The following is a 140,920-nucleotide window of genomic DNA, read 5'->3' on the forward strand; positions in this document are numbered from 1 at the left end:
TCCCCTTCATCTTCGGCAACGACTCCCGCGAGCCGGCGCTCAGGCCGCCCTACGGCGAGACCTTCTTCCGCCGCGCCACCGGGCGATTCTCCGATGGCCGCCTCGTCGTCGACTTCATCGGTATTCATTCCCGCGGCAAAATTCAGTCCCCCCGCCCACCCCTCTGCGTCGATTGATCGACCGATCGAACGACCGGACTAATCTGAGATTTTGAAATCCGCCGCGTCGACGCAGCTGATGCGCTGGGGCTGCCGTTCGTGCGGCCGTACTGGAGCGGGCGGACCGCGGGGGACTTCGCCCGCGGGGCCAACTTCGCGGTGGGCGGTGCCACGGCGCTCAGACCGGACTTCTTCCGAGCGAGAGGGGTGCCCATGGCCGACATCGTGCACCTCGACATGGAGATGAAGTGGTTCCGCGATCTGCTTGGCCTGCTCTGTCCCGGCGACCTGTCCGGTATGCTGATATAACCCTTCTTCCTTTCCACCAACCTTTGACGTTGTCATCAATTCAACTAGGGAGATGACATCTGAAATCGTGGAAGTAGACTGGTACTTGGTGGGGGTTAATGCCTATGCGTGTCTCGATAGGTTAATGTCTAGAAGTTGCGTGTCTGGATATAAATGGAGGATGGTCTGAAATTCTGAATGTGAAGCATAGAGAAGCAAACGCCAAAAAGGTTAACAAACTGCTCTGAATATAAGCGGGCAGACTGACAGCTACTGAGGCACTCTTTGTCTCAACCTTTTTGTAGCTTTCAGAGGACATGTAAGGTGGAAGTTGACTAGAATCTTGACCAGAAAAGAAAGAAGGTCTGATACAGCATTTTCATTATGGTGTGGAAACCATCCTAGTATTTATGCCATTTCAGAAGTGATTTCAGTATGGTCACAAATGAATATACTGGTAGGGACGACAAGTAGTAAACGAGCTGTGACCCTTAAAATGTTTAACTAGCATATAAAGCAGCAATTTCCTTTGAGATATGTAAAGCAGAAGTTGTGATACTTAACAACACCATTTTCAGCTATAATATTATTTTCATACTGATTCTAAACACTAGTTATTGCACAGGTTGCACGGGCATGATCAATCAATCTCTTTTCTTGGTTGGAGAAATTGGGGGCAATGATTACAACCTACCTCTTCTCAGAGGTGTTTCCATTACAAAGATTCGCAGCTTCACTCCGAGCGTCATTGCCAAAATTTCTTCCACAATCACCGTGAGTTTTATGCCTATGCTACATTTATGTACCTCGAGCTCCTGTATCAATTGGAAGCAGTAGAAAGTTATATGGCTTGTAATGCAACAGAGTTGAGTTTGCAGGAATTGATTGGGCTTGGAGCCAAGACGCTGCTTGTTCCTGGTAACCTCCCAATTGGATGTGTTCCAAACTATCTCATGATATTCAAGAGTGATAAGAAGGAAGATTATGAGCCAGAAACAGGTTGCCTCAGGTGGATGAATGAGTTCTCACAGTACCACAACAAACTTCTTACAGATGAGTTGGAAAAGTTACGCAAGCTTCATCCTGATGTAGCCATCATCTATGCTGATTACTATGGAGCTGCTATGGAAATTTACCTTTCCCCTGAACAATTTGGTGAGTTCAGTTAATTCATTACCGTTTCCACTATGATTTCTTTTGTAAGCTTGACACTGTAAATTTTAGTTTTCAGGTTACAAGAAAAATACTTTATGTGTCATCTTAAATTCTATTTCCTCGGGGCTTCTCAAACAAAGCAACATTATTATTATCTTGCATCATACATAGGATATCTCTTCCATATATTTGTCATGTCGACTAAGTTATTTTCATCATGTCATGCTTGCAGTCGTATGTCGTTTTCTGATAATGAATCGTTTGATTATAATTTTCTTTCGAATGCTCTTTATTTTTCCGTGCCTCAATTGTTTCTAGTATACATTCAGTGCCTAGAGGAGGGGAACTGAAAAGCAATAGCTCCTGACAATACATAAACATTAGACTAATTATGCAATTATTATCGTGTGATATCAGAGCTCTAAAAACACCACAGCTTAACATCAAATAAACAATTTCGTCTAGTAACACCATTTTAGCCTCCCCCCTAATGCCTCTGTCAGATATCTCCATTGCTACCATGGTATGGATACATCATGTGTAGCACAAAATAACATAACACCACTTGTACTGAGTTTAAGATTGAACAAACTATTTGATTTGGCTAGAAAAAGTTGTCTAGAAGGCTTAATGAAGTAAAACACATATTATAGGAAAAGAACATTGTCTCTGATTGTAGCTTCTTTAACATTTCCTAACTGCAGGAATTGAGGATCCTTTGGCAGCTTGCTGTGGTGGAGGAGGACAGTATGGTGTATCTGGAACTGCAAGATGTGGATACGGTGAATACAAGGTATGCGATGACCCACAAAAGTATGGGTCATGGGATGGTTTCCATCCATCAGAAGCTGCGTACAAGGCCATTGCAATTGGCCTTCTACGGGGTTCATACACACAACCTTCAATTGCTACCACCACCAATTCGTGCCCGCAAATTACTGAGCTCAGTTCTTCTGTTGAATACAAGGTCCTCTATGATTTGTAATTCTGTAACTGTATTTTTTTTGTTATTATATAGGCAATACGTGTGATTAAAAGGTGTAACGGTTGTGGTGTTTTTTGCCTCATTACAGAACTGCAGAACTGTTCTACACATGACGGCTGTTTCCCAAGTGATTGGTTGGCTCTTGTTTTTCCTTCTCTCTTTTTAGTCACAACTCATGAGGTCTTATTCGTTGTTGTTGTGTCTCTTCCTAATTTTTAAAATTTCTTATGTGTAGTATTGCTATAATTTAGTTTTCATTGTTCTGTTCTGTGTATAGTGAAAGGATTAGGGTTAAAAAAGGAGATAATCAGATAACTACATTCTTTGGTCACCGTGGCTGCACGGCTGATGCGTGATGTCGATTCTTCCTTTCGTTTTTCTCGTAGATGACATTTATTAGTAACGACATTGTATAAAAACCATGCAATTTCGAGTCAGCTTTATTCATCACTCTTATTTGTGTCCACTCTCCTCACAAGTGCCATATTCCATAAGGACCATAAGTAAGAACCTCTCAAACATGCATGAGATATCCGGGGCATCTTTTTGCTTATGGTTATACTTGTAGCAACAATTTAAATTTTAAAACTTAAATTTGGAGTGAGCTTTGATGTTTTTTCATTATAGTTTATTTTTTAGCCTTTGCTTTTCGTCGCTAAGAAAAAGTATATAAAAATTTTACCTATAAATTATCCTTTAATAGCTAATAAGCCGCTTTGCTTATTTTTCCTATAAGCCAAAAGATAACCAACATATTAATATTAATAAAGTACTCCTTCAATTTCAAAATATAGAATGTATTTTGGTTCGTTACAACAAGAGTTTGATTGAAGAAATACTTTAGTAGGATATAATTTTTATGGCACTATTCTTATTTAAAAATATTTTCTTATGATTATACTTTTGTGTCATAAAAACTATATCTTAATGGAGTAATATTTAGTTAAATTCTTGTCCTAACGAAACAAAACACACCACATTTTGAAATGGAGGGAGTAATCAAAAAGAAGACCTGCATTCATCTCATGGCCTAAAAATCCCCAAATATTAAAAAAACTAAGAATACAATCCAAATATAAATACAAATTTAGAATAAAAATAGATAAAAAGTAAAAAAAACGAGTCACCACGTTCATTCTCATGGCCTAAAAAGACCCACATTAATTTAAAAAAATAAAAAAATAGATCCAACTAGAAATACAAATTCAAAATAAAAATAAGAAAATCATTAAAGCCTATTTAGAAATATGATTTAGAGAAATATAAATTCAGATAAAAATTAAAAATGTTGAGAGAAACGTCCTTTGGAAGGCCTAGTGTGTTATGAAAGTCAAGGCTTTTGCATGGCTTTTATTTTGTGACATGCTGAACACACGATATATGTTTGATAGAAGACATTGTGCAAAGGAGGATGAGGATCTCTCCTGCCCCTTATGTCCTGGAGGACAGAGGGAAACTTGACTTCATCTCTTTTTTACGTGCCCTTTTAGTATAATATGTTGGAAATCTTTGGAAATTGTTTGAATCATAATTTGGGGAGTTCTTTCACAGGGTAACTATTGCAAGATGGAGGTTCAGTAGAAAGGAGAAAGGGCTTCTTTGAAATTTTCTTTTTAGGGCACGCATAGTGCTCGCCACGTAGGAGTTGGTCTACCAGGTCAGCATGGACCATGCCCCAACCAGGGTGTGCGTCCCTTGCCCAGGGCACGGTAGCTCTATGAGAGAGAGGAGAGAGATGACCGAGAAAGGAGGAGAGAGAGGAAGCCGACCGAGAAAGACGGAGGAGCTCAGCGGCGACCGCCACTCCGCCAGGTCGGGCACGCCGAGGGCGGCCACCGCTGCTGACGCCGCTGCGAATAGGGATGGCAATTCGGGTACTGGTACCGAGTACCCGTCAGGTACTCGACGGGTACGGGTACGGGTACGATTTTTTACCATCGGGTAGTACCCGTACCCGATCTGAATCGACGCGGGTACAAGTACGGGTATTTTTCTCCACTCGCACATAACCCGTTGGGTACCCGAACGTAGCCCACATATTAAATTTTGTCTAAAAACTTATTATGTTATTCATGTAATATTTGTGATGTACTTCATTTTAGCTAAAAACTTTGATATGACCTATGTCTTAAACTTTTGACGTGTGATGAAATATTGAATGGTTAAATTAGAATATCAGATAATGTGCTATGTGTTGTTATTATTGTTATGATTAGTTTGTTGTATTTGTTGGAATATTTTATAATGAGCAATATGTTGTATTTGTTGACCTTTTCATGTGTGATGCAATATTGTATTATAAGCAGTATATTTAGTTTGTTCTATATGTTGAAATAGTTATTTTAGTGTGCTTTTGACATGTAAAATGGTAGACCCAATGGGTACCCGATACCCGCTTGGTACCCAACGAGTATGGGTACAGGTATCAGATTTACCCGCGGGCACGGATACGGGTAGAGAATTCTAGCCACAACCTTGAAGTTGGCGGGCGGGTAATTGCTCTGCTCGCATCAAACCCGACAAGTTGCCATCCCTAGCTACGAAGCACGTCGCTGTCGATGCCCTTGATGCGCCACTACGGGATGTCGAGGCCGAGGCCGGCCAGCACCCTCGATGTGTTGCTGGCCCCAGATCCGCGCGCGGACGCGGGCGCGGCCGAGCTTCTCCGTCTCCGACGCGCTGCCGTACCTAAGATCTGCCGACGACCGCCGCTGGGAAGCTCCGCCGCCGCCGAGATCTACCGCCCGCCTGACGCGCCATCGCTCCCTAGATCCGTCGCGTCAACGCAGGGACGTGGCTGCCGCCGGGTTCCGCTGCCCGCCCGCGGCGCCGCCGAGCTCCTCCATTGGCCACCATCGCCAGGAGGGAGTGAAGGGAGGGAGAGAGCCGGGAGAGGTTGAGAGAGGGGTAAGAAAAAAAAATAAAAAGTAAAATGTGAGACCCACTCAAAACTCTATACATTGTTATAGGGTGTGTAGCTTTATCTTATATAACACTATTTTTTTTAAGGAAGTAGTTTTTATAGTGCATGTCCTTAGCATCACGATCACGTAGTTTGGTGCGAAACGGAGACGCACGAGCTTGCTGAACAGTTCTTTTATAGCTGGCCTCGATCCGCCGCATTTATAGCAAGGAAATCCACTTTAGGCAAGTGGACCAGTCGAACGGTATAGCAAGACCCTTTTTTTGAAAACATATAGCAAGACTTTCTGCCATTTTAGGCCAACGAGAAAAAGAAAACCACAGCGCACACCGATCCCACTATCCCATATTCCCAGTGGCGCAGCGCCTTCGGTCCGCCCGCACAGCAGGAGGAATGGCTTCCTCCGCTTCCGGAAGAGGAGGACTCCTCTCGCCGCCGGCGGTGTCGAAGGTAGTGCTGGCGGCGGTGGCGCTTCTGCTGTCGGCGGCGCCACAGACGCTGGCGGCGCCGTGCTACCCGCGCTTGTTCAGCTTTGGGGATTCGCTAGCGGACACGGGCAACGTCGCTTTCCTCTCCGCCAACGACCCCGGCAAGTCCTCGCTGTGGCCACCCTACGGCGAGACCTTCTTCCACCGCGCCACCGGACGATGCTCCAACGGCCGCCTCGTCATCGACTTCATCGGTACGTACGTACGCTTCTCGCGACCGTCCAGCCTCTCTCTTCTGGATCTATCGATGGCTCGCTCGCTCGATCGACCGTATTGATCTCTGAGATGCGGAATTCGCGTATTGGTGGGTACGCCGCAGCTGAAGCGCTGGGGCTGCCGTCCGTGCGGCCGTACTGGAGCGGGCAGTCCGTGGAGGACTTCGCCTACGGGGCCAACTTCGCGGTGGGCGGCGCCACGGCGCTCGGCCCGGACTTCTTCCGGGCAAGAGGGATGCCTCTTCGCAACGGTACTGTGCACCTCGACATGGAGATGAAGTGGTTCCGCGATCTGCTCGATCTGCTATGCCCCGGCGACCTCGCCGGTATGTTGGATCAATACTCACGGTCATCCTTTTCATTCCTGTTTAAGTTTTTAAATTAAAATTTAAATTTAACATTAAATTTTACAGTTGTTTTTAAAATTTATTATCGTACCTTATTTTCTTTTTCAGCCTGTACTCTCATCATTCATAGTAAAAACTAAAAATATAGTATGCAGGGAAAATTTTCTCAAGCAAATACTTTATCTCAATATCAAAAAAATAGAGAATTATTCATATTAGAAATGAGTTTCAATCTTTGCTCCGTATCTCAACATCCGATTTCAAAAGGAGAGAGCAATAAATAACAATACGAAAAAAAGTAGAAGTAAAATATTAATAAAATGTATCTCAACGTCCGATTTCAAAAGAAAAGAGCAATAAATAACAATACGAATAAAAGTGGAAGTAAAATATTAATAAAATATATATGAAGATGTAATATAAATGCTCCGTAGGAATGATAACTGATATAAAGAGATCATCTATTTTAGATTGTCATCTAAGGCCCCGTTTAGTTCACAAAAACTTTTCATAAAAACATCACATCGAATCTTTGGACATCTAAATGAAGCATTAAATATATATGAACATTAAAACTAACTACACAGTTATGCGGGAAATCGTAAGACGAATCTTTTAAACCTAATTAGAACATGATTAGCCATAAGTGCTACAGTAACCAACATGTACTAATGACGAATTAATTAGACTTAAAAGATTCGTCTCGCGGTTTCCAGGCGGAATCTGAAATTTGTTTTGTAATTAGAGTGCGTTTAATATTTCGAATAGGTGTCAAAAACTTGATTTGATGTTTTTTGCAAAATCTTTTTAAAACTAAACGGGGCTAAATGATAATATAGATTTCTAAATTTAGATGAACAGAAACTTGTATATAAAAAGTTATTTATAAATTATTTGTATTATACTATCTTTCACCAACCTTTGACAACGACGCTCTCAGCTGGGACAAGTAATGAGCATATTTTTTAAATCGCGCGTGGGAGCAGTTTCTATTAGGTGGTGGGGTGTATTGCCTGGAAGGTTCGTGTCGGATACTCGGATACACCACAATCTCATTTTTATATATGATAATGCGCACCATGCCACTGCTAGTATTATTTGGTTAACATATGATACGTTTTCCATTTGATAAAGTGTTTTATCCGTTCAATTAATTGCTTACAACAAAATAAATAAATAAATAAATAAATCAGGTCAAAGATTGTGCTGCTACAAATCTGGTTTATAGTAGGATAAAAAAATCTGGTAATGGTAGTGATGATAGTTTACCTACCATATAAAGCTACAATTTTGATAGTTAAAGGACCATTTCAGCTATTATTATCCATACATAGTGATCCTAAATGCTGTTTATTAAGTAGGTTGCAAGGGCATGATGAATGAATCTCTCTTCTTGGTCGGAGAATTCGGGGGCAATGATTACAACTATCCTCTTCTCAACGGTGTGTCCATTAACAAGATTCGCAGCTTCACTCCCCACATCATTGCCAAAATTTCTTCCACCATCACTGTGAGTAATATACCTACGTTGTTCGTCTTTGGATACCTTGAGCTCCTGTATCATGATGAAGTACAAGATTGTAATGCAACAGAGTTTTGTTTGCAGGAATTGATTGGGCTTGGAGCCAAGACGATGGTTGTTCCTGGTAACCTCCCAATCGGATGCATTCCAAATTACCTCGTGAAATTTGAGAGTGATGAGAAGGAAGATTATGAGCTAGAGACAGGTTGCCTCAGGTGGTTGAATGAGTTTTCACAATACCATAACAAACATCTTACAGATGAGTTGGAGAAGTTGCGCAAACTTCATCCCGATGTGGCCATCATCTATGCCGATTACTATGGAGCTTCTATGGAAATTTTCCTTTCCCCTGAACAATTTGGTGAGTTAGTTCATCACCTTTTGTATGATCTCTTTTTTAAGCTTTATGCTATCGATTCTAGATTGTAGGTTACAAGAAAAAAAATACTTTTATCAGTCTTTAAAATTAGATTGCCATAGCATTTCTCAAATAAAGGGGATACCTTTCTCTATATGTGCTTGTATCACAGTCACAACGTCTAAATAGGATTTCTCTTGCTCCATATATTTGCCATGTTGGCTAGTTCGTTTTCATGTTGTCATGGAATGCACTCCCACACTAGTTTCTGCATTTGTAAAGAACATACTTTTTTTTCTTGTTGGTAGCTTGTTTAACACTTCCAAACTGTGGTTCAGGAATTGAGGACCCATTGGTCGCTTGCTGTGGTGGAGGAGGACCTTACGGTGTATCTGCATCTGTACGTTGTGGACATGGTGAATACAAAGTGTGTGACGGCCCAGAAAAGTATGCATCGTGGGATGGCTTCCATCCATCAGAAGCTGCCTACAAGGCCATTACAATCGGCCTGCTACGGGGTTCATACACACAACCTTCATTTGCTACCATCACCAACTCATGCCCACAAATCATTGATATTAGTTCTTTTGTTGAGTACAAGGACATCTATGACTTGTAATTCTAGAAACATATTTTGTTATTACTAGCTAAATACCTATACTTTGCCATGGTAAAAAAATACTATAATATTTCAAAAATAAATAAAATAAAAGTGGGTTGATATATAATTAAAAAAAATATCAGTGCGTTACAACAGAAAATTTGTCCAGTGGCATACCATCTATTGCGCATATGTTTTCCCTCGCTTCTAATTTTAGCACCTTAGTTCAATTCAGCATGACCTCATCGTATCAAATATGATTAAGGCCCCATTCGGCAGTTAGTTTGTTAACCGAAGCAGAAAACATACTAACAAATTAAAATTAGTATATGACTAATTAATTATTAACTATAAAAAACTTGAAAAATATATTAATATGAATTTTTAAAGCAACTTTTATATATAACTTATTTTATAAAAAAATATACAGTTTATAACTTTTATAAAAGATATACAGTTTAGAAATTTGGAATGCGTGTGGACTGAAAAAAAAAGGGAATTTGAGTTAGACTACCGAACGCGGCCGAAGAAAAGAATGGGCTAGGATGTGTAAGGAGAGAGAAGAAGGTCATCTGCCAACAAAGCGAGGTAGGGCAAGTGGCAATCCAAAGAGAGTGACCTCATCTTTTTGATTATGCTTATAAGCTAAAATTTAAATTTTTAAAATTAAATTATAGTCGATTTTGAATTTTTCACCGAAGTTTATTTTACAGCATTGACTTTTAGATCGATAAGAATATGTATATAAATTTTTTATTCATAAATTAGTTTTTATTTGTAAATATAGCGTTTGATTTTTTTCATGAAATATCTAAACAATCATCCTATGAGAAAGGAGGAGAGAACTGTGATGGGAGATGGAGTGATATGGGAAAAGGTACTGTTAGGGATGGATAGAATGAGTAGATCAGCAAGGAGGCATTGGTAGGGTCTTGGGTGTTAGGGTAACTTTAATTATAAAAAGGTATCCAAAGAAGAGAGAAATATATGATACATATGCTATACATTGAAGTATTTGGGGTAGGGTAGATTTTCTAAGCACCCGTGACTTATTTAGACAACTGGTGCTTATATTAAAAATTATTTTAGCTAAATATTTAATGTTATAGGGTGAGAAAAGGAAAGAAGGATGACATCTTTTTATAAGTCATCTATAAACATATTTTAAGAAGATTAGAGAGGAGTGAGCTACAAATTTATAGCCAGCTACAGCACAGGCTACAAGAAGCGGTGTGGGTATGATACATGGGACCATATATTAATGCTTTGTAGGTAACTATTGTATAAATTAGCTATTAGATTGACTATAGATGAATTGGAGCTAGTAGCTGGCTATACTATTGAACTTGCTCTTAGTCTAAGCTATATAAGTATAAACATTAGAGCACACTTGACCAATTATGACATGTCATTGCTTATAACTTCCTAAGAAAATAAACACTAAAGATATCCTTAGGTGACATTACCATGTATTTTTTATTACATTTTAGAAACATTAAACTTACATTAAAATTGTGAATTACGTGACTTAGTTTAGCCTAGGAGTTAGATCATGAGAATAGATTCTTGCACAAAATGCTCGAAGTTAACATTAACGTTAAATCAACTTAAGGCAAATGATGCATTTTACAGTCAGGGAATCACCCTATTGAACAAATTCATATTCTCGAAGTAATATTACGGTCACTGATATGTGGATACATGGTACTTATAAGTTATTGACCATAATATCACTAACATTATGGCAGAGGATTCGTACAGAACGTATGCTTCCGAAACTAATGTTCTAAATCAACCAGATCTCAAGCATCGTATGTCGTCTCTTCTCCGCTTGCGCTGACAGGATACAGAAAACATAAGATAAGCTAGTGTCATACACGGTATTAGGCTGCCAATCACTAAAGAGGAAACGCAAAACAGAATCTAATCTTTACATTCCCGTTGTTCTTCTAGGCTGCTCCACCTTACCTCTAGGAAGGTAAGAGCTATCAATCAATATGTACCATTACATTATTAAATTATTTTATTTATTTTCACTTTCTAACAAAAAAAACAAATGGGTGATTGTTTGGTTTTTTATAAAAAAGCCAAACGACATATTTGTATACGAAAAATATTTTATAAATAAAACCTTTATAACATATTCTTAGCGATAAAAAAGGCAATCCTAGGAAATAAACTTTGGTGAAAAAGCCCCCAAAATTAGCTCCAAATTTAAAGTTAAAAATTTAGTTTTTAGCCTATAAACATAAACGGAAGCGAAAAGACGGGGCTGAAAGTAAGGGAAAGAGCAGTAAAGACCATAATTACTCTTTATAAATTCCAATCACACATGCATGGTAGGTGCAACTGAATTGTACTTCACAAATTACGAAATAATATAAAATTATAGATTTTATATGTGAGAAATAAAATTCAAATATTTTCAAATTTCAAAATTTGAATTAACCATAAGAACTTAAGTGATACGCTACGAACAATGATACTATATATTAATACATGAACTGTATGGATTGGAAAACAACTTTTAAAATTCTCATTCAAGATTTTGATGCATTTGATTGTGAAGATTTAACATTGTCATTTTTTTTTGTAGTAATCCTATTTGTAAAAAACAAGCAACTTATTCATAAATTATATATAATTCAAATGTTTTAATTAAACCTTTTATAAACCAATCGTTTTACAGGTTATAATTTGGATACTAAAATTTAGTTCAATGTATAACATGATTTTTATTATATCATGTTATGAATATTTAATATAAAATTAGGAAATATTGGTGTATTCCATATTAGACTCCAATAATTACGTTTAATAGAATTTAAAAAACAAGAAATGATGTCTTACCGCATATAAGATAAGAGAAACACTAGCAATTGGATCAAAAGACAATGGATGGTTCATAATAACTTGGGGTACCATAAAGAAAATTCAAACTAAATATGACAAAGTTCTAGCATAAGCTCCAACTCATTTAATCATCCCCCGGCTAACAAATTGAAAGTTCTGATCAGAGAACCGCACAACGCTTCACTTGCATCAACAGAAACTGATCCATAATCAGAAACAGGTAATTAACCAGCCAAGGCGCAATCTTGCAGCAGGCATTCTTCAGAGAAATGCCAAATCAAGAAGCAGAGTAACGCAATAGATGAAGGGATGCAAGATCTCAGAGACATGGAACATCAGCAGGTCCAGGGGAGAAGCTCCGGTCTGCCGTTGGCTATCCAGGAAGAGGGCAAACCCTCTAGGCCCCGTTCGGATCGTACCATTTTTGAAGGAAAATGTGGATGTTTCAGTTCCTGCAGGAAAAATGACTGTAGCAGCGTTTGGTTCGTAAGCCAGAGCAAGAAGAAACAGAGGAAAAGTTATCGTTTCCTATGATTCGAGGGCAAAACGGGGAAATTAACATCCAGAGAAACCCCAGCTTTTCTTTTCCTGCGCAAGCAATCGACACCGTCGTCACTTGCTGCTACCGTCCCGGCGCCGACGGAGCTCGCGTGGCTGCCGACGAGATCTCGCTGCTGGAGCTCCTGCCAGCCATATGGACAAGCATTATGAGTGGTTTTAATTATTTATCACTATTCTATGTCTATAACACGTGGGTTAATTGTCACTTATAAGAGTAACAAATAGTTTATTTTTTCTCCATTTCTCTTGTCAAGCTCTCTTTCGTGCAGACAAACATCAGGTTTATGAGGTTTATGAGAGATATGAGGGAGTTGGTATGCGAGAGATGGAGCAGGAGATAGTAAGAGAGAAGCCGGTGAAAGAATGAGGATCTGTGTATGTGCCAACTTTTTTTCTAGACGGATCTCTTCTTAGAGGATGAAAATAAAGATAGTTTTGAACATAGACCTATTAAGGCTTCACCAGTAAAAAATGATTTTTTTAAGACAGTGCTAAATCTACGGAACCTAACATTATTTTTATAGGTGGAATATTTTTAGAGTAAAACCTAAAAGATAAAACTAGGGTGTGGGGAAAATCGTAATTATAGAACGGTCTCCATCGTGGCCGCATGTTCCCTTCCCAAATCCTGCGCAGATCGAACACGGCACTCTCTCCTACCACCTGAAAGTGAAAACTCACATTATTGCGCGAAACGTGGAATCAACGACTCAACGTCTACCCTAATAGAAAAAGACATGCTGGTTAAAAAAATTACTAATCATATCTATCCACATTCCTAGCCTATTCTAATTGTATGGTTCAGTACATTTCAATAGACACATACATTGCTCTCTAGATAAATAACAATCACACCCGGCATATATTATCAATCAGGTCAATTCATCGCAAATTCACAACCTATACTTTTCTTGCACCTGACAAAACCGTTACGTTTTAAAGAACTTTGTATCTCATGTGGTTTTTCTCACCTAACTAAGATCGACTCTAATATTAAAATTTAAAACTCATTTTTTCTTAGCGGTTTATAATTAAGTTAAAAATGACGCGGTTCATGTTTGTTCGACAATTAATTTGTTTGATCGGGACAAAAACAGGAAAGACGAGCAAAACGTATTTTCACTTATGTGTGGTTAAGTTTACCGAAATGCCTCACCATTTGGAATATGTATTCTCGTTTGTCCCGGTCTTTACCCACTCAAGTAGAGGGCCGAACAGTATAGAAGTCAAAACTTCTATACTAATCTTATTATAGAATGATCAAATATGTGTATGAAAAATATAAATATTGAATTCCACGTGCATTTCAAAGTTCAAAGTTCAAAGTGTACACGTCTCTCTAAACCTCTCAGCGGATACTAAAGATTGGTGGACCATCTATTGCTTTGAATTCAGTGATCTAATCTTATTATACTACATCGATAATATAAATATTGTAGCTTTAAAATTAAAACCAAAATATTTAACATTATGATAAGTTTACATATATAATGTTAAAATAGATAAATTGATAAATATGTATTACCAAAGTTTTAAATAAAATATTTAATATAAAAATGAGTAATTTTACGGTACTTGAGTAGATACCGAGAGGTATAAAATTTTAGTGTAAAATTTGGTATCTGCTAGTACCTAACGTATCAAGAGGTACCAAAATTTATATAGAAAAAAGTGTTATCTTCTGATGCTTCTTAAGAACCGTAAAATTGCTTAAAAAAATACATAACTAGATTTAATATTCCTACCCAAGTACCAAAATTGACCACATACTGCTCCATCCTAAAATAAGTGATATAGAGCATTTGTGTCATAGTTTAAATTTGAGAGTATTTATTTTGGGACCAAACGTAATATTAACTGCATGCTGGATAGAGCGCAGCTGTAAACATCTCACAACAACCGCAAGGCCCACTGAACTAGTGACTCCTTATGACTTTTTGTCACTCCTGAGCGTTCCTTCAACAACCACTTGTTTCACTCACCCATGACATTAGTGACAACGCACGCTTATAAGACCCACGCAAGTCCGATCCAACGGCAACGCGAGACAAGAATGGCCTCCGCCACCATCTGGAGACGAGGACTCCGCCTGCTGCCGCTGGCGCTGGCGCTAGCGCTGCTGCTGCCTGCGGCACAGGGATCAGCAGCGCCGTGCTACCCGCGCGTGTTCAGTTTTGGGGACTCGCTAGCCGACACGGGCAACATCGCTTTCCTCTACGGCAACGACACCCGCCGGCCCTCCCTCTGGCCGCCCTACGGCGAGACCTTCTTCCACCGCGCCACCGGCCGATGCTCCAACGGCCGCCTCATCGTCGACTTCATCGGTACGTACGCTTCTCGCGACCGTCTAGCCTCTCTCTTCTGGATCTATCGATCGACCGTACTGATCTCTGAGATGCGGAATTCGCGTGTTGGTGGGCACGCCGCAGCTGAAGCGCTGGGGCTGCCGTTCGTGCGGCCGTACTGGAGCGGGCAGACTGCGGAGGACTTCGCCCACGGGGCCAATTTCGCGGTGGGCGGCGCCACCGCGCTCGGCCCGGACTTCTTCCGGGCAAGAGGGATGCCTGTTCGCAACGGTACCGTGCACCTCGACATGGAGATGAAGTGGTTCCGCGATCTTCTCCACCTGCTTTGCCCAGCGGGTCTTGCCGGTATGTCGCTAGCTAGAGCTTTTACGGTGTGGAAGGTGCCCGATCAAGGTACCTCTCCGACTATTAAACATCTATCGTTGATTAGTTCAAAGATAAATTAGGGATAGAAATATGACTATATGAGAGCCTCATTTTTTTTTTCGTTTTTATTTTTCTTATGCTTACGATTTATAAGAGAAAACCTCTACTTTGAATCTTAAAGTTAACGCTAATTTTAGGTTTTTATTATTATAGTTTATTTTTTGATCTTTATGCCGAACGATCATCCCTATAACAATAGGCAATTTAGCAATTGTTCTCAGACATAACAACTTCATGATTATTTGTCCTTAGCTCCTACTCCCTCCCTCCGTTTCATAATAAATGTATTTTTACGTTATTTATATTTAACGTTTGATCATTCATCATATTTAAATTATTTTTTATTATTATTAGATGATAAAACATGAATAATATTTTATCTGTGACTATTTTTTAATTTTTTATAATTTTCTAGATAAGACAAACAGTCAAATGTTAGACAAAAAAATCCATAAAAGCAGTTGTATTGGGATGGAGATAGTGACTCAAAACTATTTCTTCTCCCTCAACATTCATGACTGTCCTAGGCATAGCGAGCAATTGTTTTCGGTCATAAAAACTTTATAATTATTTGTTCTTAGCTCCTAACTCTGATATCTATTTCTTCTCCCTTGCATTCACGACTTTGGTAGGCATTTACATACCAATTGTTATCTCCATTCCAAAATATAAGCATTTCTATTATTTAAAATTTATATCATAATATAAGTATTTCCGTATTAATTTCTACGATTCCAATGACTCAAAAATCCATAGAAGCAGTTGTATTGAGATGGAGATAGTGACTCAAACCTATTTCTTCTCCGTCAACATTCATGACTGTCCTAGGCATAGCGAGCAATTGTTTTCAGTCATAAAAACTTCATAATTATTTGTTCTTAGCTCCTAACTCCGTAATCTATTTCTTCTCCCTTGCATTCACGACTTTGGTAGGCATTGCTGCTCTCTATACATACATACCAATTGTTGTCTCCATTCCAAAATATAAGCATTTCTATTATTTAAATTTTATATCATAATATAAGCATTTCCGTATTAATTTCTACGATTCCAATGATTCAAAAATCCATAAAAGCAGTTGTATTGGGATGGAGATAGTGACTCAAACCTATTTCTTCTCCCTCAACATTCATGAGCATAGCGAGCAATTGTTTTCAGTCATAAAAACTTCATAATTATTTGTTCTTAGCTCCTAACTCCGAAATCTATTTCTTCTCCCTTGCATTCACGACTTTGGTAGGCATTGCTGCTCTCTATACATACATACCAATTGTTGTCTACATTCCAAAATATAAGCATTTCTATTATTTAAATTTTATATCATAATATAAGCATTTTTGTATTAATTTCTATGATTCCAATGATTCAAAAATCCCTAAAAGCAGTTGTATTGGGATGGAGATAGTGACTCAAACCTATTTCTTCTCCCTCAACATTCATAACTGTCCTAGGCATAGCGAGCAATTGTTTTCGGTCATAAAAACTTCATAATTATTTGTTCTTAGCTCCTAACTCTGAAATCTATTTCTTCTCCCTTGCATTAACGACTTTGGTAGGCATTGCTGCTCTCTATACATACATACCAATTGTTGTCTCCATTTCAAAATATAAGCATTTCTATTATTTAAATTATATCATAATATAAGCATTTTTTATTAATTTCTACGATTCCAATGATTCCAGAGCCAATCAAATACTTAGAAAAAAAATCTAATTAACAAAATTCAAAATTTGATCACCAAAGTGACTAAGGATGTGTTTGGTTTGAGAACTAGATAGGGTGGGTTAGAGTCAACCCAGGACCGTGTGATGAGTTGGTTTTATTTTTTTATTTGGATGAATGAATAAGTTGAGCAATGTTTTTTTGGACGAGGAGGATAGAGTGATCATGTGACATGTTTGTACGAAGGAATGGAGTTAGAATCAATTGATGTGGTTATCTTCTCCATATTATGTTAGTGAGGCACCTTCACAATGATAATTTCCAATAATACAATAAGTTTGGTTTATAGTTAAAAAATAAATCATCATAATTGAATTAATATTAATACAAATAATATTTAAATTGCTCGTGCCATTTTAAATAATAATAGACAACTAATAATTGGAATTGTGTATGCCATTTTACCATAAATTAGATCAGTACAAATAATTGAGTGACATCAAACGTACATAAAGATCACATAATTTAAAGTTCCAAATAATAAATAAATTGCTTGTGTCTTTTTAAATAATATCATGCAAATAAATGGAATTGTGTACGTCATTTCACCGAAAATTAAATCAATACAAATAATCGTACGATGCAAGTGCATTGTGGACGAGGTGGGACGAAACCATCCGATTCTTTTTGCCAAATCGTCTCATCCTGGATCTGAGAGAATATTCTTTACCTGGATCCATCACATCCCATCTCATTTATAAACCAAACGCTCACGGAACATGATGACTCTGACCCAACCCACTAAAACCTTGCAACCAAATAAGAGAAAATATTTTAACATCCCTTAGTTTATACTTAAAAAAACGTAGAAATGATTATATTCTGGAATATATATAGTAATTCTTATCTCCCGTTTCTGCTATTGCTAGGTGTGTTTATCCATTATGCTGCTGCAGTATATACAGATTTGCTATTAGTTTGGAATGAGAACTTTCATCACACAGTTGAATATCCATTTCTTTCTTACGTGTCACCTATTTTTTTTTTAAAAAAAAATCAACAAGATTGACTAATACAAGATGTATCGCTTCACAATCCCAAACATGCAAGATCAAAGAGTTCTACAAGTTTATACCAAATTTAATTGTGGATGTACGTATAATAGTTTTAGTTTTTTTCTTTTTTGCAAATTATAGAAATTTAATTTGAACTTGCATGTTTACGTAGTGCTACTACCTCTGTCTCGTAATAATTTTATGTTTCGATTTCTGTGTCCAAAGTTTGACTATTCGTGTTATTTAAAAATTTTTACAAAATCTTAAAAAAATTAGTCACGCATAAAGTACTATCCATGTGTTATCATCTAGTAACCATAAACATATTAATCGCAAAAAAATTTAAATAAGATGAAGAGTCAAAATATTATATCTAAAAACTGAAAAATAAACTTATTTCGGAACGGAGGTAGTATTTCTTGTATTCTATCTTGTTATTTTTTAAAATTCTGTATGACTATCTAGATAACATGCCAGAAAAGAAGGAATGCAAATCCATCTCCAGTAGTTTGAAACATATCTCTTCTTCCCTTAATGGTTGTTCTCTAATAATCCGTATTTGCACAAAAGGAAGAAGTAATCACATTTTAATTCATACCATCATTATCATCGGCAAATCAGAAATGAATATATTTTTAGTGATGAATATTTTACCATATAAAATAAGGAAATTTGCACTGAAAGGCCCTTTTTCAATTATATTAGTATATTTACATACCGATTCTAAACATTATTTATTGCACAGGTTGCAAGGACATGATGAATCAATCTCTTTTCTTGGTTGGAGAAATTGGGGGCAATGATTACAACCATCCTCTTCTCAACGGGGTATCCATTACAAAGATTCGTAGCTTCCCTCCGAGTGTCATTGCCAAAATTTCTTCAATAATCACCGTGAGTAATATGCCTATATATGTTATATATACCATGAACTCCAAGATCACAAAGTGGAACAAAAGCGTACAGATAGTAAAGCAACCGAGTGGAGTTTGCAGTGGCGAAGGCAAGGAGGTGCCCCTAATATACCCACGACCTAATTTAATAATATAAATAAGATATTCTATCTTCTTTCTAAGCAATCATATATAAAATTATAAACCAAATATTTAAATTTGTTTATCTATCACGTATTTGTTAATTGGAAAATTTTACAATCCTTGAGGAGGTACCAATTTTACGTAGAAAATAGTGGTACCTCATGGTACCTCCTTAAAGATGGGAAAATGCTCTTGTTAATTTGATTATTTAAATAAACTCTGACAAAATAGTAGCAAACCACCAGTTAAAAGGTGACTACAGTTTTACATAATTAATTATAGTTTAGACCACATTGTAATAAATTAAGACTTTCAAGTTTAAACAGTAATTGCATAACTTGTAAGGCCATCGTTACATGCTAGTTTTAGAAACATTACAATAACAAATTAATACACTAATTTCATAATCACTGCAATATCAAGTTCACATATTGCAAGAATAATTTTAATTAAATAATTTATTCATATTATCTTATATTTACATAAAATTTAAACTCTATAAAGCTCAATCAACAAATATCATATATGCAATTTCGTATGGTTAGTTGGATATTGCTCTACGGTTGCATAGAGTAGGGCTTGAGTTCAATTCCTGCCCATCGCCATTTTATTATTTTTCATTGTTTTTAACTTCATTGGATTTTCAATTTAGTGTCTTCTTTTGTTCCTTTTAACTCCACTGGAACATATTTTAATTGTACTGTAACTCCATTGAATTGCTAATTAAATGGCATAGTAGATGTTACACAGCTCCATTAGATCTTCAAATTATATGATATATTATTTAACCCCATTGGATCATATTTTAAGTTTCTTTTAACTTGATTGAATTGTTAATTTACTGACACGTTAGATGTTACACTACTCTATTAGATCCTCAAGTTTATGATATATTAGATGTCATATTTCTTTTTATAAAACAACTATTTAGACTGGAAGACTCTCTCCATTGGATCTTCAATATTTAAATTAGATGTCGCTCGCTTCGTTGGATCTTTAATTTAATTTAATGATATATTACATATCACTTGTAACAATTTTAAAAAATAGCCCTGGTAAATTGTAAATCTGTTGTTATCTGTACTGTCATATCACATAACAAATATGGTACCTCTAATCTTAATTAAAATCCTGGCCTCACTCGTATGAGTTTATAGGAATTGATTGGGCTCGGAGCCAAGACGCTGGTTGTTCCCGGTAACCTCCCAATTGGGTGCATTCCAAATTACCTCAGGATATTCATGAGTGATAAGCAAGAAGATTATGAGCCACAGACAGGTTGCCTTAGGTGGATGAATGAGTTCTCACAATACCATAACAAACTTCTTTTGGATGAATTAGAAAAGTTGCGCAAACTTCATCCTAACGTGACCATCATCTATGCTGATTACTACGGAGCTGCTATGGAAATTTTCCTTTCCCCTGAACATTTCGGTGAGTTCAGTTTCTTCATTATTATTTATATTGCCTTCTTTTCTAATCAATATCATTAATTTAGAGTAAATTAATTTCATAAAACTATATGTATGTCTCCTTCTATCGTAAAATTTTTGGTTTAATGATTTATCTCACATAACTATATACAGATTTAGCATACCAATTATTACAAAACTGTATGTTCAGCCTTACCAATTATATCGACCATTACCTAACATGCGAGACGCACCTGCAATCTCGAGAACCCATCGATTGTTTTCTACCACATTTGAACCTACAGTCTCAAGATACTTGATTATAGGAGCATCGAAACGCAGAAGGCCACTACTTAATTACTGATCATCATCACCTATTAACGATAGGGTTGACTCTGGTGTATTTTATTGGTAGTAAAATGTAATCCATAACGTTGTTGATCTATTTTTATCGGACGGCTATAATTAAATTATATTATCAACAATATTATGTGTAGTAGAAATTTGAAGGGGTAATATCGTTCTTTTTATTGTGATATTTATTGCCAAAAAAATTACAAAATACTACTGACCGATTAATTAACAAAATACCAAAATATTCTTTTAAATCAATGGATAAGATTAGTTCCACCGGTAGTATAATACTATCAGTAAAATGCACGTACCAAAGAGGGACCATTAACTACGCATCTTGAAGGTTCATTCTGAGAGTGCAGGTGGATCCTTTGTGTCAGGTTAGGGTGAATACTAAATGGGATAATAGGAATACTGAATCTATAGTTTTGTTAAACAAGTTCTTAAATCTATAGTTTTGCGTTACAATAGGATGAGCAAAATACTTCTTTTTTTTTTTGCGAAATTTACTCTTACCTTTAGTTTCTACTTTGCAGGGAAAATGATTTTTGTATTGCCTCTTAAAATTTGATTTCGTTAGTATATCTCAAACCAATGCAAATATTCCTCTATGTGTGTATCTTAGTCATATCCCCCGCCTCCAAAAACAATTGCCAAGATGGCTAGTTTTATTTTCATCAAACCATGGCATGGACTCTCATGCTACATTTTGCATCATCGATAAAGTTATTTTTTTTCTCACTGATAGCCTGTGTAACACTTCCCTGATTGCGTTTCAGGAATTGAAGATCCTTTGGTCGCTTGCTGTGGTGGAGAAGGGCCCTACGGTGTGTCTGCAGATGCAAGATGTGGAACTGGTGAATACAAGGTGTGCGATGACCCAGAAAAATATGCATCATGGGATGGACACCATCCGACGGAAGCTGCGTACAAGGCTATGGCAGTTGGCCTAGTACGAGGTTCACACACACAGCCTCCAATTGCTGCCATCACCAATTCATGCCTGCAACCAGCTGCGCACGCATCCTCTGTTCAATACAAGGCCCTATATGATTTGTAGTTGTGTGAGTATTTTCCTTATTTTTACAAGATATACGTGTATATAAAGGGCTTTTTTATTATTTTTGAAAAGTATCTCAAGGTACCAAGAATTTTACTACCTCAAGATATAATATACTTCAAGGTAACATACATTTTACACTATAAAGTGTGGTATCTTGAGATACTTTTTAAGAATGATAAAAAAGCTCGTATATAAAAGATAGATGTGGATTAATCCTCCAGCTGGTGCTATGTCAAACTTAGGGGTTGGATCCTGTAATAAATTAATTTACCACCTCCCACCTCCCACCTCCATAGACTGCACATCATTGGTTTTCCCTAGAGTAAATTTTACTTTAAACCATTTTAGTTATCAAGTATCACTATGGATCTATCATTCACTTTGAACTATCTGGGGTGGTCATTTGGCTTTTTTCAGAAAAGTTCAAATAACATATTTGCAAACAAAAAATGATTTAGGAATAAAAACTTTTATATGCATGTTTTTAACGATCTAAAAACCAAGATTAAAAAATAAACTATTCTCTTTTTTCCATATTATAAGACTTTCTGGTCTTATCTAGATTTATTTATGTGCTAATGAATCTAGACATATATACAAAATATATACATTAATACATCAATAAATCTAGACAAACCCAGTAAATCTCATAATGTGAAACATAGAAAGTATGATAAAAACCCTAAAATTAAATTCAAATTTGAGGTTGAAAATTTAAATTTTGGCTTATAAGCATAAACGGAAACTTTTACCAATTTCTTTCACTTTAGACTACCATGCCACCGTGGGATATACTAGCCATGTTCTCCAAGAACATATTTCCTCTAACATAAAGATAGATGGATATGGTCACTGACATATTAGCACTACCGTTTATAGGTCCATATGTCTTTTCATTAGAGGATCTCATTCCCGTTCTCCAACCCCGGCATATAGTCATAGCTGCTGCTGTCTCACTCTAACAAAGTTCTGTTTGTTGCTTGCATCGGTGATGAACTGGTGGCTGCCTGGCTGGAGACCAACTTACAAATTGCTTTCTTCATGTGCGTAACTAGCTAGAGCCTAGAGGCCTCGAGGGCTCGAGGCATTCGCCCGCTGCTCGCAGCTCGCTGGTCGGCCACGGTGGCAATGGTTTCAATGAGGCTGGACAAGTGGTCACATCAGTCGCCGGAGCAGTGTTCCCCTGTCGTAATTAAGCAGCAGCAAAAACACGGTGAGGTAGCTAGCCCATGCAAAGCTTAATTACTTTGTTGGTCACAGTTGTTTGTTGATTTCACTGAGACCGTGAATAGAAAGAGAACAAGTGATTATTTAGCTGATCCTTCTTGTTCAATCTGTTGATTGATGCAATAATTGCGTTACTTTCTCTGCTCAGGCAGCGAGAGCCGTGACAGCCACATCGGAGACGAAGAAGATGACAACAAGAAGGGGTCCAATGTGAATCAAAATGGTAAATATATATATATATATATATATATATATATATTACATGTGTTTCACACATAAGATATTTGATACTATGCTAATTAATCAAGATAACATTAAAATATATTCACTAATACATAGATAAATCTATGTAAAACTAAAACATCTTATAATATAGAATGGTCGTGTAAAATAGAATTGGTTTTGGTAGAAGGGGTCCCACATGGCACTATGGTAATAAAGAGAGTCCCAAAGTGAAGTTTACGTTTTCCCTAATTCTCTTCATGAACTGTGTTTTGTTTAGTTAATATTCTTCCATCTTGTCTTTAGTTCTCGGTCTTAGTTTGGAACTATTGACTCACATTTATATGTTAGTAGTATATCTCTACTGCTTAAAACTATGAAATATTTTTGTCTTCGACGGTCACTCATCCACTGTTTATACATTGTCACAAAGTACAGATCGATCTACAATGGAGCGACGAGTCCAATTTTTGTGGACAGATCACGTCCCGGCCCCGTGCAGTTTATATCAATCCAACCCTCCCTTGCTCCCAGCCCATCATGTGTTGTGTCATCCATTAGTTAAATTAAGCCTTTTTATCATCATTAAAAAGTATCTTGATGTACCGAAAAATTTTAATGCTACCTCAAGGTTCAAAATTGTTACGCTAGAAAATATGATACTTTGATGTGCTTTTTAAGGATAGTAAAAAAAGCTCTTAAATTAATATTCCTCACCTTTGTGCCAAATTTTTTGCCCGTAGATTGGTTCAATCCCATGTGGCTTCATCTCTTTCTCCTAGAGTGCGTGATCGATAGTTGACCCACTCCGATCGCCCCCAAGTGTGATAGATGACAACGGATTGGATAGGAACATCGAGCCACCAGAAAGAACACTTCAGTTCATCATCAAGAAAAATGTTTACATGTCATTTCGCATGGGCCTGTGAGGGCATCAAGCTTTGGCATGGTAGGCCGAGAGTGGATTTGGGATGAGCATGCGATGGGATCGATGGGCACGCGCCATGGTGATGCGAGCTAGCGAGTGCAACATCATTTCCCTCTAGATTTGTTGATGTTATGCCTATATATTCCGATTTATGTTTCTTTTTTCCACGCATGGAATTTCCCTGGCAAGAGATTAGCATCCTAGCAAGTCCTCCTCCTCATCAGTTCATCTCTAATGCTCTTGTTCCTACTTGCTTGAGAAGGGAATGTTCCTGTTTGTTGGTTGTTCATGTGCTAATCACATATATACAGTGCATTGTGAGTTGGGAAGAACCTGAGAACAACTTCGGATGAGCTTCTCTCTTGCATGGTTAAGCAAAGCCATCAGGAACAAGTTAAGGAAAAGTTAATTGGTATGCTTGGAGATTAGTGCTATTGCCACAAGGTGTGGTCATGGGAATGTAATTGCAAGATCATTGTGTTGCCTAATTGATGGATGATTTGAGATTTCTTTGGGCGAGTGCACTCACGTGAGGCAGTTTCCTCAATCAAAGCAAGCGTGGTGAAAATATCCCCCAAAATACTACAAAAGCGTATGATGTTTATATTTCAGTAAATATTGCAAAACTACATATATTTTTAGACCAAATTACCATAAAACTACACATTTAGCATCAAAATTATCTCAAAACTATAGCTTTAAGATGAGGTATCATGAACTACATACAAACTTAATAACAAAATCATCATAAAACTACAAGATTACAACACATTTATTCACAAAAATTCAAATTTAGTAAACAAAATGTGGTAGGGGCTTAAACTATAATATATGTAATAACTTAAATATTAAAACTATAGTTTAGTTATACTGGTCTTAAGTCTGTAGGCTTAAGATAAATATTATACTAAATATGTAGTTTTATGATACAACTCCTTAAACCTTTAGTTTTCCGATGGTTTGATCGAACCAGATGAAGTTTTGTGAAATTTACTCTTTGAATGGAATAGTTTGAACAATATGAATGTGCGGCTGTTGCAACGCATATATCATATATGCAAGTTCAGCTATCATACATTATATGTAAGGACAAAATAACACAAGTATCTCATTGCAACGCATAGACATCTTGCTAGTCTATAAATATAAAAAGGGGAAGGTTCATACTTTACCTGGTGCACCCGATAAAACGTATGCACTACTATAGAACCTAGCAAATTTGACGGGTCATCTGGAACCTAACAGCCCGTCACACCCACACTCTGTGACGGGCTAAAATAAGGCCTGTTGTAGATGACTCTATTCGGTTTGGCCCGTCACCGATGACATATCATCTGTGTCGGGCCAACATTTACGTCCGGTACGACTTATCCGTAAAGGGCCAAAATCAGTACCCGTCACCGATGAAACTCATCCATGAAGTACCAAAATAAAGGTCCGTCACATATGAGTCATCCGTGACGGGCCATAATTATGATCCGTCGAAGATGAAATGAGTCATCCGTGAAGGGCCAAAATTAATGCCCGTCACGAATGAGTTATCTGTGACGGACCATAACTATGGCTCATCAAAGATGTGTCATGAAAGACTTTCAGCTTTAGGGTTTGCTTAATCTCAAACCGGTTTCTACTTTAAATAAAAGTTATAGATTTTGATGAGTTTTGCAACTTTGATGTTGATGATTTTTCAGTTGAAATCATTTAGTATTTGAAAATGTTGTCTGCAGGTTGCCATAATTTGAAATTCAAATTCAAATTATTGAAACAGAGTCATATACCAAAATGACCAAAACAAAAGTTATAGATATTGATGATTTATACAATTTTATTGTGGATGACTTTTTCAGTTGAAATTGTTTAGTATTTGAAAATATTGGTTAAAGTTGTCAGAATTTAAAATTCAAATTTTATATAGGTCAATTAAACTTAGATTGAGACATAACCAAAATAAAACTGGTAGATCTCAATAAGCTATACAAAATAAAACTGGTGGACCTCAATAAGCTATACAACTTTATTTTTGACAACTTTTTCATATGAATTGATTTAGTATAATTATTATGGTTTACTTCACAGTGGTATAATAAAATAAAAAGAAAAAAGATTAAACTATGAAACAAGGTCTATTACGGGCCAGCTCTTTTGCTCCTCCCTCACCGAGAAGTTCATTTTGCCTCCCTCCTTTCAATTAATTTCAAAATATTAAATCTTCGAATCAAATTTTATCATACTAAATAAACTTATTGAAAAAGTTCTCAAAAACAAATTTGTATAACTTATTGAGATGTACCCTTTTTTTGTTTTGGTTATTTCTTCATCTGAGTTTGATTCAACTATATAAAATTTGAATTTCAAATTATGACAACTTCAAATAACATTTTCAAATACTAAATAATTTTAACTAAAAAATCATCAACAACAAAGTTGTATAAATCATCACTATCTACAACTTTTGTTTTGGTTATTTTGCCAAATGACTTTGTTTCAATAATTTGAATTTGAATTTCAAATCATGACAACTTCAAACAATATTTTAAAATACTAAATGATTTCAATTGAAAAGGTCATCAACAACAAAGTTGTATAAATCATCCATATCTATAACTTTTATTTTGGTCATTTCTTCATTCGACAAAGTAATAGTTACATTATTCAGAAAATTGCATATCTCTTATAGTTTATAAACTTTTTATAATCCTTGAAAAGGTACCGTAAAATTTAATACCTCCTAATATCTAAGGTATCAAGAAATACCAAATTTTACACTAAAATTGTGGTACCTACTCTATAAAAATACTCTAAAATGAAGAACAAGGCACATTTTTTTTTCAATTCAAAGAGCACAAATATGATCTTGTGGACAATATAATGCAGCAAGAAAAGAAAAGGAAAACAATCTTCTCATCAACACCTGTGAATATTGGCCCATTATGATTGTATGGAAATAAATTGAATCAATTTAAAACGTTCCTCATTTAACGTAATCTGCTAGTGCTACTCCTATCTTTGGAAGCGGTGAAATGTGAAATACAGCCGTTACCAATTAGCAGGAGATTTGGTACCATAATCGACTTCCGACGCCAGCTGACCGATCTTGCAAGCATTGATGCATTTTGATACGCGTTCGATCACACGGAGGTACATATAAAGGGGGGTCTGCAGATGCAAGCAATGCAAAGCTATCCCAACAAAGTAGGCCTCTCTCCAGCAATCTCTCTTGTACACATTCATGGCGATCGAGAGCTTGATCAGGTGGCGCCATGGCCGCCGTGCCGTTTCCCCGTCGGCGCCGTTCGCCCTCCTCTGCGCGGCTGTGCTGCTCAACGCTCACGTGGTGCTGTGCGGCTGCTACAAGCGCATCTTTAGCTTCGGTGACTCCATCATCGACACCGGCAACTTCGTGTACAGTACAGGCAGCAGCCCTTCCCCGTTCAAGGAGCTCCCCTTTGGCATGACCTACTTCAACCACCCCACCGGCCGGATCTGCGACGGCCGCGTCCTCGTCGACTTCTACGGTGAGTTGCCTGTGCATTGCACCCTATATACGTATGCGCACGTGCCATTTCTCGGTTTCTCATGTGATGATCTATGCATGTCTGAATATTGCTCGATCATGTGTGTGTGTGTGTGTGTGTGTGTTTCAGCGCAAGCGTTCAACCTGTCGCTGCTACCACCGAGCATGCCGGAGGAGGGATCGGGGCAGTTCCCGAACGGCGCCAACTTCGCCGTGCTGGCGTCGACGGCGCTGGGGCCGGACTACTTCAAGACCAAGTACAACTTCAGCGTGCCGGTGCCGTACTGCCTCGACAGCCAGCTCGCCTCGTTCAAGAAAATTCTCGACCGGATAGCTCCTGGAGTCGGTAAAAAAAACAAAATTCAAGCACACATCAAACGTTGTTTGATCGATTAACGTGCTTGCATGATCTGCGTACGTGTTCATGCATCCCGGGTATATATCTTGTCTCCTGTTTCAGATGCCACCAAGAGCCTGCTAGGCGAGTCGCTGATCGTGATGGGCGAGATCGGCGGCAACGACTACAACTTCTGGTTCTTCGCGCGCATGCCCCGCGACACGCCGAACCAGTACATCCCCGACGTCGTCGGCCACATCGGCGCCGCCGTGCAGGAGGTGATCAACCTCGGGGCGAAGACGGTGCTGATCCCGGGGAACTTCCCGTTCGGGTGCGCGCCGGCGTACCTGTCGGGCTTCAAGAGTGACAACCCCTCCGACTACGACGCCACCGGATGCCTCGCTTGGTTCAACGACTTCTCCAGGCAGCACAACCAGGCGCTGGTGCAGGAGGTCGGCCGGCTCAGGTCACAGAACCCCGGCGTGACGCTCATCTACGCCGACTACTACGGCGCCGCCATGCAGTACTTCCAGGACCCCAAGAACTACGGTGAGCAGAGCACAGATCATCCTACTGTCCTAATCTGAATGAGCTAGCGTTCATGGTCATGACTAGCTAGCTCCATGCATGCATTCATGGACGAGGCAGACACCATTGCTTTTGTTTGGCTGATGTTTCGATATGTTCTTGGTTTGGAAGGTATCCCTGATCCTCTACTGGCGTGCTGCGGCGGCGACGGCCCGTACCACACCGGCATGACGTGCAACAAGACGGCCAAACTCTGGGGATCCCCGGCGAACTTCGCCAACTGGGACGGCGTACACATGACGGAGAAGGCCTACAGCATCATCGCCAATGGGGTGTTGAGCAAGCGTTACATCAACGGCCCGTTGATCAACTCATGCTAGAGGATTTAGCTGAAATTTCGTGTTGCTTAATTCTGATACTGAGATTCTTGTGAAGTCCTACGCATATTTGTATCAACCGATGAACTGATAATGCAGATAGCAATAATCTGTTAAAGAACTCACGTATTCGTTCGTACGTCCGTATTTAATTTGCTGAATGATCTGTAACGCTTGGACCGATCGATCGATGCGATGGAGAGCGAGACCAATGAGTGGTGTAGCCTTGTAGGCAAGGCAATGGCTCAAAGGGCGTTTTTCTGATTGACCAGCCTATGATATACTCGAATACTTAATCGGAGAAATTTTATGGTCATTAAGAAAGCACCATTACATGCTAGCCTGAGGCCGCGTTTGCCTACATCCGTTAGTCCACACCAGTTAGTTAACTTATCTCTCTCGTTTTCTACGTATACGCTCTCCATGCTACTGAACAGTGTATTTTTACAGAAATTTTCTATAGAAAAGTTGTTTAAAAAATTATATTAATCTATTTTATATTTTTCAATAATTAATAATTAATTAATCATGTATTGATCTATTACCGAACGTTTATGAGGGTTTATAACTAGTTGAATTTCTCGTGCAATTGCATATATAGGAGTAATTAAAATAAAATTAGATTGTATATATTAGAAGAGACAATTAATTAGTTGAATTTCCCGTGCAATTGCATGGGGCAAATGAAATAGAATTATTGTATTTGCTATATAGCTTTATCTTTATTCCTAAGAGTAATTGTAATTCCTGTACATTTTCATTGCGGTGGAACTAGACGGTTATATTTCTCATTTGCCCAGTTATCGGAGTAATTTGTTGAGGAGTAAAGGGTACAATAAATTCAAAAGTCAACTACGAAAAATTTTCTTCTATTAGAACTCTCTTAAGGTTGATCATAGTTTTAAGAGCTATATATTAAATCCAATGGCACTTTTAAAAACTGTTTTCGTGTAAAATTACGTGGAAAATAATTGTTAACTGTAATTTGTTTTCGTATACCGAGTTCGACTAAGGCAGGACAGAGCAAACTCATTGGCCAATTATGCTCTAGATCTGGTTTTGGTGGTAACTTCCGTAATCCATTATGAGAAAATTATATTGAATCAACACTGATAGGATGCTGCATTACTGCTACAGCTACAATGCTGTGTCACTATAGATATACACCATATCTTTAGAATACATCCACACCGCGCGCATCATATCATCAAAATTTGACCAGAGGGAAGGAACCATCCAAAATACTTCAGCAAGCATTTAAATCTTGTTTGGATATGGATTAATGCATATGGTGTGATATGACCGATACCACATTGCTCTGGAGTTCTGGACCACTTCGCCATTTATAAAAAGGGGATTCAAACGAGCCATTTGAAATGCAGACCGACGATGCTTTGAACCCAACAACATTTTGTGCAGTCCCAGCAACTAGAAGCGGAGAGCAGCTAGCAGCAGCAGCAGCCGCCATTGCTTAGATATGGGAAGCTTCAGTGCACAGCACCATTTCATTTCCATGTACCTCGTCCTCCTCGTCTCCGCCGTCCTGCTGCTGAACGTGACCCTGGGGGAGTGTGGCTGCTACAAGCGAATCTTCAGCTTCGGTGACTCCATCATCGACAGCGGCAACTTCGTCCACATCGCCGGCGACCATCCGTGTCCGTACAAGGAGCCACCGTTCGGCATGACCTACTTCAAGCACCCCAGTGGCCGCATCTCTGATGGCCGTGTTGTTATTGATTTCTACGGTGAGTTCGTCGTATGCCGATCGATCGATCAACTCCTCTATGACTGCTCCAAAAAAATAAATCTCATATGCATGGTCAAATCGAATTTTCTTTCGTTTACGTACAGTAGTACCCTCTCTAATCATGAAAATATATCTTTTTGAACTTCTTTATTATCGAGTATGCTTGTATAGTTTTATAGATCCCAATAAAAAATCATTTTACGAAGAAAGAGAATTTAAAGCTTTGACTTTATGTTTAGTTGGGCTCACATAGTCATGTGTCAGTGAGCAGAGAGCAGTATTGCAAAGGATCTGGACTCGTACACTTAAGGCTATGAGTGAGCATTGAGATTTTAAAGAAATAAAAAAGAAAGAGTGATGTGACATAACTACACTTTTAGATAAAAACAAACAACTAAAAAGCTAAAAGAATCACCAAACAAGCCTAGGTATGCTAGGCGCCAAGCATAATGGAACAGGCTAGATCATTGGCAACTTATTATAAAAGTGTAACATAGTTACGTATAATACTCTACTGCTACTAGGATAACATTATGTTAATATTGGAGCTACCTAAAAAATATAAAGATAACTTGCATAAGGCTATATATTTATTATTATGAAATTTATTATTTCGATGATGTCAGATTAACCAAAGTAGTGCAACAGCACCAAATAAACCATTTTTTCTTGGGTCTAGGCACTCACTAAGCCAATTAACTTTCAACCCAAACACATCACCAAACAAAACAAGCAATTTGGCACTAAAAAAGTGTTACGTAATTTCTTGTGTTTTGCAAAAACAGCATTACTTGTCTCCAATCCGATTCCTTTTAGCAAGTTTATCTTTCATTAGAATTATTTTATACGAAGAAACCACATAAAAGCTTTGATCCTCAGTAGAACCTTTCTAACACACATAAGATTATCTTACGATAGCGGTTGGGCTTAGTACATGATCACCATTGTTTTACCCTCAATCTTTTCACTTTTTTATGCTTATAAGCCAAAAATTTAAAGTTGATTTTAAGATTTTTTTATCGTATTTTATTTTCAGTTTTTACCTCTAAATCCTAATAACATATATAAAAATATTATTAATAAATTATTTTTTATTTGTAAATATGATGTTTGACTTTTTCACCGAAAAAGAAGCCAAACGGTCACGCCTTTTTATGTTGCAGCGCAAGCGCTCCAGCTTCCGTTTATACCACCAAGCTTGCCGGAGAAGGACCTGGGGCAGTTCCCGCACGGCGCCAACTTCGCCGTGCTGGCCTCCACCGCGCTGCCGCCGGAGTACTTCAGGAGGTGGAACCTGACCGTGCCGATGCCCATCTCTCTCGCCACGCAGATGGAGTGGTTCAAACAAATGCTGCAGCGGATCGCTCCCGGTGACGGTAAAAGACCATACGTGCCTGCACGGCACGCTTTAACAGCCGATCAATTAATTGTCCGTTTCGAGTTTGCGAATGTAATTACCATCTTCCTTGACTTATGGCTGATTTTGATCTCTTTTTTTTTTCAGCTGCTACGAGAGCACTGCTAGGTGAATCTCTTATCTTGCTGGGTGAGATCGGTGGTAACGACTACAACTTTTGGTTCTTCGCTCGTAAACCTCGAGAGATAGCCTACCAGTTCATCCCCGATGTCGTCGCCAGAATAAGTTCCACTGTCCAGGTTGGCACAAAACATCATAGATATATCCTGATCAAAACCACGCATATTACATGTGACGTCGTATGAAATTAATTAATTAATATATTGCATCATATGTGCAATTGCATGAGCCCAGGAGCTAATCGGTCTGGGCGCCAAGACGATCATGATCCCGGGGAACTTCCCGACGGGGTGCGTGCCGGCGTACCTGAGCGGCTACCAGAGCAGCGACCCCGCGGATTACGACGAGCTCCGCTGCCTCCGGTGGTTCAACGCCTTCTCCGCCGCGCACAACGGGGCGCTCCGCGACGAGGTCAGCCGGCTCAGGGCGCAGCAGCACCCGGACGTCAAGCTCATCTACGCCGATTACTTCGGCGCCGCCCTGCAGTTCTTCCGTGACCCACGCAGATTCGGTATCGACGATCCTCTGCTCGCGTGCTGCGGCGGCCATGGCCCGTACCACACCGGCGCGACGTGCGGCAGGACGGCGACCGTCTGGGGCGATCCGGGCAGTTTCGCGAACTGGGACGGTCTCCATATGACCGAGAAGGCGTACCATGTCATCGCCGATGGGGTGCTCAACGGGCCGTTCGCGGACCCTCCATTGCTGCATAGTTGCTAATAGGAAATTAAATAATAGTAGCATTGTTGTGGCCGTTCCATAATCCAGATTTCGAGCTGAGATTTATGGGGATCGTTTGCTGTGGTAACGTTGATTGATGAATCGAAAAAAGATGGAAATATCTCGAGTTATTTGGTTGATTCGAGGAGAAGTTAAGTTAATGTGATGTTACTATGGTCGAAGCTATTTCGTGAGTCGCCGTTCATGCTTCACAAAAGTTGAATTTTTGGGATTTTTAATTTTATTTATTAAATAATTCACAAAATTGATTTTTTATTTTAAAAAATCATGGATCTAACCTCCTGTCATCGTCTAGGAGGATGGAAAGCATACATGGTACACGGCGTCGTGGACGGTAGTGAAAGCGATGACGGTGGCTCGGTGAATTTTGCGTTTGGCTCTTGCCGCCCTAACAGGTTTTATGCAAAAATGCAAAATTGCTGCTCGCGCTCAAGAACTTTTTGATTAAAGTGCGTTTGATACATATTATATGTATAACGTATAAGAGAGTGACGGTGACCACTGAGTTAAGATAGAATTTATAATTAAACAATTACATACGTTATAAATATATGCATCAAACCACGGTTTAATCAAAAAGCTTCCAGGCACGAGCGGTAATTTTACAATTTGCCCCTTATGGCCCTTACAGAGGGCGGGCAAAGGGCCAAATTGTAAAATTGCTCATGCGTCGTCATCGTCTCCCTTCTCGCAGTTTGCCATGTCACCTTTCCGCCTCTGGGAGGGCGATGGGAGATTAGATTCGTAAATTTTGAAAACAAAAATATATTTTTGTAAATTATTTATTAAATAAAATTAAAAATTAAAATAATTCCACAAAAGTTTGGTGTTCTGTGCTAGATACATGATGGGCTTAGTCCTTCAAAAAGGACCAGTGATGGGCCTGCACAATTGAGCCCAGTGAAGGCCTAAGCCGGGCCAACATCCACCATGCACGCCAAAAACCAAACGCGAAAGCTTTTCGAGCCGCGAGACCCTGCAGCCCTCGGGCAGGATGCCGCCGCCGTTGCTGCCGGCCGCGGCGGCGCCAGCCTGCGCGCGCTCGTTGGCTGACCTCCTCGTCGCGCTCTCCGCCGCACGTGCGCTCCCCAAGGGGCAGCAGCTCCACGGGCACCTCCTCAAGGCAGGCCACCTCCCCGCCACCGCCTCCTCCCACGCGCTCATCGCCCACCACCTCCTCACCTTGTACGCACGCTGCGCGCTCCCAGATCACTCCCTCCGCGCCTTCCTCGACCTCCCCGCGCCGCCCTCCCCGGCCGCGTGGTCCTCCCTCATATCTTCCTTCGCACAGAACGGCCTCCCCGCCGCCGCATTCGACGCCTTCCGCCGCATGCTCGCTGCCGGCGTCCCCGCAACCGACCGCAACATACCCTCCGCCGCGAAGGCGGTCGCAGCCGCGGAGGACTCCTTCCGCCCGCCTCTTGCCCCGCACGCGCTCCATGGACTTTCCGCAAAGACACCGTTCGCCGGCGACGTGTTTGTTGGCTCGTCGTTGCTTGACATGTATGCCAAGTGCGGGCACCTTGCCGACGCCCGCCGGCTATTTGATGAAATGCCAGAGCGGAATGTGGTGTCCTGGTCTGCTCTTATATGTGGGTATGCTGATTCTGGGATGCACTCGGCAGCGATGGGGATCTTCCGGATGGCACTTGAGGACGCAGTGCCGGTCAATGACTTCACAATTTCGTGCATTATTCGCGTGTGTGCTTCAGCAACACTCTTTGTTCTTGGTGCTCAGGTGCACACCCGGTCTATAAAGACAGCACTAAATGCATCACCATTTGTGGGTAGCTCGCTTGTTTCTCTTTACTCAAAATGTGGCCTTGTGGAGTGTGCATACCGGGTGTTTGGTGAAGCTCCGGAGAGAAACCTTGGAATTTGGAATGCAGTGCTCATTGCATCTGCTCAGCATGGTCATACTTCTGCAGCATTTCAACGGTTTATGGAGATGCAGAATGCGGGGTTTTGGCCCAACTACATTACGTTCCTGTGTTTGCTCACTGCTTGTAGCCATGCTGGTCTTGTTGATGAGGGCAAGAGATATTTTTCTCTCATGAAAGAGTATGGCTCTGAACCGCAGGCTGAGCATTACGCTGCAATGGTTGACCTACTTGGGCGTGTAGGACGTATAAGTGAAGCACTAGACCTTATTGAGTCAATGCCCATGGAACCACCTGAGTCTGTCTGGGGTGCACTCCTTATGGCTTGTCGCATGTTTAAGGATGCTGACACTGCAGCAATTGCTGCGAAGAGGCTATTTGAGACAGGGTCCCGAAGCTCTGGTGCACACATGCTCTTGTCAAGCACATATGCAGCTGCAGGAAGGCATGTGGATGCAGCACTTGCAAGGAAGGCAATGCGTGATGCAGGTGTACGTAAAGAGACTGGACTAAGCTGGCTGGAAGCTGCAGGGGAGGTGCATACCTTTGTGTCAAATTGTAGGAGACATCCAAGAAGCAATGAGATTTACAGATTGCTGGAGAAAGTTGGTGAGAAGATGGAGGCAGCTGGTTATGTGGCAGATACAAATGCAGTGGTTAAGGATGTGGACAAGGATGAGAAGCAGGCAACGGTGAGGTATCATAGCGAAAGGCTAGCAATAGGTTTGGGGCTTCTGATTGTTCCAGAAGGTGTACCGATACGAGTTATGAAGAACCTCCGAGTTTGTGATGATTGCCACAATGCAATTAAGTATCTCAGTAAGTGTACAGGAAGGATTGTAGTTCTCAGGGATAACCGTCGGTTTCACCGGTTTGAGGATGGGGCATGCTCTTGTGGGGATTTCTGGTGATATATCTTCTGATCTACCTCATCTCATTCACCATGTTCTTCTGGTCAGACATTTGGGCTATATTTCTTCAAAGAATGCATCATTACAGGTTCAATGGCTGCTATGAAACACAAATCTATTGGCATGTTGTTTTGGCACAGACAGAAACTGCAAGATTTTATTTGAGTGAATCTGCACATTGGCACATTTACGAAAAAATAAGTATGTTGGACAATGTTGTATTTCAGGGATGCAAGGTGCTGGGTATGGGTTATAGTATTGAAATGTGCATTGGAGCCACCGAGAGGTAGCTTGTGCAGACTGCAGAGTTGTCAGACAAGAAGTTGATGGCATTGGTTGCCTGTATAGAAGTTAGAGAAAAATAATCTTGTGATAACAATCGATATTTCTTGATTTACAGTATCATATCTTGACATGAAGGTTGGAGCGTTTACTTATTCTTGTAGGATGATTCCATACTGTTTAGGAGTTGAGAATGGGTTGGGTTCACAAACTTGTGATGCGTATTATACTTCAAGCTTTGGAGGATCCAGGTGCACTTTTTCTTGGATTAGTGCAACAATCTGCAGTTATCACATATATATATTCTCATTTCAATGTGTTGCTAGCCCTAACTGAACCACTTCTCAGTTTGCAAAATATACATCTGGCTTGATGACATGCCATAACCTTCAAGCTGAAACAGCTGGACTCAGCTATGGTTCTATAAGAGTGGACATTGTTCAGGATATGTTAGGCTCAGTTTAATGATCTGTATAACAGTCACTGCACGATAGTTGAGACTTCTGATGCTTTATTGTGCATAGAAGGATGATTGATGTATCAGGATAAGCTACATTCAAGTTTCCATGCACCAGTCTGAGATTCATCATAATACATCAGCATGGTAAGGTTGAGATCATTACATTATAATCATATAAACTTTCTCTTTTACAATGGTTGTCATTCTATCTTGCCAAATTTTTCCTTATTATTTTATTATTATTAGGCGCTAAATCATGTACTTTGTGAAAGATATGCTTCTATATCTTAAATAGAATAGCAAAACCAAGTTCAAATCAAAATGAAAAATAGTTCTGGCCCTATTTGGACATTAGATAAACAATGCCATGTGAACTGAAAGTAACATAAGCTTTATCCTTGGGGCACAGCTGCATTTGCTGAAATTTGTTAAGCCAAGACTGAATGGTAGCTACTAAATGTATTAAAAGTACTATACTTTGGAAGTGATAGGTAGAGAGCTGAGCTGTATTTGTGGCTTTACTTTGTTGCACATAGAACATTGACCAGCTAGACCCATCATAAAAAGGTGGAAGAGTGGCTGCTAAGCTCATATTGGTTTTCCTTGCCTAATTTTTGCGATGAGTGTTGCAAAATACTCCTTACATATGTGCCTTTCCCGGATGCTGTTGCCAATCAGTGAAAAATGCTGGTTACATATATCCTAACTCTGTAGGCTGCCCTTCACGAACAGACTTTTTAGCTGTATGGTCATGGTGTAATTTGTTCTATTAAAGATATAGCTATGATTGTAATTGTACATTTGGTTACTAATCACTGGAACTAAAAGTTTTAGTATCACATGCTTTGGTAGTAAACATGGCATTTAATGGATGCATCTATTTGAGAATGCTTCAAATACCAAACGGTGTGTGTATAAACTTGTGTACTTCTGCCATTTACTGGAGTAAAATCTTCTGCAGAAAACGCTGCTCATTGCTGGTTGCAAATGGTGAACCCCACCCCCTCTCTTTAGAAGCACACAAAGATATGGTGTGCTGGCTAGTGCCAGGTGGCATGCCTATATGGTGTAGTTCTCCTTTAGTCCTTATTTGATCCGTGCAAGTTTCTTCATGCTTTGAAATCCAGGATGGATGGTTGCCAAGTTGGTCAGTTGATTGGTAGGGAAGAGAATGGTAGGGGAGCTTCTCTTCTATATGCATATGGAACTGCAGAAGAAAAGCAGCCTAGAATCATGCATATATATACCCAGTGGAATATGAAGTTGCAAGGTATTGTGGCTTGTAAGAAGCCAAGCATCACAAACCAAGCATATATGGCAAAGGTGAGCTCCCTAAGAGGGCTTGGGAATATCGCCAGAAGATGGAGAGAACTCAATGGTGTGAGTTACTGGAAGGGGCTGCTTGATCCTCTCGACGTTGATCTCCGGAATAATATCATCAATTACGGTGAGCTTTCTCAGGCAGCGTACACAGGGCTAAATAGAGAGAGAAGATCAAGGTACGCTGGATCTTGCCTCTTCAGTCGCAAGGACTTCCTCAGCAGGGTGGATGTATCAAACCCCAATTTGTATGTCATTACAAAGTTCATATATGCAATGTGTACTGTCAATTTGCCTGATGGATTCATGATAAAGTCGTGGTCGAAGGCTGCATGGAGCAAGCAGTCAAATTGGATGGGGTTTGTTGCGGTGGCCACAGATGAAGGTAAGGAAGTGCTTGGGAGGCGGGATGTGGTGGTGGCATGGCGTGGAACAATACGGATGGTAGAATGGATGGATGACCTTGATATTTCCTTGGTGCCTGCTTCAGAAATAGTACGGCCAGGCAGTGCTGATGACCCTTGTGTGCATGGGGGTTGGCTGTCTGTCTACACAAGTGCTGATCCTGAATCTCAGTACAATAAACAGAGTGCAAGATATCAGGTAATTCACGTCATTCTTGATTGAATCTTTAGTCTATCAACAAAAAAGACAATATTGATTATCTTCTGAAGCAAAACATTATACTTTAGTATCTAGAGTATAGTAGATTGATATTTGTGCTTCAAGAGTAGGTGTCATTTCATTTGAAATTAAGCAAAGCAAAGGAAAGGATGTATATGGGAATACTGCTTATGCTATAGATTAGAGTATTGCTTATACTTCACTGAAATAGCATAGCATACGTTCAATATTGTAGCATCCTTGTTATTTATGTGCACAGATGTTGCACATATTTGGGCGGTAAATGTTAATTCAACATAAAATTAATGGAAAGAAACAAAACTTACTTAAGAAGCAACAGTTAATATAGTATGTCCTGTCTACCTATTATCCACTCTAAACAACCATTTATCCATTGTAAAAGATCAATGCAAGCAAGTTGTTTTTTTCCACTAGTCGGCCATCATGTTTCCCTGTTCCACCTTACTGCACTAGGGAAGCTCATGATGGTTTTAAATGAGAGATGATTCCATTATGATTCCTGCAGAGCTTAATAACCCACATAAAGACAATCATGGCACAACACAATTAGTGTATTGTAAGGAAAGGAAGCTTGGATTGCTGGGACCACGTATTAATAAGTACAGATTAGATGTTAAATAGTGTTGTTTGTGCATGTAGAGGAACTTTGATTGATAATACTAACATTTTGTAGCAGGTCTTGAACGAAATCAAGAGGCTACAGGATGTGTACGAGCACGAGGAGACTAGCATTACCATAACAGGCCACAGCCTAGGAGCTGCGCTTGCCACCATCAGTGCCACTGATATTGTCTCCAACGGTTACAACAAGAGCTGTCCAGTGTCTACCTTCGTCTTCGGCAGCCCAAGAGTGGGCAACTCCGACTTTCAGAAAGCATTCGACAGTGCTCCAGATTTGAGATTACTCCGTATTCGAAACTCTCCTGATGTTGTTCCAAACTGGCCAAAACTAGGATACAGCGATGCTGGCACAGAGCTGATGATAGATACAGGAGAGTCACCATATCTGAAGGCTCCCGGGAATCCCTTAACATGGCATGACATGGAGTGCTACATGCATGGTGTTGCCGGGACGCAGGGGAGCAACGGAGGGTTCAAGTTGGAGATTGACCGGGACATTTCATTGGTTAACAAACACGAAGACGCACTGAAGAATGAGTATGCAATTCCATCATCTTGGTGGGTGGTGCAGAACAAAGGTATGGTGAAAGGCACGGACGGTCGGTGGCATTTGGCCGACCATGAGGACGATGACTGAATGACTGATGTACCCAGGCATCCTCTTGATGCCTAATTCAACTGACGGAGCTCAAAACTAAGTGAAAACAGGGGAAGATAGTTTCATGTGTTTGTTATTGCTCGAGATTGAAGAAGTTCATACTGTTGGAATCGACCTTTTTCGATATTTTTCAATTTATTGAGTTTTACTTAATACTATCTGTAACAAGTTATCAAAATTGCCGGAGAAAAACGAATTATCAGAGTTGTTGAGTGTGACGTTTCTGACAAGCAAAGCAATGGAAAATAGTCTTGGTAGCGGAAGGTACAGGTTGAAAAATAGCACCTGAGGTTGAATAGAACCATGAGTAATTTTCTTAATAAAGTGTTGACTCCATAGTTATGTTGATAATCTTGAACTGTCAGAGCGAAGGAACCAAATTTAAACTATTCTTCTATCAGTACTTTATGTTTTGACCCTCCAAACCACTAGGGTTGCATAGATCTCAAAAGCACTCAAATAGAGTAAATGGTCATCATCCCCACTATCAAATCATGTTTTAAAATTTGTTAAAATAATTGTAGAAGCACCTCTCTCCTGCAATTCTTCAATCTAATGAATCATTAAGAGGCTACTATCGATACATTTGCCATATGCAACTTCTGTTTAAATGGTTCCTTTTCACATTAGCATGGAAAAAGGCATAGCCATCTCTTAAAATAGAAGAAAAGCATAACAAAAAATTATCACAGCTTGAGAGCCACCAAACCCACTAATGGATGATGAATACTTTTTCCCTGATATCCAATAAAGTGCGGTGCCTGCTCCAGTTGCCACCTTCCCAATCCCTCGCTCTGCATCTACCCATCTTTCTCCATATCTAGATCTCATACTGGCAGTCGGGATTAATGGATCACCGGCGATCTACACCTTTCCTGGGCAGCGGCTGCCGCCGGTGCGATCACTTCGTCGGACCACAACCAAATCGCCTCGCCAGATCGTAGGCGGCTCCAAGAAAGGTACAAAATCGAAGGTGATTAGCTGATAACCTTTTCTTGTTTCTTCCTGTGTTGGTAATTCGACGTATAATTGTCTGCCTTTTTTTTGTTATTGCTATCAAATGTATCTATTTGAGAACTGAGAGTTACAACAGCATGATATATCCATAACTAGTGCTTTTAATCCTCTTTAGTTGTAAATAAAAAAAATAAAATAGGCGAGGAATATGAATCTCACGAGGAAAAAGGAAATTTTGCCACCTACGAGATATAATATTTATGCCCCATTCTGAAAATGCCAGCATTATCTTCCACGATGCTCCTAGTTTTAGCCTATCTAAAGAATTATCGACCACGAATACATCTTAAATCCTCCCAGCTGCCAGTGTAATCACATTTACAGTTTGCCAATTTTTTAGAAGGTAAGAAATGAATAAAGTCTCACAAAAACAGTTGTACATAGACAGTTTCCCCCCTAATACGAGAGAAAATTCATGGATCTTTCTGTGCCGACTGGCACTGTCATCTAGTAGCATCTTGGGGGGAGGAAAAAAAACTAGGACCAGATAATACGAGGTCAACCTAACTTTGTCAGAACAAAAAACTAACAGGTTGGCAGTAGAGGGCCATAAGACAGGGAAGCTTTCACTTTCAGATCGATCAGAAAGGTACGTGCTTGCAATGTTCTCCTGCGACATGGCGAGCCGGTGGAGGGAGCTGCACGGCAGCGGCCACTGGGACGGCCTGCTCGACCCGCTCGACGTCGACCTCCGCCGCTGCCTCATCACCTACGGCGAGATGATCATGGCCACGTACGAGTCCTTCATCGGCGAGCCCCGGTCCCCGAACGCCGGCATGTGCAGGTACCGCCGCGCCGACCTGTTCCGGCGCGTGGACGTGTCCCACCCGGGCTGGTACGCGGCCACCAGGTACATCTACGCCACGGCCAACGCCGACGTGCACGGCAAGGTGCTGCTCCGGCCGCTGTGCCGGGAGGGCCGCGCCAGGGAGTGCAACTGGATGGGGTACGTGGCCGTGGCCACGGACGAGGGCGCCGCCGCACTCGGGCGGCGCGACATCGTCGTGGCGTGGCGCGGCACGCAGCGGGCGCTGGAGTGGGTGGCCGACCTCAAGCTCGCGCCCGCCTCGGCGGCCGGGATCCTCGGGCCGGAGGGCGCCGGCGGGACCGACCCGTCGGTGCACCGCGGCTACCTGTCGCTGTACACCTCGGCGGACCAGTGCTCGGAGCTGAGCAAGCAGAGTGCCAGGATGCAGGTGCGTGCCACTGCCCCTTTCTTCTTGAGTCTCTCTCCCTGCGGTACAGGGAATAGTATTGGATTTTGCATGCAATTGACTTGTAAATTGTAATCCTACTAGGCATTTGACTGTTTCCTCCCATAAATTACTGTAGTAAATCTGATCAGTGACATTTCCCTACATAGCACGGCGACATGAACGGATATCTTGTTTTACCTTTACATCACGGCAATTAGGGGGTGTAATCGGGTCAAATTCGCTAGCAAGGATGGTTATGTTTCCGATGGGGATTTTAAGTCCTAATCTTGGCACGTGTTTAATTTTTTTCAAGGACTTATTCCCAGAAGATAGTGCAGTGGTAAATTGACTACTCATTTTATTTTATATTATATAAGTCACTTTGAGTTCAATCTAAATCAGTTATCTTTTAGTTTGATTAAATTTATAAAAAAAATAGCTTATAATATGAAACGGGAAAGTAGTGCTCAAAAACAAAAGAATAGATAATACTATGCTTTAGCATAAACGTGAGTTTACTCCATGTATTATACCTACTAATTGGTGTACCTGAGATGCATTTCCTCTAGCTCCTGAAAAAGACATTATATAGACTGGATTAGAAGGATCTATTATCCAAAAATTCAAATTCATTTCTTGTTTCAAATATTCACTTGTAGCATACCAGATTTCAACGGATTGGCGTAATTTTTCTACCGTGTATACAGCCCCATAATAATAGTATCTCATACTTTACTATCGGGTTTAGATTTAAACATATAAAGGATCATATATTCAATTGCCTCTACTATATTGTCTCGTAAGCCTTGTATGGGTTAGTCGTTATTTGGTTAGGTTACTAAAATTGCTAAGAATTGCTATATTTTATAAGCTAACTTGACTAAGGTATGACCAATAAATATAAAGCCACACTTTAGCCACTATGAGACGAAGTTGTTACGCTTTTTTCTTCAATTGACGTGTGGGAGCAACGAGATGGAGAAGAAAAAATGTCACGACAGTAGCTATAAACCAAACGTATAACTTAGTCAACCTGGCAAGGTGAGGCAAATTGTGGTCATCATACAAACATCCCCTCAGTTAGTCAGTCAGACAAGAAATACCCATCACATTTACGCTCATATCAAATACGCTTGTGAAAAATATAATGTACTTCATCAATTTAAAATTAGTTATTGTTATAGTTTTGTTTGTCAACTATTTGTATCTTTGACAATCAACTTCTAGAAATTTGTGTAGTTTAATATCATAAGATTTAAACTTTTATATTCGCCATGAGAAATATTTTTATGATATATACATGTTATTTAAATATACGAATTTATCGAAACTAATAATCGATGATAGATATATTCAACTTAGGATAAAGCTAGGTGGACGAGTAATTTGAAACAGAGGTATGTAGTAAAATTATTCTTATTGAATATTTGTTTCCATCAAAATGAAATGTTGGTATTAAGGAGTAATGTATGCCAAGTGATACATTTTCCAAATATGTGGAAGTTTGCAGAGCCTAACATCAGGGCTTCAACATCAGGCATGCTCTTTAGGTTTAGGACATTCCCATTGTTCCACCTTAGGTACTGTTCAGAACTTCAGATAATTACCGTCGGTTAAGCTATCAGGTTATGTGATTTATCTAGTCAAGGAAGTAAAAGATAGAAACAGTGCCCCTTGCAAGATGCAAAATGAGAAAAGCAGAGGTTTTTTATTTTGCATTTATCCCCACTTATAAGAACTTCAACAGTTACGGCTTTAGGTTGTATACATTTAGATTGCTTCATTTCAGAAAAAGGCAATATAAGAAGATCAAACAAGACCACGTCAAAGCAAGCAAAGTACTTTTGAAGTCCAGAAGGTTTTCATTCATGTTTGGGCAGATTGCCGTTAAACATCATCGTTCCAATTAAGAGAAGAGAAAGATTGGAACACTGATAGCTCGTCTTAATTAAGGCAAATACAGCGAGGGCAGAGGTGTTGCTGATAGAGATGTTGAAACGAATAGTAGCGAAGGGACTGGGAGTACTGAAGTTGAGAGGTGGTGCTGACTTTACTAGGAAACGATGATGACCACTTGACTAGCAATGTGGCAGCGAGATCAGGTTAGAGGATTTGAAGAAAAGAACCTGATTTGGAAGAAAAGGGCTTGGAATTGCTGGGTTGTCATTTAGGCGATCCTCACTGCTAAATCCAAATTAGAATCAGAAAGGGAATTTTTATCCCGTGCATCAGGCTAATGGAAACTTGACCAAATTATTCTGATTGGGTCATCGTGTGAGCAGGTACTGACAGAGATAGCGAGGCTAATGGACAAGTACAAGGACGAGGAGAGAAGCATCACCGTCATCGGCCACAGCCTGGGCGCCACCTTGGCCACCCTCAACGCCGCCGACATCGCCGCCAACTCGTACAACGCGTCAGGCCTCGGCCGGGCGGCAGGCGAGAGCCGCGCCCCGGTGACCGCCGTGGTGTTCGGCAGCCCGCGCACCGGCGACCGCGACTTCCGCGACGTCTTCCACCGGCTCCCGGACCTCCGGATGCTCCGCGTCCGGAACCGGCCGGACCGCATCCCGCACTACCCGCCGGTGGGCTACGCCGACGTCGGCGTGGAGCTGCTGATCGACACGCGGCTGTCGCCGTTCCTCAAGCCCCACGGCAGTGAGTCGCAGTCGCACGACCTCGAGTGCCACCTGCACGGCGTCGCCGGGTGGCACGGCGACCGCCGCGCGTTCGAGCTGGTGGTCGACCGCGACGTGGCGCTGGTGAACAAGTTCGACGACTGCTTGGCGGACGAGTACCCCGTGCCCGTGCGCTGGAAGGTGCACCACGACAAGAGCATGGTGAAGGGACCCGACGGGAGGTGGGTCTTGCAAGACCATGAACCTGATTATGACGACGACGATCGATCGTAGGTACGTTTGGATAACAATTCGCCATGCCGCGCGCTAATGTGGTTCGTGGTGATTCGTAACGTATTGACTTGTGTCTTTTGCTATCTTTCATCTCTGAGTACAGTGGTTTGGTGATTTTTGTTAGTTTTGTCATGGATTAAACTTCCATAATATTCCCTTCATTCTATGTTATAAGCTAAATTTACATGTGTACTAATGAACTTAGACACATATACAAAATATATATATTGATGTATAGATGAATCTAGACAACCCCAGAAAATCTTATAATATGTAACGGAGATAGTAACATATAAACTACAAATTTAGTCTTACGTTTTTTTGAGTCAAAGGTGCCGTGCATTCTTCCGGAAGTCGAGCCTCCCACATTACATCGTGTTTAGGCCTTATGCAATGTTTACACGTATCATTATGTGATGTGGGTCTATCCCTAAAATGTAAAAGACCTGGTTCTATAGAATTATTTTTCCAAGCGCATACACAAAATGTTGCTTGTTACCGTCATCTAGTGGGTCCAATAAAATAGTTAAATTGTATTCCCTATTTTCCTACTTGTACGTGTCCACTGTTGATTCGATGAATATAGAACTAGACAAGGGGTTTATGCCATCCAACCGTTCGAATGTGATGACATCATGTAGGTATTAGATTTGGTATAGATATGATAGCGTGCGATGTTGTATAGCTTTTTTTCCAAGTTCCTAGCTTCTACGATCTTGTTTTTTACGCACATGCTTTCTAAACCACTAAACAACACATTTTTAAAAAAATCTACATGAAAGTTCATTTAAAATATAATTTTAAGTGTTTTAAATAATACTTAATTAATCATGCACCAATAGAGATGACTCTATTTGTGTGAGGGGAGAGGGTGTTCTCAACATGTCTAAAAGACAGCCTAAAAATCTCCTCCACATTTCTCTTGTGCTACCTCTTGCACCTAAAGAAGAAAAACGACGATGACGTCACACCACCAACGCAGCAAAAACTATCCATGGCCAAATTTAGGTGCTTATCTTTTGGCTTATTACAAAAATAAGTGAAACAATATATTTATAAAAGAAAAATAATTTGTAACTTTTATACATGTGTTTTTAACAATTTAAAGTTAAGGCTAGAAAAATAAACTACGATAAAAAAGTCCCAAAATCAACTCTAAGTTTAAGGTTAAAAATTTAAATTTTGATTTATTAGCATAAGCATAAGCGAAAAGATTAGGTTGTAAATTATTAAAGGTCACTTGTCCCACCAAAAACTGAAGCAACCGGCAGTTCGATTCAGTCTTAGGAATTTCTTACCCACCCTTACCTTCAAGGGATATCACCCTCCAGTGAACCTTTGTTCTTGTTGATTATATTGAGCCAGTTGAAACCTGGACTTTTCAAAGAGAGGCGAGGTCATGAGGAGCACTTTGAGGTGTTTTATGTGGTAGGCAATTTTAAATCCTGTTCCTCACATTGTGGGATTTGACATGTTAATTTAAAATCGATTGTTTACTTCAGCTCATCGGATTCAACCGTGCAAACAGAAAGTGAACTTCGCCTTAAGTTCTAGGAGATCGCTGTTCTCACCCTCAGGCACAGAGAATCTAATATACGTTCCACTGAAAACGACTGCGCACATGCCGTTCCGCCCAGGGAGATTAACAAGATGACAATTCGGAATTGTAACACTTGCCAATTTCGTTAGCACCCACACATACATGCTGGGCTACCAGGGCCACACTTTTCGTTAACACTTGCATGACCAGAAACAAAATAGAAAGGGCTCTCGCAAAGGAGAGAGAATTCAAATGCAATGAACCCCCAAAAGGACAAGAAAATCTGTATCATGCTATCTGGCTGCTCGCGTTGTCCTTCTCGGTCGCATGTACGTACAACACAGGGGTCTTTTCATGCAAACGAAATGGCATTGAACTGTTGTAACTTCAGGCTACGCTCATGGCTCCTTCGTGTTGGGTCAGGAAGATGAGGCGGTTAAAAAGGTGGGGGGGGGGGGGCAAGGAGGGTGTCTGGTACTGCATGATGCGCAGCGTAGGGGAAGGTGTTAGTGTGTTTACACGGTTTACACTCAGGTTAGTTCAGCGTTTGCCTGTATTTATGTTGGCTTGCCATGGCTAGGTGCTGTCAACTTCCGTGTTGATTGTGTCCTTGGCTCCTTGCAATCCATCCCCTTGTCACTACAAAACCTCAATAATGGCGTGCGGAGCTCTCCGCAACAAGAAATACCGGTTGCTGCTACTCTGCACTTGCATGTTCTTTCCATTTCCCTCCCTGTATATCTGGGCTCTCTGCTCCTTCGGTTCAGAGGAGCATACCAGCTGCTAGCCAAGGCCAAGCCACTGGAACAGTGTGCCGCTGACTTGTTGGTGATGACGACTCCCATGTCGCTCACGCGAGGCGGTTCGGCCGGCTTCTCCCCGGCGCTTGCTGTGTTGTGGTGCGCTGCTCTCACGGTGGCCGGTGGCCTGCCGCCGCCGGCGCTCGGCTGCTACTCGCGCATCTTCAGCTTCGGCGACTCGCTGACGGACACCGGCAACTACGTCCACCTGACGGCGGGCAAGGGCCCAAGCCCCTACGGGGCGCCGCCGTATGGGAGGACCTTCTTCGGCCGCCCCACCGGCCGGGCCAGCGACGGCCGCCTCGTCATCGACTTCATCGGTGAGGGAAACTGAACTGACTCCGCTCCCCATTTCCGACACGTGTGCCTGTCCGGTCCGTGTTCCCGCCATCTCTGCTTTGCTTTTTTTGCCATTGTGCACCGTACATCCTCTGTCTCACTGCCAGCTACTGTGCATTTGGGCAACGTGCATGCTCTATTCGTGTTTTTTTTTTGTTCCTTTTCTTCTGGGCCTCAAACATGTACTCATCCGGTTGCCTAGCTCGTGTTCAGTTGTCCATCAATAACCTCCAACTTATTATCATGGTCCTAGAAGATGGGTAACATGCGAGGCGAATTATTTCAGCATTACAACGCTGACAATAACTCATATACTCCCTCCGGTCATTTAGCCATGTTTTAATAAGTTAAAAATTCCAAAAGTCAATATCCTTCTATACAGTAGATTATTATATGTGAAAGGGCATGTACCCTAGTGGTTACAGTGACCTGGATCCTGGGTTCAAATCTCCGTAGGAGCATGAATTTCAGATAGCTACTCAAGGTCCTGGGTTCAAATCTTCGTAGGAGCATTAATTTCAAATTAGGTATTTGAGGGGCTAGGTCTTCTACTTAGGCTAAGTTCCCAGCGTTTTTGAAATAAAAAATACCCTTCTCTAGAAAAAATATAGTAGATTATTATATGCATGAAAACTATATAAATATATTTGACTTCAAAGGACTTCCCCCACTAATCATCGTTTACTAACGTTTATACTCTGCCTTTTCGATTACAAGCTGGAGCTCAAAAGTCACATATGATTGCACTGGAATTTTATGCTAGTGTACGCTAACTTTGCTCTGGCCCAAGCATCTGTACCAGTGGTATGTAATGTACTACAGTTATACACTTTTAATTAGGCCTAGCGGCGGCCATGGTCCACCAAAAGTCCAAAACTGTTCGTGCATGTAGCAGAGTACATGCTGATTAATCTGTGTACATTTAATTTAGAAGTAGCCCCTTCACCAAAAAGTGGCAGTAGGGTAGCCAAGTACCAGGTCTTGATCTCGCCGAATTTTCGTGTCAAGATCAGCCGCTGCACGAAGATGCCCGTTTTGATCCATTCGCATGTTGCAGCTTTTCAAGGTGCAAGGTGCTCCGTCGCATGCCAACACATTCCCGAAAAGCACCCAAAAAATCAAACCGGATGTTCTTTTGGCTAACTTCTCATCTCCTTATTAATTTCGCTTTAGTTTGTTAACGGTTTGATAACGCGTTCCCCACAATCTGCCTTAGATATGCGAGTACACCCTTTAATCTATTTCTAAGTACGTGGTGGTACTCACCTTTTAGCTTATATTAAACACAAAGTTAATTTGTTAATGATTAAAATATAATTTATATGTAAAACTTTTGTATAAGTGTTCCTAGAGATATGAAAGCATAGCATAAAAAATAAACTATAATAAAAATAAATCTAAAAATCAGTTCTAAATTTTAATTTTGAAATTCAGATATTAGCTTATAATTGTACTTTAAGTGGTTGAGTACGTTGCAGCGCAAGAGTTCGGGCTGGCCAACGTGACGGCCATTCAGGTAGGCAACGGGCCGGCCGACTTCCCGCACGGCGCCAACTTCGCCATCATCTCCTCCACGGCGAACAACGCCTCCTTCTTCGCCCGCAAGGGCCTGGACATCACCCCCTTCTCCCTCGACACGCAGATGTTCTGGTTCCGCAGCCACCTGCAGGAGCTCACGCTGCAGAACGGTGAGCGCGCTATAGCTAGCTAGCCTTCTCCACCAGCGGTACGCACGAACGATGCAATGGCTTCTTGACATGCCTTTGCCTGACGACGCATGCATACATGTTCTGGTTGATTCGTAGGCGGCGGCGGCGGCAACGTCCTGAGCGACGCGCTGGTGGCGCTGGGAGAGATCGGCGGGAACGACTACAACTTCGCGTTCAACAAGGGGGTGCCGCGCGAGACGGTGCGCGCCTTCGTGCCGGCGGTAGTGGACAAGCTGGCGGCGGCCGTGGAGGAGATGATCGGGATGGGGGCGAGGGCGTTCGTGGTGCCCGGGAACCTGCCGTTCGGGTGCGCGCCGCTGTACCTGCAGCGGTTCAGGGGCGCCCCCGCCAGTGAGTACGACGCGCGGACGGGGTGCCTTGCCTGGTTCAACAGGTTCGCCGAGTACCACAACCGGCTGCTCACCGCGCGGCTCGACGAGCTCCGGCAGCTGCACCCGGACGTCACCATCGTGTACGCCGACTGGTACGGCGCCATGACAAGCATCTTCCAGAACCCTGGAAAGCTAGGTAAGTGTATACGTGTCACAGCGTCAATTCTCTCTCCACTCCGGATCTTTTTTTTTGTGCGTTCACCTTATTTTTTGGCTGTTAATTATGCTTAGAAATTAAAATTTAAATTTTTAAATTTAAATTCAAAGTGATTTCAAATTATCGTAGTTTATTTTCTATCCTTGACTTTTAGATCAATATAAACAAGTATATAAAAGTTTCATTTATAAGTTATTTTTCGTTTACATTTTTCTTTCCCGAAAACAAAAGATGACTGTATTGTTGTGTCTTGCGACGGCGACGTTGCACCCATCGCCGTTGCTCCTGTGTCAGTTTGTGTGGTAATGTACGCAGACGCGTGTTTCGTCGGAAACGGACATTTACCAGGCGGGCGAGTACTACAAAAAGTTTAGCAGTTATGACTAGATAGGCAGCTGCTGCAGCAACCGCCGCCCTGCAGGGGCCTACGCCGTATTCCCAGATATTGTGTCCGTTCCAATTTAACCGTATATATAGATTTATTTTTAAAATATTTTTTCCATCCTTTAAGAGGTATAAGAGGTATCATTGTTTATTATGTAAATTTTAGTATCTCTTCATACCTTAAATACTAGAATGTACTAAATTTTATATAGAAAAAAATAGTACCTCATGCTATCTCCTCAAGAATAAAAAAAATACTCTTATTTTTATCATTTGTTTTATTTCAAAATTTTATAAAAATAAAAAATAGTCACATATAAAATATTATTTATATTTTATCGTCTACTACTAATAAAATGGTAAACATAAAACCTCTATAAATAAAACAGATGATTAAATGTTAAATATAAGAAATATACACTCTTTATGAGACGGAAACGGGAGTAGAATACATGGTTTGCCAAAATAAAGCCACATGCCCTTAGGCCATGGACAGCTTTAACTAGGCCATGGTCAGAGTCTTAGATGGGTTGGGCCAACTTTTGGCACCAACAGTAGTACATGTGTGTGAAGCCCAACTCATATATTCCTTTGCCAATACGCTCGCTTTGTTGTATGCAGGATTCACAAACGCGCTGGGCTCTTGCTGCGGGAACCAGAGCGTGCCGTGCGGGAAGAAAGGGTGCGCCGTGTGCGACGACCCATCGACGTACGTCTCCTGGGACGGGACGCACCCCACGGAGGCGGTGTACAAGGTGATCGCCGACGGCGTGCTACACGGCCCGCACGCCGCCCCTGTCCCCCTCGCCAAGACCTGCCCGCCCACCTGACCAAACCGCTCCTCCTCCTCCTCCTCCATCCCTAGAGAGGAGATCCATCCATTCTTTGTGCTACTTGTATTGTGGCTATTTACATTATTACATTGTGTAGGTGAAGTTTACATATTATTAATTTTGTGTAGAGAAAGAACTAGTACAAAGTTAGCATGGTGATATGATCGATCGACGGATTGCAAATTGCATGAGTTTAGGGGGAAAGAAACTTGTACTGATCTCCGAAGAATCATATGGTGCAGTTTAATGGGAAACTATTTTATTAAACTCTTAAGGTGATATCCCCTCATCTATTACATGTCATCAAGATAGTTACTACAAATTTGAAAAAAAAATATAAAGATAAATTAATACTAAATATATCACGCCACAAGCATGCAAGTTTAAATATGACTTCTATAAATTATAACAAATATAAATATTGGTATATGTTACTATTTAGAGTTTTAATTTGTTTTTTATAAATTATAGAAGTTATATTTAAACTTGTATATCCGTAGAGTGACATATATCATATTAGTCTATCTTCTTAATTTTTCATAATTATTTTTAAAAAAATTATAATTATTTAAATAGCGTGTAATAGATAAGTGATATACTCTCGACGGTTTAAAATCCATTCTTACCATTTAGTTTGTTCTTCCCAAGACGACATGATTTATCGTGAGACGTCGTTGCTACAGCTCGTTGAGGAGTTCCGTTCCAACTTTGTTTGTGATCACAGTGTTTTCGTGAGCGATTTTCTGCTCCTTACTCCATGTATGTGCATGCCATCACGACTCCCTACGAACAGTTTTTTTCATGTTCTCACGTATTTCTCTCTTTCTGATTGCATCAGAGAGGACACCTGATCATATATAGAGAACCATTTTGAGGAATAGAATGCTTCACAAATGCACACTTAAGTCGCGGTAAGTTCGTCGGAGCATCGTGCGCTCAGAGCCATGCAGGCGCTCGACCAGCCGACGATGGCGTCGGAGCTGAGGGCGCTGGTGTGGACGGCGTTGATCGTCCCGGCGAGCGCGTGGTACGCGCGCTCGGCCTGCCGCCGCCTCCGGCCGGGCTTTCCGCGGCTCGCCGCGCTCCTCCCGACGTTCCCCGTCTTCGTCTACCTCCCGTGCCTGTTCAACTCCCTCCACCTCCGCCTCTTCAGCAGCTTCTTCCACACCTGGCTCACCGTCAACAAGCTCGTCCTTCTCGCGCTCGGCACCGGCCCACTACACCCCTCCCTTCCCCTCGTCCCATTCGTCCTCTGCGCTGGCCTCCCCATCAAGCTCAGACTCGGCCAGCAGCACGCCGCCAAACGTGATTCGTCGCCGCCGCAACCTCCACCGCCCTTCGCCGACTTGCTCCTCCCTTGCGCCCGTAGCTTTCTCTTCATGATCTGCCTCGCGGTGGCGTACCCGCACACGGGCTGGCTACCCGTGTACTGCGTCCACTTCCTCTACTGCATCCACATCTTCCTCACGCTCGACCTCGTCCTCTCCTCCATCGCGCTCGCCTCCGCGACCGTGCTGGGCACGGGCCTGGAGAGGCAGTTCAGCACGCCGCTCGCCGTCGCGTCGGTGAACGACTTCTGGGGCCGGCAGTGGAACCTGATGGCGGTGGACCTCCTCCGCGCGTCGGCGTACGAGCCGGTGCGCGCCCGGTGGGGCCGCGACGCCGGCGTGCTGGCGGCTTTCCTCATGTCGGGCCTACTCCACGAGCTCCTCTACTGGTACCTGACGCTGCGGCGGCCCATGGGGGAGATGCTGCTCTTCTTCATGCTCCACGGCGTGTCCCAGATTGCCGAGCGCTGGGCCAGGGCCGCGGGGCTCTGGCGGCCGCCCAAGGTGGCGGCCTACCTCCTCGTCAGCGTCTTCATGGTGGTCACCATATCGGAGCTCTTCTTCGGGCCGTTCATGAGGGCCGGAGCCGACGTGCGTCTGATGGAGGAGTCCGGGGCGATGCTGCAGCTGATCAGGGTAGTCTCCAGGCGTCTGCTGCGGTCGTTTGGGGTGGTTTAGCCATCTGGGGACTGGGGTGCACAATGACGAACGGTTCGTTCGATCAGTTCAGCACCATAGGTGTTGTCATGTGAAACATAATAAGAACAAACTTGTTCAAAACGGGAGATGTGAATAGTGCAGATGTACTATTTACACTTAACCAGTGCACCCTAGTAGTCCAAACAAGTAAGGAAAATATTCCTACCACCTAAACTTCAAATAAAATTTTTCTTTCAAATTAATTATTTGATTTACACTTTGATTATTTAGTTGTATTTTTTAATTAAATATTTATAACTGGATCTCACAAGAGTATGTTTTTTCTTTTAAAATATGTAAATTACTTTTATAATATATGTAAATTACTTTTTAGACATATATAGGTAAATTTAATAATGCCTAAAAATAATATACATAAATTATATAAGTAATTTAAAGAAAAATAAAAGCAAGTTGTTGCGGCATTCAAATCAAATCGATTAAAGAGGTTAAAAACATCCGTCTAACTGCAATTTAAATTTAATCATTAAAAGTATAAACCTAACCAATAAATTAAATTATTCATAATATTATAATTGCCTAAGATGTAATTTAATCAAATATGACAGTAATTTACAACACATATTGTCAAAATAAAATTGTGTAAGATCTTGTTATAAAGATTGCAACAAATATAATGGTATGATTGGATAAATAATTTAAGACAAAAAATTATTTAAATCTTGGGTGTTATGAATTTTAGCTACTCCTATCTCCATTTTACAATATAAAATTTTCTAAAGTTTGCTAGATTTATATAGATGTTAATGAATCTAGCCATATATATAATCAATATATTAATTGATAAATAAATTTAAAATTTAGCCAAAATGCCTGATAATATGAAAAGAAGGGATTAATTAGTTAAGCCTAATTAGCAATGGATTCATGTCCTCTGTAATTATAACAGACATAACATTCATTGACACGTGGATCACGTCATCTTATTGGCTCATATGTCAAGTATGTCAATCCTTGCGTAGCTCCGTCCGATTCAAAACCGGTGCCGATGCCAGTTTGCGTTGGAGAGCATCACATTTACTGATGATTCATTACGTTTTCATTCGTGCCTGAACTAGTACATTTTCGACGCGCTTGTGCCAGGCTACAAACATGTCTCTTCAGGCTGTGCATAAACGGACAGATGGAGGCAGACGGTGGTCGCCTCCAGCTCTCTGCATCTCAACACGTTATCACCTGACCTGACCAATACGTAGCTAGTCAGAACATTTGCGGCCCTTTTGCGGCCCGTCCGCTAGTCAGAACATTTCTTCGAGAAAGGCCTACCTCACTCCCGGATTTGCGGCCCAGCCCATCAGCAACGCTCCCCCCACAGCCGAAACTCAACACGTCCCCACCGACCGGGGGCGACCGACCACCATTCCCCCCACGGGCCTAACGCGTCATCCCATAAACTCATTCAGACGGACGGACTGGTAGCGAGCTGCAGGTCACAGCCAGGAATTTTGTTTATTTATATCTTTTTATTCAAAATTTACGAAAATATGTTTTATTTAAAAATTACAAAACTATGCCGCCTGTACCCAGCTATCTGAAGTGGCAAATGCCCCATGGTGGCTGTTGACAGACGGCCAATGGTGCTTGCCTCGTTTACAGGCGCCCTCTTACCGCTTATCTACTGAACGAAACCAAAACAGGGACCGTCGGTAAAATTTCCCTGCTTCGGAGATGGAAAGACAATACTATAAATAAATATATAAACACCCGCTATAAAGGTGGTAAGAGGTTGCTTATAAAATCCACAGTCCCCTCCTTTCTCAGGCACTCACGATTTGTCACCGTTCATTAACGGGGGTTTGTCACATCAGACATATTCTCAGTCAGCGGGCGTTTTTACATATGCTCAGGCCTTGTTTAGTTTTTATTTTTTTTCAAAAACATCATATCGCATTTTTGGACATCTAAATAAAGCATTAAATATAAATGAACTAAAAAACTAAAACTAATTGCACAGTTACGGAAGAAATCTTGAGACGAATCTTTTGAGCCTAATTAGTCCATGATTAGCCATAAGTGCTACAGTAACCAATATGTGCTAATGATGGATTAATTAGGCTCAGAAGATTCGTCTCGCGGTTTTTAGGCTAGCCGTAAAATTTGTTTTTTCATTCGTATCTGAAAACCCCTTTCGACATCCGGTCGACGTAACACTTCTCCCAAAAATTTTATCAATATAAACACCCCTCACTAGATGAGCGATGAGAGTTTAGTACATTTAAAAAATAATTGTTTTCTAAAACTTTTTTTAATAAGAACTATATAAAAATTCCACAGCCAGAGCAGCCGTACCGTCAGAATCCCCAGGTCCTGACGAAGCACAGACGGACAGAGAGTTTACGGTGCGCGTACATTTAGGGATGAAAACGGGACGGGACTTTCCCGTCCCGACCGACACCGTATATCAATTTTCCTGCCCGAATACCGTTTTGACAGGAAAAACAGAAAACCGGGAAAAAAACAGGAAAAGCCGACGAAAACGGTAGCGAAAATGGTTGAGGTGTTTTCCCGACCGTTTTCACGGTTCCCGTATTTTCCTGGGATAATTCCCGTAGACATTCCCGTTTTGAACTCTACCATGATCTTATATTCTTATGAGTATGTGTTGATCTATGATGTTGCATGTTCTTATCAATTGTTTTATGTATTATGCTAGTATCATATCCGCACTAATTTTGTTGCGTCGAATATTTGAAGTGGTTATATGGTTTGTTATTTCCGTTTTGAAATATCGATTCCCGATCGTTATCGTCATGTTCCCGATCGAAATGAATTGTTTTTGAAATACCGTGTAACCGATTTCGTTTTCCTGACCGAGGGTCTGCTCCCGCTCCCGTTTCCGAGACAAAAATGCAGAAACGAATGTGGTTAGATAGTTTCCCGACCGTTCCCGACCGTTCATCCCTACGTACATTGATGGCTGATGCAGCCGAGCGTTGACGATCCGTCCATGCGCGTACAGCGACGTCGCCCCACACGGTCACGTGCTAGCGTACTGGTAGAGTATCCCATATTCCCCTCCACGAAACCTATGCATGTCTGACATGAATCCTGCAAAAATACGCTCACGGGAAGTCCAGCACGTACGATTATGCATAAACGATTCTGTTTGTGTTATTTCCTTAGCTTTTTTTCTTATATTTTACCAATGCTCTTTTCAAAGGGTTAAACATAACATTTTAAAAATTATAAAGTAGGATTTCTCAAATTTAATTCCATTATCTACCCCACTGAATAACTACAAAAATCAGAAAATATTTCGTTTTTATCTTCTAGCTCAGCGAGAAAGAACACATCCTGAAGTAGTAACCTTTAGCTGGTTTGGCCTTGTGTTTGGCTTTGGCTCTTAACGTCCTCATGTAATCTCTATGTTACTATGTATGAACCTTTTTTTTTCTTTTAATAATTGCAAATTTACCACTGGTTTAAAATGTTATTGTAAAACTACCACTAGAAAATTATAAAAATACCACTAGAATTATCATTCGAGTGACATCCTTATAATTTTAAAAAAACCAATGGTAAATTTATAAATGCATCTTTTTTTTTGCCAGACTATGTATGAACCTTTTAAGTTCGTAATCCCGCCCCCCCCCCCCCCCCCGAACCCCACCCACCCACCACTTAACTGTTGTATCTAGATTACCACATACAAGAGATGTTGAAGGTGATATATAAAAAAAGTCAAATCACATGTTTATAAATATAAAATAATTTATGAATAAATATTATATATATCTATATATTCTTAGCGGATTAAAAATAAGGCTAAAAATATATATTCTAAATTTAAAAGTGAAAATCAAATTTCAGCCTGTATGCATAAGCATAAATGAAAATATGGGGCTCGTATTCTTTGCCTTGTCACATCTTTTTAGTATACCCAAAACCAAAACCAATATATTGCCTTGAGAAGTATCTGTGTGTAAGATTTACACATATTTTTTTTGGAGATTGTGGGGACGCATATTTGCAAAGAAAAATATTTTATTAATAAAATTTTTATATACGTGTTCATGAAATCTAAAGGCTAAGGTTGAAAATAAACTATGGAGAAAAAACTCTAAAATTAACTACAAATTTAAGGTTAAAAAATTTGGCTTATAAGCATAAATAAAAGCAAAAAGGTGATGGTGTGTATCATTTCAACTTAAACATAGCGCCCAAAATAACGCAAGTTCTCATAGTAAGATATGTTATTTGTTCTGCAATTAATAACAAATAACCAACTTTCACCTGTATGAGAAAAAACTAATCGATGCTTTCATGCCAAAAAAAAAACATAAACAACTCTATGAAGAAATTTAGGATAATAACAATTACCATCTCGGCTCTAAAATATAATGTCTTATAAGTTATTTGCTAAAAACTTTAAAGAAATCAAAAGAGTCTACTTTAATCACTTTAATGGTCAATTTTTGGATTTTGCATTCATTAGACTATCTTTTCGATCATTTGAATAATTAAAATCATAATAATCAGTGAAAAACATTTATATTATGGTACCAAATTCAAGTCCTAGAATATTTATATATATTTTGGAACGGAGAGAGTACTAACGAATGAACAATATGTTGGATAGTATCATGATGCTAAGAACATATTTTTTTACTACCACTTTAATTTCTTCTTGTTTGATTATCTTTTAGTTAAAATTATCCTTTAGATTAGACATATCCACATAAATATCTTAATTTTATGAGGTAATTTCAGTTTTTGCAATACTTTATATCTCTTTATATTCTTATTATTAATCAAAGATAGTTAGTAAATCAGATAAACTCAAATTTACCTATTCTGATCAAGATTCCACCTGACAGCCACACTAGTTAGTACGTCTGCTAGCTCTTCGCCAAGTCTTGCGATATTCAGTTTTTTTTTTCATAGAAAGGACGAAAGATTAAAAATTATCTATTTTTATAACTATTTAATGGTGTAAATTTAACTACCAAAAATTGAAAATTTATCTAAGAAATGTGAGATGATAAACTTTTTCGTAGAAACTCTTTAAAAACTCACCGTTTAGCTGTTCGAAAAGCATGTGCACACGAGCATATGAAAAAATCTGAGAATAATATGCATAAAAGAACATAACCTTAGAGCAATTATAAGCATCTTAACATAAGTCCCAATATGTCACCTAAGATTAAATAGTTAGATGTACAAGAGAAAAGAGAAGAGAGGTAATGAACCATCCCATACAAGGAGTAAACTATACACGATCTTCAGGTGAAAAAGAGAAAGCGAAATAGAACGTTAGCTAATCAATCGATGAAATTAGTGCGCTGTATTATAGAGATGGTGTGCAATATAATCGTCTCTTAATTAATAGAGATGGTGTGCAGTATAATCGTCTCTTAATTAATGAGTTGATTAAATAGACAAAATTAGAGATGATGTTTATCTCTATTATAAAACTTGCTGCTGGACCAAGAACTTTTTTGTGCACGTCATGAAACTTACATGTGGCAATATTAGGTAGCAATCTTGCAAACATGTCATCCTTTCTCTGCAAAATTCATTCGCATATTCTGAGTGGGCTGTGGCTCTCACTTTGAGATATGCAATTCTCCTCTGTATGCTCAAAATTTATTGCAGCGATTTGTCAGGTTTCTTTAAAAATAAATCCATGTGCTTTATTTATACATGTAAGCTAAAATTTAGAGCTGATTTTAGGTTTTATTTCACCAATTTTTTCAGCTTTGCCTTTTAGATCGCTAAAATACGTATATAAAAATTTTATTTATAATTTATTTTTCATTTGTAAATACACCGTGCATTAATCATTCATTTCTTGAGTAGTACTGCCACTCAAACTATGCGTGCTTTTGTTAGTTTTGGATTATCGCCCTTCTTCCATATACTATAGTCTTCTTTTTTAAGATAACACTCTCTAATGTCGTCGTAATTATTAATCGTTTTTAGATAATAAACGATTGATTGATTTTAATTATTGAGTGTCAGTAGTACATATTCCTTTCTTGATTCTGTCTTGTCCCTCCACAAGTTATATAACTTTCCTCCATCTCTTGCTTGAAAGGACGGTCTTTCCTTGAACGTTCAGGCCAATACGGCATCGGCATCTATGCTACTACGTAGCTTGTAGCATCCATCCATCCAGTGACCCTGCTCTCATTTCTTTCTTTCTTTCAGTTGCATGCACACAAAAGTTGCCCAAATGTGTTACTTTCTGCTGGTCTCTCTACTGCTAGCCACCACTCTCACCGACGTAGCCAGTGCCCAGAGATGGAGGGAGGCGAGCGTCGGCAGGGACAAATGGAACGGCCTCCTGGACCCTCTCGACGCCGGCCTCCGGCGCGACCTCATCCGCTACGGCGAGCTGGCGCAGGCGACGTCCGACGCGCTCATCGGTGACCCGGCGTCGCCGCTCGCCGGCGCGTCGCGGTACGCGCCGGACGCGTTCCTCCGCAAGGTGCGGGCGTCCGACCCGGACGCGTACCGCGTCACGAGGTTCGTCTACGCGACGTCGAGCATCCGCCTGCCCGACGCGTTCATGGCGAGGCCGGCGCCGCCGCTGGGCGCCGCGTGGAGCGGGGAGTCCAACTGGATGGGGTACGTCGCGGTGGCCGCCGACGGCGTCGCGGCGGCGGCCGGGAGGCGGGACATCGTGGTGGCGTGGCGCGGGACGAAGCGGGCGGTGGAGTGGGCCAACGACCTGGACATCACGCTGGTGCCGGCGGACGGCATCATCGGGCCGGGGCCCGGGTGGTCGCAGCCGTCGGTGCATAGGGGCTTCCTGTCCGTGTACACGTCCAAGAGTTTCTCGTCGCGGTTCAACAAACTGAGCGCGCGGGAGCAGGTATAATTAGTTGCGACTCCCTCACATTTACTCTCTTAAATTAATCTAGAGTTGGACTAATTGTTCGTAGTACTATACTGTTTTATACTTTTATTTTCCAAAAACAAAAAAAAAGTTGCTGCTGTTTTGGCCCTTTGCTACTTCACTCTTGATACTGTGGCGCAATCATTCACACAAGGATATATATAATGGTTCACGGATTGGACTTTCGTTTCCTCCAACATAAGGTGTCTCCGGTACAGACAGAGCTATTAAAAGAAGGCATAGAAAATTGAAATTTGCAAGCGACAGTTTCACACTCATTCTGGCGAACTGACGAATAATATGGTTCACACATTAGTCTGGAGGTACCGACCAATAATCTGACGTCTCATCTGAACTGCACATGGTGTTGTTGATAGGGAATGTTGTTTTTCTCTAGAGTAGGATAGCCTTCGGATGTTTTGGAACATCTAATAGGAAAACAACAAGTAGTAGCAAATACCGTATTTTTAACTTTCTACATTATGGTTCGTTCAAAAAAAAAACTTTAGTGGAATGAACCATACTGGTCATTGACTGATTGACATGAGAATCTTTAAGGTTTTCGAAGTAATAAAAATGCAGATATAATTGGGTCGATAACAAGCTGCATGTGAACTCTTTTAAGACTCGGGCTGGTTTACTTTAAAAAACATCAAATCAAGTTTTTATACTCATTTAAAGTATTAAACGTACTTTAATTATAAAACAAATTTTAGATTCTATTTAAAAACCGTAAGACAATCTTTTGAGTCTAATTAATCCATCATTAATACATGTTGGTTACTGTAGCACTTATGACTAATCACGTCCTTTAGGCTTAAAAGATTTGATTTCTCGTATAACTGTGTAATTAGTTTTAATGTTCATGTATATTTAATGCTTTATCCAGGTGTCCAAAAATTCGAAAATTCGATGTGATGTTTTTTGAAAATTTTTGCGAACTCAATGGGGCCTAACCAAAGAGGAAAAAGCTAAAGGAATCTCCTACCTCTGAATTAAATTGCACAGGTGCTGGCTGAAATAGCGAGACTTCTGCGCGCGTACAAGAACGAGAACTGCAGCATCACCATCACGGGGCACAGCCTGGGAGCCGCGCTCTCCACGCTCAACGCCGTCGACATCGTCGCGAACGGCTACAACGTCCGCGGGCCGTCTCGCGTCCCGGTCCCCGTGACGGCCATCGCCCTGGCCAGCCCACGCGTCGGCGACGACCAGTTCAAGAGGGCCTTCGACTCGATGGCCGGCGTCAGCCTGCTCCGCGTCCGCAACGCCCCGGACATCGTCCCGACCATCCTGCCGTCCGCCTTCTTCAAGGACGTCGGCGCGGAGCTGCTCGTGGACACGCGCAGGTCGCCGTACCTGAAGAGCCCCGCGGGCCCCGCGCAGTGGCACAACCTCGAGTGCTACCTGCACGCGGTGGCCGGCACGCAGGGCGCCGGCGACGGCGCGGGGTTCAGCCTGGCGGTGGACCGCGACGTGGCGCTGGTGAACAAGGAGGTGGATGCGCTCAGGGACGAGTACCAGGTGCCGGCGGCGTGGTGGGGGGAGAAGAACAAGGGCATGGTGCAGAACGCGAGTGGGCGCTGGGTCTTGCAGGATCACGAGGAGGGCAACCTTGCAATGTGATCGATGGTCGATTTGGGGAATTTTGTGGAACCTAAATAAACTGATGATTTTACTTAGATGAAAATTAATTTTCCGAGAAAATTGTGAATAGGAAGGGCCGAAGGGAAATGCAAATATAACTATATAAGCTATCTTTATATGCCTGAAATTTTCGAGTTATAGCTGGCACATCTCCCGGAGTTATTCATGTTGGAATTATTAATTGGGCTAAGGCTCATGTGTAGAATAATTCCTAAGAAAATCACAAAAGCTCACCTCAGGAAAGCATATATAAGAATATTTAGTATCACCTTGCTAGTTCTAGGAGAGTGAGACCTCCTTAAATAGAAAAGTGCTCTCTAGGCTCTTAAACAAGAAGGAAATAAAGCAACACGCGCGCGCTCGCCTGGCCTGGCGCGCGGTCCGCCAAAATTGGCTCCTCGTGCTTGCGCAGATGCGGCTACCGGACCGCTACCTCGTTGCAATGTACGTAAAAACAATCTAGGGTTTGCCTCTCCTCTGTGCTGCACCGCAGCGTGCACCAGTGATCGGGTCCGGAACCGTCGTCCTCGTGAAGTCCTGCACCAGGAGAGGGCGAATAAGGTTTTTGTCTTCCCCGTCGATCTGTCGTGGCTCGCCGTCGTCAACATCCTACGCCGCGAGTCGTTCGTGCTGCCTCGTGAAGTCCTGCACCAGGAGAGGGCGAATAAGGTTTTTGTCTTCCTCGTCGATCTGTCGCGGCTTGCCGTCGTCAACATCCTACGCCGCGAGTCGTTCGTGCTGCTTCCAATCCTCTTCAAAACAATCTTCGATACAGATCAATTATGTTTAATCTAGTTCTGCATCTATTTAATCTATTCGTGTGTAGCTCTTCCGCATACATGTTTAGATTAGATCTGTACATGTTAGTTGATCTATGTGTTGTCATGCTTTCGCTTTATAATATCATGATTTATTTACGCGATAGATTAAATTATTATGTGTTTATACTTCGGACAATTCATGCATCTCAGTTGCACCGGCCTACAGCACAGGCTACCTTGGAAACATCAGTGACTTGGCTGATGGCTCTGCTCGTTTACTTGTTTGAGACACAGCTCAAGCGGTTCACGAAACCACGAGACTTCAGTCCTCGAGTGCAGAGGCATGGGTATTGGGTAAGGCACAGGGCCTGCCTGCCCATGAGAGAGTTAACCGGTCGGGGAGATGCGAGGATGGGTACATGGCATGGAGAACATTTGCCTGAAAGAAAAAAAACGTTCGGGGAAGCTGAATATCTTCTAAACAGGACCAAAGACGACGGCAATATGATACGGAGTAGTAGCCACGTAGCACAAGCGTCCCAATTTGGAAATCGGGGATATACTTGACTCGGGGCTGAGGAGCCTTGCTGAGTCACGGAGGTGCGACGTGGTGGTAGCGGCACTGGCGTGAAACTTGTAATTAGACAAGGTTTCAGTCATCCAATTCCCACGTGCTTAATAGGCCACATTTCACATGTACTAGCGCAACCCAATTGACCTAAGACACTTGAGCCACCAAATCAAATGAAGCACCAAACCGATCACCAGCCAGCTTGGCCTTGGCTCATTTCAGTCATGAGCTACGCAACGGGTTCCAGGCCTAATCTCTATGCTTATATCAAGATAAATAAAATGAATTATTAATTTAAAAGTAATATATGGATAAAACTTTTATCTATATGTTATTAGAAATTAATATGTACTCCAACGAAAAAACTTCAAAATCAGCTTTGTCTTAACTCATTTGTCTAACGAGTCAAGCTAAGCCTAAGCAAATTCTCACCCCTACGCTATATCATGTATTCCTTGCTTTAACTCAAGATGCTCCAAACATAGACAGTAATATTATATAGGACAAAAATTAGTGTCGGAGGACAGCCAGACCTTGCTGAGGCCGCTCCAGATAATGAGTTATCTAACGTAAAATATTCAATCTTTTGTTTTTCGTAGCTTTTGTTCGTCCACCCTACTAACCATTTTTATTCATGTTTTAGCAATTGGGAACCTTGATATTACTAAAGTAACAATTACTACACGTCAAACAAAAAAAAGACCAACAATCACTATTATCTCGATCTTCACTATACTAATAAATATTATTTGTTATTTTCACTTTTGTAAGCATAACATACTTTATCTTTCTAGTATTAAAAACTGCAGAAAATGTTATATAAAATTGATTTAAACCCAAATATCAAATTATATATGTGTATGTTGCATATCTCTCCAATTTACTCCAAATTAACCTTAATTGTGACAGCCGGCGGGGAGGCGCCCCCACAATATTGGTGAATGAGAAAGCGCTTGGTCACAGCTCATTTTTAATCGCTCCGACATTGGCGAAAACAGCATTTATTTATTATATTTATGGTCCCTTTTCCATGTCATTTATGTATCAGGGAAAATTGGACATTTCATAGGGTCTTTGTGGTAAGATGTCATGACAGGGATTTAGAAAACGAATGGTCCAGATTACGCGAAATCCGGACTTTCTGGACTGGTCGGATTACACAAACTGCTCGTTTTGCTGATCATGTTGAAAAAAAAATCAAACTGATTTTTGGTCAAAATTTATCCAAATTTCATTGGGTTTTGTCAGTCCGTCAACGGTTTTCGCCAAATCCGGAGACACCGCTAGCGAGCCTCTTTTTGATCCGTATCGACAGTGTGAACCCTAGTCATGGCATACCTGCCCGACAATTTGGTTCCCCCAAAGACTAATAGGCTACATGACAAAATTTAAAGGACTCGTTTAGATGATACAAAATTCCAGGAGCAAAATTTCAGCGGCCGTATTATCTATTCCCCCTTTAGGATAGATGTGCATACACAATTAATCTTATATTGATGTTGCCTTTCCCCCCTAGTTCATGCATTTCTATAAAGTTTTTCATATTTTTTTCCCTTCAGAATTGAGTGCATTTTTGTGCTACTGATCAGAGAAGTCATCAATCGGAAGTGTTGGGCTAAAAACGGCCTTCTGCTTCATTCACTGTTGGGCCCAAAATGGTCTGTAAAGTGTTTACCCACCGACTTACAGCCCATCAATGTACACTCGTTTCCATAGATGGACCCGTTGCAACCGTATGATTCAAAGGAATAAGTTCGTTTAAGATCACTTAACTTGACAGCAAGTTTGATTTTTGTCGTGAAACCATAATAACAGATACAACATATCCCGAAACCATTAAAACCAACATAAAAAAGATCCCTCGGCCATCTATATGGCGATTTTGGCTTGATCATTGTCCTACATGACGATGATTGGCACTAAAAGCAAAAATATAAAAATTAAAAGAAATTATGTGTCATCTGTGACGATGCCCTCCACCAGATCGACTTCTATGGTCTCCAGTGAATTCCCGTGGACAGAGAAAAGAAGGGATGAGGTGGAGGAATCAGAACCCACTGACACGTGAGTTTCACTATTTTTAAATTTTATTATCTGACTGTCATATGGGCCCACATATTTTATTTTGTTTTTTAATTATTAAATTTTGCTTCATGTGCCATGTCAGATGAAGATCAAGTCAAATTAACCACGTAGACGCCACACGTCAGCTAAACCTGTTGTTCAAAACTGTCGTGGAACTTATTTTGCACCGGTTTTGATAGTTGAGAGACCCATTCTATCTGATTTTCCAGCTGGATGAAAAAAATCAGATTTAAGTTAAAGGAGCTAAGATGAACTTATTCCTAACGCAAATAGCTTCGTAGTAGTACTATACAGGATGGAGCTGTATAAATTGAGACAGTTGTTTTATATTTCCAAAGTAATTTATGATTTGGGCCATTGGGCCGTCGCCTCAGTAAGTCCTATTGACCCGTCTAGCGTCCGTCTGTTCTGTTCCTGGGAGCGCGATGAGTTTCGAATATGTGTACGTGTAAACTTTATATAAGTATTTTATAAAGAGATTTTATACGTTTAAAGTACAAACTCTCTACAGAAAAAAAAACTATTGCCGCTTCTCCTGTCGTCCCTCAGCATCAGAGAAGGACCAGAGTACAAATCTCAGACCGCATCTTAATAAGTTGAGCTGATTCGACTATAACTTCTTTGGTGTTCGTATGCCCGACAAGTATCGATGCGCATATATATACACACACATGGAAAGGCGCTTTTCCTGCCTATAAATAATGCAACGTTTGAACATCGTACCATCCCGTGTGCAATAATATACTCTCTCCGTTTTATAACGTAAGAAGTTGAGCTATATTTAGATTCATCTATTAACCAATGTATATTGTTTATATATATCTAAATTCATTGATATCTATATGAATTTATGATACGTTAGAAAATCTTACATTATGAAAAGGAGGTAGTAGTAATTAACAGCCACCAACCAGATACAGAGAATCGGTTGCTATGCCGTGATCTCGTCTGGACCGATCTTGCTCAAGTTTGACTAGCTTGCCAAAACTTTCTTCCTCTTCCCGGAGTTACGTTGCCACATCCATCGCTATCTCAATTCTCAAGTATGCATAATGCATGTGTGCTGCGTGCGTGTGCGTAGCAGGAGATCGTTTAATTTGCTTCCAGGTTACGTACGTCCCGGCAGGTTGTTTTGGGTAACTAATTTCGTCACCTGATTTTCCACGGGGAAACGGCGGGTGATTGGCCACTGATCCAAGTACACACCAGGTTACGGCTGTGTGCTGCAAGCTGCACACTGCACACACTACATATTTCTGCTGGGCTAGAGCATGTATGTATATGTTGCAGTGTGGAGCTGGGTAGCTGGCACTCAGCCAACGCACGCATGTTAATTTTGCCATGTTTTTATGTACGCATGGCAAATTGGCACCACCGCGTTGACGCCGGATCTGAGATGCACATTGATTGGGCCTTTTGTGGTCTTCTCCTGCTCAGCGGCCTCGCCCAGGGCAATGAATGCCATTCTTGTCCTTTTCCACTTGTCCTCTTGCTCAAAGTCACAGCCATAAACACACATGAGCTCTGATAAGATTACTGTGACGCTGAACACATACCACTTGTTTCGGAATTCGGTCCCAGGCTAGAGCAACAACCAAGGATTAGTATACACATTGCTACTAGTATCTGTGAGCATGTGACGTTCTCTCGAAACAACAGCTCTAAACTGTCCGGCCGGTGCATGACAATTACCTGTTGCTTAATTAAGTTGGAAAAAAAATACTCCAGGAGGGACCATGTACGGCTCGGCAGGTCAGGTGACTGCATGCTCTACTTTTTTACCCAGCCAGATAACTCTACGTACTACCAAATAACCATGCATAATGTGCGTTTAGCCTTGATGACCAAAATCCATATTATTTCGGAAAGCTAGAATAGCTGATCACCTGGCAATCACGTGTCAATCATTTGGGTAGCTCATCCTGCCATTTCTCCTTTGTCCAGGCGCGCGTACTAGGCACCAAAAAAGTGCTATAGCTAGCTACGTCAACATGTAACCTGGAATTACCTCGTGGTACCAGCATCGATCCTGTACATATTATAACAAGACAAATGCGCCGTACGTGCAATACATATATTTATAACAAGAATAATGAAGGATCGATGTAGTATCACAGTGGGTCTAGCTAGGCAATGCAGGCACATGTGCATTAAGAGCTCGCTCGCTTGTGAATCCAGCCAGCTTGCGAGGACACAGCCACCGGGGCATGCATGCATTGCATTTGCGTATGCATGATCGGCACCACACTAGCTAGCCACACTAGCCAATACACTGTAACATGCAACGCCGCAACTAACTAACATTAATCTACGTACCCTTTGCAGTTTGCACCCAGCAAAGTTAACCAGTAGCTGAACCCGTCCGGCTCCCAATCTCCCATGGGCCATGGATCTGTAGCATCAATGGGCGCGTGCAGTAGTTGTGGCTAGCTAGATAGTTACGCCCGACGACGGGGACCACGTACGTACGTTTTCAACCGGGCCGTGCAACGCGCGTACGTGCGCGCGCGCGTGTGCGCGTTTCGCGTTTGAACTGGCGGGCTGGGGCGTGGTCGTTCGTTTGAGACCGCGGCGCGGTGGCTTCAAAATTTGCGGTTTCGTGAGTCAAATTTTCACTTTGGAGAGAAATTTAGCACTCACATATGTGTGGGGTACGTTAGTCTTAATTAATTCGTGGCGTTGCAAACACACAGACTGCAGATCAAGCTGTCCGGCGCCTATATCGATCTGGTACATGGTTTTTAAGAAAAACAAAAACAAAGAAAGATATTCTGACCGACGTAAATTAATTATATCGGGCCAGGCTCCTTAAGCACCGGATGATTCTCATTTACTCGGTGCGGTGATCGCGTTGAAAATTCAGGTAGTACAGCCCAGAGTCGAGAGAGCACGCCCACCCAGCAGGGATCCCGTGGCCCCACGTGCAGAGCGAGTACTCAAAGGGAGTAACGCATTACTAGGCGCCCGGCCCGCGCTGTCGACGGCTGGGCTGATCGAGCCCGTGCGCCTCCGACGTGGACAAATCCTGTGGGTCAATGGGGGCCCACGGCATGCAGTACGTGTAAGCCAGGGAAACGCTTTTGTACCGCTGGGATGATGCCGAAGGGAACAAGAGACAACAGACGAATCCGACGTGTCATGTCTTCGTCTGGATTCCATCGGTTGAAATCATGATTTACCTATGTATATAGTACCAGTCACAGTGGCATGTTAATTTAGGCATTGATGATTACGCGGGCCACAGTTGATGAACTACCGGCAACGCCGCAATGGTCAAATGGTCCTCTGTTACCCGAGGAGTTAAGCGAACGACCCTCAAATAAAAAGGATGGGGATCGAGTTGAGCGTTTGGGGTGGTCAGCAGTGGCGCGCGGATTAGGGCCCGGCCGGCAATCGGCTTCGCACGCATTGCCGCCAAATGCCGGTGCACGACACAAGGACGGGCACGTGACACGCGGTGTCACCAAATGTTGACTGTTGAGTACTATTTGGGCTTCAAAGAACTCTTTAATCCATCACTACGAGCTAGGGATGCAAGCTAGCCGAATTATGAGTTTTTGACTGGAGTACTACTACTTATTAGTGTGCATATAACTAATGTAACTTGCATTACTTGTTCTTCCAAGTGACACGGTACAATACAAACTAACGTGGGTCGATCGATCTGATGCATGCTGCGTTGTTGCAGTACTATTACGTACACACCTTAGCTAATATCCCATGTGGGCTGTACGGCGGTGTTTTGTCCGAGATAATGCTTGAAGACAAGACAGTAATTAGCCGGAGGGGAGTTCTTGTAGTAGGGCATATTTTTCACCATATACAGGAGTGATAAGCCAATAATCGACCCGAGCTAATACTGTCTTTTAGCAATTTACATGAGTGAATTTACAGCCTAGCTTTTCTTCTGTACGGTGAAATGGCTAGGTGGATGAAGTAAGGTAAGTCCATGGACATGTTTAATGATCTGCCAAGCTATCATATACATTGTTAGGAAAATTGATCACATCAAAGACACAAAGAGACACGAAATTTGACCCAGAAACTCTCGCAAGAAAAAACCTTGGGCATTGGCCAACTAGTAATAACTAGTTTGAGGTAATGATTACAATAGATAGAAATACAATGGATCATCACATCCTTCCTTTGCAACTTAATATATATATATATATAAGGGGAAATATAAGTTATAATAGGAAAATAGTACAAGTTTTATTAGAAAACTCTACAAAGTCTTAAAAAAAAGACTAGGAGTCGTATTAGGAAAGTAATAGTATAATCCAAATATATTATAGATAATAATCCGAATCATATCTCTAACACATATCATACATGTTCTTTCGAAAGATGAAGTGCCGTAGCTAGTTAGCTACAAAGGTAAAATTTTGGATGCAGACGAGGTGGCGCATCAAGAAACTGTTATCATCAGGAAAGAAAAACACTGAAGGATTAATTTTTGTACAGTGTGCCAAATTTATTTACACTGTCCATTACATATTAATCCAATGGATAGCATTTATCTGTTAATTTGAAGATTAGGATAGCATTTGTCTTACCAAATAGGAGGTAATAGAACATTTGAAACACAAGAGACAAATAAATTATCCAAGTGCTTATAAATTTTTTAAAATAATTGAAACTTGAACAATACTTAATTTCATTTGAGTGTTCATAATTTGATATTTTTAAAACATAAATTCATTTAGACGCATTTCAATTTCATTCTCTGCTTTCATTTTTGCACAAATTTTTATTGCTAGCTCAATTTAAGCAACCAAACAAAACATATGTCATTCAGTGGAGGATCATCTTTTGGATTTTTAAAAGAAAAACCAAACGACATATTTGCAAAGGGGAAATAATTTATAAATAAAACTTCTATATGCGTGTTCATAGCGATCTAAAAGACAAAGCTAAAAAATAAACTACAATAGAAAAAACCTAAAATCAACTCCAACTATATGGTTGAAATTCAAAATTTGACTTATAAACATAAGCAATAGTGAAACTCAATTATAATATTATTTTGTAGAGACATAAAATGAAAATTTCAATGGTTAGGTTTTATTCTTTGCTCTTGCCACCCTATAGGTAAAAAGGATCACCACCTTAAAACATCTCAAAACAACAATAGTAGGTAAGTTTGTTTTTTTCCAGAGAAAAAAAAGACTAGTTAATTGTTTCACTGAAGTTAAACATAAACAAAATGGTTTATTAATGATTAAAATAATTTATGTGTAAAATTTTTATTTACGTGGTAGATTAAAAATAATTTGTGTAAAATTTTTATTTATGTGGTAGATTAAAAATAATTTGTGTAAAATTTTTATTTACGTGGTCTTAGCGATCTAAAAGCAAAGATTAAAAAATAAACAGATAAAAAACCAAATCAACTCTAAATTTAAATTTAAAATTAAAATTTTGTCTTATAATCATAAGCATAAGCTTAATCCATGTTTTGCCCTTTGCTCCTCTGAGGCTAGGGGTCTAGTGTTTACACTTCCAGGTCATCGTGTTTGAAAGGGACTTGTAGGGGTATATTTGTACACTACTTTGAACAATCACCAACCGTATTTGGTTCTATCTTGTAATCATATCATCCTCAGATGCCAATTCCTTATCGCCTCCAACGCGTCAGCCCTTTTAAGGACTCAGTTTTATGTACAATTCACTACAACAAAACCACTGTGTTAATTAAGACGTTTCACTCAAGACGTTTTAGAAGCCGACTCTCCTTTTGAAAGTATCATTCAAATAGAGACGTTGTTTGAGGCGTTCTATATGTTGAAGACGTACTTTAAGACACGTTATAGATTACCACAAGATTAAATTGTTTAAAGACAGAGGGACGTTTGATGTACGCCTTCTCATCCGTACAAATGACTTATTATTAATTGTAAGCATCCTTCTCGTCATAAAAAGTATAAATATTATAATATTTAGATAGAAAAAGGAATACTTAAATCAATTAGACTCTGTAGAAAACTTAGAAAAAAATATTGTCATTATTTAGAAAAAAGGAATGCTTAAATCACTTGAACTCTTTAGACAAATTAGAAATAAATTGAAATGTTGGAACTCCATAAAAAATATCATTACTGCTCCATTAAATTAACTTATTGGTGTTTTGTTGTAGTGGTTTATTGGGGTGACGGTTGAAAAGCCAAATGATATATTTGTAAATAAAAATATTTTGTAAATATAACTTTTATATGTTTATATACCTATTCTTAGTTATTTAAAAGTTAAGGCTGGAAAATAAACTTCAGTGAAATCAACTCTAAATTTAAAGTTAAAATTTTAATTTTTGCTTATAAACATAAGTAGAAGCGAAAAAACGGAGGTGTATATACGTGAGAGATTTTATATTTAAGTACACTGACACTTTCTTCTTGATTTTCCTTTGAAAAAAGAACTCTACTGGTAACTCCTGCACCTGGTCACTAGCTTTAATTAAAAAGGAATAGAAGAGTGGACTCAACATGTCAACACAGTAAGGATCGCCGGAATGCCATCTTCCAGGACGTTAGCATGAGCAAATAAGACACTGAACTAAAGGGTAATCATAATGGGAGGCACATGTGTTTGATCGTCATGTCAGATATCATTTTGAGCTAACAACTGATAAATCTAATGATGATCACACCTAACCTAATGCTTAGGCACGATGGTATTATAGTGCCATTTAATCCATAGCACGCTAGTTTCATTCTGGCTTTTGCCGCCAAAAGCGGAATTGCTACCTTTTAAAAATCAGAAAAACACGGATTAATAAAAACCATAGAATTAATAGGTAACTTAATTTAAAGAGTGCTATATCTTAACTTAATTATTAGCGTGGCATTCCATTACAGGCACAAGTATAAGGGTTGAGCCTGGCATGTGCGCTCCTGGATAATGTATTCCGTCTGCATAATCAGGCGTTCATATTTTTTTTCCTGTGAAGTCAATATTTATAATATTTGACTAATTATTAGACGTACATTATATATCTTTATTGTTACACATGTGGTATCAATATATCCGTATATGAAAATACTTTTGCATAACATTAATTTCTTCGTTGTTTGTAATCCTCCATTTCAAAATGTTTCTTTAAAACAATACTTTGATCAACAATTACTCTATTAGAATATATTTTGTATGGCACAAAATTAAATATTATTTACATCCGAAAGAATTTACTTATGACTATGTTTTCTTTATCACATAAATGATATCCTAATGAAACAAAATGCAACTTATGTTTAGATATAGGCAGAGTAATACCAGATGAAAATTGGATCAAAGTGTACTATTGTTGACCATTTTAATTTTACACGGAGGGAGTATAATTATTTAAAAACCATTTTCTTATAATAGTTGACACGATACATAATTTGAAGAGCTTTTTTCCCATCTTTGAGGAGATACCATGAGATATCATTTTTTTTCTATGTAAATTTTGGTACCTTTGAGTACCTAGATACCAAGAGGTACTAAAATTAAAATAGAAAAAAGTGTTACCTCTTAGTACCTCCTAAGGATGGTAAAAATGCTCTAATTTGAAAGAAACCTATATAAAGATTTCCTATTTGATCTATTGAAGCAAAGAATTGTGAATTCAAACAATCCAATGGAATTCCAATGGAATAGCTCAAGATAAGAATAATTTGGGGGGAAAGTTGGCATGAGGTCCAACTTCATGGAAATTTCTGTTTATCCCTTTTTATCTTATTCATATGTTTTTCCTGTTGTACATTCATACAACCATTCTTGTATTTCTTTTATGTGTTTTTCAATATTGTATTTTGTACTGCGATTCCTATTGGAATTTTACTTTTCCCCGATATTTGTGTGTTTTTTCAATCATATTCCTCAAAGGTGCCCTAAAACTTCTCAATAAAAATTTTAAAATATACCATGCAGCAAATATTATACCAATTAAGACATGGCAAGAATAAACCATGTTAATCTACAAAAAATGGAATGATCTAAACTCAAGGTGTGACTAAATTTTTAGGGTGTACACTTGTAGCAATAAATATATAAGACGTATCCAGAAGATTAAAATCCTACATCGGTTTCTAGACTTGAACCTACGCATCATTGACTATAACATGCAAAATACACACGTATATATCTCTAAATGTGATTTAATGTGCTAGCTGAGATTCAAAGTGCATTGATGTAGCTCAGGCGCTAATGTGATTGTCTAAAGATGACGAGGTAATTGGTTTTTAGGCATGCACAGAGGGATTTCATTGTCGTTTCTATTAGGAGAGAGAAAATTGATTATTTTGCATGGAGTCAGCAAAACATCGACTCTTGACGTATAAATTGACGTATAAAATAAGTAGACAACCAGAAAATCTTCTTTGCACGTGTGTTGACTCTAATCAAAGGCGTTGATCAGATGAAATATGAACGAAAAATTAATTAGTCTATAATTATGAAGAGTCAGTTTGATAGACTGTCTTTTCTACAAGGAGTTTTTTCTACTGATATGGCCATTGAATATGCTCTTAGGCCTTTCTGCTAAATATATCTAGAATTAACTCTCTCCACTTCCAAATTAGATTAGAGGTTATGACGATTAGGACAACAAGAACAAAGTGCGATTTGAGAGCAATTTAAGCTAATTTTAGGGCATAATATAGTGAAGGGGCATTAAATGCAAAATTGTCATGATTGTGGATGGCCCACGTTAGCACTCATGCTAGATATTTTTGTACATTGGACCTTGGACCTTGGGTGATATATTAAACTAGCATTGGGATCTAAATATGTGTAGGTTTAAGAACTTACCCTAACATTGGGCGATATTTTTACAGTGAATCCAAATGACACCCATGTGTGCCACCATCGCCATCACTCTCCCTCCTCTTTGAATCTGGCTAGGTTTAGTGGAGAACCCTTATGTATGTGTTGTGCGATGCTAACTCTGAGCCATGTCTATGTGGATGAGTAGTGAGAAACCCATGCCTTTTGCAAGGCATATATGGTCTGATGAAACTTTTTTTTTCCACACCTCTCGCGTCCATAAAAGCAATTCATCTATGTTGTGAGTTGGGACCTCCACACATCTATTTTCACCTACTTCAATTTCTACTGGTTGTTTCAACACGCAGATGAGACCTCAGTCCTTGTGACTTAGATGCCTCTACGGGTCCATCCTCTAGCGCCTAGCGGTCTGGCCGCCCGGAGCCTCCATCACCAAGTCCACTATTAGCTAAATTACCGGCTGCCGCGTTTCTTGATCGATCGATCAAGTTGTTTTATATTCACTATATATATAATCCAAGATTTTAAGTACACCACTAAACACATTGAAGTGAGCCACTAAAAAGACATCCCAGATTCCCAATTGCAGGGACGACGTTGACAGGGTCGCCGTAGCAAAAAGGACAGGCACGTTGGTCTGGTTGAGACTTTAATCACAACGGTCCAGGGGATACACAAGTAGGACGGAAAAAAACAACAAAAATGTGCAGCCTAGGATATCGCTGAAATTTACAGTGGTCACAGTCTTCGGCCATTTTGCCTACCGTACGAAGGGGTCGCTGGCTGCTGCCATTTCGCCACCTAGCAAGCTTTACATGGGACCTAAACACGCGGTGATCCTTTACAAATTAACCACAACCAGCACGTCTTTATTACCAGTACGACCGGTTCCGCGTTCACTTTTCGATTTCCACTGCACTGGAGAGTGGAGAGTCAGCGGAGGGAAACAATTTTTTAGCACACGGGTATAGGTACACTAGTGTGCTTGTATGCCATTTAAATATAAAAAAAATGATAAGATAGATTAATATGATTTATATCACTCTACAGACATGCAAGATTATATTCAATTTTTATAAGTTATAGCAAAAAAACAAACAAAACTGAAACTAAGTATACGCATATTCATAATAATTGTTTTTGTTATTTTTGCTACAACTTGTATAAGTTCAATTTAAACTTGCATGTTGATGGAGTGATATAACTTATATTAAATTATCTTATTAATTTTTTTTATAATTTTTAATAACTATTTAGATGATATGCAAGCAATGGGTGTATACACCCGTGTGCTTAAAAAACTGCTTCCAGTGAGTGGAGACTGAACTGCTTGGCGTTTAGAATCATCGAGTCCTGCTACTGGACACTGGCCTACTGCATGACCAACGATTTTGCTGTAGTATCACACGCCTCCATCCGGCACCTGATCCCTCCTGCTCTTTCCCTCCCGAGACGACGATAAATAGTTTACGGGCGTCGGCTGCACCGCGCGCGTCGCAGTAGTACCGCGCATCGCACCGTGCCACCCGCTTTCCAACCCAAAGACGCAGCCGGCAGCCCCGCACTTCCGCTTAAACCCCGGAACCACCAACCGGGGGGAGCACGCACGCCCATGCAGCCACGGCGCACGCGCTGACACGGACATATCCGCGCCGCGCCCCCAGTCCTACCCACCTCCGCCATGGTGGCCGGCCGCGTCAAGGCCGCCATGGGCTTCCAGCGCAGCCCCAAGGAGGCCGCCAAGTCGCCAGCTCCCGCGCCGGCTCCTCACGTTCGGCGAACGCCGGAGACTCCTACCCGGGGGTCGTCGTCTGGCTCACCTGCGCCGGCCGGCTCGGCGTCCAAGGCGGTCTCCTTCGCGCGGTCCTTGGGCGTTCACTTCCCGCGCTCGTCGGCTCAGGTGCAGCCGGCGCGCGCCCCGCCGGAGGTCGCCGAGCTGTTGCGCGCCATCGAGCAGCTCCAGGAGAGGGAGTCGCGCCTCCGCGTTGAGCTGCTGGAGCAGAAGATACTGAAGGAGACCGTCGCCATCGTCCCCTTCTTGGAGGCCGAGCTAGCAGCGAAGAGCAGCGAGCTGGAGAAATGCAAGGAAACCGCCTCTCGACTGGAGTCAGAGAACATGCGGCTGTGTGCCGAGCTCGACGCCGCCGTGCTGGAGGTAACGAGCAGGAAACAGAGGATTGTCCGCATGGAGAAGGAAATGGAAGAGCTGAAGAAGCAACAGGAGGCTGCCGCGGCGGACGCAGACGACTGCTCCTCGACGGCTTCGGTTTCGCACGAGCAAACCGAGAGCTCTAGTGCCTCAGCCAATCCCGCGAGTTTGGCACGTAGACCGTCCATTCCACCGCCCCCTCCACCAATGCCACCGGCGGCATCCAAGTCCAAGGCCTACTCTGCCTCGTCGCGCGCGTCGCCTCCGAGTACTTCGGCACCCTCGCCGTCTTCCTCCACTTCGACTTCACCAACATACTCCGGCTCGTCGTCAGACACCGCTGCCACGCCAAGAAACCGAAAACCGGAGCTCTCGAAGCTACCACCGATACCTCCACCACCGCCCATGCCGGCACTCAGCGTTTGCGGCCGCGCAGCCGCGCCACCTCCGCCGCCGCCGCCTCCTCCGGCTCGGAGAACGTCGGGGGCAACTTCGCCAGCAGTGTCGGGACCGCGCGTGACGAGAGTGCCTGAAGTGGTAGAGTTCTACCACTCACTGATGCGGAGGGATTCAAGATCGAGGGACGGGAGCGGCGGAGGCGAAACCGCCAACGGCGGCGGTGTGGCCGCGGCGAGGGACATGATCGGCGAAATCGAGAATCGGTCGGCTCACCTTCTCGCGGTGCGTAATTATTTTTTTCCTTTTGTTATTTACTGCAACTACACATGAAAAAACCACATTTAATTCGTGCTAGGGAAGAGATCGCAGAGTCTTTAAGTAACAATTTGCTAAGCACTAGTAAAGCAAGCTTAAGTGTTTTACGTTGCTTCGTGAGACGGTCACGTAATATGGTGGTGGTGGTGGTTCATGTTGGTTGGATGGGTCATTCTCTGCAATCATGTCGAGAGAGTACATTGTACAAGTGATTAGGTTGCAAAGCGACTATAGTTATTGGTGAGCCTGCATACGCCATGCTGCCGTTCTTGCCGGTACACACACTATGCAAATTTGCAAAAAACAAGAGAAACCCTTGATTATTTCGTACCGGTGGTGATGGCTCCGTTAGCATGGGCGGGGCTGCTGATCATCTATCTGCGGGACGCGAGTTTGGTGGCGGTGATGACAGGAACAGCTGCATGCGCGGAGCGGAGTCCGGAGTGTACGTGTCAGATTGGCACCGTGGGGCCAAGTGCAAACGCAGTGAATGTCGCATTCAAGGCGTGGTACTGGTTTTGCCGAGCTAAATTGGGATTAGATTTGCGCGTGATTACGGCCTCGAATTAATCTGCGCATTATATCGGCCGTGTACCTGTCTCTTCCCAACTGAATTTAATCGTTTTAAAGATGATACTTGTAGAGCTGTGTAGTCGATTGAACAGTAAAAGAAGAAAAAAATTCAGCTACCTGTTTTTTCCGTTCACTGCAGATCAAGTCGGACGTCGAGAGGCAGGGGGACTTCATCCGGTTCCTCATCAAGGAGGTGGAGGGCGCGGCGTTCGTCGACATCGAGGACGTGGTCACCTTCGTCAAGTGGCTCGACAACGAGCTGTCGCGCCTGGTACGCACGAGCACTGGAACGATCGTTCACGAGCGACCGTCCGCCACGACGCTGAAACTAACCCCCCGACCCGTGCGTTGCAGGTGGACGAGCGGGCCGTGCTGAAGCACTTCGAGTGGCCGGAGCACAAGGCGGACGCGCTCCGCGAGGCGGCGTTCGGCTACTGCGACCTCAAGAAGCTGGAGGTGGAGGCCTCCTCGTTCCGCGACGACGCGCGCCAGCCCTGCGCCGCCGCGCTCAAGAAGATGCAGGCGCTCTTCGAGAAGTAAGCCGCTTCGTGTGCCTGTGTGTATTCAGCTCAATCGGTTAGCTAGCTAGCCCCCAGCTAGCTCACGAGTATGTGGCGGCCGTCGATGCGGCCAAATTGGCATTGCAGGCTGGAGCACGGCGTCTACAACCTCGCCCGCATCCGGGACGGCGCCACGGGCAGGTACAGCCGGTTCCAGATCCCGTGCGAGTGGATGCAGCAAGACACCGGCATCGTGAGCCAGGTAAACTACTACCTTGCTATCCCCGGCAAATTGTCGTGCCACTTAGTTTGGCGGTTCACGCCGAGTGACGCCTTAATTTGGCGCACATAGAATTGGCCGATTGTGGCAGCGTGCGTCGCTAAACCATCCCCACGCGGGCCGTGCGCGCGTGACCGAACGTGACGACGATCGATCCTTCGTTCGATCGTTCACATGTGTGCACGGTTACGCCTCGCGGCGGTGGTACAGCGCAAAAGGAAATTCTAGATGGCTTCGGCTACGACCACGGCTGGGACCCGATCGACGGAGGCCCGTGGCGTTTTGCTCGCCGCCTCCGTTTGGTGATACGGCGTACGGGCGCGCGCTGGGGGTGGCGGTGGCGTACGTGCACGTGAGCCTCTGGGTTGCATCTCGTGACCTTGCGTTGTTTCTCCCCTCGCCCTGCCCTACTACTGTACAACAGCTAGAGAACAAGGCCCCCATTACGCCCTCGACAGCCGTGTCGTCCTGCGCAGCGTAAGTGCGTCTTACCGGAACAGCACGACCGATCGGGATTTGTCAGCGTTGGCTACTTGGCTCGGGCTGAGGTCCAGACTCCAGAGGATTGTCTCGTCATTTCTATGGTCCAGTGCACCGTATGGGTAGTTCTAAAATCCTGCCTGTGTTCCGGGCTTTCGGCAGGATGCGGAGCTTTCACGGGGAGTGCTGGTAGTCCGGAATTTCTTGGATACCGTTTGATCTGAGATCTACAGTCTTGTCACTTGGTGTAGTAAGAACATCTGACAACTGGATGGTTGTTCACTTGTTCTGTTCTGCAGCAGCTACGTTTTTAAATGTTTCTAAAAGAAAAAATGCCACGTTTGGCTTGAATAAGTTAAGCATTTTCTGATCACTACGTACTGAAAGATGGGGCTCCTGGCTGCTCAGGTGTCAGATTTCCCTCATGTATCCGTGAGGGTTTGCATTTTGTACCTTTTGCTGATTGATCTGGACAATTCTGCACTAGTGCACATCATATTGTTGTAGACTTGTATCGTAAAATTAGGACATGATATGAACTATTATGAACATCTTAATTTCCTTTTTGTAAATTGCAAGTGAAGTTTTTATTACATTTACAGTTTACAAATTGGTAGAAAAACTAGAAACTTAAACACGCATCCTCATCAATCTGCATTCATTGAGTTGCTTGGTCTGTTCTGACGTTTGGCCATCTCCTATCCTAATATTTGAGCTAAGAAATGAAAGCAATATATGTCCTTTCTTGCATTTCACTAGATGTCCTATCACGGCAAGTTTGGCACACAATGACATACGATTGTGCTCTATCGATGGTCGGATATTAGTGGGGTGGTTTTGGGTTGTTGTTGTGTGTGCTATGGTTTGTCTTTATTTCTTACGGTGCTTGGTGAGACTATTCTTGTGGAGGTGTTAGTTTTCTTTTGTTATAACTAATCCATTTTGATTTTTTACTCTTGCTTATTGAAATATAATTGAAAGCTCCTCTGCCAATTTAGTTTATTTTGAGAAAAAGTTGAAGTCTAGGCATAGTAGCCTGAACTTGACAATTTTCTAAATGCTGTCCATTTGATACATGGGCACGTAATTTGGACGTATCTGTGATTTTCCTTATCGGCAAAAGTGCATGAATGAACATGTAAATTTGATTATTCCTCATGAATGTAAACTTTTGATGAACAGATCAAACTACAGTCGGTGATGTTAGCAATGAAGTACCTGAAGCGGGTCTCATCTGAACTTGAAGCTATTAAGGGTGGCCCTGACGAAGAAGAACTAATGCTTCAAGGGGTGCGATTCGCCTTCAGGGTACACCAGGTATATATTTACTCACTAAAACGTCGAGCTGAAAAGAGTCCATGGTTACGTATCTTTCCAAGGCGCAACTTCAAAGAATCGAATTCATACTCCTCGCGCGTTTGGTGCAGTTTGCAGGTGGATTCGACGTGGACACCATGCGAGCATTCCAGGAGCTCAAGGAGAAGGCATCTATGTGCCGGCTTCAGAGACAGGAGCAAAACCGCCATCTGAGGCAGCAAAAACTCGTTGCCAGGACCTGATCGATCGGCCCTTTTCTTATCCGATGTATCATACCATTTCGTCGTTACCATAGTTCAATTGCTTTCTTGCTTGTTTTGGTTCAGAATGTTCTCTCTAGATTTATCACACCAGTGAACAATAATCCCTGTTCTCCTTGTCACCGTAGCGTCTTCAGTTTTTTGTCCAGGTTCTCTCTAGGGCCCTATTCCTAACCAGTATATCTCGTCAGTTTGGCTGGGCTGTGAGTAGCCTTACAGATTCTTGTAACTAAATGTCTGAATGTGGTGATAGATAAATCTGTCATCTGGAATTCTGGTACTACCGTATGTAAAAGGTTATTGCCATTGGTTGACGTCCCTGTTGTGCTTGCTAGAAATAAAATAATCATTTTAAGCGGATTGGATTAGAAAAATGATTGTAGAAATAATCATCCTAAGCGTTTTTGGACGAGGACTTGTATGATTATATCCAATTAATCCTTGCTGTCTACCTTGTCATTACTCCCAACTTCTCAGAAGACAAGGAAAATGTATCATCTGATTGATCACCCATATATATCAGTTGACCACCAATGGAATCACCAATTGAAACATACAATCAACCAACAAATCATGAGAGAACAGCAACAAAACGGCCTATAAATAACAATCCAATCGGATCGACATATCCCCATCCCATTCTTTCCCCTATGCAAGGAGCGAGGCGTAGAGGATCTGGTTCCACGCGTCCGGCACGCCGGCGAGGCACCAGTGGCTGCAGTCGTTGCCCGGGTGGCCGCCGCTGTACCCCGCAGGGTGCCCGTCCCTCCTCAGCTGCGACAGGAGCGTGATGTCGAGCAGGAACACCGGCTTCGACATGCCGGCGAGCGCGCTCCTCACCGCGCTCTGCGCCGGCAACGGCCCCGCCGGGTACGTCGACCCCGCCACCGGCTGCGTCTGCTGCGCGCAGCTCCTCGACCCTTCCCCCCAGTCCGCTCCGCTGCGGTTTCCGGCGTCAGTGTCACGAGTTTAACAAGTGTGGGTTTATATGGGCCTTGGCCTTTTTTAAAGGCTACTTACTTGTAGTGGGTCGGAGAGATGCCCTGGAAGTAGACCCTGGTCTTGGATGTGTCCACGTTCGAGTCGACCCATCTGGCCCATGTAGACATCCCCTTGGAGAAGGCCGTGAGACGGTCCATGTCCTTCATCACCTGGCCGCCATCTTGCACATAGTCCCACCTAGATACAGAAAAGACATCAGAATAAATACCAGATCAGGCTACGATTACGCGACACGTTATTATAGTAGTTTGTGGTCTTACGGCTGGTCTCTGCCGGTGTGGGTCCACCAGTGCCAGGTGTTGAAGATGAGCATGTCGGCGCCGAGCCACGGGTCGCCGGAGATGGAGCCGAGCTTCAGCACGCGGCCGATGGACTCGTCGACGATGTCCACCAGGTAGGTGCTCCGGTAGTACGCCACCGACACCCCGTAGTCCTGCACGCGACGCGAGGCCGCGACACGCGCACGTTAGCTGCCATTCCAGCGCCGCTCGTTCCACCAGCTTGCATGTTCCAGTCGATCGATCTATCGACACGACACGGCCAACTCTCGTAGGCCACCTCCAACACGTATCTATAAGTTATCTATAAGATGTACTATATAATTTTTTAATAAAGAGAGATAAAAATTATCTCTTAATTAAGAGATAGTCTCTTACACATACTTTAATATCGAGTGAGAATGACATATATAGTCATTTGTATTATAAGCTACTTGCTAAGAGCTAGACCATTAAAGAAATTGTTTTAGATAGCTTAAAGATAATATTCTATTGTTAAAAGTGGCCTAATGCAATACGGCAAACGCCTGTGGATAGCGCCGCATCGCATCTGGTATACTGTACGCAGCATGCACGCACAAAGATCCAAATCCGTCGGCGCCATAAACCGGCAGATGCTGCTACTAAAACACCCGTCCTTGTCTGCGTCTGCGGCTACCTGTGCACAGTAATGAAGCGGGGGCAGGTGCGATGTCAACATGCCATCGCGAGACGTAGGGGCACGCATAGAACCGCGCGCTCCGTGGTGGTTTTCCTATCTTTCATCCGCTCGAGTGCTCGTAACTTTTGCACATATCGCGCAAAGCAGAGTGATTGCAAATCGGGCCCGTGAAACAGCGGACCATGCATGCTAGTCCTAGCATGGCAATTCGCCGCGGGCAATCATTAAGCAGTTGGTACCCACCAGGGTGGACATGCCATTTGCTGTTGGGCACAAGTACGCTCTAATCCGTATTCTCTCTGTCCAAAGAAAATCAATTCTCCAGTTTCCGTATCCAACGTTTAACCATCTGTCTTATTTAAAATTTTTTTAGAAAATTAAAAAAAATTAGTCACACTTAAAATACTATTTATGATTTATTATCTAATAAAAATAAAATATCAATCATAAATAATTTTTGAATAAGACGAAGAGTCAAAAATTGTAGATAAAAAATAAAAAATTAGTTTATTTTGGGACGAAGGAAGTAGTTGCCTACAGCCATGAATGGGCGAAAAGTTTCGTGTGCAGTGTGAGATGAGGCCAACGCCATGTACCAGCAGTCGAGCAGAGCCGTCTCGGCTGGCCGGAAGAAGTGGTTGAGTTGTCCAGATCAAACAAGATGCTAGTAGTCGACGTATATCGCAAGGAATAGGCCCCCAAACGCTCGGACGGCTTTAAACGAGTTCTCTCAATCTTCTAGAGAGTTTTTAATGCGTTGCATAATTTGTTCAACCAAACCGTATGGTAAGAAACATAATACACTGTGCATTAATGGTTGGTGGAACTATTGCTTTGCGAAAACAATGGTAATTGCGAGATGAGTCGTGCTATGCCGCTATATTAAGGTGGTGTTTGTTTGGAAGGACTAAACTTTAGTCCTTTGTCACATCGAATATTTGGATACTTATTATAAATAGTCACATCGAATGTTTGGATATTTATTATAAATAGTAAACGTAGACTATTAATAAAACATATCCATAATCTTGGACTAATTCGCGAGAGGAATCTAATGAGCCTAATTAATCCATGATTAGCATATGTGATGCTACAGTAAATATTTGCTAATCATAGATTAATTAGGCTTAAAAAATTTGTCTCACGGATTAACTCTCATTTATAAAATTAGTTTTTTATTAGTCTATATTTAATACTTAAAATTAGTGTCCAAACATCTCATGTGATATGAGGCTAAAACGTGTAGCACCATCTAAACAACCCCTAACCTATAAAAAAGGACAATACGAAAATGCAGCTATATATATTAAGCTGTACAAAAAAGGACACTGAAAGCGGGAGTACTATCCAACACCAACTGGATAGGATCGGAAGTTAAGAATGAATCCGTATGAAATTTGCTCCTATTTATGCCTTGTTTAGTTCCCAATTTTTTTTCCAAAAACATCACATCGAATTTTTGGACACCTAAATAAAGCATTAAACATAGATAAACCAAAAAACTAATTGCACAGTTACGAAAGAAATCTTAAAACGAATCTTTTGAGCCTAATAGTCCATGATTAGCCATAAATGCTACAGTAACCAACATGTGCTAATGACGGATTAATTAGGCTCAAAAGATTCATCTCGCGGTTTCCAGGCTAGCCGTGAAATTCGTTTTTTCATTCATGCCTGAAAACTCCTTCCGACATCCGACAAACATTTGACGTGACACTTCTTCTAAAAATTTTCCCAATCTAAAACACCACCTTACAACTTGGTTTTGGGAGTTGATTGTCGTTGTTGATTGCAGGAATGGCATGGACAAAAAACCAACGGCAAAAGTTAAGTTTTGTACAGTAGCACACCCTCCATATTTTTTTATATGACGTCATTGATTTTTAGGTTCACGTTTGACCATTCGTCTTGTTAAAAAAATTATATAATTATTAATTATTTTGTTATAATATGATTTATTATTATAGAAACTTTAAGTATGTATTATAACTTTATATATTTGGATATAAATTTTAAATAAGACGAATAGTCAAACGTAAACGGTACCTTACATAAAACAAATATGGAGGGAGTATTACCTCAATTCGAAACTGGCACGTCCTAGCTCGTGTACAAAAACATGGGAATTGCAGATATCCTCGAGAATTGGTTACTGGCAGAAAACAAGTTCCTCGAAAGTAACAATCACTCATTCCAACATTACATGTACTAGTACAATCCAAACAAGTTGATCCATTTTGTAATCCCATGCTAGTTCAGAATAAGTTATACTTGCAGTAATCCAAACTATGTACTACTCCGTAAAAAACATTTTTTGATTTCTGTATTGAGTGTTTAACCATCGGTTTTATTTTAAAAAATTATAAAAAATAAAAAATTAGTCATGTGTAAAGTATTATTCTTATTTTATTATCTAATAATAATAATAATAAAATAATTATAAAACCTTTTTAAATAAAACAAGAAGTCAAACATTATATCTAAAAAAGTGAAAAATTAATTTATTTTGGGACTGAGGTGGTAGTGATCATTCGCTTATTTAGGAAAATGTCAAACACCATATTTAAAAATAAATAATAATTTGAGAACATTTTTATATACATGTTTTTAGCAATTTAAAACCAATGCTAGAAAATAAATTATAATTTATAAATCTCAAAATCTACTTCAAATATAAAATTAAAAATTTAAATTTTAGCTCATAAACATAATCAGAAGCAAAAGAACCTCTTTTTAGTGCTCTCTATCAGAATATAATCAACACCGTTGATCTATTTTTATCCAATAGCCATAATTAAATTATACGACCAACAGTATTAGGAGTAGTAGAAATTTAGAGGGTATTATCATTTTTTTAATTATAAGCCTGAAAATCCAAAGATATCTAGGCGCACACTGATGCACATAGCATCCTCGTCACCGCATATGCCGAAAGTCACGTACGCATTACCCTTTTTGTTTGCAAAAAGTGTAAATTACAAAATAATGCTAATCAATTAATTAAAAAATATCAAAATACTCTTTTTAATCAATGACTCGAATTAATTCTGCTGATAAATATAACTGCCACTAGAGAGCATCAGAAAAAGACCCGAAGAGAAAATATAGGACGGGAAGAGCATCAGAAAAAGACCCGAAGAGAAAATATAGGACGGGATCCCATGCAGTAGCCGTAAGGGCTATAGTACGGTGAATTTGATATTTTCCATAACCATTAGATCGAAGGTCTAAGATTTAATGCTACAATATTTGTTGCAATAACAAATAATATTTTGGATTTACTGTTGCTACAACATGTAAACATTGTTCATGTCATGTATTCACTGTTTACCTCACGTGATAAGTGTCTCTCTGTATTACTTAATGCAGAGGATCCGGATTGGAAAATATGGGTCGTACTGCTTCAATAGGGTGTTAAGACCATTGAACAAATAATCGCTGCCTAACCATCGATTACTTTGATAGGCTGACTAATCGAAAAGTGGCTAACAAGCACCAACCTAATCTAACTGAGAACTTCTCATGTGCCGATGATTGCCTCGACCCGCTGGAATCTCTCCTTTTTGTCCTATAAATAAGTAAAGAACACGTACTGCATTTGGAGAACAGTTTGACTCTTGCTAGTGGATCAAGATCACGGGGCGGGGTAAGACTCAAACACCGATTAGAAAAACGTCTAGCTAAAAAGCGGCCGGAAGGAGACGGCGGCGGGCGGATCCACTGGTCGGATAAGGACACGCACCACGCTCCGCGCTGTCGCCCACGGCGTCCGGTTCCCACCGCCCCCAACCCCCACGGGCACGGGCGGGAGGCAGCGAGCCAGCCCACGTTACGATTTGGCCCCGTTTCTGGCGCCATCGCCAACTCGCGGCGAGTGCGCTGCGCGCGCGCGCGAACTCGGGAAGGCAGAGCGGCTAGTGGGATGGGACGAATCGATCGGTGCACTAGAGTGAGTTGGCGTACACTGCTGCGCCGCTGCGCGAGTACGAGGCAAACACGCCGCCGCGCTCCACTGCGGTTATGCCCGAAAGCCAGCGGCCGGGGGCACCAAAAAGGCCAGCACAAGCACAAGCTGCGGCAAGGCAAATCCGACCCCTTTCTGAAAGCGTGTGGCCTGCCTGTTATGGGGGGTCATAATTTAAAAATAGTAACCTCGCGGCCGATCCCTTTCGCCAAAAAGGTTTGCTACTGCTACAGTTAGAATGTATGAGCCGGCCGTGCCAGGGGGTTAATCTGCATCGCCAAACTATAAATGAGAAAGGAAAAAAAAAAGAAGGGGAGATGCACTGAGGTGGTAGTACTTTCGCGGTTTCGTTTTTTTCTCTGCTGATGCTATGGAAGGGACGGTAAGTGAAGAAGTGAGTGATGGTAAGTACCATGGAGGCATGGCATGGCGCATGTACGTACCTGGAAAGTGACGGTGGAGAGCGGGGTGCCCCTGCTGTAGGTGGTCCTGGAGGACGGCGCGGCCGCGTGCAGCATGCACGCCAGCGACTCCCACTGGTTCAGGCTGATGGAGTCCCCCACGAACAGTATCTTCTTCCCCCTCCATTTGCTAAGGAAATCTAGCCCGTTGAACCTGCAACCCCGATGGTATCGGCACGCCATTAACGCCACTACTGCAGCTAGCTCGATCGATCGATTGGGCGCTCTCGCGCGGTATATGTTACCTCGGGAGCTCGCAGGAGGTGGGGCGCCACCGGTATTTGAGGTAGAGCTTGTCGGGGCGGCCGTACTTCTGGCAGTCGAACTCCGCCTCCACGAAGGGGCAGCCCGCCGTGTCGTACATCGGCAGCGAGTCGTCGTACACCCAGCTGCCCTGGAACATGTTGCACGACGCCAGCCCGCTCCAGGCGGAGCCGCGGCCGCCGCCTCCGTGCTGCCGCGTGGTGTTGTGCTTCGGGCTGCCGTGCCGCCGGACGCCGAGCGTCTCGACCACGCTCGCCGCGGCGGCGCCCGCGAGCAACGAGCACGCGAGGGCGGCCGCGGCGAGGAGCAGAAACAGGCGGCGGCGGCGGAATGGCAACCGCTGTTTGGGCGCCATTGTCTGGCGCTGTCGAGTGGAAGGGTGACGAATTGAGGACGGACGAGCTGAGGCAGTGAGCCAATGACGACCTTTTATAGAGCGCTTCTAACTATAACTGTACAAGGTGATAACTGATAAGAAATTAAGAGCTATTGTGTTAGTTTTACGATATAAAACTTTTCAATAATATCTTGATTTATATGGATGGTAATGAATTTATATATATACACACACATACTCCCTCCAGTTTTTTAAGTTAACATGATTGACTTTTTTTAATCAACGTTTGATTATTCATCTTATTCAAAACATTTATATAATTATTGATTATCTTGTTATGATTTAATTTATAATTAAAGTAGTTTTAAGTATGATTTATAATTTTATGTATTTGGACAAAATTTTTTTAATGAGACGGACAGTGAAGCACAAATTAAAGTCAACAACATCAATAAAAAACAATGGGAGTAATATATATTAATATATAGAAATATAGACGTAGCTAAAATATCTGAAATTGAAGGAGTAATTATGAATGGTGCCCATTATCGTTACAATTACTCTATGGGAATTGCAAAAAAAGCCATCATAAATTTTTTTTTGGAAATTTTTGGATAGTCATGTAAGTATGTAACTGTATTATAGTTATAACTTTCAATTTTTGGATTATTTAACGATATCGTGGTATATATAGAAAGAGGAAAAGATATAGACGACATCGAGATTTGTAAAGGTAGAAGGAGAAAACAAATTCTGCAGCGCGTGTCTGTGAATACCTATATACAAGGTATATATTTAAATATCATAAATTAAGACAGAACCATTTTTTCAACCTGCTATATAAATATTATTACATATAAAGTGAGTAATTAATATAAAAGTTGTCATAGCATGCCTTGCCATATTTTCACATTTGTATACTAATGCTCAAAGGTACTGAATTTAAATTTTGAACATCATATTAACAAAAACTAAACGGGACTTTTTTTAAAATAAAAACTACGATCAAATCCAATAGATTTCAAGGCATAGAATGGAAATTTTCAAATGTTCCAAAAATCTGATCTGTATTTGATTTCATTTCATTTAGCTATATTTGGTATTTGAAAACAGCAGTTATATTTTCATAAAAACATAAATTTGTTTTAATAAATTTCAACATCTTAATTCACACTTTTACCTTCATTTCTAAGGAACTTTCAAACAAAATAATATTGGAGTCATCCAAGGATATATCTGTAGGTCCATTCTAAATAGGGGTGAAAATTAGCGGGTATTTCCCAACCACCCGCACGGCCGCATTATTTCGGGACAAATTCGGGTAATAGATTCGAGTATGAGGAACTTTACATGGATATAGGGTTCGAATACGGGTTTTTCTTGGTGGATTTGAGACCGGGTTCGGGAGCATAGTATCAGAGGATACAAATTATCTGGTTAAAAAGACAGATATTACCTGATTAGAAAAACGGATATTAACCATATTATATGGTACAGGTCTGGTCCAAAAGGCCATCCATCAGCCCAATAACCATCGCCATTCACCACAGGGCCAGTAACATAGCGGCTGTTGAAAATATGGGCCTCCCCTGTGCGTGACGGAGCACGGCAACGATGGGCCCAAGGATCCGAATCCTATAGAAAAAGGGGGAAAAGGGATCGGGCCTCAGGAGGCCGCGTGCCCCCGGGGGTTGGGCCTGAAGGCGGGCCAAATGGATGAGCACCGGGGAGGTCGGGGTACCCCGACCCCCTTGACCTGACCCCTAATTCTAAATAACCAGTAAAAAGTTGAGTTTAACTGCACCCATAATTTCTACGTGGTTAATCCCAAAGGAGAATTATATGCATTAATGCTTCCCTTTTGATTATAAATTTCTTAATTATGAGTTAAAGACTATATTATCACCATATAAAACTAATAAAAACTTAAAGGTTAGGATTCATCTTTATCTCTTACCACCCTATAGGCAAGAAAGAGCACCTTAAAATGGCCCATCAACTTAACTCTTCACCGACGAGCGTCGAGGTTGATGCACATGTTGCCTTTGCTTCGGTTAGCTACAACACCGTGACTCTGTGAGCCCCATGAACATGTGGGTAGCAAACGAGGGACAAACCAGCAGATGCACTAGGGTTGGCAACAGGGCGAGACAGGGGTGGGGACGACTGGAACACCCCTGGCCCCGGCCCCGAAACAGGAACCGGGGGAAACTGGTCCCTACCCCCGCCTCTGCTGGGTCCACGCCCCTAAACGGGCCCCAAAATCTGCACAAATGAGTGAGCATGTTGGGCAGAGCCACCCCGGGAGAACCAGACAGGTGGTCGGTTAGCGGGGCGACGGGAGGCTGGGGCCAAAGGGCTTTGGCCAGTCGGCGCCTCGGTGAGCTGAGGGCGGACGACGGTGGCCAGTCGACAGGCTTACCGACTAAGCCAGCGGCCTGAGGGCAGCAGGGAGTGGTGACTGGCAAGGGCCAAGGGCGGCATGCTGGTGGCGGGTGGTGTCCGCGCTCGGATTGGGAGTACCGTAGGAGGCGCTGGCTGTGAGTGTGTGCATCTGCGCCTCTGTGGGTGCGTGAGTGGCAGCCAAAATCTAGGGTTTCCAGTTCGGGCCTGGCTGGCTGGGTACCGCAGCTATCTCACACAATCTTTTTGCTTTTATTTATGTTTATATGTCATATTTTGAATTTTTAGCCTTATAATTTTAGATATAACTTTGGTTTTTTACCGAAGTTTATTTTATAACATTGGCTTTTAAATCGCTAATAATATATATATATATATATAAGTTTTATTCCTATTTTTTCGTTTATAAATAAAAAAGGAGAGTGCTATAATACGCTATCCCGTTTTGGAACGGAATGATTCCGACGAGGTATCAAACAGGATACCTGATCGACATCAGATCTGATACTGAAAACGAGATAATTCTAACGAGGTATCAAACGTGATACCTTGTCGGTCCTATATCTAATACTAGAACGGGATGATTCCAACGAGGTATCAAACATGATAATTCATCGGTATCATATCTAATATCGCACCTGTATGAGATGATACCAGTCGGTAACATCCGATAGTCATTTAGTACCACCCAAAAGCTGTTGAATCCTTGGGTTGTCAGAGGAGATGGAGTGCATCGTCGCCGTCGCTGTAGTAATATCAACTGGTTTCAAAACAAAGTAACAAATAACAAAGCACGATGCCATTACCCCAATCAATCAGTGCGCCACGAACTGTGCAGAAGTATCGGTAGCGCGCGGGCATACGAGGATCTCGGCGATGACGCGGGGTTGGCGGAAGGGCTTGAGGAGGAGGACGAGGAAGCAGGTGGTGGTGACGACGATGGCGACCTGGAGAATGAATAGCGGGAGCGAGAACTCAAGCGGGCTGGTGCCTTGCCAGATGCCATAAGCAGGCTGGTGCCTTGGCTAGTAGCACAGCACCGTGCCGCCGCCGGCCCAGGACATCTAGAGGGTTGTGTTCTTGAACGGCGCCGCGCTGCGCCGTCCGTCCCCGCCGCCGCCTACTGGATCGAGGCCATCTCGGCACATGGGACGTACGGGCGCTACGGGGCATCGACGAGAGCTCCTGCATCCCGTCGTTCTCTAGCATTTCCCTTAAAAAGGCCCAAACAATCATCCATATGCCAATAATGCCACCATCGTCGTTGCCTTCCCTATCTGTCAGGCTGTCACTAGAGGAGGCATCGAAGGTACTCCTTCTATTCCACATTATAAGATTTTTGACATTGCCTGTTTCATGCCGGAGGGGTAATCAAATTTATAGTCTACATAAGAATAATTTCTGATTCTTTTCGGTTGGATTTGATCATAGAATTCTTACGTATGATACATAACAAAACAACAGTAAATGTTTAAGTTACTTGTGTATTTTTGACTCGAACTTTTAAATAATGATAAATCTCATAAATAGCAAGTGATTCAACAAAAAGATATTTTTATTTTAGAAATTTGAAATGAATTGCTTAAACAAAGAGAGTATACCATAAAAAGTCACCCTTTTGTAAGGAGCTCGATGCAGTTTTATGCCTTTTAGCCGGTCAGCTTTCTGTGGGATATCTTGGCTAGATTCTTGGCATGTGACTGCCATGTGGGACCTAAACCGAAGAGTCTTTTGATCCGGCTTTGATCCACTCTGGAATCTGGATTGGCGATGGACAACCCTGTTTCCGCGAGTAGGCCATCTTTGGTGGTTGTCTAATTTTGTCGAATTGATGTAATGTTCCTTCCGTTATGTACTATATGTTTCATATGTAACGTATATTTGACTAGATTTATCTATATATTAATATTTATGTTTTATACATGTCTCGAGATTAATTAGTACGCATACGAATCTAAACAACATCAGAAAGTATTATAATATAGAATGGGAGAATATATGATTTGCTGCACAAAATTCGAACTAAATGTCAATATGAACTATACAATTTAAATCAGCCAATAATTTGTCTTCTCTGTAAAAAAGATGATGTTTGACTTCTTCACAAATTTCACCATACTTTCATACAATAATAAATTATATACTCTAACAAAATTAATGGAGTCTAACAAAATTAATGGGCATGAAAGTTCTTTTCAAGGCCAGTTTATATATATTTTGTAGGCAAAATTTGCTACAGGGCATTGAAAAAACGTGTAATTAGCTGATGGACATCATAAGATCACGAATTTGATGCAGGGGGTAATTAGTTATAGGGCACTCCAGCCAATTTTTTATTATTTTCGGAGTAAAAAATTCTGAAAATAACGAGATTGCCCTCGGCGGCCAACCCGTTATGTCAATTGGGTCCAGTCAAACCAGACCCAGTTGGTCTCGGCGCCGCACCACATCCGAACCCTAGCCTACAGGGCGAGTGAGCAGGTGGCGACAGTGGCAACCCAATGGCGATAAGGGCGTATAACGGGTTGGCCACCAAGGACAATCTTGTCATTTTTAGAATTTTTGACTCCAAAAATAATAATAAAATTGCCGGAGTGACCTATAACTAATTACCACATTTTTATGGTGCCCTGCAGTAAATTCGTGATCTTACGGTGTCCACCGGCTAATTACCCGTTTTTTAATGCCCTGTAGTAAATTTTGCCTATTTTGTATGTTTTTAAACTAACAGTGTATAAAGTCTTGATGGTTAAAGTATCCAGAGTTTAATTAGATCTTGTTCGAAACTCGAATATTTATAACCAGAGCAAGTAAATATTTGGTATATGAGGCCGTATGTATGGGCTGACTGCTTGAAAGATATTTTGTTTGTTTCAAAATATAATGCGTATCAGTTTTTTACACAGTTTATGACCTAAAATTTGGACCAATGATATATGTGTCGTTAGCTTAATTATTAGTTAAGGTTGAGTAATATAATTTTTTTCTAAAATATGAGTATCTTGTTTTGTGGGAGATAGGGAAAGCTCTGATTTTACAGTATGCAAAATGGGTGTTAAGAAACTGTGACAGAACAAGATGTAGTAACCTAAGTTCTAAGACATCGAAAGCAAAAACAATGAGGGCAACATTTGTTCCTCAGTTCATGGAAGTTTATTGCGTGCATCTTTGGCCCTTTCCACGAATCAGATGCGCCTCTTCCATATGCACGCCACTGCAGAGAAAAGCACTGCATGACATTGACTTTCAAAAGGTTAGTACGGTGTGCTAGCTGATGCTTCCACTTTTATTTCAGTCTTTCCAAGTCCTCTTCCGGAGAACCGGAAAGGAGCGAAGCAGCGAACTTCTAGCTTCATCGTCGATCAGGCAAGCACGAGCAGAGCATGTGACCTGACTCCTGAGCACCGAGGTAGCCTCTGCAACTGCACGCCCGCCGCATAAACATTCTTTTTTACTGTTCTGAAATCTGAACGATGTGGATGGTAGGAGTAGGACACCGGACACGGATGCTCCACGTTGGGAGCGCAATTTATGGCGTCTGGCCGTCACAAAACTTGGATCTTTATTGGGGGTACAAAGAAGGACGACGGGGCAGGATTCTAACCCGAAAGATGGACGACTCGGACACCCCCATTCCAACTTTCCAAGCCGGCCGTCGTAGCGCTCCTTCATGTTCTGCATGATGCAATGTCTACGAGCTGTCGACGCCAAACATGCTGCCACGAAAGAAAAGTCCACTTGCAGTATGACGGTGATGACATTCTGGTTTATGAGCCTATTTGAAATGCAGGAATGTGAAATATATAAACTGAAAAGAAAATAATATTTTTTACGAAATGTATATGTAAAATAAAGAGTTTTAGAAGGCAGAAAATACATAGGAATAACAGTTTCAATAGACCGCAAGAAAACAAAACAAATAAGATAAATAGACCAAAAGAAAATTTTCTAAAAGTTTCGAACTCTTGCTAACTTTGCTTTAAAATCTATATGCATTGAGCCATTACTAATAAAAATCCATAGGATTTTGAAAGCTCTAATCATTTGTTTCATAGGACAATATAAGAAATTTTTCTATAGGATTGGAATCCAAAAAATTTGCACCACAAATCCTTTTATCAAACAAGGCCCGAGGGCGAGTTCTTTTGGGCAAAAATACGCGGATAGAAAGTTCACACAAGATGAGCTAAATTATCCGTATGATTAATTACATATTAATTATTTTAAACTTGAGAATATTTTCATTCGTGATTTTGAATTAATTTTCTGCAGAATTTTTTAAGAAAACATAATTAATCTATGCTAACGATTTACCTTGTTTTGTTTTGTGTACACAAAGCAATTCATACCGTTTTTGCCCAAAAATATTTCACTCTTATATTTCCGCTTAGGTGGAAAATTTTCAATTTTTAAATCTTATATTTTTATTTTTGCTTATGTTTATAAGACATAATTTAAATTTTCACTGTTAAATTTGAAGTTAATTTTAAAGTTTTTTAATCATAGTTTATTGTAGTTTTGCTTATATATCACTAAGAACACATATATAAAAGTTTTATTTATAAATTATTTTTTATTTATAAATAGATCATTTAGGGTGTGTTTGGTTGGTGAGATATGACTGGATGGGAGATAGCCATCCAGGTTTTTGATGTGTTTGGTTCATGGGCAAAACTGGATATGGTGGAACAAAAAGGGAATATTTCACGAAGATGCTGGATGGGTGTATCCGGCCAAATTGGCCGGATTAGCTCATCCACCTTCACGAACCATGATCATTAGTGATTGTTTAGTGATAATTAGCTTGTTTTGACATTAATTAGTAATTACCAAGTTTAAATTAGTGTTAATTAATGATGATAGATATTTTTAATTGATAATTTATATTAATTAGGATAAAATCTATAATAATTAATTTATATTATTATTTATTAGTAATTCAATATGTCCATTCTATCCATCCAACCAAACAAAAAATTAGATCATCCTATCCATCTAACCAAACATAAAACTGGATCACCATATCCCTAAAAATATGGATGGTCATATTCCATCCCACCTTGACCACTAACCACCACCCTTAACTTTTTCCCTTAAAAGCCTAAACAATGACACATTGCTTCGAAGTATAGCCCTAGTGGTATAAGATACCGTTCGGTGTCTGTTCCACTAATAAGGGGCATATCAAAGGACGGGCCCAAAAAAATCAAATATATGAGAAAAAGAAAATTAACTCTTATAAAGAGAAAAAAGATGAATATTTCTTTAGTAATACGTGATAATGATTTTTTATTAATTTTAAACTGTATTATATATTTGGTATGGTGCATTTATAATATTTAAATAAGTTTATATAAGTTGGTTCACAATTTCAGATATACCACCCTCACCAGTAAACTAATGAAAAATGGTCAGAACTGATCAGGGAGCACTCGCGACTAGTACTTGGATGCAACGTTCATCATTTGGGTCACAGAGGGTCCATCAGGCCATGCGAGTCTTCATCTTATATCACGGCACTGGGTTTTAGATCTAGCACGGATTAGAGAGATTAATGGGTAGAGGCGGTCACAACCGTTAGATGCTATGCACGCACATGGCTGCATTAAGTCGTTGAAACAGCTGAGAGACTAACTAACTCCACCACTCGATTAATGCGTCACTACCTGGCAGCATGGACGACGAGTGGTGCAAAAGTTTTACTACAATGTTACCATCCTGAAACTGTCACCTAGTGTAGCTGCAGCTGTGACACTCCCTTTGATAGTTTGATTTGTGCAAATGCATTTTGTTTTTTCAGCCGGAGCACGCATCAGCTCTATCCTGCACTGGTGCCGTGCTTTACCAGGCTAATCATTTCCTACGCATCATGTCGATCCGCTGGGGCAACCAAATAGCAAGGGTGTGCGGTGTGGCCGAATCCGAATCGGCCCAACAGATGGTCCAGTTTCTTTGGCGTGCAACAGGATGATCCAGATATTTTGTACTACCTCCATTCTATTTCGTAATATAAGATGTTTGACTTTTTTATTGTAATGTTTAACTATTCGTCTTATTTAAAAATTTAGTATAAATATAAAAAATGACAAGTCATGCTTAAACTTATTTAGATAATAAAGTAAGTCACGAGCAAAATAAATGATATTTTTATAATTTTTTAAATAAGACAAAAGGTTAAACGTTACAACAAAAAAGTCAAACATTTTACATTATGAAACGTGCAAACTTGACGCGTTTTTCCAGTATCTAAACGAAAGGTGCAAACTTGACACGGTGCACTGATTTATTTCATTATGGGCTACTACAGGTACACCAACCTTACGTGCAACATATTACGGATTGCATACAATGAGAAGTGGATAAGCAGCGATCGAAAACAATACATGACGAAGCAGTACACGGACAAGTTAGCGCCACATTATTTCACATACGCACGCAGCGTCAATTGTTGGATCCACTTCCTTCTCCCTCGTAATCCATCAACTTCCAGTGCCCATCGGCGCCCCTCGCCATGCCCGTGTTCCTCTGCACGCTCCACGACGGCGGGACGTGGTACTCGTCCTTGAGCGCGTCCACGTTCTTGTTCACCAGCGCCACGTCCCGGTCGACCTCCAGCTTGAACCCGCCCCGCTTCCCCTGCGCCCCGGCGACGCCGTGCAGGTAGCACTCGAGGCTGTGCCACACCGCCTGGTTCCCCGGCGACTTGAGGTACGGCGACCTCCCCGTGTCGATGGGCAGCTCGACGCCGACGTCCGCGTACCCCATCGGCGGGTACCTCGGCACGACGTCGGGCCAGTTGCGGACGCGGAGCATGCGCAGGCCGGGGAGATCGTCGAAGAGCTTCTTGAAGCCGGAGTCCCCGACGCGGGGGCAGGCGATGGCGACCGCTGTGACGGGGCAGGCGGGGCACTGGTCGTCGGAGCCGCGACGGTTCAGGCCGTTGGAGACGATGTCGGCGGCGGTGAGCGTCGCGACGGCGGCTCCGAGGCTGTGTCCGACGACGGTGATGCTCGTCTCCTCGTCTTTGTACTTGTCCATTAGCCTCTTGATCTCATGCCAAATCTGGTCACAAATGCAGCGTCAAGATCTAAAAAAAACTACGCAAACTGAGTAAACATAGGCCCATTTAGAACATGCAGCTATATATAATTGGCCCAACTTAATGTAGGCCGCAGCACGAGAAGAGCCCAACTAAATTTAAAGATTTGTATATGAACCTGTCCCTTTGGGCTTGTACAAGTTGGCGGTAGGACTAACGTGCACGGCCGAAACGCCACGCCATCACGCGCATGATGTGATTTGATCAATTCAACGAGGCTCGAAGGTGGACTTCGCGCCAAACGGCCAAACAGAGGCATGGTACGGGTTGGCGCATGACGCATCGACACCAGAAACCATCGGTAACGGCTAAACAGGTCTTTCCCTGGATCATATATATCCGCTTGATTCTTTGCCTTGGAGTTGGACGCACACAGCACGCCACGCGAACGGAGTTAATTATAGCTTCATGCGTGTGGCTGGAAATCTATCGAAAGTTGTGTTCGTGAAAAAAAAATCAAACGATATATTTATAAATAAAAAATAATTTATAAATATATTTTTATATGTGTTATTAGCGATTTAAAAGTCAAAGTTGGAAAATAAATTTTGAAAAAAAACTTAAAATCAACTCTAAACTTAAAATTTAAAATTTAAAACCCAGAACGTGAGTCGTCGTAAAACGTTGGTGCACGATCAAGCAGATCGGTGGGCCGTACGTGGAAGCGATTGCAACACATTTATGCCGTTCCGGCAATGTGATTTTTCGATAGCGATGTATCCAGGCATCCAGCAAAGCCCATGATCAGGGCAGTGCTCTAGCTTGTTCCGGAGAAACAGGAAACTTAATGACCGAAAGAAACTGTACCGAGCAACCGCGTGTAAAGAAAAATACCTAGTACTCCGTAACTCAGTACGGCCATCACACATGTGCAGACACAACACCGACGTGAGTAGTAACAAACAGCACGGACAACGTAGCAGTAACGAATATGCATGCTACGTATACGTACTACGTACCTGCTCCCTGGCGCTGAGCTTGCTGTACTTGGACGCCGGGTCGCTCGTGGTGTAGATGGACAGCCACCCCCTGTGCACCCTCGGCGCCGGCGACGGCGACCGGCCGCCGGCGCCGAGCACGCCGGCCGCGGACACGAGCGTGCAGTCGAGGTCGTTGAGCCATTCCATGGGCCGGACGGTGCCGCGCCACGCGACCACCACGTCGCGCCTGCCCAGCGCGGCCACCCCGGCGTCCGTCGCCGCGGCCACGTACCCCATCCAGTTTGACTCCCTCGCCACGAACAGCGCCGGCACGCCGCCGGCGCCCGCCGTGGCGTAGAAGAAGGCGGTCACCTCGTACAGGCCGGCCACCTGGTCCGACGCCTCCGCCTTCTCCAAGAACCTGTCGCGGCTGTACCGGCACGCGCCGGCGTGCGGCGACCATGTCTCGCGGATGAACGCGTCGTTGGTGGCCTGCGCCAGCTCGCCGTAGCCGATGATGCTGCGCCGGAGGTCGACGTCGAGAGGGTCCAGGAGGCCCTTCCAATGGTCCTCGCCGTGGAGCTCCCTCCATCGCTTGGCGATGCTCCTCGGCGCAGCGGTTGACATGGTGGAGTGTGCTTCGATCGAGGCGATCGAGATGTTTGGCTTGGTAATGCAGCTTATTATCTAGGCATTAAGATTCTGTTGACCTGTTGGTTTTCTTGTAGTGTTTGTATACTCCCGCATTGTTAAGTACAATTAAGGGCAAACGATGGCTTCTGTTGTTGATCTTGGACGCGATCAAGTCACTTGCATATAGTCCTAGTTGCTAAAAATAAATCTAACAATGGTACTAAAATGTGTGTGTGTGTGTATTAGCTAAAAAAATAAATCTAAGAATGGTACTAAAATGCGTGTGTGTATAATTAATAGTACGGAGTATATATCGATTTGACGATCTGGTTTTAGTCCGCAATAGTCAAGAAAGTTTATCTTTTCTTTTGTTTTGTGCAACGTTCATATAGATAAATGTAGAGGGGAGTCATCGAAAAAAAAAGACAGAAAAGGGAGGTGAACAATAGAGGAGACATAACTTCTAGCTTCTAACACTTCTTTTTAGTCTTCTTCTATGAAAAAAGAAGCTTGTTTGATTACTTTGGATGAAATCTGTTCGACACCATTGACTTTGTACAGATTTTATAATATGATGTCAATTCCACCTCTTTTTTTATTCTATCAAGTCTAAGTTTGTTCTAAATAGAAGTATACCATTAATTAGCATTAAGATATGATGGTATTACCTCCGTTTTATATTTAAGATGCTATATTTTTTCCCTATATTTATATAGTCATATATATATAATATATTAACTGATTTGTAAATAAATCTAGATATGATTGAAATATCTTATAATATGAAAATATGGTACATATAGAATATTTTCTTATAAGAAGTAAATGTTACCTCTCATTTATGGCCCCAGCTCTTTCATCTATGGAAACACACGCTTGCATGGTCTCCAATGTGGTTGTGCCTGTCCTCTCACATGGCGAGAGGGAGAGGCCGGGTTGGACAAAGGCAAGATGGCAAATTAGTTTTCACCATTTTTACCGGGAAAGAACACATTGGGCTTAAGTGCAAAACCGTCTTGATACATGGTAAATGATGGTAATCAAGGATTGGATCTAGATTTTCGGGGGAAAAGCTTCTTTACGTCGCTCGACTATTGTTTTCATTCACATTTCTCAATTGCAAACTCATATATGAAGCGTCCCTCAGCGGTTTGGACATCGGTTTCATCCTACTTGGCACTATGGTTAACAAAGAACAATGGTTTTGTCCTACATGGTGGTATTGTAGTTGTCCGGTCAGCAAAAACTATTTTCAAATGAATGAGATCCAACTGCTAGGGAAAGAAAATAAAAATCCCTATCTTCCCCTCTCTCTGTGTGCTCCCTATCATTGCCTTCTTGGGAGATATGAGTGGCATGAGCTTAGTGAAGATGTCCGGCGATGATAGATCATTGTAGAGGGGAAGTCACAAAGACTTACGACACCATTGGAAATGGGAAAGCTCGAGACCCGTGGCCATTGCCTCCTCCAAGCCTAGGCAGGCTCCACATGGTGCCTCCTTCCTTTTTCCCATAGTGGCAGCCTTCTATTGGGTAGATTTGAAGCCTACCTCACTTGAACTCGAGCACCACACACGCCACTAGCTGGCCTGCCAATTTGTCAAGCTTTAGCTCTGATGCCACCGCTCGAGCTACTATAGCTGGGCTAGGCTGATTGCGTGGTGGTTATCTCAACGACGTCCATGGCAACATGATGAGGGAGGCAAAGTGGGGGACTAGGGGATGGTGCTTAGCTATATCGTATCCAAATCCATGCGGTGCGGATTAAGATGAAGGGAGAGTGGATGGAAAGAGGAGCGAGGGAGATTAGTTAGAGGGGATGAAGATGATGGAACTTACTAGTGGTTACTTCCCCTTTGTGTGCTCATGTGAGACTTGCCGACCATTGCCTCGTAGTTGTCTCCCTTCGCATGCTCACCCAATCTCATCGGCCACCGCTGCCTCCTTTCACACGTTCGTGTGAGACTCGCTAACCGCTGCCATTGCCTCACCGGGGTGGGGGAGATGAGAGGATGGAGGGAAGAGGGCGGTCATGTGCTCCGATGATGTGTTTGCTTGTCTAATGAGCGAGCGAGAGTGAAGATGCCATGTGGTCTCCCATTATCTTTTGACCGACACGGAGATTCTATCTATTGTATTATTCTTTAGACTAGAATACGACATAAACGCCACGTAGGCATCACTGTCACCTAAAAGGGCATGTCCATGTGCCACATAGTAACCATATCAAACCACTTTGGGACGTGATGTCAACCGATCTAATGGTTGGGGATGGCCTATACCTACTTTGGACACAAATGAAATTTGACCTAGTTGTGGGATCAAGTGGACCTTTTGCAATTCTGGGCCACGTCTTGCTACAGTGTGAAAATTACTTATATAAATGGGCCATTAGTTTCAGGCTAGAATATGAAAATCACTTATTTAAATGGGCCATTAGTTTCTGGCCCTAGGCCATGACCCAGGTGGCCTATCATTTGTGCCCGCCTCCGGTGGCCAGATCGTAGCCATGTATTGGACCGTGGTGTGTATTTTAGTTTTCACCCGGACAATTGGCTAGAGGTTCGGTCATATCTTTCGCTCAATTCATGCATCATCTTCGGATGCTTGGAGCTTGTATCTGCTTTGTTTGGTGCCTGGTCTTGGTGGAGATGAAGAATCTTCCAGCTCAGAGTTTCTTTGTCCTCATTGATAGACTTACGCTTATATTATTTTCATTATTTTTCTAAAAGACGATTCACTTCGTGAAGTAGGTTTATTAAAAGAAAACCTTTTTTTGAGGCAAAATATTAAAAGAAAACCTGGCACAAGATAAGAAATCATCTTTGGCGTGGTGATAAAATTGTGATGCATATGGTTTTTCCACCAACATTCAAATTATACATCCTCAGTCATAAATAACTTCATTTTTCATATATTCTAAACATACCAATGAATAAAAGGACTAAAATACCCCCAATTTATCAAATCCCAGTGCGATTATCCCTCACTTCATCTTGTTCTAATATATTTGTCATAACTTTCACAAACTTTCCAATGCAACAATTGCTCAAAGATAAGTTTATTTTGGGACAAACAAGATAACACAAACATGATATTATCCTGATTATGGACTATTAAAGTATGCTAAAATGTATACTTATAGATGTATTCATTAAGGGAATGATTATATATATTTTGCCTATCAAGGTAAGTTAAAATATATACTTGTGGATTATGCATAAGGGTGTGATTATATAATTCCTCTATTTTGAATATATGGAGTTGTTAATTTTTGATACATCGTTAACTATTTGTCTTATCCATTTTTATTTCAAATATATAAAAGAACAAGTCATAATTACAGCAATCTTATTGATAAATTAATGTACAGCACAATAAATTATGCTTACATGTTCTTTTACACAAAATGAATTGTATAACTTTTTTTTGAAGTAAGCAACATCGTATATTTAGGAACAAATAGTGTACATTGTATGATTACTCAGATTTCATGCGGTCGAACAAAGAAATAATACTCAGGCGGTCAGGCCTTAAAAAAAAAGGCTCAAAGCCTCAAAAGAGAGCACATAACTCCTTTTCGTTCGTGCCCTCGTGGGGCCTGCGGCACCTTGCTAGGCGAGTAGATTTGGCCCAAACCAGTAGCGAAAAGCCGTCGGAGTGCTGTGAATCCGTAGTAACATATTGTTGAAGGACAAGTGCAAGTTCTACTTCTCCTTGGCTTAAATAAAACCTTCACCGTTACAAGCACCAAAAGCCATTCAATGCTAGCAGCACCTACTGTTACTTGACATTTCATAATTCTGTCTGGCTAATGATTTTGGAAGATGGAGGTGTACATACACCCCGCTACACATCCACAAATGCATGGTGATTGTTTGGCTAAACCAAATGGTATATCCTTTTAAAAAATATGAATAAAACTTTTATATACATATTCTTAGTGATCTAAAAGCTAAGGCTGAAAAATAAACTCTAATTAAAATACCCATAAAATCAACTTTAAATTTAAGATTAAAAATTTAAATTTTATCTTATAAGCATAAGCAGAAGTAAAAAGATTGAGCGTTAGAAATGATACAGAGACATGGGTGTGATTACTTTGCCTTTTCATGCCAAACGATATATTTATAAATAAAAAAGTTATATACATATTCTTGTAACCTAAAAGCTAACGTTGAAAAATAAACTTCGGTGAAAATCTTAAAACCAACTCGAAAGTTTAGAATGCAAAATTTAAATTTTATCTTATAAGCATAAGTATAAGAGAAAAAAAAAGAGAAAAAAAAAGAAGTGTGGACTGCTCCAAGTGCCTAATATACCTTCCGTTCATGCTCTACTCCATGGTCCTAGGTTGCCCAGGCCTAGGTCCCCCTCGCCATTATACTCTAGGCAGAGTCATTTCTCCATGACTATGTCACAAGTACAACACCATCGGTACTTTTTAGAAAGAGTATTTTTTAAAATTAGGATGAAATATAGACAACAATACATAAAAGATGGTATATGTTTAGTACAAAGATCACACGAGTCAATAATCACTGGCTTATCTTTGCTACTTAATAGAGAAATCATGAAGCTAAAAACCATCCATCCCCAAGTGGTTAGTTAACAAAAACAACCAGCCTATACATCGTAGTAGTTATAATGGTTCATATGACCCACGTGACCACGTCTAATTATATGGGTCGTTTTAGTATACTATCGCATTCCTAGTTTTTTAAAAGAAACAGTCTACAATGCAAGAAAATCAATTACTACTTTCTTCTTGGAATGGTCATGCTAGTTCACATCAATGTTTTAAATAGTGGGCTAAGATATTTAGCGGTTAGTTTCTCAAACAGCTATAGCGGGCTAAATAGAGCTATAGCAGCTAAATTGTACATGAGAGCAAATAGCTACAACCCTTCTCAAACAGCTATAGCGGGAGATAGCGGCAGCTATAGCCGAAGATTTAAAACTCTGGTTCACATCGCTATTTTTAGTTTAAAGTATTGAGTATATCCTTACAATAGCAATAGTTTCGATGCATATATACTCTAAAATCAGACTGAGCCAGGAAACTAAGAACAAATCAAAGTTTTCTCTTTACAGGGTGATCAAGTTATTTGTTGGCATCATCAAATGTGGCTTACATTCTTGCATCATAATTTGGTTCAAGAAATTAATTTGGCTCTTTCGTTTCCTACTTATATCGGACCAATGAACGATGGAGGAAATGAAACATTACGTGGTACTAGAACCAAACTCAATTTTAACCTTTTCTTTTGCATTATTCCTACTTTGGCCTCAGTCTCACACCAAGATTTTTGCAAGATACTTTCTTAGTCCCAAATTAAGTTACAAAAATACTTTAAAAGTCAAACTTTAGAATGGAATACTTCCTCCATAATTTTTTATTTGATGCTATTGGGTTTTTGGATTGACTATTTACCTTATTCAAAAACTTATATAATTATTCCTTACTTTGTTGCAATTTCATTTTTTACTTAAAACCCACTAAAATGACTCATATTTTTGCATATTTGCACATAATTTTTAAATAAAATAAATAATTAAAGGTAAATAAAAAATTTACGACGCTAAATAGAAAAGTAATGTATGCTAAACGCTCCGCAGTCAGCACACGCTTCATTTCACCCAGACATAACATAACCTAGTTTTATGTTTAGTAGCCATAGCAAAATCGAATTTCCTATTGCCACCGTTGCAGCACACATATAAAGGCCACGGACGCGTCTCCAGTGATCCCCTCTCTGTTTCCACTGCCGCAGTCACCCCAACCCTCACCCTAGCCCTCCTCGCACCCCGAAATGGCGGCGGCCACCTCCACCTCCTCCACCGCGCTCGCCCGCCCCAAAACCCTAAACCCCGCCTCCAAATCCGCAGCCGCCGGCTCGGTATCCTTCCCGGCCGCCCAGCCCCCATGCCTCCTAGCCGCCGGCCGCCGCTGCGCTGTGGCCGCCAAGGTCTCGTCGCAGCAGGTGATCGGGACCGCCATGCCGTCGCTGGACTTCGAGACCTCCGTCTTCAAGAAGGAGAAGGTTTCCCTAGCTGGCCATGACGAGGTCCGATTTGTATCCCCCCGTCTTCTCCCATGATCCTAATGTGGTTATTTCGTGAAAAGGTACAGTTTTGTTGATGTTTGTGGGCGGTCCTTCTGCAGTATATTGTGAGGGGCGGGAGGAATTTGTTCCCGTTGCTGCCTGAGGCGTTCAAGGGGATCAAGCAGATCGGTGTAGTCGGATGGGGATCTCAGGTGAATATACCTCTAGATGGTGGCGGCTTTTTGCCACCTTTGTTAATCTACTGAATATACCTATTTCTCTGTATATTTGATTATTTGTGGCTGGAATTCGTGCGCGTTAAGTACCATTCACGAGAAAATAGATATGCGGCGGTGATTTGGGGATTACCTTTTGTGTGAAAGATTAAGTTATTTTTATCGGATTGTAGAGGACAATCAACGTTTGTATTGATCGAGCCTTCTCTCCTCACTTACTTCCTCCGGCTTCAAATTGAGCTAGAAAGATGAAGTTATTTTGGGACGGGAAGTAGTTCTTTGTAACTATCTCTGACATGATGGTATTTCAAGTTTAGTTTGACTATAAATGGGAGAGAGCTCGCCTTTAGTTTATGCTAAGTAGAAAGTCACCATGTCAGTATGAATGCTGTTTGGTGCCGTACCAGTGTTCATTATTGAAACAGCATGCATAGAGTTCTTACTGAATACACAATTACACCCAGTTGCTTGAGCATTTATGTAGTTGATGTACCCTATATAGACATCTTCTGGACAGAAAATTGCATATATTAGCAAAGCTAAAGTTATTAACAGAGCCTATGTTTTTTTCTCTTTTTGCAGGGTCCTGCACAAGCTCAGAACCTGAGAGACTCTCTTGCTGAGGCAAAGTCAGACATCGTTGTTAAGGTTAGTTTTTTGTGGGTGCTCTGGTAGCCCCATATATCTTACAAATGATAAATGGGGATTATTTTCCCGTATATTTTCATTAAATGTCGTTAACTTAGCATGCATGAGCTATCAAGTATTTCGTTGTGTCTTCTAAGAAAATAACACCAAATTTTCTGTAAGATGGCTAGAGGGACATAATATCTGCCTTTAAGTCTTCATTTGAGAATGTGTGCATGGTCATCTTTCTCTGCACTTCAACAGTTACTACAGCTAGTTACTGATGCATCTGACTCAAATATATTTTATTTCAGATTGGTCTCCGAAAAGGCTCTAAATCTTTTGAAGAAGCACGAGCTGCTGGATTTACTGAAGAGAGCGGGACACTTGGAGATATATGGGAGACTATCTCAAGCAGTGATCTTTTGTTGTTGTTGATATCAGATGCTGCTCAGGTTTACTTCTGTCCTACCTGGTTTAATTTCTGAAGATCTTTTTAGAATCTTGGCTTACCATACTATTATGTGTTGATATTTCATGGTGATTTCCACATACCGAATCTTATTTGGACCACATGTTGCTCAGATATATTTGAGAACTTGCCACCATACTAATTTTCTAGAATTAAAAGGTAACATAAACCCATATATTATGATATTTATTATCATGTCAGCTTGAGTGTTTCTTCTGGAATGCCATCTTAGTTGTTGATATATCATAATTTTGTATGCTTCAAAACAGTTTTGTTAAGCTTGTGCATCTGATTGTCTGTTATACGTAGGTTTGTTTTACAGTGAACTGCTGTCTCATTTCTATGTGGCCTGCACAGTTTTGCCATGAATATTGACATGAATTGTATTATACTTTGCACAGGCGGACAACTATGAGGAAATTTTCTCACACATGAAACCCAACAGTATTCTTGGATTGTCACATGGATTTCTCCTTGGACATTTGCAATCCGCTGGCCTTGATTTCCCTAAAAACATCAGTGTTGTTGCTGTGTGTCCCAAGGGAATGGGTCCGTCAGTTAGAAGGCTTTATGTTCAGGGGAAAGAAGTAAACGGTGCTGGTATCAACTCCAGCTTTGCTGTACACCAGGTATTTATAATTGCTACTCACCTGTTTTGATTTCATTTAAGAAGAAATGTTCCTTTGGTCCTTCCATCAATTATATATTGACTAATCACTTTTGCATGTTCCATTATATAGGATGTTGATGGAAGAGCTACAGATGTCGCTCTTGGGTGGTCAGTTGCTCTAGGTTCTCCTTTCACATTTGCTACTACTCTAGAGCAGGAGTACCGGAGCGATATTTTTGGCGAGCGAGGTGATTTACTTTCTGGTCTGCCTTAACAATTTTCTGCTTAAGCTTGTGGCTAATAATTTATTTCCAGGTATTTTGCTTGGGGCTGTTCATGGCATTGTGGAGGCTCTTTTCAGGAGATACACAGAGCATGGGATGGATGAGGACTCAGCATACAAGAACACTGTCGAGTGCATCACTGGAATCATCTCTAAAACTATTTCGAAAAAGGTGCATGCCTATACTTTCCCATTACGTGTTTAAGGCTTTTTACTTAATTTACAACAAAGTACATGATTTTGTTTATTTAATCTCTTTTGGGCTTTCTACTTAATGCATGACTACCAATTTTATTAGGGGATGCTTGAAGTGTACAATTCATTGACAGAAGAAGGCAAGCAGCAATTTATTGAGGCTTACAGTGCAGCATATTATCCATGCATGGATATACTGTATGAATGCTATGAAGATGTTTCTTCTGGAAGTGAAATTAGAAGTGTTGTTTTGGCTGGAAGGAGATTATATGTATGTTCTCTTCCATATTTATAAAACATATTATAATCTTGTTTCCTTGCATGAGTGCTGAAACAATATAAAATTTTTGATGCCTGTGGTGTTGTTCTTATAGGAAAAGGAAGGGCTTCCTGCTTTCCCGATGGGCAACATTGATCAAACACGAATGTGGAAAGTGGGTGAAAGGGTGCGTTCAACACGGCCAGCAGGTGATCTTGGCCCATTACATCCTTTCACTGCTGGAGTGTATGTTGCACTTATGATGGCACAGGTTGGATGATTGTATTATTTATTTCAAATTAGATTCCGTTTATACATTGGTTGGTAAAATGTGTATTCATCTGCTCTGTTTTACACTGATTTAGATTGAAGTCCTTAGAAAGAAGGGCCATTCTTACTCGGAAATCATCAACGAGAGTTTGATCGAGTCTGTGGATTCCCTGAACCCATTCATGCATGCTCGTGGGGTGGCATTCATGGTTGATAACTGCTCCACAACAGCCCGGTTGGGATCAAGGAAATGGGCGCCACGCTTTGACTACATATTGACCCAACAAGCTTTTGTGACTGTTGACAAAAATGCTCCAGTTAATCAAGACCTCATCAGCAATTTCTTCTCCGATCCTGTCCATGGTGCCATTGAAGTGTGTGCTCAGTTGAGGCCCACCGTTGACATTTCAGTGCCTGCTGATGCAGACTTTGTGCGTCCGGAGCTGCGACAATCTTCATAAAGTTTTTGCCAACTCCCGGGGTATCCTCATAAACTGTCAGTATCTGACAGTTTGAACTCTATGTATCACTATTTGAGAACCTAAAATGTGCAACTTTTTTGAGGATTGTCGTTTGGTTTTCACTGGACTAATACTATTGTTGGTGTTTGGAATGAATAAAAGTAGTGGTTATTAATATAAATGCCCGTTCCCTTAAGCATGCATAATAAGCCTATATTAGCAGGCTATGGTGATTTTCGCGTTAGCTTTATGCTGAGAAAAATGCCGGTGACTAATTTGCCGTTATGCCGTACGCTCCTCCCAATGCCGGTGCTCCTCCCTAATCAACGTATCACCTAGCTACTACAGACCAGCCTTATCACCATCCTTTCCCTGTACACTGTATTGTTCTTAGCATAGTTATATTATGGTGTTCCTCTTTCTATTTACCTGTGATGGAGTTCTACGATCTAACATAGCTGTATGTATAATTGTAAGATACTAGACCATTGCTAGTAGATCATCTATATTTAATCCTCCATATGACTATTTAGATAACTATCTAAGAGTATCCCCAACAGCTCTTCTATCCTATCATTTATCCTAAAAATAGAGGATTGAGGGTAAAAATAGTGTTCCAACAGAACGTCTATTCTATCTTTTATTTTTAGATGTCCTCTATATCAGGATAGAGAACATCTAAATATAGATGTCCCCACTTTGGCCACTATAAAAAGTTACATGTATCAAAAAAATATAATAGACTAGAATATAGATGCAAATATAGGGAGCACACTAATATATAGAGGATGAAACTGTTTTAGATGACCATCCAAAGTAAGATATAAAGAACCAAATTTAAATGAGCTGTTGGGATTCTCTAACGATTTAAAGGAGATTCTCCATTCTATTCCTTTGCACTCTAAAAAATCATTCATACTAAGTGCTTCATTTATATTTATATTTTAGTAAAATTGTTTAACTACCCTCAACTCAATCCTCTTTCTCTCCGTGGATGTGCTAGGAGTGAATCCGGCCGACGGGAGGCAGCGGGACCAAGCTGGCGAGTGGCGGCATGGGCTAGCGGGAGGCAACGCGAGCGGGCTAGCGGCCACACGGGCTGGCAGATAGTTGCGCGGGGAGATTTACTTCGGTCCTATCTCAGTCCAATAAAAATACCTCGAGGTATATCTCATGGTACCGTGAGAGACTAAATTATTTTTATCATTGGATCTAATAGTGTATATTCTATTCAACTAAATTTAATAAATTTAATAGTAGGAAACAATTTAATATCTCGATATACTTTTTATTGAACCGAAGCAAATCTCTTGCGCGGAGGGGAGCAGGAGGCGGCGCAAGCTAGCGGGCGTGCGGGTGGCAGCGGCGCGGGCTAGCGCTTAGAGCGGTGGCAGCCCGCTCCTCCCTCCATCCAGACGATGACACGAAGCATTTGACATAAGGTGAGAAAACACAAAGTGTAGCGTTTCCCTCTCCAATATAGAGTATATTCTATTTATGAATAACTAGCACGGTGGCCCGCGCAGATTGTGCGGCTAGCATAGTTATAAATTATACTCTATCCGTTTCACAATATAAGACTTTCTAGCTCTGTCTAAATTCATATGGATGCTAATAAATCTAGACATATATATATAAATTATATACATTTATCAATTAATAAATTTAGATAAGGTTAGAAAGTCTTACGATATAAAACGGAGCTAGTATATATTTAGGGTCTTATCTTGATAATGATTATTTTGGAATTGTTAATTTGAATTTATTTTTTAATTATATTTAAAAATATCTCTATAGCATGTCTGGTAACTTATCAACTGTATTAATTGTTGGAGAGGCATATGTGTGGTATTTGTTTCCTTATATGTATCCTATCAATCTCAGCCATTAAAATATAAATCCACCATATTCTAACAACGGTATATATTTTTCTCTTTTTTCTATTAACGCGATAATTTTTAGTATGGTAGCCCGTGCATATTGTGCAGCTAGCATCATTATAAATTGTATCTATATAGAGTCTCTTATTTGGATAATAATTACTTTTTAATTGTTTAATTTGAATTCAAAATTTTCTAAATTATATTTTTACATAGAACCCTATTTCCTTGTATTCTAAGCTGTATATAAACTCTTTTCTGTATAGTATTGAATTTATAATTCAAATTTTATATACTTCTAAATTGTATTTATAATTTGACTCTTTCTCTTAATTCTTCCTATTTTTAAGAAAAAATTTATATCTTTCCAAAATATATTTATAGATGGAGTCTTCCCTCAATATCAATTATTTTAAAATTTTTAATCCGAGATTTGAATTTTCTAAACTATATTTACATGTGGAATCTTTTTATTATTTTTCTTTATTTTAATTCCGAAATTGTATTTCTAATTTGATTGTTTTAGATATTCTAAATTGTATTTATAGATAGACTATTCCCCCAATATCAATTATTTTAAACTTTTTAATCTGAGATATATTTACGCATGGACTTTCTTTGACCCTCTCGGTATTAGGGCCTAAATTTGATACTAATAACATGCTTAATCAATCAATCAATATTTATCTTTTATAGAACGTGTTGCCCCTTTTCGGAGTCCTAAGCCACGTTGCAACATGCTGGTCATGGTCCGAAAAAATTATCTAAACCTTGGTCCTTGTCCGATTGAATTAAAAAAATATTTATCTTTTCTTTTTTTCCCTATTTTCTTCCATTAACGTGGGATTTTCTAGCCCACGAGAGCGAACGTGGTGCCTCCTTTTTCTGTTACTTTATATATATAATAGATGTGATAAGTATTTGTTGGAGCACTTTTTTTTCTACATATGTTATTTTAAGATGGAGGATATGATGCATGATTTACTGGAAATGCTCCTATTAACTCATATCCAACACCTAAAGAGTAATTATGGCATCCCGTTAGCGGCCACGAGGATGCCGCTTCGTGCTCCATATTGTTGCATGCTCGTTTCGTTTCATTCAAGCGGGTTGGTGGAGGGGGGACTTACAGGAATGATCGCTTGGTTTTTTATGAAACAAAGTTTAAAAAAGTTAATGTCATATTTACAAACAAAAAATAATTTGTAAATAAACTTTTATATGCGTATTTTTTATGATCTAAAATCTACCGCTGAAAAATAAACTTCGGTAAAAAATAATCCAAAATTAACTTTAAATTTAAAGTTAAAACTTTAAATTCTTATAAACATAAGCCAAAGTAAATAGATGGGATACCAACCTTTGCGATCACGGTTACCGGCACCCGTCGTACTGCTTTATGCTAGAGCTCTGTCTAATTTTCTAGCTTTTGCTTTTAGATCGTTATATAAAAGTTTTATTCTTAAGTTATTTTTCATTTGTGTATATAATCTTTTTTTTTCTAAAAAAAGTCATACGGTCAACCACTTCAAATCCCGCAGTCATTTTCAATGCACAATTGGGCAAGTGTATGCACTCTTAAAAGTTAGAAACCATTGTGTTTGCATATTACTCCACAAGATCGTTGTAAAAATCCCTGGATGAAACAGAACATCGCACCAGCGCATTGCCGAGTCTTCGGACAAAACGATGCACGACGACACCGCCTTGCTCATGGACCACGTAATTATCACCGATGGTTCACATCAGCATGCCAAACAACCAAAACCCAACGATGAATTCGAGGCTGCAATTCATTAATTTGGCCACTCAATATCTCATTCTTCTCCAACTGTTCTCTTCCACGTATATAACCAATTGATGCAAATCACAAAGCATATACTACATAAGCTGCAAGGGGCTTAGCAGCAGGTTATAGTAGCTTAATTAGCTGAGCTGGTAGGCCATGGCTGAGCGGGAGGGAGCCGTGGTGAAGAAGGGGCACGAGGAGGGCATGAAGATGGCCGCAGCGCTGCTGGAGGAGTTCGGGTTGCCGCTCGGGCTGCTGCCGCTGGCGGAGGTGGTCGAGGTCGGGTTCGTGCGGCCCACCGGCTACATGTGGATCGCGCAGCGGAAGAAGGTGGAGCACCAGTTCAAGATGGTGAGCAAGCAGGTGAGCTACGACGTGGAGATCACCGGGTACGTGAAGGACAGGTGCATCAAGAAGCTCAAGGGCGTCAAGGCCAAGGAGCTCATGCTGTGGCCGCCGGTGAATGAGATCACCGTCGACCTACCGGCCACCGGCAAGATCCATTTCAAGAGCCTCGCCGGCGTCACCAAGACCTTCCCCGTCGAGGCCTTCGGTGCGGGTCAGTAGGGACTTGGGACTGCGCAGCGTTACATGACTATACATCCAGTCAACATGCACTGCTCGGCTATGCTAATTGCCGATTGTGTGGTTCATAAAAATGGTGATAATGCGTGACACGTGATTTTGAGCTTATCGGCAACTGATATATCAGAAATTATTAAATACACACCGAATTCTGCACCATTCACCAATGCGCGTGCAAATTCTGTTTCTAGCTTCTTAATGGGCCTAAACCGATGATGAAACAGATTGATGGACCTGGCAGCCCAATGCAAGCACACCAGGCCGATTGGGACGGCGTGACAGTACACTAGAGATGCCTCGTTATCAACATAGCAAGCATGAGTCATCATGACAATCTCTCAACCATTAACATGCTAATGACGATGCCTACCCTGGCCTAATTAATAGAACGGGCGCTTTCAGCTCAAAAGGGAAAAGAAAACTGGTCTCCAGCGGGCACCGCTTTTGACCCTTTTAGAGCATCATGTGAGATCGCTTATCTCATCCTTCATTTTTAAAATAGAAGACAGAGAGTAAAAGTTGAGCTTCAGCTAATCCACTTTATTTTCTATTTTTGAATGTCATCAATAATATTAAAAGAGAATATACATATTTAGATAATTAGATGTTCTCTCCATTCTTAAAAAATATAAACAATATCATATATGGATAGTCTATTGGAGTATAAAAAGATATAAATAATAAAACTGTTTTAAATGATCATCTAAATAAAAATATAAATGATCAAATTTAGATGAGTGGCTCGGCAAGTAATGATGCTGCTGCTAGTGGTGTAACCGGTGCGATTATGGCGTGGGTACTGGGTACGTCGTCTTGCTTGCGCGTCCACCACGTTCGTCTTGAGCCTGTCACGAACCACGTCGTCAAAGTTGTTCGACGTGCGCCGAGAGCCGAAGCATAGACTTGGTCTTGGGCGAAAGCGTCGGTGCCGAACGAAGAGCAAGCGTCGGCAAGCGCCATAGCGGACGTACGTGAGCAGTGAGGATACGGCCATCACGGCTCTCCTCCAGTCCTCGTGTCCCCGACCTGCCGGGCCGCTGATGATCGGTAACGCCGAGACGAGGGCGCGCCCTACTCGAACGCAGCCAAGCGGGCCGTATGCCTGCACGCATGGCTGAGCCGGTAAAAAAACGATTAGCTCAGACTGGTAGACGTGACCGAATGGGTAAACCTTTGCACGGATGGCGTGTTACGCTTCTCACACAGCACAGTAGCCAGTGGGCCTCAAGTGCGGCACCCACCCTACGGTGGTAGACTCCTTTCTAGTGCTCCCCGGTGGAGGCCCACACCATATGCCCGCGCCATTTCCCCCGAAATAAAGCGAGCCGTTCCTGCGTCTCCCAGGCTCGACCGGTCCTCGCGTCGAGGTGGCGTTTTGATTGAGAAAATTTTTTGAGAGAAGTGTCACGGTAAATATTTGATTAGATGTTGGAAAGGGCTTTTGATATGAATGAAAAACGAATTTTACGGCTAGCCTGGAAACCGCGAGACGAATCTTTTGAGCCTAATTAATCCATCATTAGCACATGTTGGTTACTGTAACATTTATGGCTAATCATGAGCTAATTAGACTTAAAAGATTCGTCTCAAGATTTCTTTCATAACTGTGTAATTAGTTTGTTGGTTCATCTATGTTTAATGCTTTATTTAGGTGTCCAAAAATCTAATGTGATGTTTTTGGAGAAAAATTTTAGGAACTAAACAAGACCTTAGAGGCGGCAGGCGCCATCCACGATCCATGTCAGATTCTAGATCGGAGCTAGTACTAAGTAATACTAGCACTCCAGCTGCGGTTAAACGGTGAACTCGCAACGGGCCCTGTACCTGTGGGCGTCACCGCGTCAGTCTCGCACAGTCACAGACCGACCTCACTCGCACCGTCGCGTGCACAGGCACACCAACCAACCAACCCCCGGCGCATTCACTCGCCTCCAGCTAAAGCCCCCACCTCCTTGCCGACAAGCGTACGCGCAACGTGTACCGTCTGGCATTTTACGTTGTGCATGCCACGACGGCCACCACGCCAGAGTCGTAGTACCCCGGCACTCTCTGTCCCGGCGCCATCACTGCCATTGATCCGCGCAGATGCGGTGCGCCTCGAGCGCACGGCACGGCCCGAGTGAAATTACGCGCGCTTTTACTCGGCATCTCCCGTACAAAATACAGTCCACCCCAACACACCCCACCTCGAACTGGGTCTGCGCGAATTGCATTCCAGGGGACTGAGCGAGGAATCCGATACCTGGAACCTGGTGTAGAAGTGTAGCTTTGCGTTTGTTGGTTTCATCTTGGGAAATGAATGAGTGACTGGATCACAGTAGTCTTTTGGAGGCACATTTTTTCGTTCACTCTTTACGGTGACGATCCATTAAAAATTCGCGTCAGCAGTAACGAAATGAAAGGAAATGAAGGGAAAGGGGAGGGGAGGAAAAAAAAAGAATCTATTGTGCAATATCGAATAAAAATCCTTGTCAAAACTGCCTTGAAACAACAGCAAGAGCAATCCTGTCTGTGCAGTAGTAAATTGCATTTACCGATGGCGATCGATCACGTTAGGCGAGGAGCATCTGGAAGAGCATGTCGTTCCAGATGTCGATGGGGCCTGGCAGGCACCAGTGGATGCAGTCGTTGTAGAGCTGCACCTTCTGGTTGGGCAGGTGGCCGTACCGGCTGGGGTGGCCGTCGGGCCGCATCAGCATCGCGGCCGTGGCGTCCATGAGCATCATCCGCCGGCCCTTGGCCTCCGCCACCTTCTCCGCGGCGCGGTACTCCTCCATCTGCGCCGTGTAGAAGTGCAGGTCGCGGCCCTCCATCACCGTCTCGTTGCTCCGGAGCGGCTGCGTCCGCTTGCAGTCGCCGCCCTGGTCCCACGTCCCGTTCTCGAAGTGCGACATGGGCGACAGCATCCGCACGATCACCCGCCCGCGGAGGTTCTCCAGGTCGTTGATCGCCTTCAGCGACACGCGCCACGCCCGGCGCTGCGAGTAGTAGAGCGTCAGGTCGGGGACGCCGTACTGCCGGCTGCAGAAGCTGCACCCGACCAGCCGCCGCTTCTCGTAGAAGAGCGAGGGGCGGGAGAACCAGTTGGCGGCGGACACCAGCACGTAGTCGAACCGCGAGATCTCGGACACCCACGACTGGTCGGGCTCGTCGAGGTACAGGCTCCAGTGCCCGGTGTGCGCCGGCCCGTCATGGTCGGGCTCCCGCGCCCGCACCAGGAACGGCGACCAGAACATGCTGATGGTGAAGTTGTACGCCCTGTAATGGTACACCTTGTTCTGCGTCGACGGGTTCGCCGAAATGTCCTTGGGATACGACACCTACAGTTGCCCCGTCCCAGAGAGGAAATCCATCGGTCAGCTTATCGCCTTCTCGGGCCATTGCGCAAACATGGAACGTCTCACGTTGTGACACCGCGCGCACGCGCACACATTCACCAAAGAATTGAACTTGACAGACTGAAAAGCCTGTGAAAGCTAGCGAGCGCAGTGCCGCAGTGGGGGGTGAGTACCTGGGAGAGGAGGCAGAGTAGAGACTGCATGTGGTTGCGAGCCAACGAGTCCCCGACGAAGGCGAGCGACTTGTGGCGGGCGAACTGCAGGAACTGCACGGGGTCGAAGCGGGGGAGCTCGCAGCCGGAGGGGCGCCACCGCCACTTGAGGAATCCGAGGTCGGGGCGGCCGTACTTGAGGCAGTTCTGGTGCTCCTGGATCATGTAGCACGTCTTGTGGTTGTAGTAGGGCGCCTCCAGGTCCGGCACCCACTCGCCGCGGAAGATGTCGCAGTACTTCATCACGCTCACCACCGGCGCCGACGACGCCAGCTTCGTCGCGCGTGGCACGGTGACGCCCACCAGCCCGAAGTACTGCGCGTTCGTCAGCAGGATGAGGATGGCCAGCGCCGAGAAGTACACCGGCACGGGGCCGAACAGGAACCTGAGCACGAAATGGAGCTTCATTTCGCCGCCGCCCCCTGCCGCTCCTCCGCCCTCTGGCCGGCTCCTTTCTCCCCTCTTTCTATCTACCTAACTATACCCTTGTAGATACAGGTCACAACAATTCAGAAGCAAGAAGAACAATCGGAACCATTTGGCGCTTGCTTAGCTCTGTATTAGCTAGAAGCGGCAGGAGAGCCGATGCCCCGACGGCTTTCGGCTTTGGTGGCTAAAACCGCTCTTGCTTGCTCGCATGCTGTATCATCTAGCTTTGCTATCTCTTCCTCCTCTTGAAGCCGGTGGTCACAGGAGAGTAGGTGCGCGGCTCATTTCAATACTGGCAAGTGGGGCGCTCGCAGTGGAACATGTCTGTCCTTATCACTATTTATTATGTTACCTTAGCAATCTCATATATCCATTATAAAATATGGCAACATATTACTATTCTTTATCAAAATAATTAAATTGTAAGAATGAATCTAGATAAATAAGTGTCCATATTTATCCTTAAAAATTGTTTTACATTAAGAAAGTATTAACATTATACATATGGATAGGTGTCTGTTAAACTTATCCTCCGTCTAGATTTATGGTACTGTGTGGTATTTTGGAATGAGTAAAATATATAGTCAATCTTTAAATTTGAGCTAACGTGTTATTTACATATATAAACTTGTAAAATATATGTTAGAACCTAAATCTTTGGGATAAATCAACTAAAGTCTAGAGTGCAAATATATAGCTTCAGGGCTAGCTTGAGTGTCCACAATGACAAGAACTTTGTATTTATAGAATTTTTATACTTTAACCTTTTTATTTTTTATTTTTAAAATTAAACCCTTCTCTCTTTTTATGAACCTTTTGACTACATCACTATGTCTAAATTGGCTAAATAATACTCATGTCATGAGGAGTTGATGTAATAAAAAAATTTTATTGGTATTCTTAATAGAGGGCCAATTAACGTTGTGAGACCGTCTCGTTAGAGGTATTTAGCCACGCCATATGGGATACTGTGGCCAAAAGACGCATATATAAAAACAAGTTGGGGGAGTTTCATTCTAAAAGTAAAAATAGAAAATATTTATAAATAAATTGTATTTATATGTCCCTTAGTGTACATCAAAATCAACTCTCATCCAATCTAATTTAAAAACAGTGCGAGCCAATTTAGGACATATTGAAGTGGAGAGGCTAAAATATTGAAGTTTAACCATCTTAGATAACCGTAGAATCATCCTGAGCTACATTATATACACATTGAACCTTAGGCGGTGCATGAACTCGAGATTAAAGAACCAAAGATTAATTTTACAAATTCATAGATCTAAATAAACAACTCTATCTAAATGTAAGGACTCTTATTATACTCCTTCAGGAACGGAGGGAGTAGTTAGCGGCTGGCTTTAGTTTGCGTCGCTAGTATTCACCTTAGCTGCATACGGTGGCTGGCCAGCCATGTCCTTGCATAACCTATGTTGGGATCAATACTCCCACCGCGTGCCATTTGCCGAGCTATCTAGCTGTCAACCCTCCGCTGTCTACGACCGGCTATTGGGTCGCCGTCGTGCTTGCACAACCAGGCGGCCGGCATGCAGCAGATCTCGACTGATTACAATTATTCTTTGTTTTTTTGTTTCTATTCTATTGGTTTGGTTGTAGTACTGCAGGGGAATCGACCAACGGGATGGAACATCTGAGATAAACAAACCAAAAACGACTGGATTAGGTCACGATATTCGATCAGTTCACGCAAATCAATAAGAATCGTTGTCTGTTTTACCGGGGTGCTAACCAGCAGTGGATTAATCCTTCTCTTTTTTTTATTACCCAGGTGCGGATTAACAAAGAAAGACACTGGTGATAAGAACTGTTGTTTTAGGAGATTGATGGAGCGAGATGCTTCTGGTCGGGCTACGGACTAACTTCACCATATGTGGCAGGGAAACGGCACTTGGCCGGTCGCCCCGGTCCTCCCGAAGCTCGAAGTAGCCATCACACGGATGGCCTGCCTGATTCTCTGATCTGATCTTTCTCTTCGTTGCTTAGCTCAACATCATCAAAACTGGAAGGAGTTGTGGCTCAGTTCAGCACGGGAATCCCAGATCAGGCAGGTACTGAGCCCGAAACTTAAGCGTGTGAAGAGACCAACTGCTGCTGCTAGTGTACGAGTAGTACTGGAGCGGCGGCACCGTCAGAAAAAGAAACTCCCTTTTCTCGTGCAGCACTTACTCCTCATCATGACCGTGCTCCGGCTACTACTGTACAAGGAGACACGGCGACGTGGCGTCGTTAACCGAAACAGCTGGCCTTTGGGCCGGTGCATACGATCTCCTCTTTTCCGGCCAGTGCAGCTGGGTTAAACGGGCAAACAAGATATACATATCCTTTCACGGCGAGAGGTGGGGCCGGCCGGGGAAACGTTGCGCCAGCGCCACCAACCCTCGCCGGCGACGCGCGCACATGGCCGCACGGATCGCGTGCGGGGCATGATGGGGACGATGCGTGCCGTAGAGCTCAGATCCAGCATCATGTTGTCTTTTTTCCATCGATCGGGGGGTCGTGCTGGGTCTCGGAGGGCTCCATGCCGTCCGCGCCGATGGCGATGGCGATCGATGGAGATGATATCGCGACAAAGTGGTAGGGATGGGGTTACACCGATGGGCAGTGCCGCACATGGTGATAGGGAGAAAATAAAGATGGTGGTGGTGGGGAAGGCAGGCACGGCGGATTCGGCAAGAGAGCTCCGCTCCGTTGGTTTGCTTGTGCGCGAGATGGGCGTACTGCCTCACTACTGCCTTGTTCTGGTCAAAGGACACCCACGCAAGCATGCACTGGCTCCGCGCCTTCCGCTCTGATGGGCCAAATTGGCAAATTAACTAGGCTGCTTTTAGTTTTGAAATTTTTTTTGGAGAGATCACATCGATGCATACGGTCCCATATTTAAAGTATTAAACGTGATAAATTTTACTATCATTGAGAAGGTACCATAAAGTACCAAAATTTCAGTGTAAATTTTTGGTATCTCTTGGTACCTAGATACTATAAGGTACCAAATTTTACACTAAAACTTTAATATCTCTTAGTACCTACTCAAGGACTATAAAATGCTCATTAAACGTAGTCTAATTACAAACAAATTTTAAATTGCGCATGAAAACCTCGAGACGAATCTGTTGAGTCTAATTAATTTATCATTAGCATATGTTGGTTACTGTAGCACTTATGACTAATCATGTACTACTAATTAGGCTTAAAAGATTCGTCTCACGATTTCCCTCATAACTGTGTAATTAATTTTAATATTCATATATATTTAATGTTTCATTTAGGTGTTCAAAAATTCGATGTGATATTTTTAAAAAATAATTTTGGGAACTAAACAAGGCCTAAGAGACACCGCGTTGGTGCATAATTTCTATATGAGCACGGCATAGTTGTACTGTGATTATGGTTTTCTTCAGTGTGAGCAAGTTGAGAGTAACTTTTGACACAAACAAACATCCCCGTGCATGAAGATTCTGGTAGTACAACTCCGGACCTCGGCTCTCTTTCTAGCATAGCCTATCGCCTAAGGCCCTGTTTAGTTTTCTAAAACTTTTCATAAAAACATGAATGAAGTTTTCTAGCATAGCCTATCGCCTAAGGCCCTGTTTAGTTTTCTAGCATAGCCTATCGCCTAAGGCCCTGTTATGAATGAAGTTTTAGAAAACTAAACAGGGCCTTAGGCGATAGGCTATGCCAGAAAGAGAGCCGAGGTCCAGAGTTGTACTACCAGAGTCTTCATGCACGGGATGTTTGTTTGTGTCAAAAGTTACTCTCAACTTGCTCACACTGAAGAAAACCATAATCCACAGTACAACTATGCCGTGCTTACATAGAAATTACGCACCAACACGGTGTCTCTTAGGCCTTGTTTAGTTCTCAAAATTTTTTTTCAAAAACATTACATCGAATTTTTGGATAACTAAATAAAGCATTAAATAAATATGAACATTAAAATTAATTATACAGTTATGGAGGAAATCGTGAAACGAATCTTTTAAGCCTAATTAGGACATGATTAGGCATAAGTGCTACAGTACTAACATGTGCTAATGACGGATTAATTAGACTCAAAAGATTCGTCTCGTGGTTTCCTAGCGGAATCTGAAATTTGTTTTTCCATTCGTGTCCGAAAATTCCTTTCGACATCCGGCCAAATATTCGATGTGACCCCTTTAGCAAAAATTTTTGCCAACTAAACAACCCCTTAGAAAAGGCCCACCCACCCAGAAAAGGCAGCCGGATATGATTTGAGAAACTTTGTGGAAGAAAAGTTCAGTAAAATTTCGGGGATACATAAAGGAGAGCTTTACTGGGCCTTTGGAATTTTGAATTTTGATCACGGTTGGGGCACTGCTGGCTGCCCACTATGCAACGGCGTAAATTATCGAGTTGATACTGACATCGTTCACCACATGGAGTGATGGAAGTAACTATGCCTGCACGTGACAGGATGATGACAAGATCCAGTCAGTACTGGGTACTAATACCTGCTCCTAAAGCTAACTAGGGGCCAAACTAACTAATTTATCTCCAAAGTTTAAAATCCACTTTGTGTTTGTCCTCACGATGGCAGCGTTCGAATCCGACCAAGGTGGGACACTTCTCCCTCTTTTCCCTCTTTTTCCATGCGCACGTTTCTCAAGCTGTTAAACGGTGTATTTTTTGAAAAAAACTTATATAAAAGTTGTTTATAAAATCAGATTAATTTATTTACTAAGTTTGTAAAAACTAATATTTAATTAATCATATACTAATGACTTTCTTCGTTTTACGTGCGCTGATTTGACTAATGGATTGCGAACGCTGCCCGATGCCTTCACAACTAGTAACAGCTTCAGTTAAACGGTTTACATTAAGGCAACAGTCTACCCCTTGCACTGCTGGGTGCCAGCAGCCATGGGCCAGCACCATCGTTCACCTGCATCAATCGATCACAAAGATCACCCTTTTCATTTTTTACTGCTGGTAAGAGAGAGTACAAAAATCCACGACGTCAGCTGCTGAAATTTATGCCCGAACAAATGGTGCTCTGTAGCCGATCTGTACGTGCAGCTAAGCAGCCTATCAGTCTATCACCACTGTCCCTTGTGTAGGCTGTAGGTCACCGACACTTCGGGTAGACTTCGATGCCTGATCGAATGGGGGCGGTAAGATTGTATTCCCTCAATTCCTTTGTCCAAACAGTTTCATTTTAGCATACCTAATACAAACTAAGGCCAGGTTTAGTTTTTAAAAACATTATATCGAATCTTTAAACACCTAAATAAAATATTAAATGTACATAAACACTAAAACTAATTACACAGCTACGAAGAAATCATTTGACGATTTTTTTAGTCTAATTAATACATAATTAGCCATAAGTGCTACAGTAACCAATATGTGCTAATAAGGGATTAATTAGACTCAAAATATTCGTCTCGTGATTTTCAGACGGAATCTAACATTTGTTTTGTAATTAGATTACGTTTATTACTTCAAATATGTGATCGTACGCGTCGATGTGACATTTTTCCCAAAAAATTTTGCTAATAAACAGGGCCTAATACAAAGTCATAAAGACTAGAATATTTTCACCTCTTCAAATTTCAATGAATTAGTTATCTACTTTTCAAATATTAATAATTTTGAGTCTTACTTTACCAAACTTTAATGTAATTACTACTTAAGAACTACAGTTTTTATAAAACAAATGATATGAGTTAAAAATAAAGTATCTGTCACATGGAGGGAGTGCGAGACAAAATGAGCGCCAAGTCATTTTTTGCTTATGTTTCTGAACTATTAAACAATATATTTTTATGAAAAAATATATAAAAGTTGCTTAAAAATTAGGTAATTTTTTTATGTTTTTAATAACTAGTACTTAATTGATCATACGCTAACGATTGTTTCTGTTTTACGTGCACCAATTAGTCAATATAGAATAGTGTTTGCGAACAAGGCCAGGCGAGTAGGGATGAAAACGGATCGAAAACGGTCGGAAACCACCTTTACCGTTTCCATTTTCATATTTTTTTCGGAATTGAAATCGAAATCAGAAACCTCGATACGAAAACGGAATCGAATATTATCGAATATGAAAACAGCTCGCATTCGAATCGGAGCGGATACGGTAACGGATATTTATCGTATTATAAAAACTTGTTAACTTGTTAATGATTGTCTAAATACCAAATAAAGGCTATAATTTATAAATTATTATAGTCACGTAGATTATTATAAAAATTCACATATCATATTATAAAAAAAGTATGTGTCATACAAGTTGATACAAAGTAAAGTGATTTTATATGTTTTTTATTAAGGACTTAAGGCTAACTTGCTGAAGTGGGCTGGCCATTTTGGTTGATATTCTGAATTTATGTCATATAGTCCTGCAGAAAAATTCCGAAAAGTTTTCGAGAAAAATTCCGACCGATTCCGATTTCCGACGAATAGTGCCCTTACCGTATCCGTTTCCATTTCTGAGAAAAAAATCCGAATCCGTTTCTGTTTCCGGTAAATTTTGAAAAAAATTCCAACCGATGATTTCGGTTCCCGAAAACTGGTCCGAAATCTAAAAAGATTCCGAACCGTTTTCATCCAGGCGAGTGATACAACGGATGAGACGGTGAAACTGGAAAGTTAACCGACTGTGGGGAAGAATTGAACATCAGGAGGGCTGCAGCCTGCAGTCACAGCTTCACATGTGTAGTAGTCCAATCGTGCGTATAGTTGCCTGCAGACGCAGGTTTTTGCTGTGGGCGCCTTGATGGGAATACTACTATTATCCGGTGAGGTCATCGGATTACACGGCTTGACTGGATGAACGAATGAATCATTGAAGAAGTCGAATGTCAACACAGAACGTAGCTGGATTATTATATTATGAGTTTATGACTAAGTTCCGAATGAGGGATTTAGCTGGGACTTTGCTGTTCTCATGTTCTTCGCCTAATCCCTTGCATCAAGGCAGGATTTTTGGCTAGCTGTCACCAAAAGGAAGGATAATCCAGGGATTTGCTTTGTCATTGATTGATTGATCAAAGGGGTTGGGCTGGATGACAATCATTGTGTTCGTTCCGTGCGTAGTGGGCCAATAGTGGATATCAACCTTCGTATCCGGCCACGCACGATTCATTTCGAATGCAACCGATTTGCAGCAAGACTTGCACCTGCAATCAGACATGTACGGTACCCATTTTGGTCTCCTGCGTAGACGACGTGCATGGTTAGTGGTTGGGCTTCAACTGATTAACCGAAATCCATATCGTATATGATTATATAAGACCAATTTATCGGAGTTCCATGTGATGTTCACTCTTGTTGAATCTCAGAAAGGGTACAAATTAATTGAGAAGATTAGCTAGCCAGCTAATAGATGATATTGGGCGCGTTAGCAAACGTCAATGGAGGATAATTTTCTATCTTTTTCTCCTGAACAATTAATAGTGTATCGATCTTTTGTATAAAAAATTATTGAAAATTACTTTTTAAAATAAATTAATTCATTTTTTAAATTTACGCTAATACTTAATTAATCATACGCTAATGGCTTTTGTATGCTAATTAGCTGAACTACCATTGGCGTGGGCGAACACGCGAGGATACCCTGTGCTGTTGCCTATCCAGGTTGCTTATGACTTGGATTTGCACTGGCAGAAGATTGTATATCTAATATCTAAACATGGTACACTTTTAACCAAGAGAATCTGGATTTGGGATGGCGTTGAAACGTGGCAATTTGTTACACTAACCTTTTAGACCATTTAGAGTGGGTGTGGAGGAAAAACAGACCCAGTTAATGCAAAGTCACAAGGCTTGTATAGCCCACCTCACGCCCATTCTAAAATTATAGTGTCTTCTAGTGCTAAAATAATGCCCCAGAGGCCTCAAGCCTCATGCCGGTCATACCAGTCTCCCCTGATTCCAGCTCCCATGCTGAGGCTTCTCTCCACCTGCGCAATGGCATGCACCAATGATAGGTCCGTGGTGCACAACATGGCATCCCCGGTGAGACTGCACCCTACTACCGAACACGGCCTGGACTCCATTGACAGCCTACAGTTGACGGAGACTGTAACGGACTATAAATTTTAGGATAACTTTTTTTTTTGTGAAAGTGTGTTTAGGCTGTCATTCTTTAATTGGTAGAGTTGGAGCCTCTTACAACCCTTCCTTGTTCATCTTTTCATTTTTCCTAACGACCACAGCCGATCCAAATGTCCACCACCGATCTCATCTCTTTCCGCAACTGTTCGTTATCAATTTGGAAAAAATATAAATGTTAATCAGTAAAAAGATGTCAAGATCTACCAATTTCGAAACCCTCTCTTACTTGAACATATCCATTCACATCATTGAAATTCTTGCGTGATTACTTATTATCGGATTATCCCAAAAAATTCCAATGTTTATAAATAGGGATATTTACAAATTTACCATTGGTTTGAAACGTTATTGTAAAAGTGCCAATAGAAAATTGAAAAATAACACTAGAACTGTTATTCGGGTGGCATCCTTGCAATTTAGAAAAAAAAAACCAGTGGCAAATTTGCAAATGCCCTTTATAAATATTTCCAATCAAGTTATACTAATGCCTTGAAATTCTAATCTGCTTTATTTGAACATGTTACATCCAAATCCTATACAAAATTTACGTATCAAATATCTACTTAAATTTTCTACTGAAAATTCCAAAATCATGTCTGTTTTGTTTTGGACCGAGACCATACGTGGGCCCATCTCCCTCTGGTCCAAGTCGGCTTGGCCCAGGCCAGTCGCCTCTCCATCCCTCTCTGTTCGCTCTCTCTTTTTTCTCTGCCTCTCTCTCGTGAGGCCCATCTCCCGCTGGTCCAAGTGGGTTCTTCCCGTTGCACGGAAGTGGATTTCAAAATGTTAAGGGATCGTCCTCCCATGTAATACATACTATATAAATAGTTACGAATTTTTTTAAAAAAAATATGTGAAGATAGATTAATATGAGATATATCACCACACAAACATTCAAGTAAAAAATATAACTTCTATAATCCATAAAATATAACAAATTAAATTCTAAATAGTATACATATACTCACAGTCATATTTGTTATTTTTGTTATGGACTATAGAAGTCATATTTAAACTTGCATATTTATGGAGTTGTATTTTAGTATTAATTTATCTTCATAAGCGTTCTCATTTTTTTATAACTATTTAGATGATATGTAATAAACAAGGGATATCCCTTTAAGAGTTTAAAATATTTTCCTGCTTTGCACAGCCCTTCAGCAAAAATGTTGTCGTGAGATTACTTCACAAGCTTCGTGGTTCACGTTCATGTAGACGAAAACGATATACTTTCGGAACCGGTTCGTGAACAAGTGTGACAATATGTAAATATCATCTCTCTCTCAAAGAAAAACCTAAACTGCAGATTGCGGATGCAGCCAACATTGACAGATTTCCTTACATGTACCAGCACACAACCACACAAGTAAATTACACAGGGTTAACTGAAACCACCTGTGAAGGCAAAACACTCCAGTGCACATGCAGTAATCCAGTAATAATTACTAGCAACAACAGTCAAACAGCAGCACTAATCTACGCGCCCTCAGGCTGTATCATTTGTAGGGTTCTAGGCACATGAAACATTTGGTTAGGGCGTTTCAAGTTGATACGAGCGCCAGAACTTAATTTGATGAGATTCTTCTGCATAATATGGACGAATTAAGTCCCAGTGAGCATTTTGGCTCAACCGCTCAATCGTACATGACCACGAACACTTCGTGTATATCGAGGCAAAAAAATAACCTAAACTACACCAATCTAACCACATGATCAACAATTAACTTGTATGTGTTACTGCTAGATCAAATCTTTTTTTTCCTTTCAAAAAGACTACCAATGAGATCAATCCGAGAGCATGTGAAGCAGCATGTCGTTCCAAGCATCGACCGGCCCAGGCAGGCACCAATGGATGCAGTCGTTGTACAGCACCCGCTTCTCGTCCGGCCAGTGCCCGTACCGGCTCGGGTGGCCGTCCGGCCGGAGCAGCATCGCGCCGGTGGGGTCCATGAGCACAATGTCCACCCCGTTCGCCGCCGCCTCCCTCTGCGCCTCCCTGAACTCCTCCACCTGCGACGTGTAGAAGTCCAGGTCCAGGCCGCCCATGGCCGTCTCGTTGCCCCTGTACGGCCGCGTCCGCCGGCAGTCGCCGCCCTTGTCCCACGCGCCGCCCTCGAAGTGCGACATCGGCGACAGCGTCCGCACGATCGCTCTCCCCCTGAACCTGATGTCGTTGATGGCCCGGAGCGCCGTCCGGAACGCCATCCGGTGGGAGTGCCGCAGCGTCAGGTCGCTGGTGATGTTGAGCGCGACGTAGCTGCCGCCGACGAGCCTCCCGCTCTCGTAGAACACGGACGGCCGCGTGAACCAGTTGGCCGCCGAGAAGAGCACGTAGTCGAGCCTGGCCACGCGGGCGAACCACTTGCAGTCGGGCTCGTCGAGGTAGAGGTTGAACGCGCCGGGGCTCTCCGCCGACTCCTCCGCCCTCACCAGGAACGGCGACCAGAAGATGTATATGGTGAAGTTGTACCCCTCGTAGTACAGCATCTTGTTCGGGTCCGTCTTCCCCGTCACCGAGACGTCCTTCGGCGTCGCGACCTGCCGGCACCGGTCGCCATGACCGATCAAGATCGTGACCGACCGGCCAAAGAAGCAGAGAGGAGAGGCAACAAATTAATGGCGGCTGCTTAATTACCTTGGACAGCAGGCAGAGGAGAGACTGCATATGGTTCCTCGCCAGCGAGTCCCCAACGAAGGCGAGCGTCTTGTTGCTGACGAGCCGGAGGAACTTGTCCGGGTCGAACCGCGGGAGCTCGCAGCCGGCGGGCTTCCACCGCCACTTGAGGAACTCCAGGTCGGGGCGGCCATACATCATGCAGTTCTGGTGCTCCTGGATGTAGGAGCACGTCTCGTTGGTGTACTCCGGCGAGGCCTCGTCGGGCACCCACTCCCCCTGGAAGATGTCGCACCTCGGGATCGGCGACTCGAAGTAGGACATGTAGGAGGGGAGCTCGGTGGAGCTCATCCTGCTAAGGTACGGCACGCTCTTGAAGCAGGAGAGGACGACGAGCGCCGAGAGGAAGACGGCGGCCGGGCCGAAGAGCACCTTGAAGAACAGAACCATGGCTAGCTCACTCGAGTAACTAGCTGCCTTGCACTTGCACCCTCGAGTAAGCTAGTGACGGTGCTCAATTAGTTAGTGACATTAATTTGGGTTTGCTTAATACTGATCAACAAGACCTGATCAGTGTTTCGAGTTTCGGTTCTGACCTGAGAGTCACAAGGAATTCATTCGTTTCAGTACCTGAAAATGGTGGTGCGTGCAAGGGAACCTTCAGATCGATCACATGCTAACCATAATATATTTCAAGTGCCCAGACTAGCGTACTCTATTTTTAATTAACATTACTTAGCCTGTCAAAAACCGCAAACTAAGACACTATTAGTCCTGTTCTCTAAAGCAGACATATTAAGCTGGTGTCAGTGTCATTAAAGTCCTTTCATAATTTGAAATCTCAACTTAGCAAAATTCAAGCACGGGTGCTCGGTGACGTTCTGGATTCAGAAATTCAGAACCCTGGGGAAATGATAAAAAGGGCTGGTACGTCGGCATCGGTTTAAGATCACCGTACCTCGCAGTCAACTAGCAAAGTTGGCAGGAAAAAAAAAAGAAAGAACAGATCGACGTTTACTACAATAAAAAAGAAGAGAAATGACATGATCAACGATCTACGATCCCGTAACAGGTTCTTGTTTAGTCTTACCGAGGAGTTGAACTTCGCGATGGAGGAGCGGCGTTTGCTGCGGTGAGTTCAAGCTCGCTCTCAGAAGGTGTTTGTTTAATCTCTTCGAGGAATCTGGGTGATTTTCATGTCCATAAGTCCATTGCACTCGCAAAATGATTTGGACCAAGCAGCATGTGTATTGGTCTATGGTCAGAACTCAGAGTTCAGAAGGGGAATGCAAGGAATTCGACTGTGACTGAATCGATTGTTAAAACGGAGAAGGTAGATACAGCACACGATCTTTTACCAAATTCAGTGTGATGGAACGGCATGTGATAGTTCAATTGCCTATTATAATGCTATTGTATCCAACTAATTGGAGGGTCTCTCTGAAGACTGAAGCGATCTAAATGATCTCATTGAAACAGTTCTGCAAGTCAAGCCTTCTGTGTACCGACCAGCATATGCGGATCAAAATCACAATGCGTGCAGCAATTGGTAGGAGTGTTTCCTATGTCAGACATGCAACAAAATATGGTTACTCCACTTTTAATTCAATATGAACTGGGCCATATAATAGTGCGGAACTAGAACAAAACAAAGGAATGCCACTCACTTGTTTTTTAATACTTCGAACCGAGTTTAGTGTCTGAGTTTGGATTAGAGTGACGTATATATGGTGAAAATAGATGAACTCTAGGTAAAAAAAATTTCTGGACCAAGTTTCGAGGAACATACACAACACAGCTCCGCCTTAATAAGTCTGGACTATATTAGTTCCAATAGTTCTATAGTTAAACTTGGAGCTATAATAGTGATAGAGGATTAAGTTAGTGTTGGACTCTGTTAGTAAAGCATTTTTATCATCTTTGAGAAGGTATCATGACCACTGTTTTCTATGCTTATGATATCTTCTCAAGGATGATAAAATTGCTCCTGTTAGTAACCAACTTATGCAAAAAAAAGTCCATTTACTTCCTCTCCAACTATTCGTCAGGCCAATCAACCCTTTAAATTATTTTCGAGCTCATCTTACCCCTCGAATTAAATGGTTAACTTAACACTATAATGATTTTTTCCTTTCTGTTTCTCTTTCTATAGGTTATATTTTGCACTGAAATTTGGTATGATTGATAGATGCATTATAACTTACCGTCTAACATTTTATATATTTTTTTGCCACTTTTTACATAGGTTAGAAGCATCTAAGATCGATTAAACATTGAGATTTTAAAGTTCAAGTAAATCGTCATGAAAGAATTTTAAAAATATTGAGTCATCTACGGCTCTAAAAAAATTCAGCTTAATATAAAGCTTGCATATGAAAGTGCATCAAGCTCCTACATGGGTTTTCAAATGATTAATTGATGACAAACAATTAAGGGACTAATGTGATTAATCAGTAGATAAGCACGGGATTAGTTCGATGAAGATGAAAGATATAGTACAATGTATTATCATTGTGATGCAATACAATGAATGGCAACCAGTCGGGTGAGGGGGCGTAAGGAGTCATTAGCTATGGAGAATCAAGTTACTCTAAAATTGCAAGCAGTAGTATAGTTCAAACCTAAGCCAGACAATCCAACTAAGTCTCTGTTCAGGTGATTTTAGAGAATGATTAGTGTGATTACCTTCAGCGGGACGGTCCGACTAAGTTTTTGTTTGGGTGATTCCGAACAATGAGGTGCGATCACCTTTAGCTAGACAGTTTGGGCCTAAGATGGATGGACAGTCCGACCAAGCATTTGTCCGAGTGTTGTCAAACATTTTTCTACAATTGGTCTAAGTGGAATGGACAGCCCGGTTAAGTCGGACTGCCCAGACCTTTAGGACACAAACAACTATTTGACTGGGTTTAGCCTATGTAGACTTGATATCTTGGATTCCTTTGAAGACTTTTAGTCCCCCTTCAAACCGAGGAAGCTAAATACTAGTACAAGAGCCTCAAGAGTTTATAGAATATATGTTGAGAAGAGTTTAGCCTTGAGTGTGTGCTTAATGCAATGATTAGAAATCTAGTTGATCTCCCACCATCTTAAGAGCGTGCTAGAGCATGTGTGTTGCAAGAGAGAGTGATATGGAGTATGGTTGTATCAAGTTTTTGAACTAGAGCATTTGTAACTAGAGAATGAGAAGGCCGCAAGCCAAGCTGTGTGTGGTGTGCCCAAGGAAAGATCGTAAAGGTTTCAAATCGATCACCTTCACAAGGAAGGAGGTAAAGATAGTGAATTTCAAGCTTTACTTTGGTGGGAGCTTGGTAAAGCAAGTGAGACCGATCAAGGAAAGTCGCATGGTCTCTGAGCTTGGACCGAGAGAGTCGCTTGGAGCACATGCCTAGCCTTGATGGTAGCTTGGAGACCAAGACTTCACCAGAGGTGATTGCTTGGAGAGAAAAGTGGTCGAAAGAGAATTGGCTTCAAAAGCAGCTTCCTCAACTGAGACTAGAAAAGGTTGGTTCTGAACTTCGATAAAATAAATCGATTTCTCTTCTCTATTTACCTTGCATTTGTTGCTTTATCTCTTGGTCTATTTGGTCTCTCTTGACCATCACATAGCTTGTGCGTTTCACAAGCGAGCTATGCTTATCTCCATAGGGTGTGCTTCTCTCTTAGGTGTGTTATTGTTTTTCACTATGGAGGTCGGGTTGTCCGACCTAAACCTAGACAATCCGACCAATGCTAATTATGTTGCAAAGTTTTTGTAATTTTAGAAAACGCCTATTCAACCGCGGTCTAGGCGACATAGACTGTCATCAAGGTTTTTCAGTATAACGAGATGGAAGAAAGAAAAAATCTATTAAACAGTGAAGTGAACCATTTTTAATAGTTTAAAGGGTAAAATGAGAAAAAATTCTTTAGGAAGTTAAATGATTCAATGAAATAATTTAATAAAGTAAAATACGTTTTTATATAAAAGGGGTGGACAATGCTATACAGTATACCGTATAGTGTTGTATAGCATTTCCCCAACAACAATGTAACACATGTGCAATGGGGAGGATAACGGCCAGGCCATAGATCTGTTGCCATACGGTGGTAGTGTGAGATTCTGATTAAGTAGTGTTTGTATTCTGAGCCTCGAGGTGTAGCCTTGCGCTAAATCTTGTTAACAAATACCATATTTTTTCTGTGTAGTTACCTAACTTATCTGAGTTAATCCATAACTAGCAAGACAAAAAATCATTCGATAGATTCAGCTAACTTGTCACCAATATTTTTGTGTTGTTTGTCACCAAGATTAACTTTAAGCCTCACCGATCTGATGACCATGTGTTCTAAAAAAGAAACAATGTCATAAGCCTGCAATTCGAAAGTAGCGGACCGCTTCTTTAGTGCCATACTTTATACTTTTTTTTTTTACCAAGGCCATGTTTAGACGATTTCGAGAAGTAGCCGGTGAAAAGTCAATATATCAGAATCTATAACTGGACGTTCCTGTTTTTAGCTTCTAATTTATTTTTTAATTGAACAATGTCATAATTAAGTGTTGTTTGGAAGAGTTTGATCTCTGAAGATTTTGTGTCAGAAGCTCTCCCGAACGGGCCTGAAGGCCAGACGGACAAGCTGTTCACGGGCTGCGCGCTTTAAATCATTCAAACAGCCTAATCCAGGCCCATCATCCTGGGGATTCAGAAGGTCTTTTTGGAGGAATAAGCGAAAACGTGTTTTTGCAAACGAAAAATAATTTACAGGTAAAATTTTTATATACGTGTCCATAGCGACTCAAAAGAGAAATATGTAAAAGAAACCATAATAAAAAAAACCACAAAATCAAGTTTAAAATTAATTTCTAAAATTTAAATTTTGGCTTATAAGCAGTTGCAACTGTAAAACGATTGAGCCGCTAATTTCAGGCCCATCATCCCTTTGGAGCATAGCGGCCAAATCCCTGCTGCCACGTAAGCAACTCATAGGCCGTTTCTTCTCTCTGTTCTCTCTGTGCACAACTGATAACTGATCTTTGAGAGTGGATTTTAAATTTCCGAGGGGACATCACCTTGTCTAATCTATTGTATACTATCTAAATAGCTATAAAAATATATTAAAATTTGTGAAGATAGATTAATATGTGATATATCACTACACAAACATTGAAATTAAAATATGACTTCTACACTAAAATAGCAAATTAAACTCTAAATAGTATACACATACTTACAATCATATATTTATTATTTTTGCTATATATTATAGAAGTCACATTTGAACTTGTATGTTTTGTCTAGTAATATATCACATATTAATCTATATTTATAATTTTTTTAATATTTTTTATAATTATTTAAATATCATATAATAAACGAGAGTACGTCGTCTCGAGAGCTTAAAACACTTTTCCACTGATCTTTCGCATGAAAGTACGAGGCCCAGTCTGCAATAACACAGTCCAGTGCTCTAGCACCACAGGTGATCACATCCAAGCTGAAATGGCCATTTGCCACCTTCCAAAGTAACTTCAGCCATGGAAAGCAAGCATGGAGGCATATGCACCCAAGTCAAAACCCTGCACAGCACTCCATCTTCCAAAAGCTCTGCAAATCTCTTCCCTAAAGACAATGTACATTCCCCGATTTTCCCTCATCGTCTCTTCCTCCATCGATCGGCCCTTCCCTGTGCTGTGTGTGTATCAGTACTCCATGCATCATCATTCATGCTGCACTGCATGATCGGCTAGCTACGTCTGCTCGGGCGTGACCGTGATGGCACTGATCAGCTCGCTGCAGAGGCCAAGGAAGCCGAGGTGCCCTTCCCACCCAATGCTTTCCCTCTCTCCCTCCCTCGTCTGCCTCCTCGTCCTCGTCCCTTTCCTCTCCCTGCTGCTCCTCCACCGCTCCGCGTTCCCGTCGTCATGTTCTCCGCTCCTCGCCCACCTGACTTCGTCATCCTCCTCGCGCTCCTCGGCGAGCGGCTTCGCCGGCGGCGACCTGCGTGAGATCGAGTTCTCGTGGAACCACCTGCCGTTCAGGAATTCCAGGCCACCGCCGGCGAGGCTCAAGATCGCCGTGTTCTCGCGGAAGTGGCCCGTGGCCTCGGCACCCGGAGGCATGGAGCGGCACGCGCACACGCTGCACACGGCGCTGGCGGCGCGGGGGCACCGTGTCCACGTGTTCACCTCCCCGCCGCCGCACACCGAGGCCGCGCCACGGCGCTCCCCCGACGGGCCGCAGCTCCACTTCCTCGACGGCGATCCCGGGGTGTGGCGCTGCGACGAGGCGTGGAAGCTGTACGAGGCCGAGGCCGAGAACGACCCGTTCGACGTCATACACTCGGAGAGCGTGGCCTTGTTCCACCGCTGGGCGCGCGGCGTGCCCAACCTGGTCGTGTCGTGGCACGGCATCTCCCTGGAGGCTCTGCACTCGGGGATATACCAGGACCTCGCCCGCAGCGACGACGAGCACATGTCGCCGGCGTTCAACCACAGCCTGGGACAGTCGGTGTACCGGGTGCTGTCCGAGGTGCGCTTCTTCCGGAGCTACGCGCACCACGTGGCCATCAGCGACGCCACGGGGGAGATGCTGCGCGACGTGTACCAGATCCCCAGTCGCCGCGTGCACGTCATCCTCAACGGAGTGGACGAGGCGCAGTTCGAGCCGGACGCCGCGCTGGGCCACGCCTTCCGGGAGGACCTCGGGCTGCCCAAGGCCGCTGACCTGGTGCTCGGTGTCTCCGGCCGGCTGGTCAAGGACAAGGGCCACCCGCTGCTGTACGAGGCCTTCTCCAAGCTCGTGCTGCGCCACCCCAACGTGTACCTCCTCGTTGCCGGCAAGGGGCCGTGGGAGCAGCGCTACATGGACCTTGGCCGCAACGCCAAGGTGCTCGGCGCCGTGCCGCCGGAGAAGCTCAAGGCGTTCTACAACGCGCTGGACGTGTTCGTGGACCCGACGCTGCGGCCGCAGGGCCTGGACCTGACGCTCATGGAGGCCATGCAGTGCGGCAAGCCGGTGCTCGCCACACGGTTCCCTAGCATCAAGGGCAGCATCGTCGTCGACGACGAGTTCGGCTACATGTTCGCGCCCAACGTGGAGTCGCTGCTCGAGAAGCTGGAGGCCGTGGTGCAAGAGGGCGCCCGCCGCGCCGCGCAGCGCGGCCGCGCCTGCCGCGACTACGCCAAGAACATGTTCGCCGCCACCAAGATGGCGCTCGCGTACGAGAGGCTCTTCCTCTGTGTCAAGAACGACAGTTTCTGTGGCTACCCAGCTGAGTTCGATTAGCTCGTTTTGATCCGCTTACCATGTGTTTATTTCATTCAATACTATTCCTCTACTAATAATCACACAAAATTAATGTACTTTACACGGTGTTAATTTTCTGCTCTCTTCTTTTCATTGACCCCATTGAACTCGCAGCTCCAGCTATATATAGAGATGATTACACTTTGTAGAGTTACCCATTTATCTTCGTATTTTTACTCTGTTTAAATAGACACAGAATACATTGACGAAAATGCAGGTGGAAGTGTACATTGTACGGACACTACCACATCTTTTTCGAGTTGACGAATGCTTTTCAGGTAAGCAAAGCAACCATCCAAACTGGGTTGACCCGGCCGCCACTGCACATGTGTGGCACGTTGGAATTACTGGTTTACAGGAAAGTCGTCGTCTCCTTTTTCCGCAACCTATTTTCAGATGTACTATCGATTGGAGACGACTTGGACCAGATTTTATGGGTTTTCATTTTTTTTTGAGTAAATTTTATGGGTTTTAGTTGTCACAAAATCAAGATGTTTAGTCCCTGCAAAAAGAAAAAAAAATCAAGATATTTAGCTCTATGGTTTTGCTATTCAGCAGTCTAAAATTTTCTTATAATATCTTCAGAGGAGATTTTTTGAACATCATTCATCTAAAATTGCACATTTCTATAATCTCTTCAGACGAAATTATAATGGTAAATAACATGCAACTTTAGTACAATTTCTTTACTATCTTGTTTGTTTTTGTTTACTCTATCAGTTTGTTTATGTCTATGTATGAATATTTCTTTGTATGGATTTATGAAATTTAACATAGATAATGAGTGATACAAATATTTAGAGCATCGCCAATAGATTGACTAAATTATATCCCAGGAATTTTATTTTGGGGAACCCTAAAAAAATTAATGTGCGAAAAATTTAACCCTCCAAAAAGTTAGCTAAAATTGCCTCTCTAAACATTAAAAAGTGGACCCCGTACGAATCTACCAGCCGAAATTAGTTTATTTATGAAGATGGAAATACTTTTCGCGCACGGGGAGGAGCAACAGCCTGGAATTAGGAGTATGGTTAGGCCCTAATTTGGAGATTTAGAGGAGCGGTTGGGCATGCTTTTAGATCTTTGAAAGGATGATAACCTAACAAAAAATATCTTTCATTCAATTCGGTAACCAGTTTGTGGATGCAAATTTCTAATCCACACATTTGTTTGATAAAAATCGGTAAACGGCAGCATTTCGGTTTTGTGGTGCTGGCATTCGAAACTTTCGGAGCTATAGGGGTTCCAAAATGAAATAACCCTAGTAGTTTTGTGGTTTCTCATGAGTGAGGATGCATTACCCACAACATAACAATTCGTGCACACTATGCACATATGTGAAACGGTTATATGAAGCTACAAACAAATCAAAACCACCCACGATATCATTTGAGCGACATATGCATATAATTACATATCTTCATGTTAAGGGTCAAACTATCAGAAAATGGCGGTCTCAAATGTGAGAAAAAAACAAGAAGCTGTAAGCAACTAAGCACATGTTTGTATAGCTATCAAATACACCAAGTACAAAAGATCCTTGAACTCGATCCAGTCATCTCTGAGTGAGCTACGGCCAAAATACCTCTCCAGCGATCACTTCTCTTCTCTGTGTGCAGACGAGCAATACATGCCAAACCCGAGAGCCGCCGCCTCCAACTCCTCCCTTCGGTATCCACCCGACGGCCGTACTCCGCCGGCCACCGCGTCCTTCCCGGTGAGCCTCTGCACGACGGACTTAAACTCGGCGCTGTCCGCCTCGATGTGCACCGTCTCGATGATCTTCACCGTCGCCGGCGGCCCGTGCCTCGCCGTCGTCGTGTCTGCCCCTCTCGTCGACATCTGAAAAGCGCGCGCCGAATCAGCAAACAAGGAAGGTTCAGCTTAACGCTAGCTGCAGAGTGCAGGTCTCAACTCGAGTAGGCATGCAATATGTGCGACCTCATCTTTTTAGCTCGCCATGGCAGGCAAAGGTCGCACGTTGAAATGGTCGATCAGGCACCGGTGCAGCAGCCAAACTTTTGGTTTCCTCCGGGAAAACAATTTGCCTACTACCAAGCTACTCCTACATCTACATGGTGGAGTTGGTATGTACTAGTAGTTACTTGCTTACAGCGACATGACGGCGGCCGGCACCGGCTGCAGCGACCGTACTTCCAAAGTAGCTGCGCATAGGTTGACCAGCGGAGAGAACGGGGCAGTTGCGCCACATATCTCGTTGTCCAAGCCAGTAATACCGGTGCGTAGTAGCAATCCGGCGGTTGGCATGCTGCATGCTCTCCGATCCGGGCGGTCAAAACGGGGGCCTTTCGTCACGTAGCTACTGCGACTTTGGCCTTTTTCTCGCTGCTTGGCTATCGATATGCGTCACCGCCTTGGTCCCTTGGTCAAAACGAGGTTTTTCGTCACCTATATAACCACCTTTTTTTCTCGCGGTTTGGCGATCGACATGCGTCGGCGACCAATGGCAGGCAAAAGGCGACTCCCAAAACGTCTGGTAAGATATTTACAGTCAACGGTTTTGCTCTGCTCAGCACTTACGCTATATATATGTATAGATGGTCAGAGGGAAAGAAAAATGGAACATCTGATTCGTGATAGGGCAAGATTGTTTGGCTTCCTGCAGAGAATAAGCGAACCAAAATATTTGTAAATAAAAAATAATTCGTAAATAAAATTTTATATACATATTTTTATTGATTTAAAAGCAAATTAAAAATAAAATACGATAAAAGTATCCTAAAATAAATTTTAAATTTGAGACCGAAACATTCTGCCCTAACGGCAACATCGACGTCCCGTACAATGTGGCTGGTCTACTTGATACGATATTCATGCGGTGGCTCAACAACGTGCATGTGCAAGGTCTGCCGCCGCCGTTGCATATATGCACGTGTGCTCCTGGCCGCTGTCCTGCATATTTTAGAAGGGACATGCATCGTGTTGGGACGAGAAAGACTGTGATCTGTGATTTTTTTTTTTTTTGCGTGTGGAGAGAATAATCAACTGTCTCGACGTGATATGTGGTTGGTTTTTTTAGGTGCAATCGTTTTTTTGGGAGTATTTTTTGTTTTTCACCGCATGCAGGTGCAGGTGAAATTTTTTCTTGTGCATGTGATGTCGTTCTTTTTGGGAGGGTTTTTTTGTTTTTCGTTTTTTTACGGGTGTATGCGTGTGTGTTTTTACCGAAAATGGTAATTCTTTTCTGTTTGAAAAATAACAAAAATGGTAAAATGGAGAATGAGTCTTTCGTTGAGAGTTGAGACCCGATATTGACTTTTTAACGAAACCAACTTAATTAAGTGATGACATTCAAGCGAATACAGAGTTTTGTGGTATGTATCAGATTTTCTCGCTGTGACTGCGTGGGCTGTGCGCCTGGGCCTAGTTAGTATTGGGCCGCACTGGAGACCTCGCTGGATTATTGGGCCCATATGAGCTAAACTTTCGGCCCAAACTAGTCTTAACTCCAAAATGGATTCACTTCAGTTTTGGGCCATGAAGCGCACTGGTAACCTGCATTCGCCGAAAATTGAAATTCCTCCTGTCAAGCCTTGCTTATATAGGAATTTTGCGAGAATGCTGACCAGGACTCCATGCTAAACTAGCCTCTCTCGTGGACGACTGTAAGATTAGGCAATCGTTCAAGAAGAAAGAGCCGATGGTCATTTTTCTGCTATATTATTGGCCTGAATAATTTAGGTGTGAATGATACGATACAATCAAAGAGCATCATCATTGTTGCTCATTAGGACAAAGATTGATGTCCACAGTATCATGCGTCCGGATTATTAAGTATATGCACGATGGCGAGCGGTGACCTAATTGATTAAGTTTGAGGTGAGCGCCATCGTTCTTAGCAGCTTTGGATCGAGTGGTGCCATGCACGCACAGGTGCACATGCAGCAGTTATAACTACCTCGAAATGTTTGTCCCAATCTCGTCCGAAAATCCCGCGCGACCAATGGATCGATCGAGCAATCAATCTCCCCCCCTGCTCATTAATGAATTCATCAAGCAAAATAACGACTCCCCCATGTTCTTATGTTTGGATTGGATAAGGAGAGCATCTTTCACGACAGTAAACGGCCAATACAATTCCAGATAACAGCGACCGGCGATCGAGCATTTGCGGATAAAAATGGATAAGTGTAAGCCCGCAAACACTATCACTAATCAGCTAAAGCTCATTTACGCTGGGTCATTTGCATCCAGTAGTACTGCATGTGGTAGCAAATTTTTGCCCTCTGCGCAGTCAGGGCGACCTAACCACCACACAAACGTTTGCGTCGTGCACGGGATTGGAGTACGTAGCTGTGTTTCTTTCGGAGACGAAAGGTCTGCGAGGGCCTTGCATTGCATGGCAATCTAGCCTGCTGGATCGGTCGTCGATAAGTTCGATTACTCACATGCTGAGACGAGACGAGGAGAGAGCGGCAGAGAGCATGAGGCCCACGGGGAGCGAGCACCTGTGGGATCCAAGTCATTTCGTGGTCAGGAGTCACTGAGTCAGGATCCGACGAAGCAGGAGCCAGGAGGGAGACGTGAAGCTAGAAGAGGAGGCATAGCTACTTTAGGCGTAGCTAACCTAACATAACCTAACCTAACCCACGGGGTGATCAGTGCTGCAAGCTGAAACGGGGACGTCCGTGCCATGCATGCAACCGATCGTTTAACTAATATCTTCGCGCCTTCGCGCCCTGGAGCATGCATATTTGCGTGGGTGGCCTACCTGACAAGTTGTTTTTGCAAATCCGAATCAGAAGCACGTGTACTGTCGGGCCTGCGAGAGCGAGCGAGCTAGCGCGACGTACCGCGGTGTGGTGACTGATGACTGGGTGATCGAGCGAGCGAGTGGGTGAGGTAAGTGAGTGATCGAGTGAGCCCCTCTCTGATCCTTGGGCAGCGGCGGCACATGCCCCTCCTCCTCAGCGCCACTTCAGCTCAACTAGCTCGAATATCGATCGATCGGTCACTCTCGTCTACGTACGTCACGTCAGCCAAGCCAAGATCACTAAATAGTGGATACAAAGAGAGTGATTTACGGTATATTTATAAATAAAAAATAATTTAAGAATAAAACTTTGTATATATATGTTCTTAGCAATCTAAAAACTAAGATTGAAAAATAAATTTCGATGAAAAAACTCAAAATCAACTCTAAATTTAAAGCTAAGAGTTTAAATTTTAATAACCTATATGTATAAGTAGCTAGAAGCGAGAAGAGAGAGTGCAAGCATTCATACATGAGGGGGAGAGAGAGGTAGGGGTCGGTTAACTAGACGGCCGGTGTGCGACACGCGCGCGTACGTTGGCTGTTGAGGGATGAGGCGAGCGCGATCGAGTTCAGCCGGCAGGCGGCCGCCGGTCGGGGACGGGAAGGGCAAGGTAACCGCCGGGCCGGCGGCGTTGGGCGGGGTAGGATTCGCCATCTTGGGCCGTGACGTCGCGCGGGTGGCCCGCGTCAGGTGGTGGTTTGCACGGGTCTCGGGGCCCGCCCCCGCGCGCGCGTTTTATCCTGATCCCTTGTCGAGCAGAGCACATGCAGATGCAGCATGGCTGCTTCGGGGGCGGAGGAACCGAGTCTACACTCTACACACTACACTACACAATTGCACCTCCGTACACGGTTAGAAGTTAGAAACGAGGACATCTTCCCCAAAAACGCCACGACTTGTGTATAGAAATTGGTGAATTGCAAAACGTAGCATACACCGCACAAAAAGTCAACGCAGAATTCAATGTTCTCGACTAGATATTTTAGTAATAGGTACCAAAACTTTTAGCTAAAAATTCAATTTTAGTACCTCTATTACTTTATTAAGAACCATATGGTTCTTATATGACTCTTGCTTAGGCTTATAAATAAGAAATAATTTGATAATAATTTTTAGTGATCTAACAATAAATACTAAAAATTTAAAAAAACCTTAGAGTTAACTCATAATTTAAGATTGAAAAATAAATTTTAACTTATAAGCCTGACCAAGAGCCAAAAAACAGTGCTATATAGGAGTAGTATGTACTAGCATGCGGCCCCATGATTCATGCGAAGGGGAAAATGGCATTAACCCAGGTAGCTAGCCAGAGGGTGGGTCGACTGACGGCCGGCGCACTGCAAAAGGCAGATATGGTCGGCGATCTACGGAGACCCGCCGGCCTTATTATGAGTTCTGCGTTCTTTTGTGATTAGTGCCACTGCAATCGAGCACCTTGCGTCCTCGCTTGTTCCCCGCTACTATTTCCTACAGTATGTCTCAAAATATAACTATTTGTTACAACTTACTTACCTTTTTTCTAAAATAAAACCATTTCTCTGTCTATTTTATCATTTCAATCCATTATAGTTATTTCCTATTTATTTTTCACATATATTCTCTTCTCAAACAAAATTTCTTTGGTCATTCCTACCCACTTTTTTTAACAGAAATACTACTGTACGGTATCCCGTCGAAGCAAGATCGACTGCAGCGACGGTGACGCGCTTGGTCGCGAGCGGGTGGACGTGGCTAAGAACCCATCGTGCGTGAAGCCGAAGTCATAGAGCTTGACGTCGAGGTTGGCGTCGAGCAGCACGTTGCATGCGGGGTCCCGGCTCTCGATGGAGGTCGCCGTTTGGGGCGTACTCGAACACCAAGATCCCCTCATTTGCACGCACGAAGAATCAAGTTCATGTCAGCCGCGTTAGCTCAAACCAAGCCGAGCACATGCAACAGCGGCGACAACGGCGCGCGGGGCGTGCTAGACCTTGGAGGACGCCCCGTGTGTTGATCCATGACAGCGTCGAAGTCGGCGAGGTCGAGTGAGCGCTGCGCTAGGGAGCCCACGACGCCGGCGTTGTTGACGATGCCATCAAGGTGGTCATGTCGCGCCATCGCGAGGTTGACACCGTGGCGACCTTATAAGTTACAAGCTCACGACGGCGGCGGCGATAATGACGGTGGCGGTCGGCGGCGACGACGGCAGCGACCGGGAGCAGCTAGCAGCAGTCGACAGCAGCTGCGGCGTCGACGACGACAATGATGGTGACGATGAGGAGAACTCAGTAGCGTTTTGAGTGATACTAACCGAGTATCATATGTTACCGTACTGGTATCACCCGGTACTGGTGCGGTATCAGATCTGATACAGAGAGGTATCATGTTTGATACTTTATCGGAATTACCGCGTTTTGGTATCGAATCTGGTACCGATGACATATCATGTTTGATACCTCATCAGAATCATCCCGTTTA

At 42.1% G+C, this 140,920-nt stretch overlaps 17 protein-coding genes, 1 long non-coding RNA gene and 1 pseudogene across 22 annotated transcripts in view; 15 read left to right on the top strand and 4 right to left on the bottom strand.

Moving 5' to 3' along the window:
- LOC102707909 (GDSL esterase/lipase At1g28600-like) overlaps positions 1–3,042 on the top strand; it is a 3,271-nt gene extending 229 nt beyond the window's left edge. Inside the window, exons 1-6 of one of the 2 annotated variants that reach the window (XM_015832623.2) lie at positions 1–120; positions 235–453; positions 1,072–1,220; positions 1,325–1,601; positions 2,306–2,568; positions 2,675–3,042. The exon at positions 1–120 is cut by the window's left edge and continues 229 nt beyond it. In XM_015832623.2, the coding sequence (XP_015688109.1) occupies positions 1–120; positions 235–453; positions 1,072–1,220; positions 1,325–1,601; positions 2,306–2,568; positions 2,675–2,752 (1,106 nt within the window). In that variant the 3' untranslated portion in view covers positions 2,753–3,042. Of the gene's footprint in view, positions 121–234; positions 454–1,071; positions 1,221–1,324; positions 1,602–2,305 lie in introns of both variants that reach the window. The other variant, XM_006644377.3, reaches the window with a different exon arrangement.
- A 2,814-nt stretch (positions 3,043–5,856) lies between these two features.
- LOC102707625 (GDSL esterase/lipase At1g28600-like) lies at positions 5,857–9,151 on the top strand. The gene is made up of 5 exons (XM_006644376.3): positions 5,857–6,191; positions 6,317–6,538; positions 7,921–8,069; positions 8,166–8,442; positions 8,778–9,151. Exons 1-5 carry the CDS (start codon positions 5,903–5,905, stop codon positions 9,056–9,058), a joined length of 1,218 nt encoding a protein of 405 aa, XP_006644439.1. The 5' UTR covers positions 5,857–5,902; the 3' UTR covers positions 9,059–9,151.
- A 5,331-nt stretch (positions 9,152–14,482) lies between these two features.
- LOC102708192 (GDSL esterase/lipase At1g28600-like) lies at positions 14,483–22,112 on the top strand. The gene is made up of 5 exons (XM_006644378.3): positions 14,483–14,778; positions 14,884–15,105; positions 18,650–18,798; positions 20,099–20,375; positions 21,487–22,112. The coding sequence occupies exons 1-5, from the start codon at positions 14,508–14,510 to the stop codon at positions 21,765–21,767; spliced, it is 1,200 nt and encodes a 399-aa protein (XP_006644441.2). The 5' UTR covers positions 14,483–14,507; the 3' UTR covers positions 21,768–22,112.
- Positions 22,113–22,423: 311 nt separating this feature from the next.
- Positions 22,424–23,926, top strand: LOC107304735. The gene is made up of 3 exons (XR_001550774.2): positions 22,424–22,983; positions 23,146–23,220; positions 23,658–23,926. It is a non-coding gene; the product is annotated as an uncharacterized LOC107304735 (long non-coding RNA).
- Positions 23,927–27,376: 3,450 nt separating this feature from the next.
- LOC102703179 (GDSL esterase/lipase At1g28600-like) lies at positions 27,377–28,975 on the top strand. Its single transcript, XM_006646088.2, has 4 exons — positions 27,377–27,662; positions 27,792–28,007; positions 28,122–28,547; positions 28,698–28,975. Exons 1-4 carry the CDS (start codon positions 27,377–27,379, stop codon positions 28,904–28,906), a joined length of 1,137 nt encoding a protein of 378 aa, XP_006646151.1. The 3' UTR covers positions 28,907–28,975.
- A 1,384-nt stretch (positions 28,976–30,359) lies between these two features.
- Positions 30,360–33,102, top strand: LOC102703453 (GDSL esterase/lipase At1g28600-like). The gene is made up of 4 exons (XM_006646089.2): positions 30,360–30,648; positions 31,814–32,026; positions 32,155–32,306; positions 32,422–33,102. Exons 1-4 carry the CDS (start codon positions 30,381–30,383, stop codon positions 32,905–32,907), a joined length of 1,119 nt encoding a protein of 372 aa, XP_006646152.1. The 5' UTR covers positions 30,360–30,380; the 3' UTR covers positions 32,908–33,102.
- A 1,378-nt stretch (positions 33,103–34,480) lies between these two features.
- On the top strand, positions 34,481–40,076 carry LOC102708477 (annotated as a pseudogene).
- A 382-nt stretch (positions 40,077–40,458) lies between these two features.
- On the top strand, positions 40,459–45,073 carry LOC102704025 (phospholipase A1-II 2). Of its 4 annotated transcripts, none has more exons than XM_040520200.1 (3): positions 40,459–40,664; positions 41,299–41,918; positions 44,201–45,073. In XM_040520200.1, the coding sequence occupies exons 2-3, from the start codon at positions 41,325–41,327 to the stop codon at positions 44,828–44,830; spliced, it is 1,224 nt and encodes a 407-aa protein (XP_040376134.1). In that variant the 5' UTR covers positions 40,459–40,664; positions 41,299–41,324; the 3' UTR covers positions 44,831–45,073. The 4 variants fall into 4 exon arrangements, with proteins under 4 accessions (XP_040376134.1, XP_040376136.1, XP_040376135.1 ...); XM_040520202.1 differs by having other exon boundaries at positions 40,556–40,678; XM_040520201.1 differs by having other exon boundaries at positions 40,556–40,664; positions 41,255–41,918.
- Positions 45,074–46,946: 1,873 nt separating this feature from the next.
- On the top strand, positions 46,947–51,264 carry LOC102704304 (GDSL esterase/lipase At1g28600-like). Its single transcript, XM_006646092.3, has 4 exons — positions 46,947–47,490; positions 48,988–49,197; positions 49,315–49,746; positions 50,773–51,264. The coding sequence occupies exons 1-4, from the start codon at positions 47,202–47,204 to the stop codon at positions 50,979–50,981; spliced, it is 1,140 nt and encodes a 379-aa protein (XP_006646155.2). The 5' UTR covers positions 46,947–47,201; the 3' UTR covers positions 50,982–51,264.
- Positions 51,265–51,855: 591 nt separating this feature from the next.
- On the top strand, positions 51,856–53,217 carry LOC102708936 (probable long-chain-alcohol O-fatty-acyltransferase 5). The gene has a single exon (XM_006644381.3). It carries the CDS (start codon positions 51,929–51,931, stop codon positions 52,988–52,990), a length of 1,062 nt encoding a protein of 353 aa, XP_006644444.1. The 5' UTR covers positions 51,856–51,928; the 3' UTR covers positions 52,991–53,217.
- A 5,847-nt stretch (positions 53,218–59,064) lies between these two features.
- On the top strand, positions 59,065–61,748 carry LOC102709217 (phospholipase A1-II 3). Its single transcript, XM_006644382.2, has 2 exons — positions 59,065–59,849; positions 60,882–61,748. The coding sequence occupies exons 1-2, from the start codon at positions 59,187–59,189 to the stop codon at positions 61,497–61,499; spliced, it is 1,281 nt and encodes a 426-aa protein (XP_006644445.1). The 5' UTR covers positions 59,065–59,186; the 3' UTR covers positions 61,500–61,748.
- A 13,406-nt stretch (positions 61,749–75,154) lies between these two features.
- On the top strand, positions 75,155–80,359 carry LOC102704582 (protein CHUP1, chloroplastic-like). The gene is made up of 6 exons (XM_006646093.3): positions 75,155–76,530; positions 77,276–77,407; positions 77,491–77,672; positions 77,784–77,898; positions 79,579–79,713; positions 79,824–80,359. Exons 1-6 carry the CDS (start codon positions 75,382–75,384, stop codon positions 79,953–79,955), a joined length of 1,845 nt encoding a protein of 614 aa, XP_006646156.1. The 5' UTR covers positions 75,155–75,381; the 3' UTR covers positions 79,956–80,359.
- On the bottom strand, positions 80,327–87,010 carry LOC102704858 (protein trichome birefringence-like 38). The gene is made up of 5 exons (XM_040523638.1): positions 86,585–87,010; positions 86,322–86,493; positions 81,236–81,408; positions 80,994–81,152; positions 80,327–80,913 (listed from the first exon to the last, which is right to left on the bottom strand). Exons 1-5 carry the CDS (start codon positions 86,956–86,958, stop codon positions 80,622–80,624), a joined length of 1,170 nt encoding a protein of 389 aa, XP_040379572.1. The 5' UTR covers positions 86,959–87,010; the 3' UTR covers positions 80,327–80,621.
- An 8,557-nt stretch (positions 87,011–95,567) lies between these two features.
- On the bottom strand, positions 95,568–98,030 carry LOC102705128 (phospholipase A1-II 4). Its single transcript, XM_040529250.1, has 2 exons — positions 97,402–98,030; positions 95,568–96,405 (listed from the first exon to the last, which is right to left on the bottom strand). The coding sequence occupies exons 1-2, from the start codon at positions 97,987–97,989 to the stop codon at positions 95,785–95,787; spliced, it is 1,209 nt and encodes a 402-aa protein (XP_040385184.1). The 5' UTR covers positions 97,990–98,030; the 3' UTR covers positions 95,568–95,784.
- Positions 98,031–103,755: 5,725 nt separating this feature from the next.
- On the top strand, positions 103,756–107,632 carry LOC102709503 (ketol-acid reductoisomerase, chloroplastic-like). Its single transcript, XM_006644383.3, has 10 exons — positions 103,756–104,063; positions 104,162–104,254; positions 104,861–104,926; positions 105,220–105,360; positions 105,779–106,006; positions 106,118–106,235; positions 106,303–106,442; positions 106,569–106,736; positions 106,840–106,995; positions 107,090–107,632. Exons 1-10 carry the CDS (start codon positions 103,809–103,811, stop codon positions 107,453–107,455), a joined length of 1,731 nt encoding a protein of 576 aa, XP_006644446.1. The 5' UTR covers positions 103,756–103,808; the 3' UTR covers positions 107,456–107,632.
- A 3,608-nt stretch (positions 107,633–111,240) lies between these two features.
- On the top strand, positions 111,241–111,881 carry LOC102709782. The gene has a single exon (XM_006644384.3). The coding sequence runs from the start codon at positions 111,281–111,283 to the stop codon at positions 111,689–111,691; it is 411 nt and encodes a 136-aa protein (XP_006644447.1). The 5' UTR covers positions 111,241–111,280; the 3' UTR covers positions 111,692–111,881.
- A 2,155-nt stretch (positions 111,882–114,036) lies between these two features.
- Positions 114,037–115,948, bottom strand: LOC102710064 (protein trichome birefringence-like 19). Its single transcript, XM_006644385.3, has 2 exons — positions 115,221–115,948; positions 114,037–115,029 (listed from the first exon to the last, which is right to left on the bottom strand). Exons 1-2 carry the CDS (start codon positions 115,665–115,667, stop codon positions 114,262–114,264), a joined length of 1,215 nt encoding a protein of 404 aa, XP_006644448.2. The 5' UTR covers positions 115,668–115,948; the 3' UTR covers positions 114,037–114,261.
- Positions 115,949–125,554: 9,606 nt separating this feature from the next.
- LOC102710344 (protein trichome birefringence-like 21) lies at positions 125,555–126,853 on the bottom strand. Its single transcript, XM_040520194.1, has 2 exons — positions 126,421–126,853; positions 125,555–126,323 (listed from the first exon to the last, which is right to left on the bottom strand). The coding sequence occupies exons 1-2, from the start codon at positions 126,847–126,849 to the stop codon at positions 125,571–125,573; spliced, it is 1,182 nt and encodes a 393-aa protein (XP_040376128.1). The 5' UTR covers positions 126,850–126,853; the 3' UTR covers positions 125,555–125,570.
- A 5,299-nt stretch (positions 126,854–132,152) lies between these two features.
- On the top strand, positions 132,153–133,708 carry LOC102710633 (D-inositol 3-phosphate glycosyltransferase). Its single transcript, XM_006644387.2, has one exon. The coding sequence runs from the start codon at positions 132,153–132,155 to the stop codon at positions 133,662–133,664; it is 1,512 nt and encodes a 503-aa protein (XP_006644450.1). The 3' UTR covers positions 133,665–133,708.
- The last annotated feature ends 7,212 nt before the right edge of the window (positions 133,709–140,920 follow it).

Source organism: Oryza brachyantha, chromosome 1, assembly GCF_000231095.2.
Source record: "Oryza brachyantha chromosome 1, ObraRS2, whole genome shotgun sequence".
Classification (NCBI taxonomy): domain Eukaryota; kingdom Viridiplantae; phylum Streptophyta; class Magnoliopsida; order Poales; family Poaceae; genus Oryza; species Oryza brachyantha.

Coding starts and splice junctions, on each gene's coding strand:
- LOC102705128 (XM_040529250.1), bottom strand. CDS start 97,989: ATGTCAACCGCTGCGCCGAGGAGCATCGCCAAGCGATGGAGGGAGCTC. Junction 96,406..97,401: donor AGCTCAGCGCCAGGGAGCAG/GTACGTAGTACG, acceptor ATTTGTGACCAG/ATTTGGCATGAGATCAAGAG.
- LOC102710344 (XM_040520194.1), bottom strand. CDS start 126,849: ATGGTTCTGTTCTTCAAGGTGCTCTTCGGCCCGGCCGCCGTCTTCCTC. Junction 126,324..126,420: donor TCCTCTGCCTGCTGTCCAAG/GTAATTAAGCAG, acceptor CGGTGCCGGCAG/GTCGCGACGCCGAAGGACGT.
- LOC102704582 (XM_006646093.3), top strand. CDS start 75,382: ATGGTGGCCGGCCGCGTCAAGGCCGCCATGGGCTTCCAGCGCAGCCCC. Junction 77,899..79,578: donor ACACCGGCATCGTGAGCCAG/GTAAACTACTAC, acceptor TTTGATGAACAG/ATCAAACTACAGTCGGTGAT. Junction 79,714..79,823: donor TCGCCTTCAGGGTACACCAG/GTATATATTTAC, acceptor CGTTTGGTGCAG/TTTGCAGGTGGATTCGACGT.
- LOC102710633 (XM_006644387.2), top strand. CDS start 132,153: ATGGCACTGATCAGCTCGCTGCAGAGGCCAAGGAAGCCGAGGTGCCCT.
- LOC102707625 (XM_006644376.3), top strand. CDS start 5,903: ATGGCTTCCTCCGCTTCCGGAAGAGGAGGACTCCTCTCGCCGCCGGCG. Junction 6,192..6,316: donor CCTCGTCATCGACTTCATCG/GTACGTACGTAC, acceptor GGTACGCCGCAG/CTGAAGCGCTGGGGCTGCCG. Junction 8,070..8,165: donor AAATTTCTTCCACCATCACT/GTGAGTAATATA, acceptor TTTTGTTTGCAG/GAATTGATTGGGCTTGGAGC.
- LOC102708192 (XM_006644378.3), top strand. CDS start 14,508: ATGGCCTCCGCCACCATCTGGAGACGAGGACTCCGCCTGCTGCCGCTG. Junction 15,106..18,649: donor TTGCCCAGCGGGTCTTGCCG/GTATGTCGCTAG, acceptor TTTATTGCACAG/GTTGCAAGGACATGATGAAT. Junction 20,376..21,486: donor CCTTTCCCCTGAACATTTCG/GTGAGTTCAGTT, acceptor ATTGCGTTTCAG/GAATTGAAGATCCTTTGGTC.
- LOC102709503 (XM_006644383.3), top strand. CDS start 103,809: ATGGCGGCGGCCACCTCCACCTCCTCCACCGCGCTCGCCCGCCCCAAA. Junction 104,255..104,860: donor TAGTCGGATGGGGATCTCAG/GTGAATATACCT, acceptor CTCTTTTTGCAG/GGTCCTGCACAAGCTCAGAA. Junction 105,361..105,778: donor TGATATCAGATGCTGCTCAG/GTTTACTTCTGT, acceptor TACTTTGCACAG/GCGGACAACTATGAGGAAAT.
- LOC102704858 (XM_040523638.1), bottom strand. CDS start 86,958: ATGGCGCCCAAACAGCGGTTGCCATTCCGCCGCCGCCGCCTGTTTCTG. Junction 81,409..86,321: donor TCTCCACCGTCACTTTCCAG/GTACGTACATGC, acceptor CGTCGCGTGCAG/GACTACGGGGTGTCGGTGGC. Junction 80,914..80,993: donor ATCTCTCCGACCCACTACAA/GTAAGTAGCCTT, acceptor CGGAAACCGCAG/CGGAGCGGACTGGGGGGAAG.
- LOC102704025 (XM_040520200.1), top strand. CDS start 41,325: ATGTTCTCCTGCGACATGGCGAGCCGGTGGAGGGAGCTGCACGGCAGC. Junction 41,919..44,200: donor AGCAGAGTGCCAGGATGCAG/GTGCGTGCCACT, acceptor TCGTGTGAGCAG/GTACTGACAGAGATAGCGAG.
- LOC102704304 (XM_006646092.3), top strand. CDS start 47,202: ATGACGACTCCCATGTCGCTCACGCGAGGCGGTTCGGCCGGCTTCTCC. Junction 47,491..48,987: donor CCTCGTCATCGACTTCATCG/GTGAGGGAAACT, acceptor AGTACGTTGCAG/CGCAAGAGTTCGGGCTGGCC. Junction 49,198..49,314: donor GGAGCTCACGCTGCAGAACG/GTGAGCGCGCTA, acceptor GTTGATTCGTAG/GCGGCGGCGGCGGCAACGTC.
- LOC102710064 (XM_006644385.3), bottom strand. CDS start 115,667: ATGAAGCTCCATTTCGTGCTCAGGTTCCTGTTCGGCCCCGTGCCGGTG. Junction 115,030..115,220: donor TACTCTGCCTCCTCTCCCAG/GTACTCACCCCC, acceptor GGGCAACTGTAG/GTGTCGTATCCCAAGGACAT.
- LOC102703453 (XM_006646089.2), top strand. CDS start 30,381: ATGGGAAGCTTCAGTGCACAGCACCATTTCATTTCCATGTACCTCGTC. Junction 30,649..31,813: donor TGTTGTTATTGATTTCTACG/GTGAGTTCGTCG, acceptor TTTATGTTGCAG/CGCAAGCGCTCCAGCTTCCG. Junction 32,027..32,154: donor GCGGATCGCTCCCGGTGACG/GTAAAAGACCAT, acceptor TTTTTTTTTCAG/CTGCTACGAGAGCACTGCTA.
- LOC102709217 (XM_006644382.2), top strand. CDS start 59,187: ATGCACACAAAAGTTGCCCAAATGTGTTACTTTCTGCTGGTCTCTCTA. Junction 59,850..60,881: donor AACTGAGCGCGCGGGAGCAG/GTATAATTAGTT, acceptor TAAATTGCACAG/GTGCTGGCTGAAATAGCGAG.
- LOC102709782 (XM_006644384.3), top strand. CDS start 111,281: ATGGCTGAGCGGGAGGGAGCCGTGGTGAAGAAGGGGCACGAGGAGGGC.
- LOC102703179 (XM_006646088.2), top strand. CDS start 27,377: ATGGCGATCGAGAGCTTGATCAGGTGGCGCCATGGCCGCCGTGCCGTT. Junction 27,663..27,791: donor CGTCCTCGTCGACTTCTACG/GTGAGTTGCCTG, acceptor TGTGTGTTTCAG/CGCAAGCGTTCAACCTGTCG. Junction 28,548..28,697: donor CCAGGACCCCAAGAACTACG/GTGAGCAGAGCA, acceptor TTGGTTTGGAAG/GTATCCCTGATCCTCTACTG.
- LOC102708936 (XM_006644381.3), top strand. CDS start 51,929: ATGCAGGCGCTCGACCAGCCGACGATGGCGTCGGAGCTGAGGGCGCTG.